The sequence below is a fragment of the Salvia splendens genome, chromosome 6 (assembly GCF_004379255.2).
Source record: "Salvia splendens isolate huo1 chromosome 6, SspV2, whole genome shotgun sequence".
In the NCBI taxonomy this organism is placed as follows: domain Eukaryota; kingdom Viridiplantae; phylum Streptophyta; class Magnoliopsida; order Lamiales; family Lamiaceae; genus Salvia; species Salvia splendens.
This window is the reverse complement of record NC_056037.1, coordinates 34,101,032-34,207,639: the sequence shown is the minus strand read 5'-3', so window position 1 is coordinate 34,207,639 and position 106,608 is coordinate 34,101,032. Positions and strand designations below refer to the sequence as shown.

Here is a 106,608-nt window from a genome sequence, read left to right as displayed (position 1 = left end):
TTTGGTGGATGTCTAAAAAAAAGACTATTTTTTTTCATGGACGAATATATTACTAATATTTATGACTATTTGCCCATTTGTTTATAATGCAAATAAGCCGAGAACATTCATGATTTTAAGTTATTTTAAAAGGAATACTTAATTTTTAAATATATGCATTCTAATAATTAGCCTTTCTTCGATGCATATTATTTAAAATTTTATATATCATCTTCAAGTCTATCAAAGGCAACATATGATTTCTCTCCAGAGTCCACAGATCTAAGAGCTCCCCTCCCATAATAAAAATATACTACTACTAACTATTTTAAATTGAAAATTTTGGTAAACCAACGGATACTAATTAGCTGCCGAAAATTTGGTTTGACATATTCTTCACCCATCCAAAGATTAATTATCGGAGAAAATCAAACAAAAGAAAATAAATTTATTACGAAATAAAAGTAAAAAGTAAGAAACAAAATTAGCCAGCATTCCATACTCAATAGTCATTAGTCAACATCCTAGAATGCATATGTTCATAATTTCTCCTATATTCCATATGCGCCATAATTACTCCTACACTGCACATGCCATTTCTTACATATTCCTACCTTGCATATTTTGGCCATTGACATTTTAATCACTCCTACATTGCATATGCCAACTTCACTTTAACAAAATCCTAACTTCTCAACAAACTACATTAATTATTTTCATTTTTATCAATTCATAAAGTTTATTAGTATATTCAATATTTTTACTCGTGCTCTCTCTTATTTAAACATCTTCATTTATTAATACTTTCCTAACTTTATACAATTAAAATTAATAGTGGAATAAGATAGTATTAGCACTGACCCCCTATATATGAAACCCATCTCCACTTCAAAAATATCACCCTAAAACAACAATGTCTTCTTCAATTTCATCAACTCTCATCATCTTCTCCATCCCCTTCATTTTACTCTTATTCTCAACAACACCCCACGCCGCCTCTTCGTCTCCGCTGATCAAGAAAATATGCGCCAGTGTCGAAAAAAATTACGACGTGAAAATGTGCGCCAAAACACTTGAAGCCGAACCAAGAGTAGCCTCGGCGAGAAACATGTACGATCTCTCGGTCGAAATCATGAAATCGGGGATCACGAGGTCGAAGCGCACGCGCCGCCACATCAGAAGCCTGCTGAAGAAGAACAGCACGAATCCGAAATTGAAGGCAGCACTGAAACAATGCAAATCGTCTTACGATTGGGCCATAGGGTCGCTCTACAGTGGGCTCGGTGAAGTGAAAGAGGGAGAGTACCAAACGGCGACGTATGATCTTCTTCTTGCTGCCACGGACTGCATCCGTAATTGCCAACAAGTTGTGGACTCCAAAGTAATTCGAGACAAAATTATTGTACGAGGTAACAAACTAACGAAATTATTTGGGATCTCCGCGGTAGTGGCAGTTGATCGGATCGCAAGGTGATTTATTGGTGGTTATTTTTATGCTTCAATAATTGATAACCAATATTATTAGTAATTTTGTTGTAGTAGTTCAGTTTGTATGGATTGGAAGTTCATGTATTGTTCGTTATAAGGAAATTAAAATTACTACTTCTATGACCGGTTCAAATAATTGTATTTTTTGAGAACGGGTAACTAGTTACTACATATTTTCGAAATGCATTGCTTTTGCACATTTATTATATCTATTATACTAATTAACTTAATTAGGCTACAATATGTCAATATGATATTCTCTTTTTACGAATTTTAATTGTTGGGGTGATACTGATGAGGCTTCTGAAATTTAATTGAGTGGCCCAAACAAACTTTGTTTACATTATACGTAATTAGTGTCTTGCAATGAGAAAATATTTAAGAAAACAATAGTAGAATATGCGAAGAGATTTGGTTTGATTAGACCGAGAGCGACGAAAAATGGAAAGAAAAAAAAAACTTTCTTCATTCTTATAGTAGAGTACACAATATTAAAAGCAATTTTTGGAACCTATTTCACGAATTTCGCCAATCCGAATGAATCAAACCAACCTAGTATATCGATCTTGTCTAAATGGATGGTCTTAATATACTATTTTAAATATTATGATGTTGCAATTATTCATGAAAACGGTAAATTATAATCGGTGGCTCGAATTGGTGCCAAGTTCTTACAAAAGTGGACGATTTTTACTTGATCTTCCGCCTACGATATAAAAATAAATAACATATTTGTAGTCTATTTAGCGATTTTTAAAAGTAAAGATATTACAAATCAGAGATATATTAATATCTTTATTAATTGTTTTTTTTTATTTTTAAACTTGTACTAGCATTTAATATATGTTCACAGGGATGTGCTTAAAAAATAACTAATTTTAAAGTTACAATGTATTTCCAACCTCGTGCTGTCACGTGGCACGGAACATGCAATATTGTAAACACTAACATGCTATATACATTTGTGAAAGTTGTAGATGGATTTTCGCAGATTGTAATTTATTATTGTTGAGTTTTGCATTTTAGACATAGACAATTTTATTTTGGATTATATATATAGACAAATTTGCATAATAATAACAGTTTTATTAAATAATAAAAATATACTCCATTAAACATTTAAATTAAAATATGTAAGAATCCTAAAAATAGAAAAGAATTTCTAGAAAAAGTTGGAAATTATAATCTAATTTTTTGAAATTATTTTCATTGTTTTCAAGATTCTATTTGCTTTTTAATTTGATTAAAAATCAAAACAAACACTAGATTCTAAAAATCAAGAAATCAGATTACTTTCCTGTCCTGACAGAATCATGACAAAAAAAACATGCAAACTCACAAATTTTGAACAAAATAATTTTCATTTTTACTCGTGGTTGCTCTTATTTATACATATTCTCCAATTATTAATACTTTCCAAATTTAATTAAAAATAATAGTGGAATATGATATAGTCCGTATTTATCACCCACAATACCACTATAAATAATGAAACCCATCATTCTCCTCTATACCTCGAAGAACAAGAGCAAAAATCTCACAACCCTAAAACGACAACAATGTCTTCCACTCTCATCGTCGTTTTGGTACCCTTCATTTTAGTCTTATTCTCAACCTCCCACGCCGCCTCTTCATCCCCTTTAATCAAGGAAGTCTGCGACAAAGTCAGGAAAGATTTCGCCGTTGAAATGTGCGACGAAACACTTGAATCAGAACCAAGAGTTGCTTCGGCGAAAAACATGTACAATCTCACCGTCGAAATCATGAAATCGGGAATCTCGAGGTCGAATCGCACACGCTGCCACATCGAAATCCTACTGAAGAAGAACAGCACAAATCCGAAATTGAAGGCAGCACTCAAACAATGCAAATCGTCGTATGATTGGTCGATAGGGTCGACCCGCAGTGCCCTAGCCGAAGCGGAAGAGGGAGAGTACCAAACGGCATCGTATGATCTTCTTCTTTCTGCTACGGACTGCATCCAGGATTGCAAACAAGTTTTGGCCTCCAAAGTAATTAATGACAAAATTATTGTACGAGGTAACAAACTGGTGCGTATATTTGGACTCTCCGCATTTCTGGCCATTGATCTCATCCCATCCAAGTAGGGAGGGGACTCTTTGGTAGTTAGTTTTACGCTTCAATCATCCATGATCAATAATACTAGTAATTTTGTTGATGGGAAATCATGTATTGTTCGTTATAACCAAATTACTACTTTACGTTCGAAATACTTTAGCATCATGAGGCTTGTCAAATTTAATTATGGGATATTTTCATATTGAGGCCTGTGAAATTTAATTGAGTGACACAAATATACTTTATTTACATTACAACTATATAGTAGTAGAGTTTGGTGGAATGAGAAAATATTTAAGAGGACAAAGTAGTGGAAATATGAAAAGATACTAAAGGCTACACGTACAATATGAATATAATTGGCAAAAATATATCTAAATCAAATCAAATTTTAACATTCTATTAAAATAATTAAAAAAATAATACTAATATTTTCTAAATTCATGCATAAAATTGGATTAATTACAGTGAAATAAATATCACACTATTTTACTAATTGGTTACAGTTTTAAGAATGTGTACCTAATTTACTTACATATTCTCAAAATGCATTACACTTATTTTAAGAAGAAAAAAATGGCCTATTTTCGGAACCTATTTTAAGAATTTCGCCAATAGATCTCATCTGATATGAATCATCTGTAACTGTAACTGTAAGTATACGTACTGCAACCAACCTAATGTATTGAAAAAGGATGGTCTTGATAGATTTTTATGTAGCCATTTTAAAATTTTAATTATTGATGTGGCCATTCATGACCGTAGTAAATTATTATAGGTGGTCCGAAAACAGTCCTAGTTGAGGCGCTAGAGTTTGAAATACGAACGAGAAAATATATTCATCTTGTTTCTTAATGAATAATGATCTCGTTGGTCGGAAAACAACCCTACTTGAGGGGCTAGGATTTGAGATATGAATGTAAAAAATATATTTTTTCTTGTTTCTCAATGAGTAGTGATCTACTTAGATATCTAATTTATACTAACTCCGTCCTTTAAAAATAGAATATATTTTATTTTGATCGTTCCTTAAAAATTGAACTTTCTATACTTTCTTTCTCTCTAATGAGGATGGACTCATACTAAACTAAGAACACTTCAATCATATTTTATAATCTTTTTCTTACTTTATCAATTATCTATTAAACCCGTGTCGTATAAAAAGTTACAATTTTTCAAAGACGGGGTGCATGGTAGAATACTAACTAAACTCGATAAAGATAAAGATTACATAAATAGCGGAATAAATAAAAAGATGTGTTAAATTTTTATAGAGGACCTTGCAACGTGTGAAAACAAGTTTTTGGCGTGTTCAACTTTTTTTCCAGTTTGTTACTTGTAAGTTTCATAAACAAAGAAAAGCATGTCGTAAAATAATCAAATTTTATCATATCAAATATCATACCCTTATTTAGGATATCTGTTAGTTTCATAAATATAGAAATGCCGTCTTAAGAGACAATTTAATAGTGACAAGAAAAGAATAAAGAATATCTTGGGCGGGACACATGAATTACATAATTAATAATTAATGTGGAGTAGTAGAATGAAAAAGAGTTAGATTGTTTTTAGCTCTTTTTCCACACAAGATTAAATTAGTAAATGGAAGTATTAATTATTAAATAAATATGAATATAATTAGTGGATAACTAAAAATTATGTAATCGTATGAGAGAGAATCAGACTATTTCAAATTTCAAAATCTTGAATTGATGATAAATTAATCAAATAAAGCACACAAGTACACAGCTATTAATTGAGTTTTTTTTAAATGACCAATAAATTAGTGTTACTAGTGAAATATCGATGAGAGAGATGTTTATTTGGTTTAAATAATTTGCAAAATTTAATACTCCCTCCGTCCAACGAAAGATGTCACACTTGTGGACGACATAAGATTTTAGAAGGTTTTATTTGTATGTTAAGTGAAAAGAGAAAATATTATATATATCAATGTGAGAGAATGTTTTCTAAAAAAATATGACATCTTCAATTGGAAAAACTAAAAAATAAATTGAGACATCTTTTAAGGGACGGAGGGTGCAGTGCAGTTTACAAAATTGATAGTTTTCTGCCTTCCAACGGTCGGGTTTCACTGGTTCACAACAGTTTAACATACGGATGGTTTTAAGTATTGAATCGGATCGGACTACCCTCAGTTTGTGGTAGGACCGGATAGTTCTGTCTGATTTTTAAAACATATATTGTCCCCCATATATTTACTGTTTTGTAAAAAGCTTCTCAATCACTCTCTAATTCTAACACCAATTACAAACAAGGCATAAAAAAGGTGAGAGGCCAAGAAATTCCACTCATATTCGTATCATCTATGATCTACCCACAAAATTCTTTACATACGACAACAACTCATGAAGACGCGTTTGACCCAAATGCGACTTATTCAGAATCTGAAAAGCATGCCCAACGCCTTTACTCACCACTTGCTCCACCCTCACCCCTTCCCTCGCCAAACCGCCGCAAAATTCCAAATTCCGATCCCTCAACACATCCGCCTCCGCCACGCAAACCAACACCGGCGCCCCCGCCCGCCGCAGCTCCGCCCCCGATCCCGCACTGCACCACGGGTGGTCGCGTCCCGCCCCCTCCGGCAGCGCCATCCGCCAGTACGCGTCGGACGCCGCCAGCGTCAGCGCCGACCTCGGCGCCTGAGCCATGCGCATCTCCGACCCCGTCCGCGCCTCGCCCCCGAAAAACGGCTGCATCAATACCAAACCCTTGACTCCGACGCCGATTGAATTCGCCCTCAGCCCCACATTATAAGCGATGTTCGCGCCGGCGCTGTCGCCGCCGAGGAAGATTCTAGAGAAATCGCATCTGCCGGCCCACCACTCTCTGCCGCCGGCGAACTCCTGCTGCTTCGCCCATACCCCCGCCTTGACGCCGTCGTCGTAGGCCGCTGGGAGGGGGTGCTCCGGCGCCAGCCTGTAGTTGACGGAGACGACGGCGCAGGCGGCTCTGGAGGCGAGCTTGGCGAGTAGTTCGTGGTAGCAGCTCCAGGAGGCGGCGCCGAGGCAGAATCCGCCGCCGTGGAAGTAGAGGAGCAAGGGCAGTTTGTTGGCGGAGGTTGGGACGTAGATACGTGCCCAGAGATTGGTGTACTTGTCGATGATGGCGTCGCGGCAAGCGACCCCGAGGTCAGGGGCCAATGAGCACCCGACATTTGGCACGATTTCGGGGCGCTCCACGTGGCCGTCGTTGTATACCTTAATGAGGCCCTCAATTTCCTCAACTACTTGGGGAGCTTTGCTTTTCATTTGAAGTCTGCTCAGATTTGTGCCCATTGTCATCGCACACATTTGAATAGTAGTAATGATTTATTAATCTAAGAATGCTTTGTTGAGGACAAATTTGAGGTTGGAGTAGGTTGTATTTATTGAGAGTGAGAGACAAGTTGATGGAGGAAAAGATAAGATTGGAAGTCGCACATATATCTAATCCTTACAATTTTGAATGGCTATACATATTCTCATATGAAATCGGAATTTTATCATGCGATGTTATTACTGGATTGTTATCGTGTCATGACAGCACGAATTAGATCGTGTTTGTGACAGTATGGGCCATGTTATGTTTTGTGTTTAGGTCGATGGTTTTCTTATCGTATCTTGTTCGAGTTTAGCTTATCGTATCATGTCTATACGATAACGACTCCGTAGATACAATTTTTCATGACTAATGAAAGAATTATTGATCTCGTATGTCTTAGTATTACTTTCGGTACTATTATCACACGAGATTTTGAGATTTGACATTAAATATAAAATATTTTGAAATCGTCATTTTATGTGCATATGTGAATGAAAAATATACAAGTGGAAGTGGCCGCCGGCACGTCGTGTGAACAAGGTTGTAGATTTATTTAGATGTGAAGAAGCCTTTCTTTCACCTTGTGAGAACGAGGGTTCAATTTATCTAATTATACTTACCAACATGTTTTTGGAATGCCCTGGTGTTAATTATCTATGCTGTTATAATATTCGATTATTCAAACAACTAAAGACATTATCTTATCATAATATTTTGTTTTTTTATTATGTGTTGCTATTCGAAAGTCGTACAAAATATTTAAAATCAAGAAGACGTTAAAATTTAACTATGATTATTCTAAAAGTCAATTGATATAGTAATGTTTAGTAACAATGCTACTAGCTACTTAACTAGTACTCCGTAGCAATTTGATATTCTTCATAATATTGGATTATGCAGAAAAACCTAATATTTACTGTTAGATATTTACTAACATTATTAAAAAGTACAGAAATGAAAGGAATTTTTTTTTCATGATATTCAAGCCATAAACAATCAATTAACCATTCACGTGTCAAACGAAACAAGGCAATTTTTTTTCTTTCAAAACGAATCGATATTGGTGGGCACGGTGAAGTGGGTAAGATGTGGTTTATGTGTTTGTGTACGACGCAATTATCAAATTCATGACAATTAAGAATATAATTGGATGTATGTAGACATTATATATATAATATAATTGGTGGAAGCCAAACTTAATTATTGGTTGTGGCATGACAAATGGAGAGAGGCCAACATTACTATACGTTAATTAATATAAAAATTAAAAGATTCATCTAATCAAGTCAAAAAGAGCCGACCTAACTTCAGTTTGTCTCCCGCAAAATAAATTTAATATTATCTACCAAAACAAAATTTCAGTCAAATTTGTGTTCTGGATTATTCATGCACGCCAATTATATGTAATATACATATATATGGAGTACTATTATAATTTATAAAGTTTCATTTTCTCCCTATACAAAATAGTATGACATTTATATAAACTTAAAAGTCAAAACTATGGATTGCCATGTTATAATTAGGATAAACTAGGTAAATATGTGTTCGATTTATGTATAATTTGCGATTGATAATTTTTGTTGCAAAAGAGAATGAAAAGGAATAAAGGAAGTGCAACGTAGATATGAAATTGAGAACAAAATCTTCCAAGTACACTAACAAATTTGCAAATATATTTCTTTATTCCTCATCTTTTTTTTTTATATATTTTGACCATCATTGTTTCCAAAAGTAGGATAGAGCCACAACAAATGGACAAGTGAGTTCTCTCCTATTCTGGAAAAATCTGGAATCTTTCTAACTACCATTTCCTCTCCTTTTTATAGGGTTCCCCATGTTTATTAATAAACATTTTTAACTCTTTATTATAAGGTCAACTAATTAATTTATATGTTTAATTTTGCATGCACTGAGCCAGTCCTGCACAATTATATAGTATTAGGTATATTTGTGTGGTATGAATGGAAAATTGTTCTGTGATTGATTTAAGAGAAAATATTAGTATATACTATGATGCAGTTATGTTATTTTATTGATTAAGTTTACTTATTGTCATGAAGGCATCGAAGAGTAAAAAAAGTTGTAAGTAATATTATTGGAGTGAATCTTGACGAAGACTTGAATTTGCCAATATGTGATATTATCCACATTATAAAAGCAGACTGAAGTCGGCACGAAATTCCCTAACCCCAGAAGATATATGTTCGTCGACGAAAAATATCACGATTTTATTCCAATCCAGATATATATGCATAATTATTCTACGAAAAAAATGGAATCGTATTTTATAATGTGATTAACCATAAACGATACTACAAATATACATCTTCAACATTACTACTAGTTAGAATATAATCTAGATGCATCATCACGGGATGGTATAAAGCTCCATGCCATCCTGTAACTTTTTTTTTCGAATTCGAAATTATATTAAATAAAGACACGTTAAAGGGCGGTTTGGTTTGCAAGAATATATCTCGAGATTAAATATATAGTGTGTTTGGTTCATTAGATTGAATCTCACAACTTAATATTAGATGGATAATTCATGTGATAATTAGTCATAGTCTACCCCCTCCAACTAAAACAATCTCACAACTTAATCTTAAATTATATCTTAGTACTATTATATCCTGGAAACCGAACAAAATATAATATGAGAGTAATCTTTATATATGAAAGAAAATTCTACCAGTTTATGTATATATACTCTTTGACACAAGGAACATGTAACATATGAACACTTCAAGAGATTTGAAAATGTATAGAATAAGTAAAACTAAACTTTTTTAGTACTAGTATATAATTTCTTAACACTAGAAAAGATTAATAACATACGGAGTATAATAATACAATATTGTGAGTACAAAACAGCTCTTTTAGTTGCACGTACAACTACAAGTTAGGGATGTAATTTAAAAGAGATCAAAATAAAATTTTGTATCTGGAAACCATAATTTTTCCTAGAAAAATGCCATTATTTCAAACACACGCAAATGGTTTGGTATTAGTTATTGTTAAAAATCTCTAGTTTCATGAGTGGAACATCCATTTTAATTTCAGCTCTGTGGCCCACCTTGGTCCATTTAATTATTACAAATAATAAGTTTGCTTATTAAAAACATGTTTAATAATTGTTTAACATCCAACGTAGGATTTTTAACACTATTAGTTAATCCATTGGTTTCATGTTATAGTTTTTTTAAAGCTGTAACAAACTTTAATCCATTATTTATCATTTATCGGGGAAATCGGTTTAGAGATAATGAATATAACATGGTCATCTACTCCGAACGTAAATCAGCATTATATCATTTAATTTCACAAAATTAATTCCGTCATATTTACGACTTGGTCAAAACCTTTGACCAATCACGATTCCAACACACCTTTGTCCATCTCACTTTTCCATTTAGATTCATCCACTAATTAAAATTAATCTCATTTATATTTATGGAAACTTAATTACCATTTTTTCCATTCTCTCTTATATGTTTTTTCTCTTTCTCTATGTTAAATTACCTAGATTTTCTTTTCTCTCGCACATTTTACCAATTACGCATTAAACTCATGTTGTTCACAAATGAGACTATTTTCCATAGACAAAGTGAGTATTTAATTATTAAATCAAAACACATTTTTATTAATCATGATCTAGAATTAGTTCACTAATCTCTAGAATTTGTTTTAACCATTTGAATTAACTATATGGGCATTTAGCCTCTTCTTATAAATATATTCGTATAATCGAACCCTCAATCTAATGGAAAAGGAAGAGTCTTACTCTAACCGCTATATTTCAATGTTGGGATTTGGGACTGTCTCAATTTATATTGCTAAGTTCGAACCATTTTCTGCCATGCCATGTTATTTGATTCTTATGTTCATTAGGAATAACATATACTCCTATTAATAATTGGTTGGGTTCCATGAAATATAACTTAGTATCAAAATTGTGGCTGTAATTAAAACAACCAAAAAAATTAACAATCATTCTTATCTTCAACAAATAATTATCTATAGAGAGAGTAATTACTTAACTATGCTAGGAGGAGAGTGAGTCAAACAAAGAATGTTGATTGCGAAATCATAATGTCATAAAAATTTCCTAATATAGGAGTAATATAGAATACTCTAGTCTCTTAAAGTTTATCACATTTTTCTATTTTCATATGTCCCATCAAATTTATCATATTTCACTTTTTATTATTTTTAATAGTTAATCTCATATTCCACTAACTCATTTTCACTAATATTTTATAATAAAATTAATATATAAAAATAAAACTCATAGTCTACTAATTTTTCTAATTTATTTTTTATTATATTTTTTAAAAATTCTTACAAGGTCAAAGTATGAAAAATTTATGTGAGGAAGAGAGTAGTATATAACGTTGACTTGAGTCAGACATCATGACGACGCTAGACAGCATTTACCTGGAAAGTAAATATAGTTGTAATATAAATTGAATTGGGTTCAAGTGCAAACTTGAATACGCACATTACTATGCATAAATAAGGACCCAAAGTGGAAGGGAGAGGGGCTTAAGCCCTTAATAAAATACTTAATTTTTTTAAAACTTTTTTCTAGTATTTTTTTAAAATTTTTAGTTAAATTTAGTGTAACTTATAATTGAAAAGCAGATACAAATTATCTAAATTATATATATAGGGTTGTGATCAATGTCGAACCCTTCTTAAAGATCGAACTAGAGACCAAATCTCATCCACTCATTAATCACATCTAATGGTTATTAATAATCACACATTATCTTTTATTTTTATTCAGTCAAATTGACAAAAGGGTAGATTTGGAATACCCAAAAATCCAAAAATGATGCAGTTACGGTAGAAACACATGGTTTTGCGGCTGATGATTTAAACCTAAGCCTGAAATCGTTGGCCACATTGCAGAGCTCCTACAGATACTACAGCGTGAGGGCGGTGGTGCTGATGGTGCTCCTCACGGTGTCACTACTTCTCCTGCCGCTGGTCCTACCGCCGCCACCACTGACGCTTCTCATCATCCACGTCGCTATCATGACGGTGTTCGTCTTCAGCTGCTCAGTGTCGCTTTTGAAAGATCGATACTATAGTTATTAGTTACCGTCCATACGTATGGGCGATTAGATTGGTTATATGAATATGTATATTTATATTAATGCTAATCATTTGATTAATAATCTTCACCAATTGGAGATTAATTATGTTTCCCAGATTAGGGAAGATTTTGGATTAATGTTTCTTTATTGATTTTGGATTAATTTTCTTGTTTGTCGTCCGCTTTGGAACAAGGTATGTTTTCCAGGTGCATTGTTTATGTGTTTATGCGAGAGAGATAAAATTAAATGCCAGATTAATTGCATTCCTCTAGTGTCTAGATTTAGACACGTTTGGTGCTTTATGATGAAGTCTTTGTATGGTTATTCTGAACTTATTTATATATATAATGAACTATATTCACTAAATAATGAATCTAATGAACATATGTGATGAAGTAATTTCGATATTTTATTGAAATATAGTAACGATAAAAAAAATTAATTGTGTTAAACGTTAAGCGATAATAATAAACTATATTCATTAATAATGAACTAAATGAACATAGTAATGAAGTAATTTGATATTTTTATTGAAATGTGGTAATAATAATACGTTCACTGTGCTAAACACCAAGGGGTAATGATATGATCAACTGTATTTACTAAATAATGAACCAAATGAACGTTAGTAATGAAGTAAATATGGTCTTTTATTGAAACACAGTAATAATACAAGAAGTTAACTGCGTTAAACGTCAAGCGGTTGTAATGAACTTGTTACTTCATTCAAATAGGTTATTACTTCATTCATTCACTAGGTTATTACTTTAAGGGATTCTTGAGCATATGAGGAAGAGTGATCACTACTTCATTCATATGTGCATTTACTTTATTCGACAAGTATACCACTTCATCACAATAAAATTTTACTTTATTGAACTTCAATTGGGTTATTACTTTAGTCCATTACCTTATTAAATGAGGTTATAACTTCATCAACATTGACATGCATCATAAGAATTGAACCGTGTTGTATGCATAGTTTGCGAAAAATTATATTTGTAATGAACTAAATAACGTACTTGATGAAGTTATAACCACATTTAATGAAGTAATTAATCACTTAAATGAAGTATCAAATTATTCATTCTAGTATCGTACTTCATTCATGTTGTTATGTACTTCATTCCAGTTGTTTATTACTTCACTACACTTTGAATTTGAATCTATTTAAATTTTTGGTACACATTAAATCAAATAGACTATATGAAGTGTTTTATTAATGAAGTATTTATTCTTTATTATGATGTATTCGTATGCTAAGACTGAACCTGCCTATTAATCATCTTTGTATGTTCAATACTTCAATGTCGTAGTTTATTACTTAATTCCACTAGTTTATTACTTCATTCTAGTAATTTATCGTCATCCAGTTTGATTGAGAAGAATTTCTGGTGGAAATCGTCGTTGTAGATTGAAGGAATTTTGGGGAATAGAGAAGAACAGTTGGAGAACTGTGTTGTATGTATAGTTTGCAAAGAATTAATATTGTAATGAACTAAATAACGAACTTGATGAAGTTATAACCTCAAATAATGAAGTGATATGAACATAATGGTATTATATGCATAGTTTGTGAAGAATTATAATTTTAATGAACTAAATAACGCACTTGATGGAGTAATAACATCAAGTAATGAAGTAATATGAATTGAACCGTGTTGTATGCATAGTTTGCAAAAAATTATATTTGTAATGAACTAAATAACGTACTTGATGAAGTTATAACCACATGTAATGAAGTAATTAACCACTGAAATAAAGTATCAAAACTATTGGAATGAAGTAACAAATTACAAACAAATAAATGTATCATTATTTTGTCAGAAAACAAATAAATGAAGTAATAAATTACAAACTAATAGATGAAGTGATGGAACTATCTGAATTAAGTAATAACTTGGCTAAATGAAGTAATATATAATGAATGAATAATATTAGAAATGAAAAGAATCAAATGACTATTAATATTGACGTATGACATATTATACTAATAAATTAAAAAATACCAGAGCATAACTTATTTCCAGTAGGTATTACTTCATTTTAGTAGGTGTTTACTTCATTCCAATAGGTTTATTACTTCAATCCAGTACGTAATAAATTGAAGATGAATATATTTTTACTTCATTCTAGTACGTTTGTACTAAATTCAAGTAAGTGTATTACTTCATTCCATCCATTACGTAATAAATTGGAAATGAACATGTTTTTACTTTATTTTAGTAGGTTTATTACTTCATTCAAATGTGTCATTACTTAATTCAAATAGGATTTTAGTTCATTCCAATAGGTTTTCACATAATTCAACACATGTTTCTTTCAAATTCATTGAACAAGGTTTTTTATTTTATTCACTGTAAATAATAGTACAATTTATTCCAGTGGGTTTATTACTTCATTCTAAAAAGTTAATACTTCATTATACTAGGTTTTTACTTCATCCAGTAGGACACCAAATTCTTCTACAAATACTTCGTTTCAAATGTCGTGAGAGCCGTGAGAGTGACGGCAGCACATCCCTCTACCCTTGCACTTTCCGTGACAGCACCTCCTCCACCTCCGACGATTACACCGCCTTTGTTAAATCCTACGCTAGGCTACTCGACGAAGCACTAGACGCACACGCATTCATTTATACCAATGGAGACGATGCGGATAAATTGACGAGCACGATTGAAGTTATGCCTCAGGTTCAGAGTCTGATCGATCGCGCCATAAGCTGCTGACCGGTTGGTGCGGCTTCGAGAAGCTTCCTGGTGCGGTCGGCGATGAAGCACGTGATCCACGATAGTATCTGCTGGTACGCGGTGGAGATGGATAAGGTTTTGGAGAATCTAATCCGGATGCCCTACTGGAGCTGCGTCGAAGGGGCCGTGCAGGCAGAGGAGCTCTCAAGATTTCATGATTGGTTCAAGGGGATGGGATACTGTGGATCGTATGAGTATCCTTACATTGATCGGATTCCGGCTATCCAGATCCGTCGTCAAGCGGCAGCGAAGATGAAGAGATGGAGCCATTGATAAAGTATGAGGATGATCAGGAGATTGGCGAAAGATTATACAAATTCACATGACGACGCTAAAGGGTGACAGCCGTGAGAGTGACGGCAACACATGCCGTCTCACGCCGGCGACGGCAGCGGTACCGCGAAGGAGGGCCAAATGCGTTGAGGACGACGACTTCTGGGGATTTCAATTTTGTTTAGAGAGAGAGATGGATGGAGGAGAGATTTAGAAGGAGGAAATAAGAGAAGATGAGATGGGGTAGGAGATGAGCTCATATATGTTTTGGCCAAAATACCCCTGCATTGAAGTAAATTGTCTACCTAATGAAGGAGCGAAATTAATATAGCATTGTCTAATCTCATCCATTAAACCCTAGATCTAAGGGCCCTAATTTGGTCTCTAGTTCGGTCTTTAAGAGTGGATTTGTGAATAATGGGACTCTATATATATATATATATATATATATATATATATATATATATATATATATATATATATATATAATTTAAATTTAAAAATTTTAGTCCCTATCCATAATTATTTTTGCGACCGTCACATTTACTATCTATCCCAGTATTTTTTTTATTTATAAATTAGGTGCCAAAATAGTACTGCTAAAATACAAGAAACATCACATTACTTGAAAGAATAGAAAATAGTACTTCTCACCTTCTGTCCCTGAAAATTATGAACTATTTCATTTTTAGTTTGTTTTTGAAAAATTATGAACTTTTTATTTTGGAAGCTCATTTTTCTCTAATGTAGTGAGATCAATTTTCCATTAACAATACTTTAATTATTTTTTTTTCTATTTCTCTCTTGTTTTACCAACTATGCATTAAAATCCATGTCATACCAAATGTTATACACTTATACTTTTCAGGGATGAAGGGAGTAGTAATTGATAAGAATAAAGATTAAAAAGTAAATTTTGCCTGAAAAACGAAGGACGTTCTTTTCGTGCGCATTGCACACATATTTCACAATTAATAACACAATTAATGCCCTTAATTATATTTAATCTTCTTAAGTAATACTAACATAAATAGCACATGTAATGTTATAATTAATTCCCTTTATTGATGTGCATGACCTTATTCCTTATTGATGAATTTGTCAAAAAATAATTCACTTACCCCATAAAAATGAATAAGCAAAAAAAAACTACTCCTCTACAACGGAACAATTCAAAACGAAATACTACAACTTCATTGTCGTGGAATAAAAAAAATAGTATAATATATTTCTATATTTTACTCCATTCATCCTATAATAATTGAGATAATTCTCATGGAAATGAAATTTAAGAAAATTATAATATAACCACTCAAGAAAAAAGAATATAATAAGAAAGAAAGTAAAATAAACAACTAAGAAATAGTAATGAAATAAAATAAAATAGATTAAATGTATTATTAACGTTTTTCAAAAAATAAAATAATCCAACTATAATAAAACAATAATAAAGAATATGATTCTGTTATTATGGAACATAAGAATATTTCATTTTGTGCATTTTAAATACTAAGTATAGAATGAAAATACTAGGCAAATTTTCATGACCCGCCCCACACGAAGTCAATATAGAAAAATCATCATTACAATAAAGATTTCATTTCTAGAATCCAGTAAATTTTCAACGCGTTTTAGACCCAAAACAGACTCGGTTACGAAAATTCACCACTAATATTCAATTTAAATTAAAAAAACACATGGAATCACAAACTATATTACAAATTTGGGAATTTTCCTAGCAATTTGAATCCAAATAGGTGGAGACAGGCCATAAAACATCAAATTTTACACGCATACCACACATATATATATCACAAAATTTGCAAGTGAAAACATAACAAAGATCCGCAACTCAATAGCAAAACTTCTCAATGGATTTTCAGTTTGACGAGTTGGAATACGAGGATGATGTTTTCTACAGTGAGCTAAGGAAACAAGTCTTGCAACTCACAGCAGACGACGACCATGATGTTCAAGAACACAAAATCAAGAATTCGAACGCAGTGGCAGCCCAGAAACAGGGCCGTCGTGGATATTACGACTGGCTCCGGCATAAGGAGGAGGTTGCAGCGCGTGCGTTGATCATGAATGCGTCGAGAACTGGAAACGGGACTGGTGTGTTCATCCCACAAATTGTGCAGTCAAGGAGGAAGAACAGATCAAGTATGCTTTCATAATCTGAATTTTGAGACAAATATTTACTTTAGAGTACCTTTTTTTTATTTTTGTAATTAATAACCAAACTTGGCTACTTTTTATGGCTGCAGGAAGGAAGAGGAACGAAAGAGGACAAACAAACAAGGGCGTTGAGAAAACTGAAGATTAGGAAAATATTTTTGTGATTCTTTTATTAAAGGATATGTAAATATGAATGAATAAAGTCTGATGATCTTGGGAAATATATCCAGAATCTTTTCTCTAAATAAATGATGGTTTGAGATCATACGTTTGTAACGGTTCTTAGACATTGATCATCAAGAAATTGCAGTGCATAAACGATTCTTTGATACAGAAAAAGGTTCTCCGCTAAGCTATGGATCAACATGTCTCACTAGAAAATGCTTTTACTTACATGGCGGGCTAGTAGGCAAAGTAGGGTGTCGACGAACATAAGAAGACAGCAATATCATTCCTTAGGGCGTGCTAGCCACAACGAGCTCAGAGCTCGGAGCCTTGATCTGTGATCACTGATGGCAAGAAGAGCACGAGCAGCTTGACGAGTTGTTAGTATTCGTTGCAGTTGTTGCAACATCTGGAGTCTCAGGAGGTCGGCCTGTTGGTGTAAAATTCAAAACTTTTAGAAGTTTTATTATGGTGAATTGATACACGAGGTTTTCGTATTTGGAAAGGATACTTGCCTGATGAAGGAAATTCTCAAGTGTGGCAAGCTTGCTCATGGCAATGGCCATCTGCCCCATATAGTCAGCCATGTTTGCAGAGTTACGAGGGGCGAGGGCGTTTGAGGAGAGTGTCTCTACGAGCGACTGTTGAAGAGCTTCCATTCCTTGAGACAAGGCATCCTCAGCCTGTTGGGAGGATTGCTGCAGGTTGCAAATCCCCACCAGCTGTTGCTCTGTTAATGGCTCGATTTGGTTTCCGAGTATCTAAATGTTTCACAAACAGATGATGGAAACGGAATAAGATCTCTATCCATTATTGCAGGAGTACTAAAAAAATACAGAAATAACATTAGATTACCTTGAGAACCTCAGAGCAGCAAAATCCTCCTAACCACATGAAGCACCTCTCAGCCGGAGTCTTCCACATGCCCGAAAGCATGTGAAAGACGTCTGATTTTGCACCAGCACTCTTAAGGCGGAATATCTCATCATAATGAGACATCATGCCCTCAACAAGAAGCCGGAGTTCACTGTCGCCCACATGAGAATTTACAGCAGTTCTGAGATCATTAATCAGCCGCTGGTGTTCATCAAGCCATCTCGCATAATCTAGGTCAAATGCCATAGTCCCTATACTCATGATTTATGAAAAGGAAATGCCACTTGATCAGACACAGATTTCATATTTTCAGTAGTCGAATCATAGGTCTCTGGATTTTGCTAGTTAAAATGATGTCCACATGTAGGGAAGAACTTCTTGACTTACCATTTCCACCTAGAGAATGATCTGCATGATATCCAGATGCGGCTAACGCACCCTGCATTATTTAGGATTAGCTCTACATGTCTGTACAAAGTGAAGCTATTTTTATTGGAACGAAGATAACACGTAATTTAATCCCTAAAGGAACACGTTTGGGATTTCAACGATCCTTGTACTTTCTTAATTCTCAAACATGACAAAGGGAATATACCTGCTGCCGTACTTTTTTCAGCTCCTGCTCTAGTTGCGTGAGCTTTAGCCGACTATTCTCAAGCTGTTGAACATAGGCCTAACCAAAAACCAAAACTAAATGTTACTCAATCATATGAACTTTCTCACTGAAACAAATTAATGCATTAGCATTAGCTTTTTTGGGCCAAAAGGCAACATGAAAATATACAAAATTTTTAGTAGCTTCGAATTAAGCCCCACATATGTTGTAGGTAGAGGAACAGAGAGTATATGTTCGGAGAATTCGAGGTAAAGCAAGAAGCAATAGTTTGCGTAGTAATTTTAAGGTAAATCCATCAAAGCCGGATAACTAGACTCCTTAACAATTAGACAAATTTTTGTAGCCATGGACCTAACCATGGAAGGGGAGTATAAGCATACAAGTTCCCCATAATAATCAATCAACAAGTGTTCAAACGATTTGCAATTACCTTTTTCCTCATTCGGCTCTTCCGAGCTGCTTCACGATTCTGAGCTAGCCTACGCAATGTCTGAATCGAAGGCAACGTAAAACAAAATATTGTCACTTCGACAAAACATATTATACCTGGCAGTAAAACAAGTTAGAAATAGCAAAGAAACGACCTTTTGGTCTCCGATTTTCTCATTCAATTGGTCCATAGAGTCCGCGCCCATCAATCTCTCATTGTGCACTACAGGATACTGAAAAATGCACAGCCAAATCAACAAGTCAGTTCCTTTGAATGAATGTCTACCAAAAGCCCCAAATTTCCCAAAAATTTAAGAAACTTTGGCCTAATGAGTCATGAAGTTCATTTACTCCCCAAAACAAGTAGCCAAGTAGAACTCTTTCATTGAAAAAATATGTTTTTCCACAGCAGAAAAAATTAATCTCAAGTTCCAACACAATATCAGTGTTGGCAATAGAGAGCTGTGAGTTACTACATGATTAACAGAACTCGAACATTTGAAGAAAGAAGACAAAACATGTGAAGACTTCCAAACTTAAGTGTAAAAGAATAAACTTTCTCACACATTGTGGATTCAAGAAACAGGTAGTGAGGAGAAGAGGAAAAAAAGGGGGACCTGATTTTTGTCATCAGTGTCTGTAGAAGTGTCAGTCTGCTGGCTGTGATCTGCCACCACCCCTGAATCACCCCAGTTTTCAAACTGGCCATTTCCCATAGCACCACCACCGCCGCAGAAATCCACAATTGGCCCCTTGTGTGACATGAATTGGCCTGAGTCAACCCCTGTTGCAGATGAAACCATCTCTGCTGAACCCAAGCTCTGTAAAAACACAAAGCATTCAACTCATCAGAATTTGTGAATAGAGCTTGAGTGCTGAAGATGTGGAAGAAGACATACGTTGTTGAGGCCACCAAACTGCAAGTTACTAGACACAACAGAAACATTGCTTGCCTTCAAATCATTGTACATTGAGCCTAATTAACACACAAGGTTTATGTTAGTTAGAACAAGTTGTGTCAAAAAACACAAACAAACACAGAGAAGCTTACTTCTGCTTAAGTTCAAAGCATCATCATGATGAAACCCATTTCCAGGAGACTGCTCCAGCTCCCCAAGATCTGAAAAGCGAGCCCCATTTCTACTACCTTCTTCACCCCTAAAATGAGACATGCAAGAGCCTCATCACCCTGAATAAAATGAGACATGCAAACACTAAAAAAAGACAGCATCTTTAAGAACCTGATGTAAAATGATGGCTGAGAATGGCAATACACATCAGAAGTGGTGAGAGCAATAGCTTGTTGTGTTACAGTGGACTTGAAGCTATGCATCTCAACTCCAACTTTCCTCACGTGTTCTATGCAGCAACAAGACTACAAGAGCAAGAAGTTGCACAAGGAAAAGAGTGCAAGAATCAGAGAGGTAGGAGCAGAAACGGCTGCCGAAACGAGAGGGAGAAAAGGTTGAAGTAAGAAAATCTGAGCATATCTTTTGCAGAAATAAAATTGTTTTTTGAGTCAATAAAACAAGCGTGCATACAAATTGTGCATATTTCTTCTGCAATTCTAAAATTAAAGAATTACCTGGAATTTGCCTTAATTAGTGCAAATACGAAAGAGAGTTGAATAGAAGATGATGGCAGATGGGATGGTGATGAGATAGGATAGAATCGATAGATAGGACTATTGCAATAGCAGATCAAAGTAGGAATATAATTAAATTTTGTTAGGAGAAGAAATAAATGGGAATTAATTGCGGAGGTTTTGCTTGGAAGAATCAACCTGCAGTGGTGCAGGGACGTTGGATAAATTCAACGGGACCCAGCTCAGCCACCGCAACCCATATGTGACACTACTTTTTATACCGCCGCGCCACCGCCACTGCAGCGGAGCAGTCTAGGATTCCCTCCTACACCTCTTCAAAGTCGCCTACTTTCAGGCGGGAACTTCCACCCTATAGAATTAAATTTTTTTAATAATAATAGCTAAAATTATCAATTTTTATTATATTTTATTTTTTTAATAATTTTGACTACATATAGTTCCTACCTGTCAAATTAATAATATTTGACTCGCCAATTTAATATCTCTTCCAATTTAAAATTAAAAATTTAATTTTACCTGACGTCTCTCTTCATTTCTCCCTTTTTACATTTTTTTTCTTTAAAAAAGTTCTCGTTAGAAGACATCGGGCATCGTAAAATTCGAAGCAAACAACGTTACTTTTGTTGGACGACTTAAAAAAATTAATTATATAACAATTAATTTTAGAAACAATTATAATAATAGTTGCTAAACTTATCAATTTTTATCATATTTCATTTTTAGAGTAATTTTTAAATTATATGACAATTATTTTGACTACAGATGGTTCATACTTGTCAATTTAATAATGTTTAACTCATTATATGTCTATTTTAATAATAATAGCTAAAATTATCAATTTTTATTTTATTTTATTTTTATAATAATTTTTACTAGTATATATAGTTCCTACCTGTCAATTTAATAATGTTTGACTCGTCAATTTAATCTAACTTTCAATTTAAAATTGAAAAATTAATTTTACATCATATCTCTCTTCATTCCTACCTTCTACATTTCTCTCTTTAAAAAAAATCTCGTCAAAAAGACACCGGACGTCGCAAAATCGGAAGCAGACAACGTTACTTCTGTTGGAAAACTAAAAACAATTAATTTTAGAAACAATTATAATAATAGCAGCTAAAATTGTCAAAATATTTTTATCATATTTCATTTTTAGAGTAATTTTTAAATTATATGACAATTATTTTGACTACAGATAGTTCATACTTGTCAGTTTAATAATGTTTGACTCCTTATATGTCAATTTTATCTAACTTCTAATTTTAAAATTGAAAAATTAATTTTACCTCACATCTCTATGCATTCCTACCTCACATTTCTCCTTTTTGGAAAAATTATTGTCAAGAAAACATCGGTCATAGCAGAATCCGAAAAACAATATTACTTATGTCAGGCAATTAAAAATAAATAAATAAATTGCAATTAATTTTTAAAACAATTATAATAAAAGCCTCTAAAATTATCAAGTTTTATTATATTTATAGTAATTTTTAAAAAACAATTAATTTTGACTACAGATAGTTCCTACCTGTTAATTTACTAATGTTTGACTCATTATGTGTCAATTTAATCTAACTTCCAATTTTAAAATTGAAAAAATAATTTTACCTCACATTTCTCTTCATTTCTACCTTGCATTTCTCCATTTAAAAAAATTATCATCAAGAAGACATCGACCATAGCAGAATCCGAAGCAGACAACGTTGTTTCTGTTGGACCTGGACAATGCACCTCCGCCCCGCTCATAGCTCGTGAAGTCACCTCCCATTTTTTGTATCCCTCGACGTCTTCCTCCACAATTTTTCAATGAACAAAACGCGATGAGATAAGATCATCCTCAATTACATTTCTTAAATCGTTCATTCACTCCATGTTCATGGGTTTCATAAATTTTTTTGCCTCATTTCTTGTTTAAGAAACAACATCCACAACTCACCATCCATTAATTCCATTATAATCATTGGTCCCACAGTTCTATTCATTTATTATTTTAATTTAATTATTATAAAATCTAAACAAATAGTACTACTATTTTTTCATTTTAATTAAAATATGAGATTCATTAAAAACAAAATATTCATAAAACAATTAAACTTAGTTAACTGTTTAAATTAAATTAATATACTGTTTATTTTTTGTATAGTAATGAAATTCACAAACTTATAAAAATATAAATGTGTTTTAGAAAAAGAAAGGCAAAATAATAAAATAAAATGAAAAAATATGATAAAATTAAAAAATCCAATAAGATGAAGTTAAGTTTTGGACCCACATCATTTAAATTTTAGCAAAATATATTTATCACTAAACTAATCATTGATATCATATTGTCCAACAAATTTATATAGAAAGTAATGCTCTTTTTCTCTTCATTGCAAAATCAATTGTCAACATATTGAACTCACAAGAAATGTTGGCTTGAAAAACAACAATACTCCATTCGTCCTAAGGTAGGTGTCACACTTGGGTGATAACACGAAATTTGAAGAGATATTGTTTTATGTTTTAAGTGGAGAGAGAGGAAATATAAATTTATATACGAATGCAAAAGAAAAAAATCTCTTAAAAAAAGAAATGTAACATCTTTTGGGGAATAAAGTAAAAATGAAAGTATAACATTCACCTTGGCACAGAGGGAGTGTATAAAAGACCCCCCCCCCCCCCCCCATAAAGCAATGCAAAATTCCCTTCTCTATTATGAAGGATTATATACCACAAAATATAATCTTTGAAATCAAGAAGTTTTAAGTTTTTGTGAATGTCATAGAATCTTGATTGAATGAGAATGGATGGGGATGTTGTGACTAAAAGGCTAGCAGCCATGGTGAATTCCGCATCACAACAGGTTGCGGCTGAATTGTGTGCGTCGTTTGTGCTGTGGTTGGCTGAATTGTGCGTGCCGTTTGTGTTGTGGCTGAAACTTACTTAAATTTGGGGATGGGCTGATTGATTATAAATTCGTTGACCTTGTTTCCCAGATGCATTGTGGATAAAAAAAAATGTCAAATGATTCAAACTTCAATATTTGCCACCTACTTCATTGTCACAAGAGAGACTCGAGAGAATTGAATTTGCATGAGATAATGGCAGCAACATTAGTTGAGATTATTATAAGATAAAAGAGAAAATACAGTTCTACTATAGTATAGGAATATATTCATATTTTACTCAAAACTGAGCTGTAAGCGAAATGGAACGTATGCCAATATAATCATGATACTTACATTAATTGCAATGCATCGAATTGAATTGTTATTCAAGGGCAATTTGCCCAGCGTATCACTAAGACTATTGTTCAAATAACTAAAACTCATTATCCCAATAGTTTGGAATCCCACGTGATTATGAAAAAAAACATAAGAAATCGATCTCTAAAACTCAAGAGAAATAGCTATACATAAAAAAACCTTATAAAGAAAGAAAGTTGGTGAATAGTGATGGATCAGCAAAAGGAGAGACAGTAGACATGTGTGTGTTCCATGGTCGTACTAATTAAATGTTGGGTTGTAAGGAATGGCCCCCATTGCAAAAAATTAGAATCATTTATTTAGGTTGGGTCCAGTACTTACACTTTGGCCCAAGTTTTACGAACTTATAGCCAATAATATATATATATTTTTTGATTTAGTAGTTCATGACATTTCTTTTGATGATATTTGGGGTCGACACGAGTTTTAATGTAAAATTAGTAAAGGAAGACAGAGGTAGAGAGAAAAAGTAAAAGACTAAAGTCCCAATTTGGTCCTTAACATATTGCGTTTTTTTATTTTGGTCCAAAACATTATCTTTTGAATTATTCGGTCTCTCACAGATAAAAACGGGTCACATTTGGTCCATTTTGGACGGTTCCGTCAAATTTTTGACGATTTTAATTATCGGGTCACAAATCTGTCACTAACTGGGAGAAACTAATCCGTCACAAATCCATCACTAATACGCGCGAGAACACGGTGCGGCCGTTGTGGTTGAGGGAATTCCACAATAGGGTTTCGTGACTAAGCCCGAAGACGAGGATGTTGCAGGAGGCGGCGCAGCGGCGGAGCATGGCGGCGATGGTGTTCAGCTCGTCGGCGGACATGCGGCCGGTGGAGGAGGCGTTGAGGGCGGCGTAGTGGTGAAGCGCGTCGAAGACGGAGTTGGGGAGGCTGGATTTGGAATTCTAGGCCGGCGCCGTCCCTGGTGGTGGGGAGGGTGAAGGCGAAGGTGAAGATGAAGAAGAGGACGAAGACGAAGAGCCACGCACGGTGGGAAGGCCACGCCGGCGCTCCGTGGTGGAGAACCATGAACTCCGTCAAAAATTTACCGAATCAGTTTCTCTCAATTAGTGACGGATCAGTTTCTCTCAGTTAGTGACAGATTAGTGACGGATTTGCGACCCGATAATTTAAACCGTCAAAAATTTGACGGAACCGTCCAAAATGGACCAAATGTGATTCGATTTCAAATGTGAGGGACCGAATAATTCAAAAGATAATGTTTTGGACCAAAATAAAAAAAACGCAATATGTTAAGGACCAAATTGATACTTTAGTCAAAGTAAAATAGAGAATTGTTGGTGGGGAATGAGTCCCACTTGATTAGAGAGAAAAACATTTTCAAAATTAGAAATTGCATATTCTTGTGAGACAGACTAAAAAGGAATGAGTGCATATTCTTGAGATAGAGAGAGTATCATATATACAAATGGATAATAGATTTTCAAGGTTAATACAAGAAACAAATAGGAGTATTACTTTAATGGTCCCATAATCTATATCAAATGGAAAATAGAAGGCTTTCACATGCTAATGCTATAATGAATGAAACCAAATGCAATAAACCAAATATGCATAATAAATTGAAACCAAATATTGCCAACCAAATATGCACGTAAAATAAGTACAATTTGAAATTAAGAAAACTTTATTGAAAACAAACTATACCCAAAATTTAGAGGCTAATACAATTGGCAATATGGATGTCAATGAAGCCAATCCAGTAGATTTCGGGTCAACTATACTCGGGTACGAGCAAACCGAGCTGAAACTTTATCAGGTTAAAAATATACGAACCTAACCCAAAACATTTGATTTTAGGGCTAGCCCTACGGGCTAATCGGGTTAAATCAAATAATTAAAATTATTTTTCCATCTTTAGTAGTAATAAATATATATTCTGAAAACCTTTAGAATATATTAAATATAAGAATTTATAATTTATAATTCATATTTATTAGGGATTGTGACAATCAATAACATTGTTCTTGTGAAATAATATTAAAGTCTAGAAATTGGAAAATAAATTATTAAAATCCTTATATGAATGTAGACAAAAGTTATAGTAAAGGAATGTATATAATTAATTAGTAGAGGATGTGTATGTGCAAAAATAGGTGCAAAATATATTATGGTATATTTTATTTATTTGGTTTGCAAAGGATTGGAGTTTAGAAGAAATTATACGAAAAAATATTTGCAAATAATATATAGAGGGAACTACACAAATGATACATGATCTTTCACTTTCGCACATAAATGATACTTGATCTTTATTTTATATCATTTTCGGTACCTATAAATCACATTTTTGGTACCTGATGTAATTTTCATCCCAAAATGCCATCTGAGCAAATACATTTTCCCATTTATGTCATTGTGGTTATTTTAGGCATACACAAAATTAGTACAAAAAGTGATATTATAATATTTTCTTTCATTTTCTTCACTCTTTATATTATTATTATTAATCAATACTAATATTATTATTGTGATGTTATAAATTTATAATTTATTTATTTTTTAATATCATTCAAATATACTTAATTAAAATTATAGTCATAATTATATTTAATTATTATAATAATATTATTATTGTTACAATACTAAAATCTAGTATTAATTAATAAATTATTATAGTATAATTATTCAAATTATGAATCATATAATATTATATAATAATAACTATTATTGGTATTATTACTATTATTATATTAAATTAATAACTAATCAATATACTTTTAATAAAAAATTTAAAGTGTGAGATGTATTCATAATGATATAAACAATTAAATATTTTTAGTTAGGTGTTTCAATCCTAAATTAGTATAAAATAATTAATTAAAAATATTCATTGATTTAATTAGTTTAAATAGTTAATTTAATTAGGTGTTTTGTTATTGATTTATATTGTGAATGCAATTAGATGTATGTATAAAATACTAAAAAGAAAGAAGAAAAAAGAAGAGAAAAGAAAAAGAGGAAACATAAACTAAAGAGAAAAAAGAAAGAAGAAAGGAAGATAAAATACTAAAAAGAAAAAAGAAAATGAAGAAAAAAGAAAGAAGAAGAATTAAAGAAGAAAAAAAGAAATCACATGTTTGGTATAATTGAAATTTCCAAAAATATCCTACATAACAAAAAAATCACATGTTTGGTACCTAGGGTTATTTTTGTCTCATGGTACAAAAAACGATATAAAATAAAGATCATGTATCATTTATATGCGAAAGTGAAAGATAAGGTACCATTTATGTAGTTCACTATAATATATATAAGTTCTCGTTATGATAATTGCAAATTTAATAGCCTTTTTTTTCTTTCTAATTATGACGCTTAAATAAAATTAATGTAAAATTAGTGAATCAAGAATATTGAGAATTGGAGTGTACCTGTACCCAATTAGTTTATGCGCCAGTTAATTAGAAACATAAACACAAAAATAAAAAATCCTAAATTACCATAACCCGACAAGTCGACTCACTAGTCTGACGGGGTTGCCCAACTATCTTATCAGGTTATATTTTCTAAGCCATAACTGTCTAATTTGGTGGATTATTTGGACCAACCCGTCAAATTCAGATTGAAACCTCCCTAGGTGGAGTAGTAACACTATATCTTGCTGCAATAATTACTCCATAATTTATACAGAATCTCTATATGGGCTTACAGTTGTTGAGGCCCGGCCCACACACTCACAAATCTAGTGTGCTCTTAGCAATTATTGGAAGAGAAGGCAATGAGAGAATTAGCGAGATCATAAGTGACACGTGTCCCCTGCTGCTGAACATTCCCAATAATCCCAAGCCCAGACGACGTCCCTGCAAAAGCGAAGCAGAATGTCCCTGCCGAGTCCACCGGAATCATGTAGTTCTTCGCCGGTAAAGCCAGCTCCTTCCCGTTCGAGAAATGAAACGACACCGTCGGCACCTCCACGCTCCTCCTCGACCTCAGATCGTAGCACGTGTCGAACAGCGCCACTCCGTCCGCCTCCGGCAGCTCCGCCGTCCCCTTCCTAAACGCCTCTCGCATCGCGTCGTACGCCTCCTCCTGCAGCCTCGTCACAGCCGTGCCGGAGTCCACAATCACGCCTCCTTCGCCGCTGTCGACGTTCAGCTTCAACGTCGACGGAGAGATCGGCAGCATCTCGCCGGAGACGCTGATTCCGGACAGATCCACGTAGTAGAACGTGTCCAGGCTAGGGCTCCGTACCATCGGCGCCGTTACGGCTCCCGGAGGCGCGGGGGAATTGAAATCGAGCGTGGAGGCGGAGGCGGAGTCGCGGTCGACGAGGCAGTAGGAGAAGGAGGTGGCGTTGATCTGCGAGGGGAAGGAGAGCTTGCCGCCGCCGAGGCCGATCAGACCGGCGGCGCCGACGAATAGCCCCTCGTTATTGTGGCCACAGCCGATTGCGATTTTGTCGACGGATTGAGATCCGGCGAAGGTGACGGTCTCAGTGACGAAATCGCCGACGGTGTAGGAGCCGTCGCCGTAGGAGACCTCGTAGAGACACGTGTCGTTGCGGCATTCGGAGACGTCGAGAGATCTGCATTGCCTGGTGTCACATGCGAGGGGCGTGAAGGAGGAGGATTGCCTCGGGTCGAAAATCGGGTCGGACTGTTGGTAACAGTCTGAGCAGGGCGCGCATTGCAGCCAGCTGACGTCACTCCCTGTATCCAGCACCATGTACGCCTCCAGCGGCGGCCTCCCCACTCCCACGCGGCTGAAGTATTCGCCGCTTCCCTGGCTCGTGCCGGAGATCACCGCCCCCTCCAGCTTCTCCGCCTCCAGAGGCGTAAGATCTAGCCTACTCTGAATCGCCTCGACTCGGGCGGAGTCGCGGCGGAGGCGCGCCAGAGCGAGCGATTTGTAGTTCTTCTCCGACGTTCCGCTGAATGACAATCGCGGGTGGAGGTCGAAACTGAGGGGAGAAACCGAAACCGATGGCTTCCGGTGGTGTACCGCGTGCATTGAGGGTAGTACGCCTCTAGAATTGTGCGAGAACAGAGACTGGGTGTTGGAAATGGTGGCAGAAACATGGAGGATATTGGAGTTGGAATTGGGCGGGAGTGTTCTGGAGGCAGCGGAAACGGAGAGGAATGCGAAGAAGACGGCGAATTTCTCCATTGATGATAATGGAGGATTGCGAATCAATGATATTTATACAGATTTTAAATGTTGGGAGGGAGAAGACAAGCTTTGAATGGGAGGAGAGGAAATAGGTTTGTTTTGTTATTGTAATTAGATTTTGGGGTTTCACTTGTTTTGCATGACGTTTGATTTCTTATTTAGTGTCATGAAAAGAGAGTCTAATTATCACGGTTAAATAAATTAGTGTCTATTTTCTCTGGCCTTTTCTTTTTCATAATTTGATCATAGAGTGAAAGAGGCAGCTGAGCTGTGAATGCTATTACCAAGGTTGGGATAATGAAATAATTCAACTCTAATCAAACTTATGTAGTTTAATGAGGAAAATTTTCTCCACTTCTTTACTTGAATTGGTGAATTTGGCCTCGATATAATAACGTTATCCACAAGTGTATTGAAAAGCTTTATTAGGATTTTGCATAATCTATGAATCACAATCAAGCCAGTTTATTCATTAGTACAATTCATGAAACTTTAAAAGCTTGCCGTTCATATATACGTTTGACATTCCAATTATTATGATTTGGTAAATTTTGAAACTATCATCAGAAAATACAAGAGTTTATAATTTGTGATAAAATGGAAAGTAAATGGAATATACTATCATATATGTACTGTATATAGTGAAATTGGTTAACCGTATACAAGTGAAATTATGCCCATTTGTATAATGTGGATATGAAAACGAACTCAGATCACATTGTGATAACAGCAAGACAAAAATGCAAAAACAAACCCTGTACACGCCAGATTGCCTACAAGTTAAAGCAGCAGCAGCAGCAAGTACAAAACTAAACCATGTAGTAATTTCTTTGTATGAGTTACCAAGAGATATGACTCTACAGTCTACAAGTTAATGGCAAGTAGGAAATTTCCTGCCAGCATGTTCGGAGACCCTTGATTCATACCCGTACCAACCATCTGTTGTGGTGGCTGTTGTTGCATTTGATGATTTTAATGCTGTTGCTGATGCGACTGCATAAGATGTTGTTGTGTCTGATGCGCCATGAGGGGTCGTTGCTGCTGCTGAGGATTGGTCATTTGTGGCTTAAACACTACTACCATTCCTGGAGAGACACGATGGGTATGATAGTCAGGTCGAGAGAGAGAGAGAGAGAGAGAAAGGTGTAGCAGGATCAACTGGAACCAGAGTAAGATATTTCTTAGCCGGGGTAAAGCATTCCAATCATCAGGTGCAATGCTTTATCGGAATGTGAGAGCAACAGTGTCTGGGATGGTAACTGTATTACTGCACACTACGAGTTCCATCCAACTCAGAAATATGAGAAATGCATTCAAAACAAAACAAAAGGAATTCGTAGTTTGATCAGATAAGTTAATTCATGGACGGAACTAGAAATTGAAATGAGCCGGTGCTCAAAACTAATGACATATACGACAAAACACATGATGCTCTTGAATCTCTTGTAGCGACTAGCCTTATCTAATAGTACTAGTGGTCCGTAATGGTGTATCTAGGATTTTAGATTTGAATCCAAAGAAAATATTGATATAAACACATTTAGTGATATCTTGATATCATAAGAGTCGCAAATTGAGTTGTTATAATATTAATTTAATATAAATATGGTACTTCATCCATTCGAGATTACTTATCCCACTTTGGTTCATTTCAAATATTAAAAATGGGAAAAAAATGTTAGTGAATGTGTTGTGTATAATTATGTAGAGTATTAATTTTATGATAAAATAGGAGTGAAATGTGATGCCTATTTATCAAAATTAGTAAAAGATAAATGAATACGTGTTAGTAGAAAAAATTTATTGGAATAAATAAATTGATTAATACAATATATTACTATTATACAAATAAAATAATAAAACTTTAAATAGTACTATTTGATTCTTAAAACATTTTTAAAGATTGAAGAAAATATTAATATATTCCTAAACTAATATTATTAGTGAATTAAACGCACTCAATCATGATAAATTAAGTCAAAGTACTCTTGTTTATTAGTACTACTCATTTTTCCACCATTAAATTATACCTTTCGATTGAATTTGATTTAACCAATTGAAAGGATTGAATTTAATTTATCTAATAGAAAATTTGGTGCTTAAATGTCAATGTAGAATTTTAAATATTACTACTATTTTCCTAATCCCACAAAACAATAAAGTAAGATAAAAGTTAACTCTATTCTCAAGGTCAATCATATTTCTCTCTCCCCTCTCTTTCTCCTCGTCTACTTCCTTCAATTCTTTACATCTCTGTGAAAAAAAAACATAAAAACACTATAAGAAAATCTACGAGGGCGGCACCGGCCAAGCCCCCGCTGAAGCGGCGGCTTGGCCTAAGCTATCTCCGTCCCTGCCCTGAGTAACATGTTAATAATATTCAACATAGTCATTAGCTCTTTGAAAGATAAAATACAAGCCGAAAGATTCCATCTCAATTCAATTCAAGGACGACTTCTTTCTTCTTTTGTGCTTAAAAAATAATGGAATTCCAAATTAATGAAGGAGAATAGCTTTATTCTAATTGATGGAGTGACGCATAATGGTTGTGCGTCGTTCTTAATGAAACGCACAACCCTTATGCGTCGTTCTTAATGACGCACAAGGATTATGCGTCGCTTAACGACGCATAAGGGTTATGCGTCATTAAAGAACGACGCATAATGGTTATGCGTCGTTAAGGCGGCTTTTAACGCCCTACAGGCAGACGCAGCTCACAGAACGCACTTTCACACCGTGCGAGGAGCTCCATCATATTAAATTCAGGTGTTTCCTATTCTGGGTTGGTAGCAATGATCTGTGATGCGATGGGAATATATATGAACCAACACACAATTGAATTATTATGGAGACAATGTATAGTCTATGCTTCCGGTATGAGTTATACATGTTCTGTGATTTGCAATGATGAAAGTGTAATGTTTATGTTCAACAATGCTCAAAATTCAAGTGGTGTATTGAATTATTTGTTGAGTATTCACCGGTGAGGAGTGCAGAAATCCCACCAGTTGTTGATTATGGTATTGGAGCATCTGCGAGGTTTGAACAAATGAGTTTTGACTGTGGTGTTGGATCATCTGCGAGGGTGGATCAAATGAGCTTTGATCGTAGTATGAATGAGCAGAGAGATGTTGTAGATGTTGTAGATGTTGCTGATGTTGGTGTTGGATTGAATGATGAGGTAGATGTTGCAGATGATCTTGATGAGCCAAGGCCACTATCTGAGACAGAGCCAGACCCCGATGTCAGTGATGGTGATGGTGCTGATGATGTCGGTGCTAGTTCTGATGATGAGATAGTACCATGTAAACCTGTTATGCAAGGTGAACAACCACTTCCGGAATACAATCCTAGTGGGTTTAGATTCTTTCGTGAATTACCAAGTCGTCCTTCTGGAGTATCGGATGATGTGGGTGGTAATGAACACAACCTTTTGTATTGGAATGAGAATGAGCTGCATCGGATTGTGTTGGGAACAACATTTGATTCCAAGCTACACGTGAAGACTGCTATAACTATGTGGAGTTTGTGGAATGAAAAACAGTTTAAGGTTGTCGAGAGCAAATTAAGAAGGTGGCATGCTGTATGCAAATTTCCAGCAGGAACGACAGTAAGTAAATTCATTAACTAAGACAACACAAATAAATTTCACCTGGCCAGGACGGATCAGTGATAACTGATCTCGATAATGAGCTACTGAATGTCGGGGAGCATTTCCAATTTCAGTAACTCCGTGCCACCTATACATAATATTAATGTCAAAAGTTATCAACAAAATACATAATTATGTGAGTTAATTTAAACAAAAACATTACTTGGCTCCACACGGGGTATACGGCGTGTGCATAGGCGATATCAAGAAGGCTGGCCTCAATGTAGGCATTCTTTCCCAGGCCCACAGCTGCAAGAGAACCATAGGTCCACCCACATCTCTTCTCTGTCTGCCTATAGAAGCCTCGCACAAATAATGATACATGTATGCTAAAGCAGCACTACCCCAACTGATATTAGCCACATCTTCCGGATCGTCTAAGGCATTTAACCACATAAAGGGGACCTTGCACCCTGTGGTGTCCGGTAAAATAAGCCCCCCTAACAAGATCAGAGCATGTATACGTGCTCTTTGAATGTATGCATACTCAGGCAGCCTATCACCCAACGACATCGTCGCTTGGTGGATCAGAGACGTTATCAACAAACCACCCGTGCTTCGTTTCGGTTTCTGCGTCAGGTATCCATCCCAACAAATCTCTACACTTGCTGGACCAATCTTCAAATTCAACAGGGTAGTCACGGCCAGTGAAAACACGACCGTCTGCTCTTAAACCCCACAGGCTTTGCACATCCTGTAAGGTTACAGTAACTTCACCAACTGGAAGGTGGAAACAGTGTGTCTCAGGCCTCCAGCGCTCGATCAAGGCCATTATTAGCTCATTGTCCATCCTCATCGGCCTTCCACATTCAACCACGCCTCTGAACCCCCATACATCTAGCCAATACATCACATTTTCATGTATTGGCAATTCCCACACCTTACTCTCCGTCCTACTACTTCTCAACACATTTGTTGTGCCATTCGCCAACAAGGAGCCTGAAATATGTTCGTTCTGATGAAACAGTAGTGATGGATCCTCAGGTCCATAGCATAACTGTTGTTCGGAACTTGCAGATGCCATCTACTTCAAAACATTCACCCATGATTCAATTTTTTTCATAACAACTCAACAAGCTAACTAAATTGCAACTTAGGGGCGCAATATATGCATATGAAATACCCAAATTACATAAAATCGCCCACCAAAATGGGCACAATTATAAAAACTTAATCAATTGCTTCTACCCATTCAATTATATGCGTATGAAATACCCAAATTACGGAAAATCGACCAACAAATCCAACAATTTCATCATAAACCCTAATTTTGCTAAATTAAATCCATATGAAATACACAAATTACGGAAAGTCGACCAAAAATTCCATCAATTTCATCATAACCCATAATTTCATCATAATCCCTAATTATATACAACAAAACAACAAAAATATACCAAAAATCCATCAATTTAATCAAAAACCCTACTTTTACTAAATTACGGAAAACCTGCCCAAATTAAATATTAAAGGATGTATTTAGCCAAATTGAAGAACAATTACCGGAATATGGTTGCAAAATAGTGGAAATTCGCCGGATTTTGCTCGGTTTCATCGGAAATCGCTTGATTTCGTCGTTTGGTTTCATCCCCTGCTTCTGCGCGTTCGTTTCTGGCTGGTTCTGCCTTATGCCCGGTTTAAAACTCAACGAACGACGCATAAGAATTATGCGTCGCTAAATAAAGACGCATAAGAGTTATGCGTCGTTAATGAACGACGCACAATGGTTATGCGTCAATATCTAACGACGCATAACCCTTATGCGTCGTTTATTAGCGACGCATAACCCTTACGCGTCGTTTATTAGCGACGCATAACGATTATGCGTCAATAACTAACGACGCATAATTATTATGCGTCTTTCTGTTAGTGACGCATAACTCTTATGCGTCACTCCCTGAGGCGGAATACAAGTAATGCTCTTCATTAAAATGGAATTCAATTAAAGTCCTTTACCAAAAAAAGAATTGATCCATTCAAGGACCGGAGTGGAAACTGCAAAGCAAAGCAAAGCAAAAGCAACTCTAATGAATTTAGAGTAAACCCGGACGAGTTTGTAAGGAGCACAGTAGGAAGCAAAAATATGAGCTTTAGGTGAGTGAAAAACGTTCTGCATCTGCATTGTAGATAGCTCCAAGTTTGGGTAGCTTCTTTGGATAAATAACAGATAGAGAGATAGCAGAGTGCAAAAAAACAAATGCTGCTGAGATGCCTAGTAATATGAAATGGCTTTTATTCATATGAAATGATTTTGCTACTGCTTCTGCTCTGTATGCTGGGAATGTGATCCATATACAGGTGTTGGCAATGGGTAAGGGTTGCTCGCAGCAATAAGAATACAATGTCTTTGTAACTCTTTTGAGGTACCAAACTAGTTTTAAATGTTAAACACCAAGCATATCATTATAAAACAATAAGAAGTTCATTGCAACTTTAATTTTAGTTCATTATACAAAATTTAGAGACTTAAAAACAATGACATCATCTTATATAATTTATAAATTCGGAGTTCATTATAAGCTTGTCATTAGTTCATTATAATGAACTCCGAGTTATCATATAATGATATTGTTCGGCGTTTAGCGTTTAAGCCTAATTTGGTATAGTATTGATCATAGTCCTTATATTATATACCTACTACTCCCTTCGTCCCTGAAATTTTGTCACATTTTTTTCATTTACGTCATTCCCACAAAATTTATCACATTTCACTTTTTACCATTTTTGGTAATGGACCCCACATTCCACTAACTTATTCTCACTCACATTTTATTATAAAACTAATACTTTAAAAATAGGATCCACGTCCTACCAACTTTTTCAACCGACCTTCCATTATATTTCTTAAAATCCGTACCTGGTCAAACTATGATAAAATTTAGGGGAGGGAAGTATTTTATCTATAGTAGTACTTGTTATTTAGCTATAAAAGTGACAAATAGAATGACATGGGAGAGAAATAAGAAAGAGGGATTGAGCTTTTAAATAGGTTCTCAACTTTGGCCCAAAATTAACGGATTTAGCAAATACTTTTAAAAAATTTCAAATTTTAGTATTCTCAACCTCAACACGTTAGTTACGCATCTATTGTGCCGCAATATTTTATCTGGAATCCTACTGCAACAAAATAAAACCATTTTTTTATGTAAATAAAGATAGTATTTCTAAATATATCACCAACGCTTTAAAAAAATGTCCTCATTGTTAATTTCAGAACTAAAATTAGATAACAATAGAGCTATAGAAGCGTCCTAAAAAATCAAAATATTAAATTAATTTGTCCTTAATTCAGGGATGCTTTTTTTTGCGTCCTAAATTATTGTTATTTTTTACAATTTTCCAACTCAAGTAATTGCATCTCAAATTTTGTGTCCTTAAAAGATAAGTGTATTAGAATGATATCATAATAAATACTTTTATGGATGCATGTCTTTTTAATTCTAACTATATTCGGCTTTAATCTATGTGTAGACTTGATTAATTGACTTATTTATACATAACGCAATATCTTAGTTCCATATGATGCACATCCACAAACAATAATAGTGCAATTTCAAAGAAAAACTCACACTCTTAATTCCATATTTCAAGAAATATTAGTATATAGTTTCTGAATTTCATCATGATAATATATCTATTTATATTTTGCTGCCATTTCCTTATCATTCATGCATATGTATGTTAAGTACAGCACGCCACACCCAATTCATATTTCAACAAAACCTAAAAAAGATACAGTAGTATTCCAAAATTAAAGCATGGCAGCGAAAAAGATACCAGAAAATTGAAAACAAAAAACTAAAAATTAAAACCATTGAAATTTTTTAAAAGAAGAAATATTTTTTCAAATTTCATCTCCATGTTTTTTTTTCTCGTATCCTACTCTACAGACTACAGTTACAATAATATATCCCAAGGAACTTGCACCAGCATGCATATCAATCTATGGTAAACAACAAAAATACTCCTACAAAGATGTCGAAATAAGATGTAACGAATTGCATCAATAATCCTTTGTTTCTTGTTAGTAATTTTTACATCCTACACTCTCATGATTCATCGCCGCCGCTATTCCTGGGAACCTCCAATACGTTCACTCCAAACAGCCTCAGCATCGCAGGCTCAGCCCGGCCCGTATCAATCGGGCCATTCAGCCCACTATCAGTCACATGCCAATCAATGTAAAGCTGCCTATCCGGGCCGGTCGATCTCCGAAAACTGATGATGTCGTCGGCCTTCAATTTCTTCTCCTTCACGAAACGGCTCCACCCTTTCGTCAGCACGTAGCTCTGGCTACTCTTCCAATACGAATATCGGAATCTCCATACCTTGCCGCCGGAATCCTCCACGTGCAACAAAACTCCTCTCGTAACGTCTCCGCCTTTTAACGGCAAATACCTCTCCGCATGATTTTTGGGGATGACGAGGCGATTCAGATTCCCAGCATCGCTAGGCGTCAGCTCCTTCTCGAAGAGATGCTCGCACCGCGAGGAGCCGCGGCCGTCGCCCCTCTCGAGCAGACTCTGGGCGAGCTCGTCGCGGTAGGTGTGCTTCCTCAGCATGTCGACGATCTCGTCCTTGGAGTGGGAATTGAGGAAGGCGATCTCGTCGTCGGAGAGAGGATTGAAGTTGGGGGCGGCGTCGCGGCCGCGGAACCGGTGGGAGGCGACGTCGAAGGCGCGGGCGGCCACCTCCTCGTCTTTGAAGGTGCCGAGCCACACGCGCTTGTGCTTGTCGTAGATTTGGGCGCCCCACTGGGCGTTGGGCTGCGACACCACACCTTTGAACTGCGACGAGGGCACTTTCCGCGACGAGGCCTCCTCGAAGCCGGCGTCGATGATCACGCTGCCGGCGCGGCGGAGCTTCTTACCCGGCGGCGAAGTGATCGATTTGGATTCACTGCTTGTGATTTGGTCTATGCTGCTTCCGTCCATTTTTTTTTGTTTAGGGGAAAAAGTGTGGATTATGAAATGAAATGAAAAAAATGAGATATGAGACTTGTATATATAGGACAAGCCCAAGGTTTTAATTCTATGGAAATAATAAGGAATATTTATAGTTTCATTTTTAAAGAGATTATTTTTAAATTATGATGACATGACAATACACGTGAATAAAGTTGCACGACAAAAAAAAAAACACGGGATTGCCAACGGCAATATGCGTCGATAACATCGACTAAAAATGACAATAGTGAAATTGATTGAACCAATTTGACAACAGTTTAACCTCGAATTACCAAATTATCATGAATTATCAAAATTTTCTCTCAAATAATCTATATTAGAAAATACTTTTAAAAAAAATGAAATATGCAAGGTTAATTGGCAATCTCTAATTGCAAAATCCAAAATAACTCTAATGATACCCCAAAATCTATCCCATTTTGAGTTTTTGAACAAGATATATCTATAGTTTGATTTACACTAAATTAAATTCAAACTAATTTTTTTAAAATTTTGATTTAATAACATTTAAGTTAAAGTTAATTATCAAAATGGAAAAGAGTGAGAAAGATACATAAACATACAATAAGAAAAAAGTGCAGAAAAGAAGTCGGACGACAATGGAACGGAGGCGAAGAAGAACACACTTGAATAGAAATATATTGTATTTAACCTTATTAATCCTATTAATATAAGATTGAGTTATTGATTAGCCTAATTTGATTAGTGGACTCTTATAAATTAGCCCACATTCTATTGTTATAATCCGTTTACTTTAAATACTAGATTATAATTTTACATCAACGTGTTTTGTGTCTTTCCAAAATCAATAAGTTTAGTTTGGTAATTTGGTTCCATAAAATTCCTTCAGATTATAAGTCTATATTGACGCGTTTTGTGCATTGTGACTAATAAAATGAATTACACTGCTCCTCGTTAAAGTACTTCACCGTTTAATGGAACAATTTACAAAGTTCTGAGTTTTGAATTTTAGCTATTTTATGGCTACGTTGTAATAGTTAATACTGTTTTTCTATATTTACATCTTTAAGCCGTGTACTTTTTTATTTAAGTATATATATATAACAAAATTTTGTATATAAATATATTAAACATAAATTATATTATTATTTAATTTTATGCTCCTCCGTCCCAATAAATATGAAATACGTTGTTCCAACCGTATTTTTTAAGGATAGAAAACACGGTTGATCGCGACTATAGGAGGGTTAAAGAAGCGGGGAAGAAAGGAGAAAAGGGATGCAACTTACCGTGGCTCGAAATAATAGAAGTAACTTGAAATGAATATTATCTCAACATTACGTGAACTCAAAAGATATACTACTATTTAGCAGAAGCGTTCAAAGAGCGAATGATGCCATGTATGAAGACACGACACACTCAGAATACTATACGAGACATACTTCTTCATTGTACTTGCCTAACACCACCACTCAACTTGCACCCTATGGTTGTCGCTCAACCTGCACATTATGCAAGACTGAGTACTTGATGGACTCAGTCGACTTATGCCAAAAATACATTTTAATGAAAATATTTATCATGCTATTAACGGGTGACCTCAGGGTTTTAACTTTGAAAGAGCCCGATACACTAAAACATTTCATTGTATCATCCATCATCATCATCGACATCAATATACCACAGCTGAACATAGATGAAAAGGAATGCGGCCATATTCCAGGTCACTAGAACGGCCAACTCGAAAGATGTCACCCGATCACTAGCATGTGTAGGGACTAACTCCCTAGTCAAACCCGAATTCGATTAAACATACGTGGCAAAATCACTTCAGATAGATCCCATAGAAACACAAAAAAACATGGCATGACAACATATTCCACATCATTTTTCATGTCAAAAATACTTAGGACATAGTCTTTGTTTAAAAAAGAATGTCCTCCTTGTTTGCTTAAATACTCAACTTGTCTTTTCATTCCATTCTCAAATAGCATGCAAAAACCTAACTTTTTAAAAGAATATAATATGCTAAATTAGACTTTAAAAAAATTAACTAAAACAAAGCTTAGCATACGTTATGTTAAATCTCATCCTTCGATCTTACTTGACAAAACACATCCTTAAGTCTTTGTACTTTGATTGTTTATTTCAATAGGTCATTGTACACTGTTTTCGTTTTAGTAAGTCCTTGTACTTTTATATTCGATATATTTCAATCCTTATTTGGCAGTTTCCGTTATAAAATAACACATAATATGTTAATTATTTAATATAATCCATCTAATATCATAGTTGGAAAATATGAACACAACATAAATATAAAAAAAATAAAAACAAAAACAAAAAGACTAAAGAATTCCAAATCGTTAAAAGAAATTTGTTGTTTGATTATTTGAATTTCGAATATTAATTTATAGTATTTTGGTTCCAAATATATATTAATGTTCGAACTTCAAATAATCAAACAACAAATTTCTTTTAACGATTTGGAATTATTTAGTATTTTTTTTTGTTTTTATATTTATGTTATGTTCATATTTTCCAACTAAGATATTAGGTGGAATATATTAAAATAATTTATATATGATGCGTTATTTTATAACAGAAAAGTTAACGGTTTCCGTCAAATAAGGATTGTAATATATCGAATATAAAAGTACAATGACTTACTCAAATGAAAAAATTATATAAGGAACTATTGAAATAAACATCAAACTATAAGGAATTAAAAATGTGTTTTGCCATGTTACTCAGGAAAGTTTAGAACGTCATCTTTATCCATCTCTTGATTATTTTTCACTGCCGCCCGTGCTTTCTATCTCCTTCGGCCCAAAATCTTTTAATCTTTCCAGCCCAAAATATATAGTCCTTGGCCCAAGACAAACTAGCTCCCTCCCCCATTTTATTTTACATAACACCCCACCTAATCTCATAGCCCAATTATTACTTGGCCCAAAATAAACAAAGAGCAGACCCAAATTTCTTCCTCTCTCTCCCTTCCGTCGTCTACTCTCTCTTTCTCTAATCAAAATCATGAGAATCCCCAAATTCACGTGACACTCTTTCTCTTTCTCACAGCAACCTAAAACAGGCACCACGTGACATGATTCCAACATCAATAGATGGAGTAATTTTTAGTTAACAAGATGGCTCATTTTGAAATTTATAGAAGAGAAAATTTTATTATCATAACAAACTTGTAGTGTAAAAGTAGTAAAAAATGAGAGAAAAAATAGGCATTCAAAGAGTGAAAAAATAAGTAGTACTAGATGCAGGGACCGGCGCATAATTTTTTTAGAGTAAGGGCTCCACTATATATTTCCTCCGTATGTCATCAATTGTTAAACGTCCTATTTTTGTTCTTTTTCTCCATCAACCAATAAATGTTGTATTTTATTATGAATAAGTAACTTTTTTGAAAAAAAAACTAACCAGATATCGATAAAAAAGAAAATAAAGCATTATAATTTGAAATAAAATTTATTTCTACTCACATAAACACTAGTGACTTTGAGAGTAGTAGGCCCACTTTTATGTCACTCTTACATTTACAACTACTCTTACATTTACAACCTAAAACAAGTTTCATTTAATAATACTCCAAGTAATAATATTATAATATTATTATTTCATTATGATTGGCAAATATCTTCGTCTTCTCTAGACATAAACCAACTATAGTTGTTTTCTCTGCAACTTAAGAAATTTCAACTCAGCCCTTTTTATCCTCCAATTTCTATCCATTTAATCTTCTATAGCACTAACTTGGTAAGAGTTGAACTCAATTTTCCAAAATTTCAAAAATTTTGTTTATAGAAAAAATATTAAAATAGGCATTTGGGTAAGGGCTTAAACCCCACACTCTCTATGAGTGTGTCCGCCCCTGACTAGATGAGTTCAAATAAAACAATTCTTAGCTCGAGTTCATTCTTATTAGTACAAACACACAAGAACACATTAACCGATCGTGATCGTTCCATATATTAGAATGCTTAAATATTAGACATGATGCATGAATCGTTGTCGTATAGCAACTTTTGAAATCGTTCCATACATTGTTGGTGCAGCGTGATGCCTGATTAGGATACAGAAAACTCTTTCCTTCCGAGAGAGCTTCGCCGGCACCCACAAAAACAGGCTTCCCCAACCCGAATTCCGCCTTGTGAACCGACAGCCTTACCCAGCTCATTATCCCGAAATTGGGGCATTTCACGTGGTTCTGTGTACGAACAATGCCTTCCCCATTCTGCAAATGCAACTCCAAGTAATCCAAGGCAGGCCTTAAGTATTCGTCGTCCATTCGAGCGATTGCATCGTGCACTTTCTGTTGGAATAAGGAAATCAATTAATTGGAGAACAAGAAGGCAAGGGATGAAGTTATGGCAAGAATAAAGAATGAAAGCCATTGAAGATTATGGAAAATCAAATACAAAGGATATTAGTATAATTAGAATATATTTTCCATGTATATCTAGAATTAGAGCCTATAAAAAGGTTGTGTAACCATTGAGAGAAAAAATTCAAGCCATTCACAATGTAGTCTTTAAAGTTCTTCCCGTCTTTTACTTTCTGCAATAGTCTTTTATTTTCCGCACTGTATTTTCTAAAATGGTATCAGAGCGGGTTCGATCACTAGGATCGATCGCTGCCTCTATAGCGAAAAAAAGGCCTCATCATCGTCCCTTCCAAAAACTAGCCAAAACCCTTTAAAAAACAGCCATGTATCAGCCCCAAAAATCTACCCCATAAGGAGAAAGGAGACTGATGGCAGCCAAGAACCACAACAGAGAAGGAGAGAAAGCAAACAGCTGAACAAGGATGCGGAGAAGATGGCCACATAGAATGAACACCGTGATAACCTTGCCGGAGACAGCTTGTGTCGGCTTCTAAAGCGGAGTCCGTCACAGGGGAGAGGCTGTCACCGGAAATTGGATACCAAGAATGCATCCGCTTGAGAGTGAGAGTTAAAGATATACAGGAAATAATGTTGAGATGGAGATGCGACAGCGGAAAAAGAAAAGAAGAAGGCGCTGCAGCGTGTAGACGATGCAACGAAAATAGCAGTCTGTCACCGAGAAAAGACCCATGAAGAAACATAAAGGAGACTAATGATTTCACGTCTTCATTTTTATAGAAGTAAAGTTGGGCCCAATGGTTATTAGGCTCAAGAAGAAAAAAAATGAAATGAAAATAATGGGCTCATAGTTTGAGTTGGAATGGACCGAGAATGGTCTTAAGAATGAGCTCCTCGACAAGAGTCAAAACTGTCTGAATTAGCTCCTCGACAAGAGTCAAAATTGTCAGAATGAGCTCCTCGACAAGAGTCAAAACTGTCTGAATGAGTTCCTCGACACGAGTAAAAACTGTCAGTCAGCAAAAAATGAAGTGGCTTCTAGATACGAGCTAAAACTATCTAAAATGGCTCCTTGATATGAGTTAAAACTGTCTAAGATAGCTCCATGATATGAGTTAAAAGATGGCTCCTAGATACGAGCTAAAACTATCTAAGATAGCTCCTAAATATGAGTAAAAATTGTTTAAAGAAGCTCCCTACACGAGTTAAAACTGTCTAGATTGGCTCGTTGACACGAGTTAAAACCGTCAACAAAAATTGAAGAACTCCATGAAATGAGTTTAAACTTTCAATGATGACTGAAGAGCTCCTTGATAAGAGCCTAAACTTTCAATGAAGAAAAATGAAGAAGCTCCTTGATAAGAGCCTAAACTTTCAATGAAGAAGCTCCTTGAAACGAGTCTAAACATTCAATGAAGAAAGAACAACTCCATGATATGAGTATAAACTATCATTGATGAATTGAAGAAGCTCTATGATACGGGCATAAACTGTCAATAGAAATTGAAGAACTCTTAAATACGAGTATAAACTATTTATCAAACTAAATATTGTGCAAGTTAAGTGTCGAAAAACTCGATACTTAACTTGAGGGGAGTGTTGGAATAAGGAAATCAATTAATTGGAGAACAAGAAGGCAATGGATGAAGTTATGGCAAGAATAAAGAAGGAAAGCAATTAAAGATTATGGAAAATCAAATACAAAGGATATTAGAATAATTAGAATATATTTTCCATGTATATCTAGAATTAGAGCCTATAAAAAGGTTGTGTAACCATTGAGAGAAAAAATTCAAGCCATTCACAATGTAGTCTTTAAAGTTCTTCCCGTCTTTTACTTTCTGCAATAGTCTTTTATTTTCCGCACTGTATTTTCTAACACTTTCTCGACCGCGAACTTCAACGGCTTCGATACTAGCTCCCCAATCAGAGCAAATGCGCACGTGTAGAAGATCCCGTTCCCGAAATACCCTTGTGGGAGATCCACCGGTAACTGCAGCTTCGTCTCCTGATCACGCGGCAGCCCACGGGCAATGCTTACGCAGCGCCACACGTGGCCTGCCACCACCTCATACATGGTATAATTCGAGTTGTCATTGCATTTTTGTTTGAGTGCGTTGATGTGATCGCGACTTAGCCTGAATGTGGAGAATGTCGTGTCACCGCCGGAGTTGAGGAGATGGGTTTTGGACGGCGGAGGGGGGTGGTGCTCGATGTGGGGGGAACTGGGGTTGCGGGGGTTGCGCGCCGCGAGGACGCGGCGGTCCAAGGAAACATGTGGGACGGTGGTTAGGCCGCGAGCTATTGCTGTCCACGTGTTGATGGAATTGTTTCCGGAAATTTCGTCTGATGTGTGATGCTCATTGGCAAACCCTAAGGTTGCTCCGCCGCATTTGAATCGGTTAACTGTGTAAGAGAGAAGAAGAGATAGTAGTGGAAATAGTGTTAGTGGAGAGTGAGTTCACGTTATTAGTACCATAGTAAAATTCAAAATTAGAAACTTCATAGTACTTTACAGGAACAAACTAGAATGAAAATAGTTCATACTTTAAATGGAGTATTAACTGCGTAGAACTTATGATCGCTCCACCGCATTTGAACCGAGTTAACTTTGTTGGCAAATTACTATAATTACTTCCTCCGTTCTAAAAAATAGACTAGTTTACTATTTGGCCGCTACCTAACTCTAAATGTAGAAGGTTTTAACCCGTCACACACCACTAATATTATGTACTTTACTCCCAATCCACTACATCTTTCCTCTCTTTCTTATTTTTCTTGCTTCTCTCTTACTTTACCAATTTAAATTGACTCCATTTTTGCAACATTAATTCACGAACAAAATGTTTTCTACCTATAAATCTTGATCACAATGCAAGTTAGGGCAATTAACATGAATGAGCTCAAAAAATAACAATCTTTTTGTATCTTCTAGTATAATAACTAAAAACGGAAAGGTTGATTACATTTTTGGAATGCATGGATAATATAAGTGAAACGCACGTTGATCAGAAAAAGTAGAAAAGTGGAAATTCCTTTGGAGTAATCGACGGTGGGGGCGAGGCTGAGGTCAGGCCTGGGATTGCAGAACTCACCCAATTCATCGAGGGTGCCGTCGCACTCCGCCTCCACGAACGACACCCCTTCCCCGTTGCAGTTGATCTCAATACGGCCGTTGTCGTTGTTGGTTTTGCAGCGGAAATCAATTTAGTTTGATTGAACGATTTACATCTAAACATGCTTTCATCCGATTGTAAACTAGAAACATGTTCAAACAAGCATATAATCACAGATCATACTGAATATATATGCAATTAAATACAACGATTTACCGTATGAATTCAAGTAATTGAATTCGAACTCCTTCTTCAATCGTCTCTACCACGGATCTTCTGATCTGTTCCCTTTAACTTGGAATTGACCTTTGTGTGGGCAAAGCTTGTCAAACCATCAAAAGCTGGAGAAGAATTTGAAGAGAGAAATCTCTACCAAAAAAACGCAGAGATTGAATTTTACGCTGGAATTCCTTATCTGTCTTCTCTTCTTCTCCCTTTTATAATAAGTTAATTATTTTGGGCCAGACCAGGGATCTGTGGAGGATTGGATTGGGCCACAGTTCAGGCTTTCACTAATTAAATTAAAATCAATTTAATTCAAGCCCAAACTTAAATATTATTATCATCCACTATAGATATAATATTGACTGCCCGTCCAAACCGAAATTACGAGCATTCCGGGACTTCCTATTTAATTAAATCATTTCCCGTGTTAAAGATATAAATATCCATTATATAATATCAAGTCTGCTATCTGACTATTATTAATTAATTTCTTTTTCCAAGAGTGGTCTAGTTTAGAAACATTATTTATTATTCATGGAATAAATTCCAACTGGCCAGTTTTCTGAATAATAAAACTTTTTTCTAAACACCTCTTGAGGATATTATCATACTGGCCTCTCCCAGCACACGATTCATTGCAATAACAATACTAGCACCACTTAGACATTAATGATCATTACCCAATCTATCAGGATTCTTGGGCAACGAAATTCCCTCACCATTTGATAAGTCAAAGTAGTTTTCAATTAATATCGTATGCTCAATGTTATGTCAACAATGATTAAGAAACGACAATCACCGAGACCTCGTCTTTCAGTAAATAGCCAAGAAAGACTTATCTCACTGTTTGATCCTTTCAGTGCTATACCACACCGACGTCGTTCATTTCCTTAGGTAAGGAAACTTTCGGACTGACGTCGCAACCTTTCATGATAGGTAGTCAAAGCCTATCTAGGTTGTGAAACAGTTTTTCTTCTGCATGAACCGACAACTTACCTACTGTGAACGCCGCTCACAACTCGTCTACTATGCAGAAGACTTAGACTCATTTTGCTTAAACTATGTATTTAAATGGAAAACACATTTCAACATCTCATAAATACATAAGCAATACATAAGCAAAATACATTGTAACAAAATATTATTTCTCATAAAATGGTAACAAATGGATAAAAGAGTTATTACATATACAAGCATTCGAAAGATGCTTTCAGTATACTAAACTCTAACAGTCGTCCCTTCTCATCCTGCTCGCATACGGGCAACAAGGGCTCGGCTCAGAAGCTGGCGCCGCCATCGCAGCGGTACAAGTAGATACACCGAGTGTGGTGGGTTTCCGATAAAACTAAGTCTATATTGGAGAGCCACAAATTGCCACTCAGAGTTTCTTCCATTGGTTTTACCATTGTTGATTCTTTTACTCTAGTCTTCATGTTTCAATTCCCACGACTGAATCACTCCGATGATTATCACAAAAGTATGGCAAGGAATGAAGCCACATTAGATGGCACTATGTGCACCAAATAGGTATCAATAAATCTACCTGTCTCAATACATGGGTTATAATGACAAACTCATATTTTCATCAGTTTAATTAGTCTTTGAAGTGCTAAATGCCGAGTTTATTACTCGAGATTGTCTATATTTGGCCAATTATTCTATCTTTTGGAGTTTTATGTAACTCTAGTCTTCATGTTTCAATTCCCACAACTGAATCACTCCGATGATTATCACAAAAGTATGGCAAGGAATGAAGCCACATTAGATGGAACTATGTGCACCAAGTAGGTATCAATAAATCTACCTGCCTCAATACATGGGTCATAATGACAAACTCATATTTTCATCAGTTTAATTGGTCTTTGAAGTGCTAAATGCCGAGTTTATTACTCGAGATTGTCTATATTTAGCCAATTATTCTATCTTTTGGAGTTTTATGTGTTTGTTGAGTGTTTTAGGAAAAACAAATGGAAAAAGAGGATAAAACGAAAATGAAATGTACAAGAAGCATAATGGCTCCAAAGGTGTCACCCGGCCGGGTGAATATTGAGTGTAATAATTCCACCCGGCCGGGTAGCATGATTTACAGCGTTGAGTCCAGAATGGGGTCGAAAAGGAGGATCCGGCCGGGTCTATTTTCAGTGCAAATATTCACCCGGCCAGGTGATTTGATTTTACGCGTCTTTTAGCAGAAAACGTGATTTTTGACGCGAGAAAATGAGAAGAAAAAGGCTAGGGTTGTAGTCTACAGTGATCATTCTACACCTACCGCCTACCACACTCTACACACACCCCAAGAACACCTTTGAGAGGGAGATTTGAAGATTGAAGATTCTACATCGGAAGATTGAAGCTTCACTCCATAGATCTATCTCACAGGAGTAATTAGTATCTTTTATTCAAGTTTTTGTTTGGATTCTTTGTGTTGAACATGGTTTTCTTCATCAACAAGAGTAGCTAAATCCTACTTGTAGAATTCTTGGTGATGATGCACTAATTTCATAGTTTTTATTCAATCAATTTCGTTCTTACCTTGCTCTTGTAGTTATTTATTTATTCTTGGGTTTATTCCTTTCAATTGCTTGATCACCACTTGATTGTGTAGGATTAATTGGATTAATCGGGAGATGAAATAGTTTGTCACACCTCAACCCATCTGACGTATACTCTTATAATAAATAAATCTCTTATCATAACAACAATCAATACACGTGTCTAATTCATAGAACACACATATTATATAAGTTCAAACCAACACTTATCCGATACATATTTCATAACATTCTACACAGTAGTAGAACCCTCTCACCACTCTATATACTATACATTTATCTACACGCAAAAAGATGAGGAGGAGAAGGTTGCCAATATGCGTTAGCCGCCGAACCTGATAACACGTGGAGTTCCTATGACCCACATCAGTCAAAACTTTACTACTATCTTATTCCTGAAAAATTTAGTGGTTTATATAAGCCACAACTCAGTATATATAAATTTCCACCTTTAATCTCACATGATACAAACATCAAGCATATTTTTTTATCAATAGATATAATCAGAGACAATATAAAACATAATTTAAAAACAAACCATTTCATATTCATATGCATATGCCACTCTATTCAGTTTATTATTATGTAATAGTCAAGCCTGATATCTGCCTGAGATTTCCAATATGATTGACCCGAAGGTCCCACTGTAATTTGACCCGAAGGTCCCAATATGTTTGACCCGAAGGTCCCAATATGATTGACCCGAAGGTCCCAATATGATCGACCCGGAGGTCCCAATATATCCACTGTGATTTCAGATCAAGGGCAAAACCGTCACAGATCCTCTTTAATCCTATGATTCACATAATCGGTATCATAAACTTATCCTTTGCACCAATAACATATCCATATCATATTCCATCAATTAATCCAATATATCTAAACAAACATGTCCATTTCAGCAATCAAATATTCATATCATATTCGACCATCAAAATCAAATAATTCATAATCATATCAATTTCACACCATATAATCCAATAATTCACTCCAATTCAACATATAACAATCAATCACATAACACATGTAAAACTAAAAGTGTGATTTATACACACCTTATCACGACAAGTAATCTAACCGAGCACATGTTCCTGCTTCCCGGCCTACAACACTCGATCCTATACAATTAAATACATTGCCTACAACACTCGATCCTATACAATTAAATACATTGCCTACAACACTCGATCCTATACAATTAAATACATTTAGATTTATACGACTGTTTACAAATACGTTTAACTAACATCTACGTGTAATCAAATATACACTATTATATACATGGGCGGATCCAGGATTTAAAAATCGTGGGATCGGACGAGATAATTAATATAATAATATTATATATATTATAAAAATACATTACAAATAAAATTATCTTTGTTTTATCACGATAGTTGACTTTTACGAGTTCATATTTTTAACTTTTACGAATATTCATATTTTGAAGCTGGCCGAAATTTTATCATTGGAAATAATTGCAAACATATCTTCCAGTCGTTGATTGTGTTCAACATTAGCACTAGAAGAACAGATAAAACTCATGAGAACAAATACAAACTCAAGATATTTTTAAAATAAATTTATCCATTAATTTAATATGGATGGTAATTAAAATCAATAATAAAAAAACATAAGTATATAATTATTATATTCATAAAAATTAGGTCAAATAAACAAACTAAAAGTAAAAAAATAATAAAACATGATTAAAAGAATATCAATAACGCACCAATTTTTTTTGTGCAAAGCCTATGCCCCTCAAAAATCTTAATCTTAGTCTCCTACTAAATGAAAAAGTAGTATTAACGGCGAGTGACCCGAGGCAATCAATTAGATTTTTTACTTATAGATTTTCTAACCCAACAATCAATAGGAGTATTAACCACTCCTCAGCCCAAAAATCAATATTAACCTCTCTGTTCATCTTCTTCGTTGAGAATACATCAGCTTCTTCTGCAACCCCTCCCCTTAACTATCTCTACTCTATTCTTATTAGTATTGTTCCTTTCTCCTCTTAGTTTTTGGAAAAGGCGGAAGGCTTCGGGTAGAGTTGAAGCTGGTCGTGAGGTCGGAGACGGAACTGCACCAGGTCAAAGGTCGAAGATGATGTTTTCCGGCAGTGTTCAGTGGACCGCCGGTGGGGTCGGCCGACCCCGCGCGACCCCACCTGGATCCGCCGATGATTATATATATAATATAGATGAAATAATACCTATGATTAAAAACCTCGAAAGAGCTTAAATAATTCTCCCGTACTTGTGGTGGTGAGCGTTCTCTTCATACTTTTTTTTATGTTCTTTCCCCCTATTTTCTCAATAATAATCTCTTATGTGTGGAAAAGAAGTCGGTTAGCCATTAGTCACCCTTTTTTGTTTTTAAGCAAACACATAAGCATAGAGGTCATGCAATTCATTTTCTACTTACACGTGTAGTACCTATTTTCCATGCACAAGACTAAATAATTCTCTATATATGTGTTGTGTCCCATGCACAACAACACCTACGTGTCCCATGCACACCCACTCCCATAATATTACACATACTATTAAACACAAGACTAAATATTTCTGTATATATGTGTTGTGTCCCATGCACAACAACACCTACGTGTCCCATGCACACCCACTCCCATAATATTACACATACTAATTTATAACTATAATTTGTTGTGCATGGCTATACGTAGCCATATACACACATTGATATTGTACACATACTTATTTATATATATTATATACTACTACTTTAAATCCCATGCACACACTACTACTTTAATTCAATGATTTAATATACTAAACAAATTTATATTATACATAATATATTCATTATTTATTTTGAAATACGGAATAAAATATGCAATGATGCAAAATGATGTAAGTTTAGGGATGTCACATAATTAATCTGGAAAGAAGAATAATTCACACCTTAATACAATAAAACTCGGGAGAGTTGAGGTTTTGAGTGAGGTCTTTGATCTTATCGTGCCTTTGGGAGTTAAGGGATTTAGGATTAGAAGGGGACATCAATTCTAGCACCTAATCTACAGGTTTCTCACCTCGGGAGGGGGTTTAATCTATAATTGTGATCGACTTAATAACTCTAGGGACACCAAAAGGTAAGACAAATAGATTGGATAAGAGCTCGGAATTGTGCACCGGATCCTTGAGTTCTACATTTTCTCCGTATTATCTTTTCGCAACTTGTTCACTTGTTCTTATTTGTTTACTTGCTTATTATATGCTTTTATTAGTTGTTAGAACAAACCAAATCTTCTTCCGGTTGTCTAGATAATAGTTAATATTTGTTCGTGGTAGTTATGTTCGTACAAATTTGTCTCTGTGGGATACGATACTCTTGTTTGCTAATTGCTACACTAGCTCCGTACACTTGTGGGTATTACTTGTGTTAAAATAAGTTGAGTCAAGGGTTATAACTATACGTATTGTATTTAATTTTAGAATTTATATTGACACACTTATCATACACTGTACTATTTAAATAAAAACACAAGGTAATTCTTCACTAATATACTCCCTCCATCCCATAATAGATCGATGGCACACTTGTGTAATAGCACGATATTTAGAAGACATTTTGTGTGTTAAGTGGAAAAAGGAAATAGTATATTGATAATAACGTGAGAGAGAACTTTTTCCAAAATGAACTATGACCTCTTTTGTGGACGAAAGAATTGGGTTTGTTTGTAAAGTTATACTAATACTGATTATTCTATAAATATTGGTTTAATTATATTTTTGTATTAATACATTTAATTTTATTAATTTATTTTATATTTTTATGTTTCATGAGGTGCTTATACTAGTGCATTTTGATTTAAAAGCTTCTTAGTTGGATCTTTATTTAACGGATTTCAGAATTTAATTATTATTTTATATTAATTAAATTTATTTGTTTTTAGTTCTCTAATTTATATGTAATTAATTTAGTTGCAATATCGACTAAAGAATCATTGAATAAATATGAAAATTATAAGTTGATGACATACATTATTAATAAATTTGTACAATATTTATTGAGTTGATTTTACAACTGAATTAATTTCAAAATAAATATGAGAAAAAAAGAAAAATAAATAAAATTAACTAATGCAAGAAAAATTAATTAAATTCTGAAATCCTTTAAATAAGATCCAATAAAATTATGAAAACTTCTTAAATAAAAATAGATTAGTACTCCCTCCGTTCCGCGGTAGTTGAGTCATTTCATTTTCTGCACTTTTTTTAGAGAGAAAAAATAAAGTAATAGAGAGAATAATGTAGATAAGACTATTATCTACCTTATTATGTCACATGCTTTACTTTCTTTCCATTTTAACTATTTATTATCATTTTTCTAAAATGAGTGTAAAAAATGAAAGGACTTAACTACCGCGGAACGGAGGGAGTACAACGACTTAATAAAATGAAAATTAGTAAATTGGTCTGATTAAATAAACTGCATTGATACAAAAACCTAATAAAACAAAAATTAATAGAATGAGCTAATAACATTGTATGTGAGATAGATCATATTATGCAACTTTCTTTGTATGTTAAGTAGAAAAAATAAAGGAAGATAGAAAATAAAATTGAGATAAAAGTATTATCATATTTATCAATGAGTCATTTTGGACCGAGGAAACTAAAAAAAAATGAGTCACCATTGAACTGATAAAGTAGTAGTACTATTTTTTTATATAGACATTTTCCATGCTTGCTTTAATCACCTCGTGATACTCGATGTTCCAAAGTGATCAATTAATCAACCAACAGTCCAAAAAGCAAGATTCTCATGATTCTCCGATCTTAATCTCATAAATTAGAGCATTGGGGCGCTCTAAAGTCTGCCATACAGTCGCTCTATGTTCCGCCACATCAACATTTTATCCTCCTACCATTCCACCTACAGTGGGACGCTCTAAACTCCACCCTATAGTTTTCACTACTATTTTGTTAATTAATTTTTTATGTTTTCAAATATGTCGTGCAAAATTATAAATAAAAACACTACGATTAAGACAAATCCTACATTACTAATTAAAAAAATTTACAAGAGTTAGAAATAAAAAACATGTTCACTAAAAAACATGTCTGACAGCTCGTATGAATCCGTACAGAAATCAGGATTGTACTGGGTGTTGGAGTCAAAGGGTCGGTATTCATCAGGGTCTGTACCCGGCCACCGTGCACCACCACCGAACATCGGACTATTCAGACTTGGGTAATCACCATGATTCATTTTTAGTGCATGGAAGAGTGAGAATGGAAGAGTGGAGTGAATGGAAGAGTGGAGTGAATGGAAGAGTGGACTTGGGGTGTATATATATAATAAATTTAGAAGAATTCAAAAAATAAAAAAAAGGAAAAACGCGTTGCATCGTCCGCGGTATCGTCCGCGTGACCCGCAGTGGGGCGGACGATGTGTGGTCGAAGCCCTATCGTCCGCGGACAAAGCATAGGGCGCGGACGATGGATGTGCCATCGACCGCATGGCTACAGTGGCGGACGATAGTCCGCCCGATGCATCGGGCGGACTATCGTCCGCCCCACTGTGGATGCCCTTATGATGCAATACTTATAGTATGATTGCTAATTCAACCATGCTTTTTTAATTAGCCAAACAATTTATGCTATCGTTTTTTTGCTACATAAATCTTCTAGATACGAAATTAATCATGCTTTTGTTGAGTACAAACCTATTCCACCTTTGAGAGAAGTTGGAATGTGTATATAAATCATGTCTAACTCTAATTAGTTTGTGACCCAAAAATAAATCTGTGCGGGCTTGATCTAAAGCGGACAATATCAATCTACTGTTGCATTCGACAATCCAAACAAGTAGAGCCAGGTTGCTTGGGTCAAGCCTGGTATGACCAAAGGGTCGGGCCGAGATGAACCATGATCGAGTGGGACCCAGGATGACTCAAGTTCTAGTCGGGCCTGTAATGTCTCGATGTGGCGACTGCGTCTGCCTGTTCCCGATGTGGTCTCGATTTGTGGGGAAGGTTTGTTGAGTACAAACCTATCCCATATCGGGTGTCTGAGGGAAGTTGGAAGGTGTATATAATTCATGTCTAACCCCATATGGTCTCGGTTTGAGGAAAAGGTTTGTTAAGTAAAAACCTGTGAGTAGTTAATTGCTTAGTTGCAATTGACGAAGGAGTTAGAGAAAGAGGAAGCTGCAGTCAGCTCAATTAAGCTGAAGACTCAGCAGCCGTCCGATTTGTGAGATGAAGAAGATTAAATCCTAGCCGTAGGATTAGATTTTGTTAGTAGCCGTTAGTTGTTGCAACGGTAGTTTAAAAGGCTGAAAGAGAGTTTGTTTTCTTCAGTTGTTCATTTTGCAATCAAATAAAATTCTTCTTCAAGATTCAATACTCTCAAAAATTCGCGCAAGATCTTAATCTCCAGTGCTATCTCCGTTTAATTTCAACGAGTGGCGCCGTCTGTGGGAAGTCGGAGAGGCGTTGAGAAGGAGAGCTCCAGTGGTGAATCGATTGAGCCCTAAAATCGATTTCAATGGCTTCGCGATTCGAAACAGAAAAGTTTACCGAAAAAAATGATTTCAGTTTGTGGAGGATGAAGATCAAGGCGTTGCTAATCCAGCAAGGGTTGGCGGATGCACTCAACAAAGATGATCCTGCGATGATTCTCGATGAGAAAGCAAAACAGAAGCGAGCGGAGGTTCTTGCTAAAGCGCATAGCATGGTGGTGTTGTCTCTCGGGGACAAGGTCTTGCGAGAGGTTTCAAAAGAGACTACGGAGATCGGAATTCTTGAGAAGTGCGAGGAGTTGTATATGACTAAATCGCTTGCTAATCGACTCTTTATGAAGTAGCGAATGTATTCATATCGATTCAGTGAGGAGAAGAATGTTTTGGAGCAATTGGAAGATTTCGGAAAGGCAGTCGACGATCTTGAGAACATCGACGTCACCATTGGGGATGAGGATAAGACCATACTCCTGTTGAATGCCCTACCTAAAGCATACGACCAGATGACGGATGCGATTTTGTTTGGAAGGGAGGGGACTGTGACTTTGTTGCAGGTTCAGTCGGCCCTCAGATCAAAGGAATTGCAGAGAAATGGGGACAAGGGAGGTCAAAGGAATTGCAGAGAAATGGGGACAAGTGAGGTGAAGTTGTCCCTGAGAGCTTGAATATTAAAAGGTTAAAGGAAAAAGGGGTTCAAGAAGGAGAAGGAGGCCCAGAAATTCGGTGGAAACAGCCAGAAAGAAATGCGCTCTTGCCATTGGTGCAAGAAGCCGGGGCATCTCAAGAAGGATTGCTTCGCTTGGAAGCGGAAGCAAGCCCAAGCAGGCGACAACCCCAAGCCCAGTTCAGATTGTGTTGAGGAGCAAGAAACCACTCATGCCTTGAATGTGATGGAATGGCCGGGCGTAGGATCATGGATTCTTGATTCCGGATGTAGTTTTCACATGTGTCCTAGTGTTGAGTTATTTGATGAGATTTCAGGGGCACAAGGGATTGTGGTGCTAGGCAACAATCAAGTATGTCAGGTTAAAGGAATTGGGAGTGTTCGATTCAAGCTTGAGGATAACTCCACTATGATCTTGAGTGATGTCAGATACATACCTGAAGTAAAACGGAATCTGATTTCATTGGGGTCTCTTGAAAAGAAGGGCTGCTCCTTTTGCTCTATTGATGGGGTGATGGAGGTCAGAAGGAAAGAAAGTTTGGTGTTTAGAGGAAAGAGGAATGGCAGTTTGTACTACCTATGCGGATCTGCTTTCAGAGCTGCTGCTCAGGCAAATACAGCCAAGTCAGAACTTGTGGAGCTTTGGCATTTGAGGCTTGGGCATCCAGCTGATGGGAGCATTAAAGAACTGATAAAGGGGGATGTGATTCAAGGATCTGAAGAAAGGTCCAGCAAGCCATGTGAAGAATGCATCTTGGGCAAAGCCAAGAAGCTTCCATACCAGAAAGGTAAACACACCTCAACTGCCCCACTTGATTATGTGCATAGTGATTTGTGGGGGCCTTCTCCTGTGTCATCCGTTGGGGGGGGAAGATATTACATGACAGTGATAGATGACTACTCTAGAAAGATGTGGGTTTACATACTAAAGGAGAAGTCAGAGGCTTTCTCGAAGTTTAAGGAATGGTGTCTAACTGTGGAGAAAGAAAAAGGCTGTGTAGTCAAGTGCTTAAGGACTGACAATGGCTTGGAGTTCCTATCTAAAGAGTTTGAGAGCTTTTGTCAGTCTAGGGGCATTAAGAGACACAAAACTGTCCCCTTGAATCCCCAGCAGAATGGAGTAGCAGAACGGGCTAATAGAACTATTAGGGAAATGGTGAGATGTATGTTGTTCACCTCTGGTATGGAGAAAAGGTTTTGGGCAGAGGTTGTGTCTACTGCTGTCAAATTGCTAAATAAATGTCCTTCCTCTAGCATTAATAGTGACACTCCGGACTTGAGATGGTATGGGAGTTATGGAGACTATTCACACCTCAAGATTTTTGGGTGCAAAGCATATGCTTATATGAAGCAGACCAAGCTAAATGCAAGAGCTTTAAGATGTGTGATTGAAAGACAGCAGGGTGTGCGTAGGTGTCGTTCAAGCAAGGATATATCCTACTGGTCAGGATAGAGATCCTAACTAAGCCTAGACCCTGGTTTCAAAGAATCCTCAACCCTCTTCTACTGGGTAGTATAGTGAAGGTAGGGGTCGAATCCCACAGAGATGGTGCGTTTAAACTACCGCGGTGATATTTGGAAAGGTTGGTTAGCTACCACGCTTGGGTTGAGTCTCTACCTAGACGGGAAATTAAGATGGTGTCCTACTGACTAGGAAGGGTGAATGGTGGTCGACATGTAGTGGTGTACGTGGAATTATGGTGGATGCGGTGTAACAGAAAATATGCGGAAAGTACTAGGTTTCTATAAAAGGCTAAACAGTAAAGCAGAGAATAAGTGGTAGTTGTGGTGACTAGGCTGACAGATCTGCAGGGTGTACTAAAGGTGAAGGACAAAAAACAAAAAGCATCTAAAAAGTAAAAGTGGTCCCAAACTTGGATATGGACATCATCTTCTTCAACAAACAAAAACTAAAATCAGAAAACAAACCAGATTCAGCACCATAAAAACACAGATTAATAACTCACGAACACAGATCTAAAACTACGAAATCAAATCTGAAATCAAACACTGGAACTGGACTTCTACATACTGGTCAACATGGATGAACAATTCAGAAATTAAAACTAAGCTTTGCATGCAACGATCCATTTCCTAATCAAACAGTACCAGCTTATACTATCCTAGAGAAACTTGCTACGTAAAACAGAAATGAGAGATTCAGCACTTAAAACACCAAGAAACTTTAGATCTAAGCTAACTAGGCAAGGAAGGAAAACAAAACAACACAATAAACGAAAAGGAAATCAACTTCATAGCATAAACACGTTCGGATCTTCAACAAGTACTTCAAAAGCAGAAAATATCCAAAAGCAACAAAGGTCCAACGTAAGGAAAAACAAGCAATTTAACTACGAAAGCGAAATAAAAGTGTTTTGCCATGCCGGGCGATGGAACTTCTAACTACGATCTTGCTGACTGGATGAGAACGTCTGGAACTCTGGGAACTTCTTAATCTTCAAGTGACCATGGCAGTGGCGAGGCAAGAAGCGGGACACGGCTGAAAGACTGGTATTACCGAGAGAACTCTCTACCTAAAGATGGTGGTGAATGAGTGAATGTGTATATGTGTATTTTCTCTCTCCAAGTGGCTTCCTTTTATAGGGAGGCTTACCCTTGATTTTAGGGTAAAACCTTGTGGCGAGATGACTTCTTTGCCCTTAATTGTGCTTGATCAGTCCCAGCTATCCTTCTTCTCCATTTCGAGCCATTTTTGCATGTATACTGGTCAGTACGTAATCGTTCTGACGCCCTTTTCACCTGAAGTATCTGAAGCTTTGCCTACTGGCTAGAAAACTCAACCCTCACACTTTGAGCAACTGTTTTGCAGATATAATCAATTACGAACATCATACTGACCAGTAACCAAGGCCTAGAATACGACTTGTCAGTGATGTTGGGTTATCAACCTGGGGTAAAGGGATATAGACTCTGGTGCTTGGAGCCTGGAATGCAGAAGGTGATTGTGAGCAGAGATGTTGTGTTCACTGAAATTGAACTGCCCTTTAAAAGAGCAGAGAAACCATCTGAAAATGTTGTAAGTTCTGGATCAGGTGCTGGTATTGAGGTTGGATGAATGGTTGATTCCTCATAATCTGAGGGCTCTGATGAGGATACTCCAGTAGCTGTAGCTGGAGAAACTGACCTGAGAGATTATCAACTAGCAAGAGACAGAACTAGAAGGGAGAATGTGAGGCCACCCAACAGATATTCAGATTCAGAAATGTTGTACTTTGCTCTGTGTGTGGCAGAAGAAATAGACTTTGCAGAGCCTGGTTCTTATAAAGAGGCCATGAATTGCAAGGAAAGAGACAGATGGTTGAAGGCTATGATTGAGGAGATTGATTCTCTCATCAAGAATGGGACCTGGATCCTAGTAGATAAGGTGGAGGGCAGGAAGTTAGTCAGCTGCAAATGGCTCTTCAAGAAAAAAATTGAGTCTGCTGATAATGAACAGATAAGGTTCAAGGCTAGGTTGGTAGCCAGAGGATTCACACAGGAATATGGGGTTGACTACAATGAAGTGTTCTCACCCGTAGTCAAGCACACTTCAATTAGGATTCTCATGGCTGTGGTAGCAAGAATGAATTGGGAACTTGAGCAATTGGATGTAAGAACGGCATTCTTGCATGGAGACTTGGAGGAGACTATTTACATGTCTCAGCCTTAGGGGGTTCATCAAGCCAGGAATGGAAGATAAGATGTGTCTACTCAAGAAGAGTATATATGGCCTCAAGCAGGCCAGTAGGCAATGGCATAAGAAGTTCGATGACCATGTGCTCAAGAATGGATTTGTGAGGTCCAAGTATGATGAGTGCATGTACATAAAGAAGAGGAAAGGTGTTGTTGTTGCTTATCTACTACTATACGTGGACGATATGTTAGTGGCAGGAGCCTCTCAGCAAGAAGTGCAGAAAGTAAAAGATTATCTGGGGTCTGCATTTGACATGAAGGACTTAGGTGGAGCTAAGTGGATCTTGGGTATGAACATAGTCAGAAATAGAGAAAGGGGAGAGTTGTGGCTGAATCAGGTTGACTATGTCACCAGAATCATCAAAAGGTTCAGGATGGAAGATACTAAAGCTACAGTTACTCCATTAGCTCAGCACTTCAGGCTATCAATGGAGCAAGCGCCAAAGACTGAGAAGGAAAGGCTGGAAATGCAAGTTATTCCGTATGCAAACATTGTGGGGAGTGTGATGTATGCAATGATTAGGACCAGACCAGATGTGGCCCAAGCAATCAGTTGCACAAGTAGATTCATGAGCAATCATGGAAAGGAGCATTGGCTGGCTCTAAGATGGATACTCAGATATCTCAAGGGAGCTGGAGATGTTGGGATTCTATTCAAAGCCAATGTTGAAGCTGAGACTGATGTGCTGATTGGATTTTGCGACAGTGATTTTGCAGGGAATGTTGATACAAGAAGATCTCAGTCTGGGTATATATTTACCATGTACTTGCAAGATGTGGTGGCATTATCTACAACTGAAGCCGAGTACATTTCCCTCACATCTGCTGTTAAAGAAAGTTTTTTGTTAAGAGGGGTGGCTGCAGACTTTGGGGTGAAGCAGCGAGCCATTCCTATAGGATGTGACAACAATGGTGCACTAAGTTTGGCGAAGCACCAAGTGTTTCATGAACGTAGCAAACACATAGACGTGCAGCTACATTTTGTGAGGGAAGAGGTGGAGAAAGGTAGGGTCAGGCTGTTCAAAGTTGATACTGCAGAGAACCCTGCAGATATGCTGACAAAGCCGTTGGCAAGGGAGAAATTTGAGTTTTGTTTGAAGTTGGTTGGTATGCAGAGGCAACAACAATTTCAGCTAAGCAATGAAGGTGAAGATTTGTGAGTAGTTAATTGCTTAGTTGCAATTGACGAAGGAGTTAGAAAGAGGAAGCTGCAGTCCGCTCAATTAAGCTGAAGACTCAGCAGCCGTCCGATTTGTGAGATGAAGAAGATTAAATCCTAGCCGTAGGATTAGATTTTGTTAGTAGACGTTAGTTGTTGCAACGGTAGTTTAAAAGGCTGAAAGAGAGTTTGTTTTCTTCAGTTGTTCATTTTGCAATCAAATAAAATTCTTCTTCAAGATTCAATACTCTCAAAAATTCGCGTAAGATCTTAATCTCCAGTGCTATCTCCGTTTAATTTCAACAAAACCTATTCCACATCGGGTGTCTGAAGGAAGTTGGAAGGTGTATATAATTTCTTTCCAACCCCAATTAGTTTTAGGTCTTTTGGAAATGACCCAAAAACAAATCCTACGAACTTGACCCAAAGCAGACAATATCAAATTGTTGTTGCAGTTGACAATCCAAATAACTTTATTCATTTTTATTTTGTTGGGTACCTATAGCTAGCAACAAAGGCATGCTAATAAGGGGAAGAGGGAACACCTTTTTTGGTCCACCAACTTCGCTAAAGTATCATTTTAGGTCCGTGAACTTTGAAAATATCATTTTAGGTCCGTGAACTTTGAGTTAGTATCATTTGAGGTACTTTTTACTATTTTCAAGTTTTTTTGGACGAAAATACTCTCAATACCTTAAAGTGTATATATTTCTGATAAATTTATCATATACTCAAATTTTTTTATAAATATCTTTACAATATATTTTTGACAAATTTTCTAAATATAATTTGACCTTAAATATTATCACTTAATTTTGTGACATGCAAGTAAAATTGCTTCTTCAATTATTATTTTTTTAAAAAAATTGAATAAAGAACTTTTCTTTAATAATAAAAAATTGAATAAAGATCTTTTCTTGCATGTCACAAAATTAAATGATAATATTGAAGGTCAAATTATATTTAGAAAATTTGTCAAAAATATATTGTAATGATATTTATAAAAAGATCTTTATTCATTTTTTGTTTATTAAAGAAAAGTTCTTTATTCAATTTTTAAAAAAATTATTATAAAAAACTGAAGAAGCAATTTTACTTGCATGCCACAAAATTAAGTGATAATATTTAAGGTCAAATTATATTTAGAAAATTTGTCAAAAATATATTGTAAAGATATTTATAAAAAAATATGAGTATATGATAAATTTATTAAAAATATATAAACTTTAAGGTATTGAGGGTATTTTCGTCCAAAAAAACTTGGAAATAGTAAAAAGTACCTCAAATGATACTAACTCAAAGTTCACGGACCTAAAATGATATTTTCAAAGTTCACGGACCTAAAATGATACTTTGGCAAAGTTCGTGGACCAAAAAAGATGTTCCCTCTAAAGGGAAGGATCCCCTAATGTGAGGGAAAACACAGCACAAGGTGTTTTGTGCTATAAAACGCACACATTTATTCTTCAAACAGACATACAATTTGTTAGTACCACTACAATTTCATTTTATTCATTTACTACTCTTCTTATCATTATTTTGGTTATAGTTTATAATTGACTTTTACATTCTTAGTTATTACTCCCTCTGTCCGCCATTAGGAGTCTCATTCATTGACGACACGAGTTTTAAGAAATGTTAAGAAAAGCAGGTGGAAAAAAGTTAGTGGAATATAGGTCTCACTTGTATATATTAGTTTTAAATAAAATGTGAGTTGAATGAATTAGTGAAATGTGTGACCCTATTACCATTTATGGTAAAAGTGAACCGAAACTCCTATTCCTGGACGGACAAAAATGGAAAAACGGAACTCCTATTCGCGGACGGAGGGAGTATTTCTATTGGGCTATTTTGTCATGATTAATACTCAAATTATATATATTAATATTAAATATAACAAAAGAAGTGTAGTTAATGAATAAAATGAAATTATAGTAGTACTATTAACTAATTACATGTCGTTTGAAGAACAAATATATGCGTTTTGTAGCATAGTAGCTTGTGCTGTGTTTTCCCTCTCACAGTAAGGGATCTTTCCCCTCTAATCAATCACTTTATGTACTGTAATTAATTATGATAAATTCGTTGTCAGGTTTGGCTGTTTTATCGTAGGGTTTGTCCGTTTCTTATTATTGAATTATATCAGAAGCATAGAACTTCTTATGATAGTTGCTTAAACTAACCTTGATTCTTGTTCACGACAAACAAATCTGATTCACTTAATTATGTGATTTTAAAACTTTCGTTTCTGTTACTTTATCAATACTAACAAATAAATTGTAAGCATATGTAGCCTATACTATCCAAACAAACTACTCCCAATAAATAGTGTGATAAAAACAAAAAGTTGATCAAAACATTCAACACTGGCGTAATATCGAAAACACTGCGTAGTGTGATAAACGTTGGTCAGCATGAATCTCGTTTTGTGAGCCTTCTCAATTTGGCACCCAACGTCCCAACCAGGCATGCACACGGTTCAAAAACTGTCGTTTTCGGTTTTGAACTGGCGGTTCACGGTTCAACATTTTCATGAATCGGAACCCGTTCACTAAGGGTTCCGGGGGTTCCGGTTCTGGTTCAAAAAACGGCCGGTTCATGGGGTGGTTCAAAACCGCCGGTTCCGAACCGGTTCGGCGGTTCGTTATTTTTTATTTTATTTTTTTGCATTTTCTTATTTATTTATCTATGAAATGTGCGTAAATAAAATTCAAAAAATCACAATTAAAATTGCAATTTTATTGAGATTACAAGTTACAACAATTACAAATCACAAAAAACTTTAAGTCTTAAACAAAAAATTTAAATACAACGACACTACTAGTCTACAACGAAGCTAATTACAAATTACAAAAAAGACTTGAAGTTCTGAACAATAAATTTATAAGTATATATACTCTTAGTCGGCGAAGGAGATGTTTCCACACAACTAAATTGAGGACACATTTAACAATTCAACCTTAAATGTTGAGTTTTGTCTAATAATCAACAATTATAGCAGAATTATCAAAAGTTTCCCGGATTTAGCCTTATAGAGAAATCTACCGAACCGACTAGAGTATATACAAATATAATTATTTAATTGTATTTGCATATTTTTAAAGTAGAAAAAAAAGAAATAAAGGAAAAAGGACTTGAGCTCAACTTAAATTTGAAATTTAAGTTGAGGTGCCTACGTATCCCCAATGCTCATTTGCATTAGGGAATCAAAGCCCATGTAGTTCTCTTACCTTACTTACTTATTTGGCTTGGCCGGCGGTTGACGGTTGGGTTGGCCTATGATTCATCCCCGGTGAATTCTTCTTGTGATTCCTCTTGACGATCATCCCAATCATTTTCTTGTTCTCTGATGTCAGCTTTGGCCCAATCATCAAGTAACATCACAACTTCCATATTTTTTGCGGAGAGCTTACTTTTTGATTCATCCAACACACGTGATCCAACACTGAAAGCGGACTCGACGGCGACAGTGGAAGCCGGAACCGAAAAAATCTCCTTGGCTATTGGCGCAAGTATAGGAAAAATTTCTCGTGTGTTCCCCACCAATCGAGGACGTCGATTTGGGCGGGAGGAGTAGGACCTTCATCACCAAAGGAAAAGAGTGAATCGAAATATAAATCTAACTCACTTACCATACCTGAGGTCGACCTTCCGCCGATGTTGTAGTTGTATAGGCCGGCTAATTGGGATTGCGCGTCGGAGTCATCATAATCAGTTTGAAATGCGAAGCCAAAATTATGTTGTTGAGGAGGGGTAGGTCTTCTGACTTGGTGGGTACTGTTATATTTGGTTTCATATTCGGTGTAGAGAGCACGCAAGTTAAACTCGAAGGTTTGTTGGACAATTGACCGGTCCGGGAGGTTTATTTGAAATGTTTCGGTTAAGTTCACTCCCCATTGGTCATTGGTATCCGCTTGCAATGCTTGAAGTGGACCAAGATCAATAGAACTCAAACTGTTATAATAAAAATCTAAAATCCTGGAGGTACCGGCTAATTTTCATTTTGGATCCAAGACCTTTGCAATCAAAAACATCGTTGGAATCTCACTGAAATACTTAAGCCATTTGTCAATCATATAATATAAAACACACATCAATTCAGGAGAAGAGCAAGCATTTTTCATTGCAGTTTTAAAACTAAGTGATATATACATGCAATGCTCTAAAACACGAACAACAGTGCAATAATAAATACTCGGTAATTCAACAGTCGCATTTTTGAAATATTTGAACAATTTAAATAAACTCACGCTATGATCCCAACAACTATGCGACAGATATAAATCAGAAACGAGAGAGGTTCTAAAAAAATCACACAAAGAATCTTTATGCGTCAAAGTAGAATTCAGACAATCATATGTCGAATTCCATCTATGAGACACATCCATGGTAAAATTTGTATATCTTACCTTCTTTTGATGACAATACATCTTCCAAGCTTTGCCAATAGGCGACTTTTGATGGATTAATCTAACCGCAAATCTAATAGGACTAACATGTTTTTGCCATAATTCAAGCGCATCTTGTACACATATATTCAAAATATGGCATATGCATCTTTGATGAAAATACTTACCACCAATAACCGGAGCACAAGCCGCAATAAAGTCATTAATACTTGCAGTGTTAGCAGTTGCATTATCAAAACCAACAGAAAATATCTTATTGCATAATTGAAATTAATTCAAAACTTGAATAATTAAAGAAGCAATTTCGGGTGCAGTGTGTGGTGTCTCAAATTCTCTAAAACCAGTCATATCAAACGCTTGTTCAAAGTCCAACTATTGTCCACAAAGTGAACTGTAATGCCCATGTATGAATGTCTATTAAAAGAATCAGTCCATACATCTGAGCAAATGTTCACTTTGTGTCTCAAGTTGAGTAAATAACGTGATAATTCAACTTTTTTCTCCAAACATTGTCGAACGGTAGATTGTTGAACGGTCATTCGACCTACTCTTTTGACAGCTACGTTCAAACCACTTTGCATAGTAACCTCAATTTTTTTGTCATCATAAACATTAAAAGGAAAATGCTTCATTGCAGCCCATCTAGTCATAACGTCAACAAAATTTTTAGGATCATATTTAAAAAGAGGCGTACCTGACGAACCTGAGCCACCGGGTTGGAAGTTTAGTTGGGTTTGGGTAGAGGCAGTGCTACATTCTACCGGATGCTTTGTCACCAAATGAAGACGGAGGGTGCCATATCCTCCACCATTCGCAAATTTATAGACTTTATCACAATAGTTACAATATGCATGAAACGTCGATGTCTCTTCTTGAGAGAGCGGATCATTAGGACTTGGAATTACCATCGAGACCTTCTTGTAGTGTTTAACAAATATATCAGATTTCAATGCTTTTTTAGTGGGGGGAGGGAAGGCAAGTCCTCATTTCCGCCAGTGCTAGACGGAATACGAGAATGAGATCTATCATCATTGTTGTCCGAGTCCGACGATATAGACATGTCATACTCGTCATCTTGGGAACTACCACCGCCCATCCCCCACCTTTATGCATTTCAGCGAGTAGCATGGCGGTCCTATGATCTTCTTCAATCTATAAATATTATATAAGTTGAAGTTTTAATTAGGAACACAAAAAAAATTAAAAACTCAATCTTATGAAATTATGAATTGTAAAAATAATTTTATTTTTTAGAACTTACTTGCATGTGTTCAGCCGCCACTCGGGAAACCTCTTCCATAACTTCTCGACAACTAGGTCGCTTTGATCTTTGGGGACGACTACTTTGATCTTGGGCAATTCCTTTGCCCCAATCACCACGTCCCGGTCCACCACGAGAAGAAGACATAATGCAAAATAAAAGTAGTATGGAATATGGAGTATTGAATAAATGGTAAATTACGAACACAACAACAAATATGGTAGTAAACAACTTGAGCAATTAGAGAGAATGAGGCTAGAAAATAGAGAAATTGAGATTGAGAAGGAAATCCTTGTTAACACAAGAATGAGGTGAGTAAAAATGATGCGGGAAGTAGGGTATTTATAGGAGTAAAATTGAAAGAAATAAAAATCAAATTTTGGCAGGTTTACCGCCTGAACCGGCATTTCGGACTGAACCGACGGTTCAGTCCACGGTTTCTGACAAAAACCGCCAGTTTCTGGCCGAAAACCGGTTGTTTCTGACCGATTTTCAGGCCTATACAATGCCACCTATACGCCGCTACCTGAAAAAGGTCTAGAACCATCAGAAACCGGCGGTTTACGTCAGAAACCGCCGGTTTCTAACGTAAACCGCCGGTTTTCTGCACACCGTTGGAACCGCTGAACCGCCGGTTCAAACCGGCAAACCGACAGTTTTGAACCGCCGGTTACGGTTCACGTTTTTTTTTAACCTGAACCGGCCCACTTGAACCGCCGAACCGCCGGCGCTGGTTCCGATTTGTGAACCGGCGGTTTCGAACCGCAGGTTAACCGCCGGACCGATCCGGTTTGTGCATATGCCTAGTCCCAACCCATAAAATATACTCCCTCCGTATTCAAAAAATAGAAATATCTGAAACGACACGGGAGGAAGAGAAAAGGTAATGAAAGTAGAGTTAATGAATTGTGTGGTTCATATCATAAAACATAAAGATTCTAAAGTTTTTATTTTTAAGAAACGATCAAAAATAAAAATATTTGTTATTTTTAAAAAATGGAGTACTCCATTTTTCTTTTTACAAAAAAAGGGTAAGTAACAATAATAATCAAGAAAATTTAATTTATATCATATATTGTAGAACATATTCGAAAATTACAATCTCGTTTCACTAATTAATCTGTCTTTTAATGTCTAATTCTTTGAACTCAAAATAGACTACATTTGTCGATTTAGAATATCCCTGAAAAATAAAACAATTCTATTTAAGAAAGTTATTTTCTTTTTTTTAATATGTGTCTCATTCTCCATTAATAATATTTTTTAAACGATGTGTCTCATTCTCCACTAATAATATTTTTTAAACAATGAATAGAGTAAATTCATGTTAGGCAAAAGTATAAGAATTGAAATTAAACTGAAATTAGAAATATGAAATTGAATTCAAAGGAAATTGAATTCGACACGACCTCGTTGAATAGAAAGTGCACGTGTCACACACATCATATCACTTTAATATACGTACTGCACCACACACATACGTTCACCGAATGCACACTACACATGCAATTATTGATTACACGCCACACACTCTCTCATACCGACACAGGCACATATTAACCAAAAGGTGAAATTTCTGGAATGAGGCATGAATCTTTGTCGTATAGCAACTTTTCGAATCGCTCCATATGTTGTTGGTGCAGCGTGATCGCAAGCAACAAGATCCCTTCATTTTCTTGATCAGGATACAGAAAACTCTTTCCTTCCGAGAGAGCTCCCCCGGGACCCACAAAAACAGGCTTCCCCAACCCGAATTCCGCCTTGTGAACCGGCAGCCTTACCCAGCTCGTTACCCCGAAATTGGGGCATTTCACATTGTTTTGGCTGCGAACAATGCCCTCCACATTCCTCATGTACAACTCTAAGTAGTCCAAAGCAGACCTCATGTATTCGTCGTCCATTCGAGCGATTGCCTCGTGCACTGTCTCCACCGAGAACCTCAACGGCTTCGACACCAGTTCCCCAACCAAAGCAAATGCGCCACTATAGAAGATCCCGTTGCCGAAATACCCCGGCGGGAGAGGCGGGCGCAGCCTCTGCCTCGCATCCACCGGGAACTGCAGCTTCGTCTCCTGATCCCTTGGCAGGCCGCGGGCAATGCTCACGCAGCGCCACACGTGCCCCGCCACCACCTCGTACATGGTATAATTCACACCGCCGCTGCTCTCATTGCACTTTTTCTTGAGGGCGTTGATGAAGTCGCGGCTTAGCTTGAATGTGGAGAATGTTGGGTCACCGGCGGCGTCGTCGAGAGGGGTTTTGAGCGACGGAGGGGGATGGTGCTCGATGTGGGGGAACTGGGGCTGCGGGGGGCTGCGCGCTGAGAGGACGCGCCGGTCCAAGGAGACAGTAGGGACGGTGGCTATGCCGCGAGCGATTTCCGACCACGTGCGCATCAAATTGTTTGCGGAAATCCCGTCTGATGTGTGATGCTCATTTGCCAAACCTATGCTCGCTCCGCCGCATTTAAACCGAGTCAACTGTTTTGCCAAATTAAAAAAAAATAATAAAAATTAGAGTGTTAAAATAGAACTGAAACAGAGCCACTCAACCATGAATTCAACTTAAACTGACTCCATTTTGCAACTTAGACATGAATGAGCTTAAAAAATTGAAAGGTACTACTAGATTAAACGCACCTTGAGCAGAAGAAGTGGAAAAGTGGAAATTCCATTGGAGTAATCGACGGTGGGGGTGAGGCCGAGGTCAGGCCTGGGGATGCAGAAATCACCCAACTCATCGATGGTGCCGTCGCACTCTGCCTCCACGAAAGACACTCCCTCATCGTTGCAGTTGATCTCAATGCGGCCGCTGTCGTCCTTTCTCAGCCTGCCCGCATACGGGTAGAACTCAACAAGGGCGCGGCTCAGAGCTTCCTTGAGCGCCGCGGTGTCGAAGAAGCCGGAGCCGCCATCGGGGCGGTAGAAGTACACCACCCGGCTATGGTAGGTATCAGAGAAAACTAAGTCTAAATTGGAGAGCCACACAATCCCACTCGGCGTTTCTTTCAATGGTTTTACCATTGTTGATTCTATCACTCTAGTCCTCATCCTTCCTTGCTCCTATGATTTCTACTTCCCTAACTATAGAATCTTCTATTTATAGTAATTCTGTTTCTCAAATGGAGTATTGTACTAACAGGAGTAATCGTTTTATTTTGGGGTCGTCAATTCTTTAATTTGAAAGCCACGTGGCACCGCACAGATTCAGTAAAACTACCTACCCTCCTCAAATTATATGTTTGATATTCTTTCATTCACCTTTTTTCCCACTTTTCTCATTTTTGTTACTTTCATTTATTGTTTAACTTCTTTTTTTTATCGTGAATAGTTAGTATTTCACGTTCCACTCACATTTTATTATAAATATACTTTTTTCATTCTACATAATAGAGTTATGTTGTCATTTTGATACATTCCATAATAGCATAATTATTTTTTTTAAAAATAAAAGTCAACCCATTTTTTTCCTCACTATTTTACTGTCTCTTACTTTATTCTCTCTTTATCTCTACTTTTTTTCATTTTCTACTTTATTCTTTTGTTTTTTACTTAACCCACTTAAACATAATTTTTCTTAAATTACATGCTGAAAAAAATGTCATCATTACTATAAAATAAAAGGCCGTAATATAAAAAAATAGCTAGGTTATTGATAAATGTTCAAATATGAGAGAGCACAGATTATAGGAGGATTAGACCATCCACAACGCGTCTCGCGCCGGGCTCGCGTCTCGTCTTGGAGAGACGAGACCCCCGCGAGACGCATTGCAGCGCCCATCTCGTCTCTATCTCGCGCCCGTCTCGCCGCGTAGCTCGTCTCGGCGAGACACGAGATGAGATGGCTCGTCACGCGCCAGGGACACGTGGCACGTCCCCATGCGTGCGTGACGCCCACTCGCTGGCCCGCGAGTGGGCGTCGTCACTGATGACGCAATAATTCGTTTTTTTTTTAAAAATCGATTTTTAATTAATTTTTTTTTTCAAACGGTAATATTACCGTTAAATTTTTATTTTCATTTTTTAAATTTTTTAAATTTTTACTCTATAAATAATTCTATTTCATACTCATTTCAAACACAAACACACATCTATTCCTCTCAAATCCTCTCTATCACTCCAATTTCCATCTTCAATCAACTCAAACAAATGGATGCTTTTGAGCAAATGCGTCAATTAATGGAACAATCACTTGAAGAAGATCGACGACGAGAGGCGGAGGAAGCCGCACCACCCCCACGACGCTCCCGGAAGTACATCAATCGGAACCGGGAGGAAGTGTGTTTGTTTAAAGTGTGTTTGTTTAAATTGGATTGAGTTTTAAAAAAAATTATAAATTAAATTGAATGAATAGTAATTAAGAGACGGTATAGAGACGGTTAAGAGACAGAGCGTTGCAGGTTCCGTCTCTTAGTTAAGAGATGGAGGAAAAAAGGACAGTGGGGCCCTCAAATAGTGCTCAAATAGTAGTTAAGAGACGGTTTAAGAGACGGTATAGAGACAGCGTTGTGGATGGCCTTAGGCTGTCTGCATATAGTGAAAAGAAAAATCACGGAAGTGTTGTTGATAACTTGTCAAAAGGGTCCATCAAACTTATCAAATTAATTGTTGTCTATAAAAAATGTGTTTAAATATACTTTATACATATATATAATGCATAATGACAACAGCTTGGGGGGGGGTGCACAATAATGAGGAGTGTGTTTCCTGAATATTTCTGATTGAAGTATTAACGTATTTATGTTTCCTATAATTTCGTTTTAAGGATATACATATATTAATTAGATGGCATTACTATGTTTAATACTCTTTTCGTTTCATAATATGTGTCGCTTTTTTTTTCTAAATTCTCTCAAATATTAATATTAATATAAATATTATTACTATTTTCTCTTAATGCACTTGACATACCAAAGAACATGAGTAGAATTATTAGTACGACTCGTGTGCTTCGCATTAAAAGTTTTCGAGAATACCAACTACGACAATTCAGATTAAAAGTACATTCTTAATTTATTTTGCTTTAAAGAAAACAAATGAATAAATATGAAGAATAACTACTACGAAGCATATTTAATTTTATGTTTAATCACAAAAGCCAAACAAAGACCTCGAAGGTCTAATGTTTTATTATAAATATAAACTTAATTATGAAAATATCTTTGTTTAGATCTAAAATAATAACATACCCCTCATATGATCCCAATATACATATTGATATACATATAAATCGACCAACTTTACATTTTAGGCATCCAGCGATCCTGATCTATTTGAAACTGGCTAGAATTCAGTTAGCTATAGATCATTTTCTGCAGGCATAACAGCTTTTTCCTTTATGTTCGGCAGAAATCACATGTTCTATTATATTTTCTTTTCTGAAATAAATATCTATGTTATGCTACAAGTATAAGTTTCAAAAAAAACAAATGAGATTGGGTCCCCTCAGATCTAAACAATCTTGTTTTTTTGAACATGAAGAAATAAAGAAGCCATTGCAATTGCCGGAAATACTAGGCCTACTAAAGGCACAAAAATAGAGGGAAAGTGGAAAGTTGTCATAAAATGGGGTACCTCGGTTTATTATTTGTACCTGTTCTTATTTTTTTTAATATCATATTTTATATTTATACTAATTATAATTAATAATTGTAATTAGTATGAATTCGTAGTTATTATTAATTAATTCAATTTGCAAATTTTGCATTAGAGATATTAAGCATCTAAGTGAGTATATAGAATAAGTCCAAGGAATGGAATATAGAACTAAATAAACGGACTTATTCATCTATCTACATGAAAGATCCATATGATAATTCATTTTTGTCTTCGTTTCTTTGTGTTTTGTTCTTGTCTTCGAATTTAATAAAGAAAGAGTTATCCGCAACTTTTGATTTTGATTCTTTCTACAATTAGATCTTAGGTCGCCAAAGAAAACTCCCCTTTTAGTTACTTTGATTCCGATAAGATTCGGATAAGCTAACTACTTGTTTGCTACAAATATAAAAATGGAACTTAGTGCACTCTACTTGATTGACTTGAAATTCAAAGGAAAGAAGGCGTGGAGCTTAAATAACTCACTCAGAACACTTTTCAAAAGATTACGCGGTACGATTAGGTCAAATAAGCCCTTCTGGAATAAATATTCAGCCGCTTGTGAACCTTCGGGTACTGTTTTATTCAATGTTTGTTCAATTACTCTTTTACCCGCAAATGCAATGTAGGAATTTGGTTCGGCAATAATAATATCTCCCAACATACCAAAACTGGCTGTTACCCCACCAGTAGTAGGAGATGTAAGGATTGATACATACAATAACTTTTTATTTGATTGATAATCATATAAAGCAGACGATATTTTAGCCATTTGCATCAGGCTCAAACTCCCTTCTTGCATGCGCGCTCCCCCCGAAGCGCACACTATAATAAGAGGTCGAAATTGATTGGTAGCGTACTCAATCAAACGGGTTATTTTCTCCCCGACTACGCATCCCATACTACCCCCCCATAAACTGAAAATCCATAACCCCAATTGCTACGGGAATACCATTTAGTTGACCTATGCCTGTTTGAACAGCCTCAGTTAATCCTGTCTTTCTTTGATAAGAATCAATCCGATCTTTATAACGCGCCTCCTCCGAATGAAATCCAATGGGATCCACGGAGATCATGTCTTCATCCATAGGTTCCCAAGTCCCGGGATCAATCGAAACTTCGATTCTTTCTGAACTACTAATTTTCAAATGGTATCCACACTATTCACAAACATTCATTTGTGATTTCAAAAGTTTCTTATAATTTAATGCATAACAATTTTCGCATTGAAGCCACAAATGCCTGTATTTTTGAGTTGCAGCGAGATCACTAGACCTTTCTCTTAGAGTTAAATCACTACTCTTAGCACGGGTTAGTATACTGGACCCCCCGCCTTGACTATAAGTTTTACGTTTATTAAAAACGCACCTAGAAATGTAACCGTCACTACTATCACTTAGAATGGGCGTATCAATACAGATTCGAGACTGAAGATAAGTGTCAATGCAACCAGTAATGTGATTATTCCAACTAGATTGAGTATCATACATGTTGCGATAACTAGAAAAATAACTTTGTAGTTCATTCAGAAAAGAATGATTGCTGTCAATCTCAAAAATCTGATTTTCTATATCAAAATAGATAGAATAACTATCTCCATTACTATCCCTAACTAAAAAAGTCTCATCAGAGATGAAATTCCGAATGTCTTTGATGCCAAATAAACGACCAACATCACTGTAACTAGAATTTCCACGACCCCTCCAACTATGAATGTTTTTAGCCCTACCTTTTGGATTCAGATCTTCACTTTCACTAGTATTTTCAAAAGGACTAAGATTGTCCATTAATTTCTTTATCCCATACCCACGTTGTAACTCCTTCTTAAACACCGTCGAATTAAACCAACACCTTTCCATAGAGTTTTCTTGCCCCCTATTTGTACTATATTATATAAAAATACAATAGATGAATAGTCATTCGATCCACAATTCTTTATTTTGATTTGAATATCTTATTTATTATCAAACTAAACATAGAAATTCAATCACTACTAACAGGAAGTGTGAATAGGGATTCTCTTTTGCGAAATTTTCTTTATTTACTATGTCGTTCGTATACTTAATTTAAGGGTAATAATGTAATAATATAAGTATGATATATTATACTCTAGTTAGCTATTATTAGTAAAAAAAAGTTTTTTTTATAATAATCTTTTATATTTCAAATTTGAATATATAAAAATGGGACACATATTCTACTAACTTTTTAAATTTATTTTTCTTTATCTTTTTTAAGATTCGTGTCCAACACAAAATGGACTAAAAGAGATGGAGGAAGTAATAGGAGTATATAAAATCAATAACAATATGCAAAGTTTCTTGAGTCAATATTACAACTAAATTATTTTCATAAAATGAAGAAATAAATAAATTTAATTAATTTCATATATGGGAAGCCACGTTATGACAAGTGAGAATTAGGTAGTATTTGCCCGCAGGGGTGTAGCGCAGTTGGTAACGGAGGGGCAGATCTTGCTGCAAAGAATTAGGTAGTACTTCTAAATAGCCTCAATAAATTTTCCTCACGGGCATTTAATATGAGAATTGAGAAGTGAGAATGACATATAAATAGAAATAGAAATGATATACAGTACTACTATATTTTATGGAGCATTTTGTATGAGAATTATTCATGTTTCGTGCTCTTAATGTTGTTTATTTTATTTTATATATTTAGTTTGAATTTAATATATTAAAAAATTTTACTAATACTTTTTTATTTTATAAAATAGAAAAATTAAAGTTTGATTTGTTCATTTTCTATAACGTCAAATAAACTAATAAACAACAAATTTATGTATTTGCTAAATATACTGTAAAAATTACTATATCTGCTATTTAATTTATTAAACTCAAAAAATACAATTTCCTGATTTTGAAAATTCATTTAGAATCCATAAAACTTTTTAAATTAAATTAAAAAGTACGAGTACTTTCTCCATTCCTTCTTAGTTAAGACATTTCTTTTGGCATGTAGTTTAATAAATGAATTTTCGTGTGTTATATGGGTAGGTAAAATAGTAGAAAGAATAAAATAAGAGATATAATGAAGTAGGTAGAAAAAATAGTGCTGAGAATTTTTGGCATGACACGATAATCCGACACGAATCCGCACGAAATTAATAGGTTTGGGTTAAAGCTTATTGGATTCCTTATCAGGTCGACCGTTAAGAACAAGAAAACTTCGTGTCGTGTTCGTGTCGGGTTTGTGTTACCCTTTAAGAAATAATATTATAATATTATTAATTTTTAGTATTTTAAAAATGATATTTTTTTTGTTGGATTGTGTTGCTATAAATCTATTGATGTTAATTAGATCAGATTGTGTAATCAGATTTTAGATTTCTAATTAGACTCTTAATGATCAGATTTAAGGTTTTGTAACTTTTAATCAAGAGCATTTGTTATAAGGTTCTAACCGTATTATCAGGTCGTGTTGTTATAGTGTCGTGTCATGTGCGTGTTGTTACCGTGTCGTGTAGACTCTAGGTGGTTCGTATCGTTAATGGATTCGTGTCAGGTTTGGTTTTGAGGCTAGCGGGCTTGGGTTTGGGGGTAGCAGTCGAGTTCGTGTGCGTGTTTGGGGTTTTCTTAACATGTCGTTTTCGTGTTTATCCTTATTGGGTCGTGTCGTTAGCAGGTTGATCCGATAACAACTCAACATGCACGATTTGACACCCCTAAGAAAAAGTAAGTTAATTATTACTCATATATGAAAATGACTCGGCTATAATAATTTCTCAAAATTAAAAAATGACTCAATTATAAAAGAACGAAGGAAGTACTATTTTATGAATGACTATAGCTTATAAATATAAACATATTTCTTTTAAAGAGAAAAGTACTCATTCATTTGATTTTTTTTAATAAAATAGATAAACAAGTAAGGACACAATCAGTCTATAGTGAAAAATACTCGAGCAAGGTCATGAATCAAGAATAAACAAAAGCGAAAATGATCAAGACGCAAGCAAAATACACACCCAAGTCCCAAACTAACATGACATGATTTTGTTTCCAGCACAATAATAATTAAGCATAAGCATAAGCATAAGCATAATATAGGTACTTCATCCATCTCATTATAATTAATGAATTTTTTTCAAGTACGAGAAGAAATGATATTTATTAAATTAAATGAAAGAATAAAATAGAATAAAAAAATGAAAATAAATGTTTTGTATTTTTTCCTTAAAAATAAAAATTAATTATTTATCGTGAAGAGGGATGTTTCGTCAGACATTTATGGTGATGTATCTTACGTTTTCAGAGCTGTAAATAGGGGGTATGGACCACGGTTCCATCCCCACTGTTATGGCAAATTGTACAGCATGCAAATGTTGTGGACAAAATGCATTCTTTTAATCAAGGATTAAATGCATATCATTTTCTTCTTTCACTTTCCTTTCTTTCATTGTCTAATCTTAACTTATTTTATAAACTGTGAACATAAAAATAATTCTATTAGTTATGTTTATCATTCCGAAAAAATGATTAGACAAAAATTAATTATTTCATCGTAGTTTCAATCTTTACATTTTTTTAGCTAATCATATTTTTAAAATGATGTATTACTATACTTCTTACATTTTTAGCTAATCATAAGGAATAATCAAAATTAGTATTGGAGTATTATTTTTGGTATTATTCATACGTAGAAGTTTTCTTTTACTTAAATCACTTTCTTAGTCAATTACTTTTGTAAGTTTTCTTTCTTCATACGGCTAATTGGTAGTACTAATATTTTTCATTTTATATCATTTGTGTAATTATTTTATTTTAGGAATGATTAATTTCATTTTATGTGATTGGGTTTTCGACTTTTAGTAGTGTGGAGAACTAAAACTATTCAAAATATATAATAATAAAAAATGTTTAGAAAAAAATAAAAATAAAGATTGATGGAGTACGTACTAAACAAGCCCAACAGCAGTAAAGCCCATCAGCCTAAAGCCCAAGAAAGAGTATCAGTTCGGCATGACTAAAGAGTATCAGAGTTCAGTTCGGCACAACCAAAGAGTTCGGCCCCAGCCTACAGCTCGGTAAAAGCCAACCAATCAAACTCTGCTCTCAGGTCGGCATCAAGCTCTACTCTCAGATCGGCAAAAACTGCTCGGCCATAATTCAGCAGTTCGGTCTCAGTATTCGACCGAACTAGGAGATAGTGGACTCATGCAGGATTTCTACCTCCACCACCCACGATCTATTTAGTGGTGTCAAGCAGTCATTAACTCATGCAGGATAGTGGACCCATGCAAGATCGCCACGATCTCCACGACATCCACTACCTAGTAAATGGCTGCATGCCACGATCTAGGTTCAATGTATAAATAGAACCTAGATCAGATAGATAGGGTAAGTTCTAAATAGACTCTCTCGCTTTCTAGAGATCAAATACAAAATAGCAAGTCTGTATTGTAAGCTGTAAGAAAACAGATCAAGCAATACAACTCTGCCCTCATTTCTTCCCGTGGACGTAGATTTACCTCAGTAAATCGAACCACGTAAAATCTCTGTGTCGTGATCTGCATCTTCCTGCATTCATCACCATCAAAAATTCGCCGATTCATCACTGGCGCCGTCTGTGGGAAACAGAGAACCAAATTTGTGATAAAGCGAATTTTTGACCCTTTTTCCACCCCAAAAAAATGCATACCAGATCACATACCACCCGTAATACCGTTCGTGATCACCGTGAGGAAGCTAGTCCAGCTCGCAGGTCTGAAAAACGGCCTCGGGAGACATCTACCTCCGGTTCTCACGAAGGAGGAACAAGCCACTCCAGGAGTCATCGCACCGAGTCTTCCCAGCAGCCCGATTTAAATGAAGCTGTCAAGCTGTTCTTGGCCGAGAAGCAGGAGGAGTTCTTAACCTTCCTGCAGAAGAGCCAACAGCCGGAGAAGACAACGGCGGATTCTCCCTCCTCATCCAGACATGAAAGTCACTACCGCAGTAGTGACGTGTCTTCCAGGAGAAAGAATCCTCAACCCCGACATGTTCCTGTTCCTCCTCGGTACCGGAACCACAGGAGAACTCCATCTCCTCCGTACCGAAGAGATGTCGGGTTCGCCATGTACGGAGCATTAAAGACTCCGTTCTCGGACGATATCACCCGAACTCCTTTGCCGCGGAACTACCGAACTCCGTCGATAACCTATGACGGACTCGTGGATCCTCATGATTTCTTGGGACGCTATCAATATAACATGGCGAACCAGGGTCTCAACGAGGTCCACATGTGCAAGCTGTTCCCCGAGCTGCTCATCGGGAACGCCAGAAGGTGGTTCGACAGCCTTCCTCAAGGCAGCATTAGATCCTACCGAGATCTAATGGATGCTTTCCACAGGAGGTTCTTTCAGAAAGCGGAAGTCCGAATCACTTCGGCTCAGCTGCTTTCCATTCGTCAAGGTCGCGACGAAAGAATCAGCGACTTTATGACAAGATTCCACAAGGAATGCCTGCAAGTAGACGATCTCAACGATCTGCTTGTCATCTCGGCATTCCAAAATGGAATCCTGCCCGGAGCTCTCTACAGGAAGCTCGTGGAGTGCGGTCCGCAAACAGCTCAAGAAATGTGGGACATTGCGGACCAGTTTTCCCGTGCGGATGAGGCAGACCGTCGAAAACGGTCTTTAGACAGCTCATCCCGAGGAGACGAAAAGAAGCCCGATCAAAGCGATCAGAGGCTTCCTCGCCGAACTCCTTTTGAAAGAATTCAAAGGGCACCGGTACAAGGCAGATTGGGACCACGTCTCAATCCTGAGAAGCCGCCCGCTCAGTTCGTACCCTTAAACAAGTCAAGAGCGGAAATTTTCGAACTACATTCCGATATGTTCGAAAGACCAAAGCGGATGACGAAATCAGCCGCGCGGCGACCTCAGGATCAATATTGCTCCTTCCATCAAACCCACGGTCACGATACCGAGGAGTGCCGAAATTTGGCTGCAGGTATTGTTCTTGTGAAAACAGGAACGTTAAAAAAATACCAAAGCAAGCAGCCGAAAAAGAACAAAAGGCAGAGAGGTGCGAACTGCAATCCTCAGGATCCGAAAAAGCATGAGGATCCCGAAGACGACGACGAGCCGCAATATGATGGAGTAATCCAGACTATTGATGCTCTCCCTGCCGGGAAGACTAAGTCGTCCCTAAAAGCAGAACGCAGAGGTTCCAATCAAGAGGAGCCAACACATAAAAGGCTGAAGAAAGACGAAGTGATTACATTTTCAGATGCCGATCCCGTCCCAGCCATCTCTCCTCACCAAGACGCTATTCTCATTCAAGCCGGAGTGGCAAACAAACTGATCCACAGAGTATTTGTGGATACAGGAGCGTCAGTCAGCATTCTTTTTAAAGAATGTTTCGATAAAATGGAAGTGGATCCAGCTCGGCTCAGTCCGGCTCCACTTCCTCTGAAAAGTTTCGCCCAGGAGGACACCCGCCCTGAAGGTATTATCAGCCTTCCGATCACGGTGGGAAAAGCGCCTACAAGCTCCAATACGATGATCGAGTTCTTTGTGGTGAAAGCTCGGTCCCCGTACAACATCATCCTAGGGAGAGACTGGCTCAACACAGTTCGGGCCGTTTGCTCTACTTATCACCTCACCATCAAGATCCCCACTAAAGGTGGGATAGCGGTCATCCGAGGTGATCAAAAGAGAGCAAAAGAATGTCTGCAGATTGCGCTTAAAAGTGCCGAGCAATCAGTTCGGCACCATCAAGCATAGCAATCACAGCAACCGGAGTCAGAGGCAAGCGAGATGACCGAAGTCACTTCAGAGCCGAACTCAATGACCGTTCAGTTATACGAAGATGATCCATCCAGAGCGGTCAAGATCGGCTTCGCAGGAACGCCTCTACTCCGGGAAAAGACCATTCAGCTCCTCAAGGAGTACAAAGATGTCTTTGCATGGTCTCCGTTGGACATGACCGGAGTGCCCCCCGAGGTAATCACTCATCGGTTAAATATTGATCCTTCAATCCGGCCAGTAAAACAGAAGCAAAGACTCTTTGCGGCAGAAAGAAGCCAAGTCATCCATGACGAAGTCCGCCAATTACTAAAAGCGGATGTACTATTCGAGGTGAAATATCCTTCTTGGGTGGCCAATCCTGTGATGATCAAGAAAAAAGGAGGAGGATGGCGGATGTGCATAGATTTTACCGATCTAAACAAGCACTGTCCTAAAGATTGCTATCCCCTTCCGAATATAGATAAAAAAGTAGAAGCTTTGATCGGCTTCGAAATTTTCTGTTTTCTTGATTTATACAAAGGATATCACCAAGTGTTGATGGATGAGAGTGACGCTCCGAAAACAGCTTTCATTACCGATTTCGGCATTTTCGCTTATAAAAAGATGCCATTCGGTTTAAAGAATGCCGGAGCCACTTATCAAAGGATGGTAGACAAGCTTTTTCGGCACCTAATCGGAAAACAGGTTGAAGTGTATGTCGACGACATAGTCGTCAAAAGCAAAAGCACTTCGGAGTACGAAGACAACCTCAAATCCACTCTCAACGTGCTCCGAAAAGCCAACCTCAAACTCAACCCCCAAAAATGTACCTTTTTGGTAGATTCGGGAAAGTTTCTGGGTTGTTTGGTTTCAAAGGACGGACTCAAGGCAAACCCCTCAAAAGTTCAAGTCGTTCAGAACATGGCAATGCCGAAGTCCATACATGACGTGCAAAGGCTAACCGGATGTCTAGCCGCACTGAATCGATTCCTTTCCCAAGCAGCCGAAAAACAACTGCCGTTCTTCAAGGTGTTGAAAAAGGCACCAAAGTTCGAGTGGGGAGCCGAGCAGAAAAAGGCTTTTGACGAGCTCAAAAGTTATCTAGCCGAGCTTCCTATTCTCTCTGCTCCAACCGAAGCCGAAGTAATTTTCTTATACTTAGCGGCATCCGATCAAACCATTAGCGCGGTGCTTGTACGAGAAGAAGGCCTAAAGCAGTTTCCCATCTACTTTACAAGCCGAGCATTAAGAGGTCCAGAAACAAGGTATCAACCTCTGGAGAAAATTGCTCTGGCGTTAGTAAATGCAGCAAGGAGACTGCGGCCGTACTTCTATGCTCACCAGGTATGCGTCTTAACCGATCTGCCTCTTCGGCAAGTTTTGACCAAGCCAGAAGCATCAGGCAGAATCGCCAAATGGGCCATAGAGCTGGGAGAACACTCAATCGAGTACCTACCTCGAAAAGCCATCAAGGGACAAGCCTTGGCAGATTTTCTTGCAGAGGCCAAGTTCGATCAAGCAATCCCTGTCATTGCCGAACAGAAAAATTCTGCCAATGCCGAACTAGCACAGCCCTTGGAATCCGAAGAAGAGCCGCCGGACTGCTGGAGCGGATTCGTAGATGGAGCTTCAAACAAGATGGGAAGTGGAGCTGGTATTTTACTTGTCGCTCCCGACGGACACGAGGTAACTTATTCACTTCGTTTCTTATTCCCAACTACTAATAACGAAGCCGAATACGAAGCCCTCCTTGCCGGACTCCAGCTAGCGCAAAGTCTGCTCGTCAAATCTCTCAAAGTCCATTGTGATTCACAAGTCATAGTAAATCACATGTTGGGTACAAGTGAAGCTCGTGACGAGAGAATGAAGAAGTATCTGGACAAAGCGCAAAGCATCAGCCGAAGTTTCTCCTATTTTCGGATAATCCGCATTCCCAGAGCGGAAAATAGCCGAGCAGATACCTTAAGTAAGTTGGCCTCAGATCCGAGCTCAAAGGCGGAAGAATTAATGCATCGAAGCATTGATGAAGCCGAGGTACATTCAGTGTCCAGCTCGCCGAACTGGATGACGCCGATCTTGCAGTATCTGGATCAAGGACAATTGCCCGAGGATAAGAGAGAAGCTCGGAAGATCACGTGCCGAGCACTTCGGTACGAACTTCATGAAGGAGTCCTCTTTAGAAAGTCTTACCTCCAGCCGTTATTGCGGTGCGTAGGACCAGAAGAGACGGACTACATCCTCAGAGAAGTTCATGAAGGATCGTGCGGCAGCCACATCGGAGCTAGAGCTTTAGCTAAAAAAGTTCTAAGATGGGGATATTATTGGCCAACCTTGGTACAAGAAGCAGTGCAGCTCGTCAAGACATGCCCGAAGTGCCAAATCCATGCAAATATCCCAAGGATGCCGCAGACCGATCTATTCACTATGCAAAGCCCTTGGCCTTTCATGCAATGGGGCATAGACATAGTGGGACCACTTCCTCAAGCTCCTCGGCAAATGAAATTCCTAATCGTTGCCGTGGACTACTTTACGAAGTGGGTGGAAGCTGAACCATTAGCTACGATAACGAGCTCGAAGGCATTGGATTTCGTCTGGAAGAACATAGTGTGCCGATTTGGCATACCCCACATCCTCATCTCGGATAACGGGACTCAGTTCACCGACAAGACGTTCAAGAATTGGTGCCAAGAGCTGAATATTCAACAGCGGTTCACTTCGGTCTCTCATCCACAAGCAAACGGACAAACGGAGGTAACAAATCGTATCCTGGTGAAAGGGTTAAAAGCTCGGTTAGAACAAGCCAAAGGACAATGGGTAGAAAATCTCCCTCAAGTCCTATGGTCCTACCGAACTACACCCACAACCTCCAACGGTGAAACTCCGTACAGTCTGGTGTACGGCACTGAAGCCGTAATTCCGGTGGAGATCGGCGTACCCAGTCCCCGAACTCTAAATTTCTCCTCAGAAATGAATGACGACGGACTGAGAGCCGAGCTAGATCTTGCCGAAGAAAGAAGAGAATTGGCATGCATAAAAGCAGCCAAGTACAAGGAGCAAGTAGCCCGGTATTACAACCAAAGGGTGAAGAAGCTGCAATTTCAAGTGGGAGATCTCGTCTTGAGAAACAACGAAGTAAGCCGAGCAGAAAAGCTGGGCAAGCTCGAACCCACATGGGAAGGTCCGTATCGGGTGTCAGAAGTCCTCGGCAAAGGGTCTTACAAATTGGCTCACATGTCAGGAGAACAGGTACCCCGAACATGGCACATTTCCAACCTCAAAAAGTTCCATTTGTAAGAGACAGTCCGGTCAGTCAGTCTTGAGTCCTGTTCAGTCAATGTGCTTTATTTGGTTTACTTGGTCTTTATTTGTCTCTGTGCGTTTTGTCTGTGTGTTTTGTCTGTCTCTGTGCGTGTCGTCTCTTACAAATGTTACTGAGGTATCTTGTTCTTCGAAGGCTGATCCCCTTCTTAGAACATATACAAGCCAACGATTGTGAGTCAAAGCTTCTACAGAAGATACAAGACCACAATTCAGCTTAAACAAGCAGTTCGTCTGAAACGAGCTGCAACAAGCCAACGATTGTGAGTCAAAGCTTCTACAGAAGATACAAGACCACAATTCAGCTTAAACAAGCAGTTCGTCTGAAACGAGCTGCAACAAGCCAACGATTGTGAGTCAAAGCTTCTACAGAAGATACAAGACCACAATTCAGCTTAAACAAGCAGTTCGTCTGAAACGAGCTGCAACAAGCCAACGATTGTGAGTCAAAGCTTCTACAGAAGATACAAGACCACAATTCGGCTTAAAAATCAAGCACTTCGTCTGAAACGAACTGCAACAAAAGTCCGATTCACGCGATAAAACTTGCCTGAATTAGGACCAGGGAAAGTCCGATCCACGCGATAAAACTCGCCGAATTAGGACAAGGGAAAGTCCGATCCCCAAATTAGGACAACGGAAAGTCCGATCCGAGCGATAAAACTCGCCAAATTAGGACACAAGCTTAGTCCGGTCAAAGATGTTTATTTCATCAGACCAAAGACGAGTCCGGTCAAAGATGTTTATTTCATCAGACCAAAGACGAGTCCGGTCAAAGATGTTTATTTCATCAGACCAAAGACGAGTCCGGTCAAAGATGTTTATTTCATCAGACCAAAGACGAGTCCGATCAAAGAAGAGTTCACTTCATAAGACCAAGGACAAACATCGACTTACCCCGTACCTTTATCCAGAATGCCGAAGTAATTCACTTCGCTTTCCGGGGGGGTAGTGATGGAGTACGTACTAAACAAGCCCAACAGCAGTAAAGCCCATCAGCCTAAAGCCCAAGAAAGAGTATCAGTTCGGCATGACTAAAGAGTATCAGAGTTCAGTTCGGCACAACCAAAGAGTTCGGCCCCAGCCTACAGCTCGGTAAAAGCCAACCAATCAAACTCTGCTCTCAGGTCGGCATCAAGCTCTACTCTCAGATCGGCAAAAACTGCTCGGCCATAATTCAGCAGTTCGGTCTCAGTATTCGACCGAACTAGGAGATAGTGGACTCATGCAGGATTTCTACCTCCACCACCCACGATCTATTTAGTGGTGTCAAGCAGTCATTAACTCATGCAGGATAGTGGACCCATGCAAGATCGCCACGATCTCCACGACATCCACTACCTAGTAAATGGCTGCATGCCACGATCTAGGTTCAATGTATAAATAGAACCTAGATCAGATAGATAGGGTAAGTTCTAAATAGACTCTCTCGCTTTCTAGAGATCAAATACAAAATAGCAAGTCTGTATTGTAAGCTGTAAGAAAACAGATCAAGCAATACAACTCTGCCCTCATTTCTTCCCGTGGACGTAGATTTACCTCAGTAAATCGAACCACGTAAAATCTCTGTGTCGTGATCTGCATCTTCCTGCATTCATCACCATCAAAAATTCGCCGATTCATCAAAGATATTGTGACATACAAATTAATACGCCTACGTTTCCTCGATAATCATACTTTTATGTCTTCTAGATCTGGCATTTTAAAACATAAAAACATAAAGTGAAAATAAGAAATAATTACAAGCCACAGCATTGCAAGTTTTGCGATTTGCCACTCTACTAACACGTGAATTATTTAAGAAAAAGACTGATAATTCGTCCACATGGTCCATCTATTTCAATCGAATATAGAGAGTTACTGAGTAATTAAAGGCTGCAGAATTTCGACTTACGACCCATAAATCGTTTTTAAATAAGGCTGAATGGGGGAAAATCACGTTATTTGGTTAATTATTGGTTAATCCCATAATTTTGAATATAATACAAGTATTGTCAACAGATCTGACGTTGATTATCAACATATTATATTTGCAAATATCGCAATTGATATAAGTCTATATGTCTACATGATATACACTCTACTCTATTTAGTCAATAGTAAATTGTCACATACATTCTTGCATACAAAATCGTACATTGGTTAATATTTAATTGGTCGAAGGTCACATTATTCAGATTTGATATCTATGATTGCTGCTTATTTTTTTAATTAGCTGGTTAATTTTCTTGGTTATATATATTACATGAAGGTGACTCAACAAATTAAATGTATATCTTTGATAGCTCCACCACCCTATACTATATAGTTAAGAAAGCTGCAAAAAATACATCATGCATCAATATTGTAACTTCAATGTGGTGTTATGTGTATGTGTAAGTGTAAGTGTAAGTGTAAGTGTAAGTAATAATACAGATTTCTTGCACATATTTAATTATTACTCCATTTTAAACTATAGCTAGCTGACTAGACGCTTGCTTTATCGTCGAGAACTAAGGTCTAAGGTATATAGTACCTACTACAAAATACTCCAATTAAATAATAATTTAACCATCATTAAGTCAAATATCTCATTTTTTGTTTTTAAGTTCTAATTGATTGTGGCGGTGGGTGGAATGGCTATTTTTGAAGTCAATTATCTCATTTTTTTTAATTCTAATTAATTGTGCCTCTATAATAAGTCTTAGCATATTACTACTGTATTTGAGTAATTAGAAGTTATCAATAAATACTATTAGCTAATATTGGCATAATGTGTAAAACTGTAAATATTAATTTTGTCGGGTCTACCCTCATTACTGTTACAAAAAATCAAATCATTCCGCCACTAACCAGAGCTTAATCCGCTCCAATTTAAAGATTAAAAAAAAACACCTCTTAGTTGATCTGTTTGGTCGTAAATACCCAATTCAACCGAATTTTTTAACTTTAAAAAATAACTGTAGTATATAAGATTTAAACCTAATAGAAAAGTCAAAAAAATAACTTAATCACTTTTAGTGCCACTATTTGACTATATATAACAATTAATATTAACTTATCTGTCCGAATCCAAATCATCAATAATATGAGCTCATTTTAGTTAAATACTAGATATTTTTATGTTTGAAATATTCTACATTCATTAATTAATTTAAGTTTGTTGATTACTTTAATTAATTTATTTTTTAGAGGGCTGAATGTTTGGAAATCAATATATAACTATTTTCCAATCCTAATTATTTTGGGATCTTTTAGAAATAACTCAAAAATAAATTCATGCGAACTTTGCCAGAACGATTATATTAAATTACTAGTTAAATGTTCTACCATTCAGCCGACAATATAGGAAGAATTAATTATTCAATTTTATGTTATTTGCTTTGAATTTAATAATAGTAATAAATAAAGATCATGTGACAAAAATATATATATTTTATTCTTAATAAATTGGTAAATTGGAGCCAATCTCAAACCTCTTCAATCTCCCAATCTCCCTTATGATTGGATTGACATGGAATTTGTATTGTAGGTTATCAATGTGAAAAATAACAAGGAAAATAAAAAATTAATTGATGTTCAGGGAAATAAAAACGAGATGATTGAGGTAGCCGGCATTTAATGAAAAAGGATGGAGGCGGCAGGCAGCGGTGGCGGTGAGTTAAGGATAAGAGCATCTGTAACCCTTGGGGCCGGGCCGCAAATTGCGAGTCCCGGCCCGTCCCATGCATTACACGGAAGGGCGGCACGGCTCAGGCCCGTCCCGGTGACGCGTGACCGGCCTGGGGAGCGTCCCGAGTCCCGGCCTGGGACGGGGTTGCACGGAGACGGGCCGCAAGTCCCGCGTCCCTGCCCAGCGTTGCACGGTGACGGGCCGGGCCGCAACCAAATTTTTTTTTTATATTTTAAATTCAAAATTATGTCGAGCGATCGGAGACTATCACAGCTCCGACAACCGATCGGAGGGCAATGTTTGCCCAAAGGCAAGAGGCGGCTCGGAAAGATGTCGAGCGTGCATTCGGAGTCCTCCAAGCGCGGTGGGCTATCGTGAAGGGAGCGGCCCGTGGTTGGCAGCGGTCAAACATCGCCGACACAATGTATGCATGTATCATAATGCATAACATGATCGTTGAGGACGAACAAGATAACGTCACTTTGTGGAGCGACGATCCGCTCGCCAGCACCGGGAGTAACTACGTTGTCACCGAGCCGCCCGTGCAGGGCCTTCCTCACGACATCCGCAATGTCATGGCTCGTTCAGCTGCGATGCGCCAAGAGGAACAACACACTCACCTCCAAGCCGATCTAATCGAAGAAATTTGGACTCGCAACAACGTTTTCCAGCATTGACGTTATGTTTTCATGTATTTTATTTTCAGTTTGAAAATTTATATGTTGTAATTTTGCAGTATTCGATGAAATTAAATTTTCCGTGTTATAAATTTACAGCGTTTTTTATTTTACTTTCAAAATATGTTGGAGTTGTGAATAGTGTCATTTATTAGTTGCGGCCCGGGCCTCAACCTGCAGGGTTACAGCAGCTGGGGCCTGGGCCGCAACTGTAGAGGAATGATGACGTGGAGGGGACTTGGGGCCGGAAATGGGGACGGGGTTACTGATGCCCTAAGGTATGAGTAAACACATTATTCCATTTTGTTTCTTCCATTTTTCTTCTTTTTCCTTTCTTTTTCATATTATTTAATTATTATGTGAATTAATATTAAAGTTAAATTATAAATATCCTCATCATACTCCATTTACTGCACCAAGTGTTTCCTGCCATGATTGAATTTAAAGTCGATTTAATTTGATCATAAATAAACAAGTAATTATTTTATTTTTAAGTGATTAAATTCTTAATTGTGTCCACGGTAATATGTGATATTTTCATCATTTCATGCATGTATTTCTTTTTGCAACGATTAAAATGTAATAAAAAGATATAGCTATTTAAAATGTATATATGGCAAAATGAAATTATTTAAATATTATATTTATTATGTTATTCGATCCACTATTAGTAATTTAGGATTAGGACATATATATGGAAATGGGTTTTCTAATTATTGGGCTGGAAGAATAGAATAGCCCACTAAAAAGAGAAACTAACGTAGCCCAAATGATCTATCATAATGTGTTCGTATTTTATTAGTGTCACAAGTTGCTCGATCGGCCTAAAAACCATTACTAAGATTCGTAATTACTATAATATTTTAATAAAGTAAGATAGATTGAATAAAATTGAGATAAAAGAGTATCTATTTTTAGTAATAAGTCATTTTATGTAGGACAAATTAAAAAGTAAAGTGAGTCATCTTCGATAGGATAGGATGAAAGAGGAAGTAATTAGTGTTACTAATTCAAAGAGGTTGCTGGTTGCATACGATTTGAGATTATTGACTTATCTCATCATACGATCATTAGTAATCGAGTTTAGATTATAGATGTCCAATGAGCCACAATAAGCCTGGCCCATCTAAGTCATCAGCTTAGAGGCCTATTTAAATTCTTATCAAATGGAGTACTTAAAAAGGGAAAATTTGTAAAGTAAATCGTGAAATATATTTAAATTATTCTCCATTCTACATTTTCTAAAATCTAAAAAATAATTACGAAGTTTGATATTTTGCAATTATTTCATCATCCATTGACCGGTGAATCAAGTTCTAATGTGGTAGCCGGTTTAAAACACGTCCCACGTGGAGAAAACGGTATTAGTCAAAATGACAGCGTCTAATTAAGTTCGAAACGGTATTTTGTCCATGACTGTCATTCGACGCGTAATTCACCGAAATAGGGAAGGATTAGATAATTGAGAAAATTTCAAACTTTGTGATTAATTTTTCAGATTTTGAAAAGTGTGATTAAACCAAAATTGATCATCTATCGTGATTTATTTTCCTATTAACCAATTAGATGCATTTATGATTAAATAATCACTTTAGTTGATTCATTTTATTTTCTTTTCCCTTAATTCATTTTACACAATTTTCTTAAATTTTGTGCCTTAAAAATGTCTCTATATATTAGATAGGGATGGAGGGAGTAGTACGAAGAATACAGAGAAACAGAATTTCAGTGGTCACCAACTACGATTGAGCTCAGTTGAATTAAATTAAAACCTTAAACCAGGTTTAGAGCAAATAAACTACATATCACGTGATGGATATATTCCATTAAATCGTGTCAAATTTTCTAAATATATGGTCGGTTGATTCGATTAAAAATGTTACTAATTTTAAACCGAAATAGCGATGATTTGTTGTATTTCTACGAACGAAGACTGTAAATAAGGAGATTTAGTAATTAAATTAATAATGATACGGTTAGCATGCAGTCTGTCATAAACAAGGAGCCTAATTTCACATGAGCTTCCAAGCAAAGTGTCTCGGAATTCTATACGCAGATAAGATACAACTGTATAACCCCAATTATTAAGTACAAAATCAATGACACATCCTTAAATATATTATTCACTTACCAACTTAATTACCGCTTAATTACGTCTAGCTAGCTAGCGTTTAGTGGAGTAAAAGTGTAGACCGGATTGCAGCAAAAACTACAATTAATCACCAAATTGCGGCGTAGCTTAAGTTAGCAGGGTTGCTCATGGTTTAATTGTCACTTCTTACATATAAAAAGTAAGCTATAATTGGTCAAAATTAGTGAGATTTATATGTTAATAAATAATTAATTACATTCAATTTATTTTATTCACTATTCCAAGTCATTTTTTTAATATAAATTAGGCTCCAACCAAAAAATCGATGAGTAAAATTATACAAGTTCCAAAGTAATTAAGAAAAGAAGCACAAAATCCGACAACCATAACCTATTTTAAAAAATAAAATAATTTATTTTCAATTCAAACCACTCAACAAACTGCAAATCGATATCTACACTTTGACCTTCGACTCATAACCCAATATACTTTATTGATCAATTTATTGGACCATTTGAAGATGTACTACATTAAATTAATCATGTGTTCACTCAATAATTCTAACACGTATTAACAGAAAGGAAAATGGTAAAATTTTTATGGTCATGTAAAAAAAAAGAGAGTACTTTTTAACTATATTAAAATAGGAACAGAGTACCGATTAATGAAGTACACATATTGTAATCAAATAATAAAAGTAGTGACCTTAGAGAAATGGAGCAGAAGACTAGGAAATTGTTCGCTTTTCCGCATCGCATTATTTATTCAAATTAATCGATCGGTGAATTGGGTTTAGAGCAATCGGTAAATTAAAACAATATTGTCAAATTTAATGGCCACAGCCTCGAAGTATCTTCTTCTTGGGGTTGATATTTGATACTACTAATATTTAATAGTACTACTAACAAACTAGGAGTAGTTTTGGATCGGGGAGATCAGGGACGGAGATAGAATAGGCCAAGTCACCGCTCCAGCGGGGGCTTGGCCGGTGCCGTCCTCTTAGAATTTGATGTAGTGTTTTCGTGCTTTCTTCTTTACAGAGATAGAATAGCTTGAGAAAGAAGATGATGGAGAAATAAAGGAAAGAGGGAAGAGAAACAGGCTGTTGAAAGATAAATCGGAGTTGCATAATTATGATCTCGGTAACAGAGAGCATATTTAAATCCTATTTCTTGTTTTGTGTGTTTTGGAATATATTACTAATATTTGTTCTTTTTGAAAAATGTTTTAATATCAATTACTGTACTATTTAAAATTTTATAATTTTTATTTATATAATAACAGTAATATATAAATCAATTTATTTATTAATATTTTGTAATTTTATTATTTTTATTTGTATAATAACATTATTGATTAATATTTTGTCAGCAATTATTCATCTCATATTTTATTTTTGATCAATATGCCTATACATATTCATTTACTATTTTCATTAATTTTAATAAATAGATTTCACCTTCTACTCATATTAATTACTCCTATTTATAAAATTACTATTTAGAAGACATATTTGTCTAATATTTTTCTTTTTTACTATTTTTAATACTATTATAAATGAGTCAAAGTAATTGCAAGTGGACAATACGAGGTATAGCACACTTTGGTGTATTATAGTGAAATTTTAGCACCGGCTTAGTACAATTTCTAGTTCCGTCCCTGGGGGAGATCGAATATATATAAATGGCTCGACTATTTGTAATTCAAGTGGGCTTTGAATAGGGCTTTGAGAGCATCCTCAACAGTGTTCTTGGGGAAGGACGCCATCCGTGCCGATGGCACGACACCCTGTTGTCCGTCGTTGTGCTTTTGCCGACGGCACGACTCTGCTCTATGCATAGAGCACGTCCGTGCCACGAGCAGCCGACGTGGCATGCTCTGGTTGACCATTGATTTATCATTTTTTATTATTATTATTTTTAAAAAAATTTAAAAAATCTGAAAAAAATTTATTTAATAAAAAAAATATTTTCCCACTTCCTAATAATATATATCCACTTTTTCCACGCTTTCATCTATAAATACTCTCATTTCAAACACAAAAAAATGACACTATACCAAACAACTCTCTCAATCTCAATTTTTAGGATTTTAATTATGTAATTATGTAATTTTTTGGATTTTAATTATGTAATTTTTAATTTTTTAGTAATTTGTAATGGTATCATGTATTTTTCATGCATTTTAATATTGTGGAAATGTTTTTAGTAATTGAAGTATTTAAATTGAATAATGGAATGGTGGGACCCTTGAGCATGTTCTTACGAAAGAGCATGGATGTGGGTATTGTGCTCTTGCAGAAGAGTATGAAGTAAAAAATTAATAAATGTGGGTCCAGGCTCTGAATAGTATTACGTTGATCCCCTTGACATTACTTCAATATCTTCAGGCCATCCACTAGGTTGTCTCTATACCGTCCCTTAAACCGTCTCTTAACTACTATTTGAGCACTATTTGAGGGCCCCACTGTCCTTTTTTCCTCCATCCCTTAACTAAGGGACGGAACCTGCAACGCTCCGTCTCTTAACCGTCTCTATACCGTCCCTTAATTACTATTCATTCAATTTCATTTAGAATTTTTTTTTCTACCCAATTCAATTTAAACAAACACACTTTATTAAAAACAACACTTTATTAAAAAAACACACAAACTAAATAAACACACAAAATAAAAAAACACACAAAATAAAAAAAAATTACTCCGCCAGCGAATCATCCTCTGGAGGCGGTCGAGGTTTAGGGGGTGTCGGAAGGTCAAGTTGTGCTGCCATAGCAACAATTCCGTTCCACCAGGTCGTGAATTGGGCGTACGAGAAGTGGGAAGTGTCCGCCATTGTGGCGGTCATGTACGCCACCATAAGTGTGTCCGAGCCTCCCCGCGAGCCCGAGGCCGGCTGGCTTGATTCGCCTCGGCCCTTCCTTGCTCTAGCCGCTTTCGCCTCCTTCGTCCCTTGCGGCCGACGGCGCCCACGCTCGGATCCTCCAGCATCGCCGACCGTACCCGCAAACTCCCGGGATTCAGCCTCAGGTTGGCTGATGCCATCGGTGTCACCACTAGACGCACCACCGGACGAGTATTGGCCACTCGCCGTATGCTTCGTGCGCTTCGAGGTTGAGCCCGAGCTGGAGCGGAAACCTCCGGCCCACCGTTCCTCGTCCTTGACGGCCTGCCAAACATCAACAAATCTGAATTGATGACCCTCGTCCTGGTAGTAGGCGCGCAAAGCGGACGTCAAAATGTCGGTGGCCGTCGCGCCGCTTTGGTAGCGCGCCTCTTCAGTCGAGTAGATGCCGCAGAATTTTTTGATCTGTCGGTCGACTCGGTCAAAGTGAGAGCGGAGCATTTTAACTTTGCGCTTGCGGGAGCCTTTCGGCTTTATCTGGGGGTAGACATCGCAGACCTTTTCCCCGAAACACTTCCGAGTTTGTTGATTCCCGACGATGGGATCGTACGAGACCGTGATCCAGGCGTTGTACACCGCCATCGTTTCGAAGTTGCTGTACGGATGCCGGCCAAGATCCTCTTCTTCTTCTTCTTCCTCCTCGTCCTCGCCCGCCTGGGGTTGTACACCGCCAGTGCCACCTCCACCGTCTCGGCCACCTCCACCGCCAGTGCCACCTCCACCGCCTCGGCTACCTCCACCGCCAGTGCCACCGGGAAAATCCTCCCGGATCTGGGATAATCCCTGCGAATACCGCGTGGCAGAGGGACGGACATATGCATCAAGGTCAAAATTGGGTGGTTGGTACCCCCCCGGCGTCGCCGAACCCTGAGTCCCAGGGGTTGACGAACCGCCCAATGTGTTGATCATGGTCTCCCAATCGCCGAACGCGTTGAGATCCCACCCGCCGGAGCCGGAACCGCCGTAGTTGCCGTCGCCGTCGCCGGACATCTTGAGTTGGTTTATGAAAATTTGAGAGAAAATTTGAGAGAAAATTTAGATGATAGGAAGAATAGATGTGTAGTTGTGTGTGAAATGAGGATGAGTTTATGAGTATTTATAAAGTAAAAAAATTAATAAAAAATAAAAAAAATTATAAAAAAAAACAAAAAAACGGTATTATTACCGTTACAAATTTTTTTTAATTTATTTAAATTCGAATTTTTTTTAAAAAAATATTTATTGCTTCAGCACGTGACGACGCCCACTCGCGGGCCGACGAGTGGGCGTCACGCACGACGCCGGGTTGCTCCACGTCGCCTCGGCGCGTGGCGAGACAGCCCGTCTCGTGGCTCGCCGGGACGACACGCGGGACGAGACGGGACGATATGGAGGCTGCAACGCGTCGCGCCGGCGTCCCGTCTCGCCGGGACGAGACGCGTAGTGGATGGTCTCACCTTCTAACTAGTTTCAGTCAGATGTATTTCTTTTGATTTTTTTTCTATAATCCATCATCTCATTTCACCGTGATATTTTTTTTTTGGCACAAGTTTTTAGAAGTGAAAAAAAGTAAAAAGAAAAATTAGGAAAAAAGATAAAGTAAAAAAAATATAGTGTTGTTTTTTAATTGAAAAAGAAATGTTTTACTTATAATGTGACAACCTAAAAATGAATACACGTCACTGCCGAAGGAGTAGACATTATTTGCAAATTACAAAACTTGTCGATTCCCTATTAACTATAATTTTATAGGAAATGACCACAATCTTCCCACTTTAACATTTTTTTTATTAATTCAATGCATTTATGCAGTCTCTTCAATTGTTCAATTTTCTTATGCTATTAAATATCAAGAGCGTAAAAGAGTATATAATATATTATTAACCCACTTCTATTGATATAGGATAGGATAGGATAGGATAGGAATAGGATATGATAATTTATGAAATACACATGATTATTAATTTGAGGTATAATTTCTTTCTACTAATAAATCACCTAAAATTAATTACTTGAACTCTATACATGTGGATGTCCATCACCATATGCTGTTGCCAACTTAAATATTTCCCAAATGAAACGAATTTCTGTCCATTCGAACACACTCATAAGAATCTTTTGCAATTTACAAGTTATTATGCCCACGTTTGTTTTTCACCAAGTGGATATGTGCACTTATCCTACCAAATACGCAAATTCTTTTTTTAGCTTAGTTGATAGTTTGGACTTAAAACACTATTGTCTAATTACTAGGAATATGCAATTCCATTTTTATTTTTAGTATTTCCATTGTGAAGATTCTTTGGGTGAACATTTATCCATTATTATTAATTGGAGATCACATTAAATGTACTTAGTCGGTAAATAGATTTCAATTACTATAGCATGTACTTACTTTAAAATGTAAATAAAGTAGCCCAGCCTATCATAGATAATGACATCCTTAATTTTGCATCTTGTTTTACCAAATTGATTGTAGTTGAGTGTGATCGACCTTAAACATTTAAGTATTAATTAACATGTGCAATATTAAGTAGGGCTCGATCGAATTAATTCCAGTTGTCATATGGCCTGAGATTTTTATTCAAGAAATATGAATAAAATATTAAATACGTATAAATAAATGGGTCCAAAATAATTAAGCAATATCCTATCATCAACATATTTGCAAGGCAGATCGCAAATTATGGAAATATGTAGGCTGACTGAATTGCATGCCCTGACCCATTATGTTGGTGGATAATGGAGTCTACGCAGATATTAGGATAAATAGGCTGATTAAATATTTAGTGAGCATATAAAATATTCATACCTTAAAATGGCAAAGTTTCAAGACAATTATTTTAAAATTTTTCTAATCAACTATACCACTCATGACTCTAATTGGACTTTGAGTCAGTACCGAATGCTTAGATCTCCATGACAATATATAAATGAAGAAAACAGAAGTTTAGGCTACTTTAATTTGTTGATTATAGGGTACAAATGTGATAATTAATTAAAGTATTCCACAAATTCAAAATGTACTTGTTTACCACAAAAAAAAACTAGTTATTCTATGAGTTGAAATTGACAAATTTTATCTTATACTAGTACTATATCTATTTATATAATCACAAAATTATGTTTCAATTTTAAACTATCAGGATATTTACTAATTAGTCCTTCCGTCCTTAATAATTCGTCACTATTTAACCCGACACGGATTTTAAGAAATGTAATAAAAAGTTGGTTGAAAAAGTTGGTGGAAGGTAGGTCCTACTTTTATATATTAATTTTATAGTGAAATGTGAGTCTGAATGAGTTAGTGGAATGTAGGCTCCACTATAAAAAATGGTAAAAATGAATTGTCACAAAATTTTGGGACGGATGTAAAAGAAAATTGGTGATAAATTTTCAGAGACGATGGGAGTATAAGTTTATATAAATTCAAAATAATGAGAAAGAAACCAAAATAAAATGAGATAAATATATATTGAGAAGCGAGACGTTAAGGAGGTGGGCCCACGGGAGGAAATGTCCGGTGCGGTAGGGAGCATTGCACGCAGTTTTGAACCCCACAGTTGGAATAAATAATTCAGACAAAATTCCTGAAATTCTTACATCCACTATCCTTAGGGACAAAAGGTGATTCGCTCACCCCAGGCGCCCCCATAACCCGGCCCGACATCGCTATGGAGGGGTTCAAACACGGTACCTCAGCGGCCCATTAGGTGGGAGGAACTTACACTGGTAACCAGCACACAAGGAGCCACCACAGTGGTGAAACTCCCACACTGCGGCTGCCAGCATTCGATCCTGTCTGCTTAGGGACAATCTACCACCCAGGAACCAACTGAGTTAAGCCCGTGCGGGCCTTACATCCACTATCCTATTCCTATAAATGAAGCCTCAACCCACAAATCAATCAAACATCTCAGAAACAAACTCTACCTACCCTAAACCAAACTTTCTCTCTTGCAAGAAAGAGTGGTACCAATTCAATTAGGGAAGAAATTAAAAGAAGATGAAGATGAGCAGCAAGAGAAGAATATCAAGCAGAGGAATAGCAGGAGTGTTGAGAGAGCAAAGGGCTCGTCTCTACATCATCCGACGTTGCGTTGTCATGCTTCTTTGCTATCATGATTAGCAACATTGCTCAACCTCAGATGTAAATACAGAGATCAGATCATCATTAAACAAGCTTCACAGTTTTGTACTACTACTCCACTAATCTTGCCCTTCTTATTGTATTATTGTACCATTACTATACAATTATGATCAAATACAAAGATTGCTTTCATTCCATTTCATCATTTTCTTGAGTCTTGCAAATTAGTTAGTGTTTTAGTTACAGAATTTGTGGATCAGATTCAAGAACAAATTTTATATTTTTGTGGAAGTTTAGTTTTGTCTGACAAGACAAGATGAAGGATGCAGGGTAGTTGAGTTTGGAATAATCATAATCATCTTTTCTTTTCTTTTCTTTTTTTGCATTTTGATTTTGCAGCAACTGGAGTACAAATATGTGTAAGGGGGAAAATTAATTTTTTACACTGCATTTTCTCCTCTAATTTAAAAAGTGATAGGATGTGTGTGATTCCATATTTTACTTTAATTTTTTTGTTTACGTTATTCTATAATTTCTCACTGTCCCTTTTATAGATCTTTTCATGAACTCCATATTTTATGTGAGCTTGTTTCTTTACATTTAATCTCAAATGTATAATGTTATCTTGCTTGCTTTGATTTGGGGTGTTCTTTTATGAAGGAATCTTCCAACTTCCTTTACAAAATATAACTTTTTTTTCTTCTTTGAATCAAGATTTACAGTATATGGGAATTGGGATGAGTATTGTACGTAGAATTATACTCCATCTGTTCGTCATGTACATGATCATATTTTCTTTATTCTTCATCTGTTACTAAAATTTTTATTAATTTTTAGGTGAATTACTCATTCTACTGATCATTTGACTCATGTTTAATTATAAACTTAATATAATAAAAAATGGACTCATATTTTATTAATTATTCTCATTCAATTTCTTTTACAAAATCAAACTATTTTTAAAAATTTGTGTATAATTCAATAAATTCGGAATTGAGATACGGAGTATTACTTTTTTGAAATAAGAAACTTCTTTAATATAGATCACTGATCACCCAATAATAACATTATCATAAACTCTAATCAGTAATCACTAAGCAAATTAAAAAAGCGTATGTTGCCCACAAGGCCACAACAAATCAGTAGTACTACTAGTAGTATATATACACATTTTCCAAGCATGCTTTAATTTTACTTGGAAAAGGCCTCGTGATACTATAAGTTGCAAAAGTGACTAATTAAATAACTGACAGTCCAAAAAGCAAGATTTGGGTAATTATTTCTCATGATTATCCGATCTTAATCCCATAAATCATTAAGCGACTTACACTATGATTGCTAATTCAACCATGCTTTTTTAAGTAGTCAAACAATTTTTGCTAACTTTTTTCGCAGTCATCCAATCCAATAAGCACGTAAAATAAAGCGTGCTAATTAAATCTTCTAGATACGAAATTAATCATGCTTTATTCGTCTTTTTTTGGGTGCCTATATAGCAACAAAGGCATGCTAATCAACCACTTGATTATGAATTAATTATGATAAAAATCGTTGTCAGGTTTGGCAGATTAATTTTAGGGTTTGTCCGTTTCTTATTATTGAATAATATCAGAAACATAAAACGTCTTATGATAGTTGCTTAAACTAACCTTGATTCTTGTTCACGACAAACAAATCTGATTCACTTAATTTAATTATATTATGTGATTTTAAAACTTTCGTTTCTATTATTTTATCAATACTAACAAATAAATTGTATATGTAGCTATAATATCCAAACAAACTACAAAATTAAATAGTGATAAAAACAAAAAGCTGATCAATACATTGAACACAGGCGTAATATCGAATTTGGTCAGCATGAAACTCGTTTTGTGGGACTGCTCAATTTGGCACCCAATCCATAATATATTTTTACTAGTATTATTTTTTAAAAAAAAGTACACCCTTCGTGTTCAAAAAATAGAAACATTTGAAACGACACGAGTTTTAATGTACAATTGATGAAGTAAGATCAGAGATGAAAAGAAAATTGAGTAAAGTAAGAGAGGGGAAGAAAAAAAGTAGTGAAAATAGAGTTAGTGGATTGTGAGGTCTATGTTCTAAAATAGAAAGATTCTAAAGTTTTTATTTTTAAGCAATGACTCAAAATGAAAATAGTTGCTATTAAGAAATTAACATAGGGAATAAGTAACAATAATAATCAAGAAAAATTAATTTGTATCGTAGATTCTAGAAGAACATATTCAAAACTTCGCAAATTACATACTCGTTTCTCTAATCTGTCTTTTAATGTCTAATTCTTTGAACTCTCTTTTTCTAAGACAAATACTAGTACAGTATTAACTAAAAGTCTAAAACATAAATATACTCCTATATATTTCAATTTTTTTTAAAAAAAAGTAGAGAAAAGATGGGACGGGAGAGTGATGGTTTGAAAAGAAAATATTGGTGTCGGCCACAAAATAGTGAGCCATCTAAGATTATCAAAATAAAGCCAAAATTCACCAGATAGTTTTTTTTTGTCACCCCACGTGTACTTCTTATCTTCTCCCCCCCCCCCCCCCCCAATCATAATCCTTCCCTTTTCTCACTTTTACTATCGTTTTTTACCATAAAAAAATTAAAGATGTTATGGTAAATTTCATACATGTACATTAGTTGATTAATTATAAAGCCGGTTGTTTATGTACTATTATATCCTATTAAGATGAAAAACTAGTTGTTTATGATATGTGCTACTCCCCCTCGTTCTACGGTAGTTGAGTCATTTCATTTGATGCATTCATTTAAAAATAATAAATAGTTAAATGGAGAAAAAATAAAGTAAGTGAGAGAATAATGTAGAAAAGAGTCTTATCTACATTATTCTGTCTCTTACTTTACTATTTCTCTACTTTAACTATTTATTATCATTTTTCTAAAATGAGTGAACAAAAAGAAATGACTCAACTATCGGGGAACGGAGGGAGTACTATATCATCCTATTAAAATGAAAATTATACTAGTTGTTGATGTCACATTCTTAGCCTATTTAAAAATCCAAAACTCTTATATATACATATAAAATATAGGGGTTGTGATCAATTGAGATTTTTTAGCCTAATTGAGAATTGAGATGCATTATCAGCCACCCATTTTTATTAAATGAGTGATCCAGAATTTGCCACATTGGAAAATATTTTTAGATTAATTAAATATGAAAGGGCAGAATGGTAATTTCATGGTACATTGTATTCAATAAATAATTTTTTTTTATTATTTTTTATTATTTTTTATTTTTATATTTTTTAATTTTTTTTGTTAACTACATATACAATTCATATCAACTACACGCATATAATGTCAACTACTTATACAATTCATGTCAACTACACAAATATAATGTCAACTACATATACAACTCATGTAACCTATACACATATATTATTAACTATAAGTTGTTGACATTTGATGTGCATGTTATTGATGATAATACCCCCGAGTTAACATAATCTACTTACAGTTGACATTTCAAAAATGTTATGGATGAGTGACTGAAAATGCATTTCAATTCTCAATTAAGCTAAAAAGTACTCCCTCCGTCCCGGGCTACTCGCTCATTTCCTTTTCGGCTCGGAGATTAAGGAATGAGTGTATAGGAAAGTAAAAAATGACGGTTGTAGGTGAAATTTTTTACTAAAAATGGAAAGAGTGCAAGTAACTTGGGACGCCCAAAAAGGAAATAAGTGCGAGTAGTGTGGGACGGAGAGAGTATAAACCTAACAAGACCCTAGAGAATAGTCAATATTTACCACTAAAACAAGACAATTTTACACCCATCCCCAAGCCCATATAGAGGACCGGTCTAGCACCTATGTAGTTTCAAAATTTTAATTTGGATGGTTTCACAACTTGAGTGCCACTTTCACACTTACTTTATTATTCACTTGTACAATTATTGCTACAAATATTATGCCTTTTTTGGTGGTATGTTTTTATCGTTTTATAACTCCCTCTGTAGCACTAACCTTCATTTAATTCAGTCTGATTTTATTTATTTATTTTCATGCGATGATGGTGGAAGTTGTTGCCAACTGACGCCCATGTCAAGATGACTTAATGCCTAAACAGCATTACCAACTCTACTTAATTAAGATTAAAAGAAATTATTCATTTGGAAACAAACAAATGATGGTGGAACAATTTGTGATTTCGTCACATCCATGATTGACAGTAAAGTAAGATCTTGCTTTGACAACATAATCTGTTTCTTGATTCGCTGCCTCTTTTGGCCTTTGATCTCAACAAGAAGCCATTAATTTGTTGTACCATTTCAAAATTTAATGCTAGAATAGCATCAAATTTCCTATTTTGTATTTTTTTTCTTGCAACAATTAAAATATTGAAACTTCTACAAAATATAGACCCTTCATTCATCAGAATTCAATTTGAGTTATTGTTTGACTACTTCAGGTTCTAGATGTTTAGGCTGCTCAATAACTCTTCCACAAAAAAAAAGTACACCTGCATAAATTATATGTTCAACATATTTCGGCGAGCATCGTCTTGTCTTAATCGTTTGAAATTAGATAATCTCACAATTTCTTTAAAATTTGTACAAAATATGCCCACCTGTTTTAAATGCCCAGGTTGTGGAGACCCTCTGATGTCGAAAATGCAACAAAAAAGTTGGCAACTCTAATTTTAGAAAGCTATTTTGAGACACAAAGATGGCCCATTTTCATGTTCTAGAACCAAGATTTCAAAGCCTCTCCTATCTAGTTCAGGTAGCTTATCTAGACCTCAATATGCCACGTCACCCTCAACCCAAAATTAGTTTTCTTCATAGGCCCAGCTGCCCCCCTTCTCCACCTCTCTCTTCGTCGAAGACAACCTTAATGATCTGTAACACTCTCTCCAGGTTCATGTACTTGAACCAGTTGTCTTCGATTTCGACAACGCATTTTTAGAAGGGCTACTACAGGAGAAGATGCGATTCAAGATTAGAACTATTGCTTCGGCTTAAATATACATTCAAGAAGCTTCAAACCAACGACCCCATTTTTCGCAGTCATTCAGCTCGAAAACAAACATATTCAGGAGTCAGAAGAAGAAAAAATAAATCATCACTTTGAACACATACAAAATCATTCCAAGTTATGCGAAACTATTCACAGAATCGAACAGTTTTGTATTTTCTGTGATGGTGAATGACTATAAATTATCAGTCACCTTCAAAACAATGTGAATTTAGACTTTACCTAGCGAGGCCTGTGGTGTAGGTAGTAGCTATACATCGTCATATACATGGAGCCGCTCATCAATGTATACACGGCAGATAGGGCATCTCTTGCACTTCTCGCAGCAGGTGCTGCATATAAGGATCGAGCCACGGTCAGAATTATTAAGGATTACAGTAAGAGAGGAGAGACGAACATTCTCATGACAACCCTTCTTCTTTCTCATAGTTTTTAGGTTTTCGACAAATTAGGCAAACAAGAGAATGGATTGATGGGAAAACAGTGATACCTGCAAAGAGCATAATGCCTGCAAGGGAGCAGGACTACGTTTATTTGCTCATCAAAGCAAACTCGACAAAGGATCTTTTCCTGGATATAAAAAGCATCGTGGCCGTTCAGTAAGATAACAGAATTTCAATATAAATGCATGTTGAAAGAAATTGAAATGATTTTTTTGATGGAACCAATGTTCTTATTATCAGAGAATTCAAGTCCTTGCATCGCTCGTGAAATATGAGACCTCGTAAATCAAATAAAATAATCCATGAAAAGATGAGAATTTTTTACTCCCTAGATGAGATCTAATAGAAGTTAGACTCACATTTAAAAGTCTGTCAAACTCTTCCTGGCTGATATTTGTGATTTCTGTTTGTGAAATGAGGGCTGATTGAAGCCTCCCTATCTGATGGCAAAATGTAGCAACATCACAATGAAGTATATTGAATGAAAAATGCATATAGTAAAAAAAAAACTTTGGAACATAAACGAAAAATTCTTCATATTGCAAACAAAATCTATATGCATTGAAGATCACCTCCTTAGCAAGTTCAGACTTCGGCATCTTCTTGACAGTATCAGGCGAGAACGTATTGTACCTGTTACGAATGAAGAAAAATTCTATGAGCTGTTGTGATGAGATCATTATGCATAGAAAATTAATGTCAAATTCTGCTATAGAAGAACATGAAGCTTTCACTGCAGTAAATTACCCTGAAGCCCATGAAGAATATAATCGAGCTTGCTCTTCACGGCTTCCTTCATCAATTGACCACCATCCCAGGAACCTAAATCGAGAAAATCCATAAAGATCGACAACGAAGTATGATTATGGAGAAACTTTAGAACTTTTAACAATTTAAGAGGCATTACCTTGATCCACGACGCAGGAACCCCATATAGTCATAAGCACTAGCAGGTAACCTAAAGCTGCTTCCCGTTTCAGCTTCATCATTAAGTAAGATGGAGATTTTCTCAAAGAATCTATATATGGCGAACAAAAATCCAATTCCTTGCAGCAACAGAAGAGGAGAAAACAAAAGTGGAATCGGGATACGTCTAACAGCAGGGGGGGTTCCCTGAAATAGAAATTTGTAAATATGAGATTTAACTCATAAAGAAATCGATAACTGTCCCACTATAGATTTCATATCTTGACTTACCTCCAAGTACATGAAGAGCACGACTTGGAAACCAATCAATGGAACTTTCATGATATGACCACCAATGTCTTGCAAACTGCACGTTCTGTTTTCTTGATTCTCTTCATTGGGTGGTACTAATACACCGTTATTCCAGGTAAAAGATCTGATATTTGATGACGACGATGATGATGCTGTTGCTGCTGTAAGATGTGAACGTCTATGAATTGAAGGATTATACCACTTAGTGCAAATAAGGAATGCGAAGCACTCTGCAACACTGAGAAGCAAAGGCACAAAACAAATATAACTGTCATAGCGTGCAACATATAGGACAGTCAATAGGATAAATGAAGCAGGGATATTCATGTACCCATAATTAATGAACAGATCCCACCAACCAAGACCAACTACATTACCTGCATATCAACCCACGGAGAGTAGAAGATGAGTACAACTTACAAATAATGATAAATGTTTCACAAGTAAAAAGAAAATAAAGAATTTTCTCATATCTTATGGTTTCTGATACACAGTAATTCAGGCAGCCATTATTAGGATGTGGAACATTGGGATTATGGAGCTGAAGTTCGGTTACAAGTAGTGATATCATTATGGGTAGTGGAACTTAAATAAAGTTATAGCTTTATTTCTAGAATTACAAATAGATGTAGTACTTGATATTGAAGGGGACTACTTATGAGTATTGTATTGGATGACATTGATAAGGCTTTTTCGTGAAGAAAAGAAGTATTGTATTAGACGACATTGCCGAGGCTTTTTGTGAGGGAAAGAGGGTCTTCCTTTCAAGCACAAAGAGCAACAAACATCCATTCGCTTCTTTTCACTTACAGATTAGTGGGAGGAACATGGATAGAAATGGTGCTGACACAAAACTTAGATGCTTGTGTCAAGGTTTAGCGAAAACGATGGAAGAGCAAAATGCTCGTATGATGCTATGGAGGCCTACATGGAAGAGCAAAACACTGGCATGAATCCTACGAAGGCCTACAATAGGACTTAATTTGAAAATACTATCACACTCTTTACCACTACGAGGGGTGAGGTTTCATCCCCTGAGAGTTTGATAGCTCAGATTAAGGCAGCCGGGGAAAACAATCCCTTGTCCAGTAGAAGCAGCACCAAAATTGATATGCATCGTTTATCTTGAATTCTTGGAGTGGTGGTTACCCAATCATCGAAAATAACAGTTGCAAGATCATGAAGAAGTGGGCAGAAGAAATGGGTTGGGGTTACTCCAAGAATGTCAGTTACATTCTAATACAATACTTAATACTCCCTCCGTCCCATAAAAATAGACTACTTTTGAAACGACACGGGTTTTAATGCACAATTGGTAAAGTAAGAGAGATAGAAAGTAAGAGTAATTGGAGTATTGTTAGTAGAGAATGGAGCCCAACCCATTAGAGTGAAATTTTTTTCCTAAAATATAAGTTGCTATTTTTATGTGGCGGAAAAAAATGGCAAAAGTGGTCTTTTTTTTATGGGACTGATGGATTTATTACCATTAGATTCTTCTTTAGGAATCTCAAGTACAAGGGCTCTATATAACGGTTCGTTGAGATTCGTTTAGATACCAAATTGAAATAATTGTCAACAACATTTTTGGTTAAGGTTTTCCTTGTAGGGAAGAGTTATCTATTACAATCTTATTTCCATCCTCATTATCTTTAGCAGATTTATCATTGACGTTGTGCGACATGCTACTTATGCCACATATTATCGAGAGTATATGGTCCACCTGCCTTTCACTCCGTATCCAATGGTGCGGTGAGCTTGGAAAGTCAGAAGGCAAAACTGTCAGATCGGAGCTGAGCTTCCATCCACAGTTGAGTGTGCAATCCTCCGTTCGATGCAGGAAATCCTCAAACTGCAGCGCCTTGACGCACGGCTTCAGTATTCCCACCGCTGCCCTTTCCCATTGAGAGTCCAATCGGCAAGGCTGCGAGTGTCCCTGTGCAAACCTACTATCTCATGACGTGGCGCCAACAACTTTGCTGCAGTCCAGCCCTCTACTTCATTCCCAGAAACATCAGCCAACCCCGTGGTTAAATTCAGCCTCCTACTTTGGCGCCAACAACAAGGCCTGTGGTGATTTCACATCAAACGAAAACTCCTTCCCCGCCACAGAGTCATGCTTGCAGTGAGCATCCACCACATCTACACCTCAACCTATTCCACCGAAAATGGCTTACCCATTCCTTCCGGAGATAAATGCAATGCACAGGAAACAACAAGTTCACCAGCCACCCATCTTCATGGCTTCACCAATTAAGAGCATCACATTTAATGGTTGGCAATAAAGCGTACATAGCTTGGGCTGGCCATTCTAGCATGGTTGATTGGTGGTCAGCTGGAACTCCTATATATGATGTGATGTCTGGATACACTCCATTTAGGGAAAAGATTAGAAAAATGATTGTTGTCAAACTTTCTCAGTCCATGGTGCAACATTGTTTCCTTTGTGATTGTCATGGTATTCTTTTGTTCTACCCTTTTCCTCAAGTCCGCAAGCATGAGTATGAGCCTCCTCTAGACAACACAATGTGTTTAGGGTTCAATCTCAGCCTTGAGGACAAGGCTGTTTCGATAGCGGTGCAATTGATATGCATTTTGTTTATCTTGAATTAATGGAGTAGCGGTTACCTAGTCATGGAAAGTCTCCTTGAACATCAGTTACATTCTCATACAATAATTAATACTATTCCCTCCATTTCCTAAAAATAGGAACTTTGGAAACGGCATGGATTTTAATGCAAAATTGGTAAAATAAGAGAGAGGAAGAGAAAAAATGGGTAAAGTAAGAGAAAAAGTAGTGGATATAGTGTTAGTGGATTTTAGGGTCCATTTCCTAAAATGGAGAGTTACTATTTTTAGGAAACGGACCATAATGGAAAGAATTTCTATTTTTAGGAAACAGATGGAGTATTAGTTATTATCATTATATTCATCTTTAGGTCTTAAGTACAAGGGCACTATATAATTGTTCGTTGAGATTAGTTTAGATATCATATTTGAAGTAATTGTTAACGACATTTTTGGCCAAGGCTTTCTTTGTAGGAAAGAGTTATCCATTATAATCTTATTTCCATTCTCATTATCTTTTGCAAATTTATGATAGCCGTTGTGCGATGTACTACTACTTATGCCGACATATTATCAAGAGTATACGGTTCACCCGCCTTTCACTCCGTATCAAGGACCTTTTGCTTCATGCCCCTCCCAACGTTTGTCCGACTCTGTGGTTCCTTCCAGACCTCAGCCACAAGCCATGCTTGCGAAAACACCATTGCTCCTACCTCTTGTTTACGTGGGTCGTGGCAGCACCTGATGCTTTTGTTGAGTCAACAATTGTGTCTGTTTTTACCCTTGAAATTGTTACCGAGGTTAATTCCCTTTTGTCGTCAGTTCTCGCTCCAACAAGAGTGGCTGTTGTTTCTAGTCCATCATCGGCTGACGGCCAGACACTCCAGCCCCTTTTGTTACCGATGTTAATTCCCTTTTTCGTCAGTTCTCGCACCAACAAGAGTGGCTGTTGCTTCCAGTCCATCATCGGCTGGACACTCCATCCCCTGACAATCCACCGCTACAAGTACTGCCCTTGTCACTGCCACAACAACGTGTGCATACTCCAGCTACCTTGCTTTTCTAAATCTCAAAGTTACCACCAAGATTTTTAAAGGTTGCAGACTGTTCAGGGTTATGCTCTTTTCTTGGTTCAAGGTGCAGCATTGGTTCCTTCATATTCTTGGGTGTCTTCAGGTTCTTATTTCTTACTCATGTCCATAAACCTAAGTAGAAGCCTCTACCGATCCAAGCAAAGTGTTTAGGCCTGACATCCAGCCTTGAGGACAGGACTATTTTGATGGCGGTGCTATTGATGCGCATTAATGCAGGCATCCGTTATTTGAAGGTGGAACATTGAATGATGGAACCGTAGTGGAGAAGTAGTGGATGCCGGTTACTTTGGTTATGGATAGTGGAGCATGAATAGAGTTATAGCTAGTTAATATTTTCTAGCAAGTTTTTTAATCATCTTCTTTCTATAAATATAAATATAAATATATGTCCTTGGATGTTGAAGGGGATTACTTTTGAGTATTGTATTGAACGGCATTGCCGGGGCTTTTTGTGAAGGAGAGAGGGC

The 106,608-nt window shown here is 36.5% G+C and overlaps 9 protein-coding genes and 1 pseudogene across 13 annotated transcripts in view; 1 reads left to right on the top strand and 9 right to left on the bottom strand.

The window, feature by feature from the left end:
- Nucleotides 1-5,518: 5,518 nt before the first annotated feature.
- LOC121808623 (probable carboxylesterase 6) lies at nucleotides 5,519-7,070 on the bottom strand. Its single transcript, XM_042209201.1, has one exon. The coding sequence runs from the start codon at nucleotides 6,861-6,863 to the stop codon at nucleotides 5,874-5,876; it is 990 nt and encodes a 329-aa protein (XP_042065135.1). The 5' UTR covers nucleotides 6,864-7,070; the 3' UTR covers nucleotides 5,519-5,873.
- Nucleotides 7,071-16,760: 9,690 nt separating this feature from the next.
- On the top strand, nucleotides 16,761-17,444 carry LOC121806828. The gene is made up of 2 exons (XM_042206983.1): nucleotides 16,761-17,164; nucleotides 17,269-17,444. The coding sequence occupies exons 1-2, from the start codon at nucleotides 16,873-16,875 to the stop codon at nucleotides 17,325-17,327; spliced, it is 351 nt and encodes a 116-aa protein (XP_042062917.1). The 5' UTR covers nucleotides 16,761-16,872; the 3' UTR covers nucleotides 17,328-17,444.
- A 24-nt stretch (nucleotides 17,445-17,468) lies between these two features.
- Nucleotides 17,469-21,187, bottom strand: LOC121806826 (transcription factor TGA2.3-like). Of its 3 annotated transcripts, XM_042206982.1 has the most exons (12): nucleotides 20,851-21,186; nucleotides 20,507-20,705; nucleotides 20,317-20,423; nucleotides 20,165-20,241; nucleotides 19,883-20,086; nucleotides 19,421-19,498; nucleotides 19,267-19,326; nucleotides 18,816-18,893; nucleotides 18,608-18,659; nucleotides 18,200-18,471; nucleotides 17,860-18,105; nucleotides 17,469-17,774 (listed from the first exon to the last, which is right to left on the bottom strand). In XM_042206982.1, the coding sequence occupies exons 2-12, from the start codon at nucleotides 20,596-20,598 to the stop codon at nucleotides 17,628-17,630; spliced, it is 1,413 nt and encodes a 470-aa protein (XP_042062916.1). In that variant the 5' UTR covers nucleotides 20,599-20,705; nucleotides 20,851-21,186; the 3' UTR covers nucleotides 17,469-17,627. The 3 variants fall into 3 exon arrangements, with proteins under 3 accessions (XP_042062916.1, XP_042062913.1, XP_042062915.1); XM_042206979.1 differs by having other exon boundaries at nucleotides 17,469-18,105; nucleotides 20,851-21,187; XM_042206981.1 differs by having other exon boundaries at nucleotides 17,469-18,105; nucleotides 20,507-20,640; nucleotides 20,851-21,187.
- Nucleotides 21,188-27,474: 6,287 nt separating this feature from the next.
- On the bottom strand, nucleotides 27,475-29,469 carry LOC121806739 (protein ASPARTIC PROTEASE IN GUARD CELL 1-like). Its single transcript, XM_042206873.1, has one exon. It carries the CDS (start codon nucleotides 29,253-29,255, stop codon nucleotides 27,843-27,845), a length of 1,413 nt encoding a protein of 470 aa, XP_042062807.1. The 5' UTR covers nucleotides 29,256-29,469; the 3' UTR covers nucleotides 27,475-27,842.
- Nucleotides 29,470-33,409: 3,940 nt separating this feature from the next.
- LOC121809171 (protein MAIN-LIKE 1-like) lies at nucleotides 33,410-34,426 on the bottom strand. The gene is made up of 2 exons (XM_042209712.1): nucleotides 34,414-34,426; nucleotides 33,410-33,934 (listed from the first exon to the last, which is right to left on the bottom strand). The coding sequence occupies exon 2, from the start codon at nucleotides 33,932-33,934 to the stop codon at nucleotides 33,410-33,412; it is 525 nt and encodes a 174-aa protein (XP_042065646.1). The 5' UTR covers nucleotides 34,414-34,426.
- A 2,533-nt stretch (nucleotides 34,427-36,959) lies between these two features.
- LOC121809170 (AP2/ERF and B3 domain-containing transcription factor RAV1-like) lies at nucleotides 36,960-37,844 on the bottom strand. Its single transcript, XM_042209711.1, has one exon. The coding sequence runs from the start codon at nucleotides 37,842-37,844 to the stop codon at nucleotides 36,960-36,962; it is 885 nt and encodes a 294-aa protein (XP_042065645.1).
- A 3,043-nt stretch (nucleotides 37,845-40,887) lies between these two features.
- On the bottom strand, nucleotides 40,888-46,966 carry LOC121809169 (shikimate O-hydroxycinnamoyltransferase-like). Its single transcript, XM_042209709.1, has 5 exons — nucleotides 46,819-46,966; nucleotides 45,192-45,383; nucleotides 44,075-44,598; nucleotides 41,893-42,162; nucleotides 40,888-40,920 (listed from the first exon to the last, which is right to left on the bottom strand). Exons 1-5 carry the CDS (start codon nucleotides 46,964-46,966, stop codon nucleotides 40,888-40,890), a joined length of 1,167 nt encoding a protein of 388 aa, XP_042065643.1.
- Nucleotides 46,967-67,093: 20,127 nt separating this feature from the next.
- On the bottom strand, nucleotides 67,094-68,872 carry LOC121809683 (rosmarinate synthase-like). The gene is made up of 2 exons (XM_042210438.1): nucleotides 68,406-68,872; nucleotides 67,094-68,246 (listed from the first exon to the last, which is right to left on the bottom strand). The coding sequence occupies exons 1-2, from the start codon at nucleotides 68,814-68,816 to the stop codon at nucleotides 67,323-67,325; spliced, it is 1,335 nt and encodes a 444-aa protein (XP_042066372.1). The 5' UTR covers nucleotides 68,817-68,872; the 3' UTR covers nucleotides 67,094-67,322.
- A 2,328-nt stretch (nucleotides 68,873-71,200) lies between these two features.
- On the bottom strand, nucleotides 71,201-73,329 carry LOC121806585 (annotated as a pseudogene).
- Nucleotides 73,330-100,348: 27,019 nt separating this feature from the next.
- LOC121807530 overlaps nucleotides 100,349-106,608 on the bottom strand; it is an 8,613-nt gene continuing 2,353 nt past the window's right edge. For 2 of the 3 annotated variants that reach the window (XM_042207788.1, XM_042207790.1), the window contains exons 7-15: nucleotides 102,814-102,859; nucleotides 102,462-102,720; nucleotides 102,172-102,377; nucleotides 102,012-102,086; nucleotides 101,837-101,897; nucleotides 101,624-101,704; nucleotides 101,312-101,391; nucleotides 101,044-101,153; nucleotides 100,349-100,760 (exon numbers count right to left, since the gene is read on the bottom strand). In XM_042207788.1, coding sequence (XP_042063722.1) covers nucleotides 101,072-101,153; nucleotides 101,312-101,391; nucleotides 101,624-101,704; nucleotides 101,837-101,897; nucleotides 102,012-102,086; nucleotides 102,172-102,377; nucleotides 102,462-102,720; nucleotides 102,814-102,859 — 890 coding nt within the window. In that variant the 3' untranslated portion in view covers nucleotides 100,349-100,760; nucleotides 101,044-101,071. The remainder of the gene's footprint in view (nucleotides 100,761-101,043; nucleotides 101,154-101,311; nucleotides 101,392-101,623; nucleotides 101,705-101,836; nucleotides 101,898-102,011; nucleotides 102,087-102,171; nucleotides 102,378-102,461; nucleotides 102,721-102,813; nucleotides 102,860-106,608) is intronic. The other variant, XM_042207789.1, reaches the window with a different exon arrangement.

Excerpts from the sequence above, each read along its gene's own strand:
- LOC121808623 (XM_042209201.1), bottom strand. The coding sequence starts at position 6,863 with ATGTGTGCGATGACAATGGGCACAAATCTGAGCAGACTTCAAATGAAA.
- LOC121806828 (XM_042206983.1), top strand. The coding sequence starts at position 16,873 with ATGGATTTTCAGTTTGACGAGTTGGAATACGAGGATGATGTTTTCTAC. Across the intron at positions 17,165-17,268 it reads AAGGAGGAAGAACAGATCAA|GAAGGAAGAGGAACGAAAGA; the intron begins GTATGCTTTCAT and ends TTATGGCTGCAG.
- LOC121806826 (XM_042206979.1), bottom strand. The coding sequence starts at position 20,598 with ATGCATAGCTTCAAGTCCACTGTAACACAACAAGCTATTGCTCTCACC. Across the intron at positions 20,087-20,164 it reads AGTTTGGTGGCCTCAACAAC|AGCTTGGGTTCAGCAGAGAT; the intron begins GTATGTCTTCTT and ends GTGTTTTTACAG. Across the intron at positions 18,660-18,815 it reads TGAAAAAAGTACGGCAGCAG|GGTGCGTTAGCCGCATCTGG; the intron begins GTATATTCCCTT and ends TAAATAATGCAG.
- LOC121806739 (XM_042206873.1), bottom strand. The coding sequence starts at position 29,255 with ATGGAGAAATTCGCCGTCTTCTTCGCATTCCTCTCCGTTTCCGCTGCC.
- LOC121809171 (XM_042209712.1), bottom strand. The coding sequence starts at position 33,934 with ATGGCATCTGCAAGTTCCGAACAACAGTTATGCTATGGACCTGAGGAT.
- LOC121809170 (XM_042209711.1), bottom strand. The coding sequence starts at position 37,844 with ATGGACGGAAGCAGCATAGACCAAATCACAAGCAGTGAATCCAAATCG.
- LOC121809169 (XM_042209709.1), bottom strand. The coding sequence starts at position 46,966 with ATGAAGACTAGAGTAAAAGAATCAACAATGGTAAAACCAATGGAAGAA. Across the intron at positions 45,384-46,818 it reads CCGCTGCGATGGCGGCGCCA|AAACCAACAACGACAACGGC; the intron begins GCTTCTGAGCCG and ends ATTTCCGCTGCA. Across the intron at positions 42,163-44,074 it reads TGAAGTTCGCGGTCGAGAAA|AAAGTGCACGATGCAATCGC; the intron begins GTGTTAGAAAAT and ends TTATTCCAACAG.
- LOC121809683 (XM_042210438.1), bottom strand. The coding sequence starts at position 68,816 with ATGAGGACTAGAGTGATAGAATCAACAATGGTAAAACCATTGAAAGAA. Across the intron at positions 68,247-68,405 it reads TTCCACTTCTTCTGCTCAAG|TTGACTCGGTTTAAATGCGG; the intron begins GTGCGTTTAATC and ends TTGGCAAAACAG.